The sequence below is a fragment of the Lonchura striata genome, chromosome 1 (assembly GCF_050655825.1).
Source record: "Lonchura striata isolate lonStrDom1 chromosome 1, ASM5065582v1, whole genome shotgun sequence".
Classification (NCBI taxonomy): Eukaryota; Metazoa; Chordata; class Aves; order Passeriformes; family Estrildidae; genus Lonchura; species Lonchura striata.
The window spans coordinates 37,681,992-37,826,170 of NC_140703.1; the positions used below are offsets into that span (position 1 = coordinate 37,681,992).

A 144,179-nucleotide genomic window follows, 5' to 3' on the forward strand; every position below is an offset into this window, starting at 1 on the left:
AATAATTTTGTTTTCATCTGAGCATCATCCAAAAAGATAAGAGAATTTTGTCCTTGAAATATTCCGTCCTTGAAATATCAACAAATACAAGCAAAAGCATATGCAAGCTTATTCAATACATGATAACTCTTCTGATCAGTATGAGTAGAAGGGGTGACCTCGGCAAATGTGTGGGGTGGTTTTAGAAAGCAAAAACCTGATTTGAATGGCCAAATAGTTGTTGCAATTGAAGATTAATTATTAAACACATTAACACTCACAGTGAGCAGTGAATTTGCAGAGATACAGACACTGAGCAAATACACAGTCTGTATCCTTTGGGATGCAGAGCAGAACAAAACCAATTGAGATCTTGGGGAAAATTCTCAAGAGCTGAGTCAGCTGGACATTTCCTGCAGTTTTCTCTCAAAAACCATTTTTTTCCTAAGGAAAATACACAAAGGGGGAAAATAGAAAAGAAAGATAGGAGACTTTAATATTGCCCTGCTGTGACTTTTTCTTTATTTGCCAAAGTCCTTATGGAAATGTTCATGAGAGCCATGTGCATTGAGACTGACGGATGATTCAGATCTCTTGCTCTACTTAACTAGTTGGGTGCTCATGCTAATTGCACACGTTGGCTCTCATGCTCTTTTTCATTTGCTGCACTGCCATTAAAGGAATCCAAGAGTACATTATGTATGCAAGGGCAATGGCTTCTAGCCTTGGAAGAGCAATGGATGTTGCTGTTCCCACTGCCTGGTGAGCAGGGCAAGCAATTCAGAGGTTTCTGCAGCCCCCCAGCATCTCCTCCCAGGGTGCCCTTGAGGGTCCATGACTGGGTGGCCAAGGCCTTTCCTGCACTCAGTTTTCACAGCATGTTAGAGACCATCCACAAGGGTATTCGTGTATCCAGGTTTGGAAAAAAACATGCTGGAGAAGCATACCCAGTATGCACAGTGTGCTGCAGGCTGCAGCACTGGAATGATGGGATGTGGACAAGGAAGCAATGGTAAGAAAAAGGGACAGACTCCCTCCAAAAAAGCTATCTTCCCATCATGAAGAATCAATTTCATTTCCATTGTCCAAATCACTGGAGAGACTGAAGTGAGTGGAGAAGGAGGAGCTACCTGGCCATACCTGGGCTCCACCTGTGCTGGTCTAGGGCAGGAAGTGCCCACAAAATGCCACAGTCTCTCCGAGAATGAGATGGACCCTTTAGACTCCTTTCTAACCCAAACCATTTGGCGATGATGGTGATGATGATGATGATGATGACACCTTGAACCCAGACACAGTCAGGGATGATAAGGCAATGAGGATAACTTCTTGCTATCCCAGAAGTCATTTACAATCATGGGAGAAGGACTGAGTTAAGATTTTTCTAACCCACAATATCCTGAGATGGCAGTAACAGCCTCACTGCTGATCTATTATCATTGTTGAGCACAACTTTGTGCTTTCTCAGGTACTGATGTGAATCTTGCAGGAGTCTTGCTCATGTGCATGGGTATAATCAGCAGCAGTCAATGGTTGCCAAAGGTATCTGATAGGAAGGTTATAACTATTTTCCAGTATTAATCAACTATGTGCTGTAGTGCCTCTATTGATTGCTACCTCATTAGCAGAAGGCAAGCCACAAGATGAGGAAATACTTACAACTAGGAAATGAGGGTTTATATAAGCTGGGTTATTTACCTGTAATTCTCTGCATCCCAGAGACCCTGATCCTTTACAGAAATACTTTCAGTATTTGTAGCTTTCATTTCAACATCTAGTTTATTACATGTGTGAAAGCTCAAAATGCAAAGTGACATTTTTGTTTTAAAATGTGAATTCTGTCATTTCATACTGTGCTTACTGACTTTTAAAACATTTTAAAACAGGTAAAATTTGTGCATTTAATTCCGTGTCACTGGTTTTATTTTTGAAGCAAATCATGACTTGCTTACCTTCCCTTGGGCCTTGCTCTTTGCCACTCCCTATCTACGTGTGGCCATCAGCCTGGTTGTATTTTGTTTCCAAGATGAAATTTTACGGTCTTTAGAGCACTTGGTAACATTGTCTGTGCTTTATTTCTTCCACTTCCTCCCTATAAAATGATGACAGCAATACTAACTTTCCTCATCTCTTTAGTTTTCTTATATAAGTGCACAAACACTGTGAAACAGAGATAGACCTTTAGCACATGTTTATGTAGCTCCAAGCAAATGTGGCTGTGATCTCTGCTGGGGCCAGGAGACAGCACTGTTACAGAAATTATAATGTTAATGCACTGCCTGTGGGGGTGTTAGCTCTCACTGAGAGAGAAAAGGCTTATGAAAACTGGCTGAATTATTGTTGCTTTCTTTGCATGCTGCAGAACTGCCTCTATGCTTCGTATAAATGCAGTGGCAAAAGAATATACCCAAGCAGAAGAAACTGGTAAATTATGCTAACTTGTTACCTCAGTTCTGCATCTCTGCTGATGTCCCTCAACATTTGCCATTCTTAAAAGCTATTTAGGGGGCCTGGTCCTCTCAAAGCAATTCCCATCAGTCCATCTCTGATTAAACCCATGCTGCTGCACTCCTGTGAAGCAGGGAAATTGGTGATAGCAGGGAAGCAACAAGAGGAAATTTCAGTTGTATAGCGAGCTTCTTTGAGTTGATTCAATTTCCAGGGTAGTATTGTAGATAACTTTCTTGATTTATTTAAAAAGTGGATTGGATAAAGTAGTGGAAAATGGATCAGAAAATAATTCTATTCCTGGAGGTTAGACTGAGAAAACGATGAAGCTTGCTTGAACTCTGACTCTTTCTGTTCATTTTCTTATCTTCTTATCTATCTAAGTAGAGCACTATTGCTACACTTTTTCAGATGAAGACTAACAATGAAGAATGCATAAGAAGCAGTGAAATCTCTTTTTACTCTAACAACAAAAGCTTCCTAGTGGGCAACCTGGAAAAAAGGAGAGTTTCTGAGAGTGACATGAACAATAATAAGGATGTATCTGCTGGCCTCATCCAGCACATTGACCTCGTTCTGATTTCCATGATTGACATGGAGTTATTCTTGATTTAATTCCAGCACAACTAAAATGGCTCAGGAATAAAGGTGTATATCTTGAATACCTCTTTTACCTGCTGAGAATCCATGTGCTATTTTTTTATATCATTGCTTATGCTTGGCTATATACATAAAAACAATGAGGGGAGTCCACACTGAACTCTATTTACAACAAAAATATTTGTATTCTTCCACTGATATCTTTGTCTGATGATACAAATTAAGTAATTTTTTTCAGTCTGATCATCTGTTCTACACAAGCAGGAAGAACAAAGGTTTCCAAGCAGACTAATGCTATGTAGATTTACCTGTGCTGCTCCTCAGCTAAAGAACAATGAGGTCACTTGGGTGACTTTGCACTTGGGTGACAACCCCACTCAAGTAGCAGCTCCAGAGAAGCAAGCACAAGAGCTAAGCAAGATCTCTGTTCCCCAATGTATTCTACAGTGCCCCTCTGGTAGGAAAGGGGTGGATGGACTACAGAATCATAGAATATTTTGTTTTGGAAGAAATGTTTAAAGGCCATTCATTCCAGTCCTCCTACAATGGACAGTGATCTTCAACCAGACCAGGTTACTCAGAGCTCCATGCAACCTGGTCCTGAATGCTTCCAGGGCTGGATCCATCATCCACAGTTTCACTGAGTAACCTGTGCCAATATCTCACCACATTTATCATAACAAATTTATTTTATATCTAGTCTGAATCTACCCTCTTTCAGTTTAAAACAATTGCCCCATGTCCTGTACTACAGGCCCTACCACACAGTGGGACAGTCCCTACCTCATGGGGACGGTCTGTCCCCATCTTTCTTTCAAGCTCCATTTAGGTACTGCAAGGTGCTAAAAGGCCTCCTCAGAGCCTCCTACTCTCCATGTTGAGCAATCTCAGACCTCTCAGCCTTTCCTCGGAGAAGAGGTGCTCCATCCCTCTGATCACTTTTGTGGCCCTGCTCCGGACCCACCCCAACAGATCCATGTCTTTCCCATACTGAGGAAAAGAGACCTCATTCACCTAACTAAAGCTTTACTCAGCTTGGGTATATTGCTTATGCACACATTCAGCTGCAAACACACATTAGGGGCTTGCAGTAGTGCAACCAAAGAACTTTTAAGTGGTGCCACGGAGAGCTGAAGGCACCTAATGCAAAGCAAAAGTGAAGAAGGCACCTAATCCAAAGCAAACCTTACTTTGCTTTAGGTACCAGAGAGGAGAGAGGTTAAAAGGGACAGGCCATAAGTTTTCACTTCTCTCTGAAATTTAATTCTGAAAATTAGAGTTTATCCTCTTACAGTCATGGAGCATGGCGAAGATTTTACCCAAGCAGCTCTGCAGTGCTTCTCACGTGTGGGTGGTAAAGGAAGTTCCTGTTCCTATCATGAGCTCAGAATGACAACTACAGTTCTCAACCTTCAGTTTGTGTATGAGAAGTGAAGAGTAGGTGACAATAAGCAGAATTGCCTGTCAGCCCCTTGTACGAGGACCTTTCCTTAAATAGGACTTCTTTTCAGAAATAAAAGGTTCCTCAGAAAACAGAATGCTTTTGTTTAAAGACACTTTTGATTATCATTAAAACTGTAAGGAAAAATGCCTTGAGGCAGAAAAGTCCAAATTTTTTTTTTTTTAGCAAGCAGAAGTAATTCTGTTATTACAGATTTTACTGTTATCTCCAGCTACCTAACAGAAGATTATAGAGAAGATGAAGACAGGCTCTTCCAGGAGATGCACAATGATATGCAAAAAGGCAATGAACACAAGTTGCATCACAAAAATCTCCAATTAGATACATTATTTTTTTTTAGCACATGGGTGGTGAAATATTGTAACTGGGACACAAATAAGACTGAATTTGATGAAGCTACTTGCTCCTCAATGACTCTTTCTGAATAGGAAGTCAAATCATATGATGTCCAGACCTCTCTTCCCACCTAAATTATTCCATGATCTTGTGAGTCTTAAAGTCACATACATTGAAGTTATGGGCTCAATTTATATTTTTTTCTTAAAGCAATGTAACATGAGGTTCAGTTTCTTGTTTTGTAACTCAAAATTAGAGTTTTTTAGCTACCTTTTGCAAGGAACTGTGGAAGCACCTACTTAATCTCTACTGGAGCACTAGAAATTATTTATGTGCATCATTAGAGGACTGTTCTATTCTGTATCGCTGTGTAAAGTTTGGGGAAATACATTTCCACCCTGAATTACTCCTATTTTAAGTAGAGAAAGATAACAAGGAAGAGCCAAAGTAAATTCTCTGCAATGTGCAGTGTGCAAATGGGGCTACAAACTCAATTGTACAATGTCTGTCAGACAAGAATGGGTCCTCTCTGATTGGCAGCAGACAAGGACCTGAATCACACAGTGCACTTCAACAAGACCATAAATTTTAAAGTGAGACTTTAGTAAGACTGACTCCTAGGCAGTGGGCAACAGGATTAGGTAAGAGATGGACCTGGGTCCCCATTCATTGTACTGCTTTTATTTTTCTGGCGTCCAAGTGAGGACTGGGAACACTGAATGGTACCCAGGCTGCCTACATTGGTTTCCAGGATTTAGGTGGAGTTTATTGCCTAAATCCAAGAGCACTTCTTAAATTAATGGCTGCCTGTAGCCCTTTTGACTTGTAAAGCACATAAAAATCTAATGGCACCCTGGTGTTAGTGCAGTACTCATTAAGCACCTGAAGACACCTAATCAGCTAAGTGGGAATGTCCCACCAGAAACCTCCAGCTTCTCAGAGAAAGAAGTGAGTGCCTGAGGTCCTTCTTCCATTTGGTACATCCAAAGGACTCTTGGTGCACTTGACCTGCTTTGGTCAAAGGAGCCTCTCCCATAGCAGCTGAAGGACAAAAATCATTGATGGGTTTGAATTTCCAAATCAAAAACATGCTGAAGAATATGAGTTCTTTTTAAAACAAAAATGCACTTGTTCATTATCAATCACAATACTAAATTAAGATAATGAGAAGAAGATTTGTACCTATTAACTGTGAAAATTATTTATGCCAACACTGCTTTATTGTCTTGTTATGAAAAATTCAGCTAAATATGGAGAAATCTGTTACTGGCAGATTAGCTTCCTTCAGGAAGTGCTTAGAATGGGTCAGGGTATTTCCCAGTGTTTGTTCCAGCAAGAACACAGTTCTTCAGGTATATGGAATTGTATAACTTAGTGGTACTAACTCAGACAACTGTGGTAAAATTTTACTATAGAATATTTCTGATTAATAAGTAAATCACATTTATTAAAAATTATATAATTAGAAGACCTTTAAAATCACTTTGGGAATTTAGAACTTGGCTGAGCAACAGCAAAATTATGATTCTGACACCCTATCACTACTGCATCTAAATATAGTAAAAAATGTTGCCTTTGGCTTTGCAGGGAAAAGAGCAGGTTCACAATATTGCCGCATGCTACTCTCCTTGACAACATAGAAAACCCAGCTTCTTATCAGCTTCTGGCAAAGAGAAGATTCAATTCCTAATGGTCAGGAATCAGCTCTGGGAAATGCTCCAGTCCTATCTTTTGCTTGCTTCCACAAACAGATTTTTGAGAGGACTGGGGAACTTTCTGACCAGTAAATGTTTAACATGCAGTAAGATAAAGACAGTCAAATATCTTCCTCCAGGCTATTTGTCCTGCAATCAGGAAAAAACTCTTCCCACTCATCACTGTGCAGCTGACACATGAAGGATATTTAGAAGCATCATCTACTGTTAGGTTTTATGAAAGGATTCAAACGTATTCTCTCATTCATCAGCATATACTGCTGTTAAGTGGTGTAAGAATTCTTCTGTACTGGTGGGTAAGAAAAATTAAGAAGATAATGTCAGCCTTACCAGCAAAGACATTCCTGTGTCACCTCCTAATGGATAGGCCCTCATTTTGCTCTGATAATGCAAAAAATTATCTCATCTCTTGTAAACAGAGATTGCAGAGGTGCTTGCTGGCAACGCAGAGCAAGCATTGCACTTGTGTCATTCAGAAGCAAAAAAAAAGTCTGGCTGGCAGCAAAGGAAGTTTCCTTTGTCTACTAATGAAACCTTTTGCCAATGACATTTGTAGTAAGTTGATGTATTGTGAAAGCAAAAATTACTTTCTACTCATGGTTAACAAAATAGCACACCTCATATTTTGTTCTACAAACTGCCAATTACATGATTCATGAGGAATCATTGTATATTGCAGTGTCTTTCCATTCTGTACAAAATAGACTTTCATTCAGTGCTTCTTTCCATATTCCATATGTTGTGACTCTGTCTGCCATCAGGTCACAGGGTCACAGAATCATTAAGGTTGGAAAAGACCCCTGAGATCACCAAGTCCAACCTTTGGCCAGTCAGCACCCTACCAACCATACCATGGCACTAAATGCCACATCCAGTGATTTTTTCAACGCTTTCAGGGATGATGACTCTGGCCCTTCCTTAGACAAATACAATGTTCAACAACTAGTTCCACGAAAAAATTCCTGCTGATATTCAGCATATCCAGCAGATATACCCCACTACTAAATAATGACTCATAAGCTCTCCATTCTTCCATGTACTAAAATTCAGTTACAATTTGAACAAAATTTGAAATTCAGTGTCTCAGCAATTTGTACAACAGAGTTAGAGTTGGAAACTGCCCTTGACCTCCTCTGGAAACGAAGATTTCCACACACACTATTAGCACACTTTTGCCTCTGAGTAATCTGAGCTGTACAAGACTTTGAGCTGAAACTAGTTTGCTAAAGGAGGTTGTGACAGTTTAAATGCCCAGATGGGCAGTAGGGTGGGGGAGAGTGTGACATATAAATCAACTCCTTAGAGCAAAATTTAGGACTCCTTATTAACAAAAAACCACAAAATGTCACAAAAGCTCTATACCATGGGAAAAAATGGTAAAAATGCTCTGGCAGGGCAATATCTATAGAGAAATCCACACAGGCTCTGAATCACATCATTAGTATGGTAACACTGTTTGCAGTTTCCACACCTTGGTAACTCTTCTTCTCAGGAGAGGAGTAGGGAATTTCCATCAAAATATTTTTGATTAAGAAAAAAAATCAGTTTCTGTATGATCTGTTTTTGGTGAGATTTTCTTTTCTCACTGGGACCACTAATGTTGAACAAGTTTTAAAATCTTTAACTGCCTGAGTTGCTGCAGTATCTCTTAAAAGACACAGTGCAGCTGATTTACCCTGTGGGCTTGATTAGCACATTCATAATTCAGCAATACCTCAGCTCATGCTGGAGCACAGTAGCACATCCCAGGACATGGATCTAACAGAACCAAAACCCTGAACAACCACCTTTTTTTCCCCTGGAAAGTCTCTATCTGTTGAAAACTGGTGGAAGAAAATGTTAAATATTCAAATATTGATATCAATAACAAAATTTCAAATTTAAAAAATCAAATTATTTGCATTTCAAATTCATAATGAAGTCAGCTTAATAAAACCTTGAAAACAAAGCTGGGACTTCTTGAGGGACCAAACCAAACAAAAGTCAAAATGCTACAAATATTGGAACACAACTCATAAACAACTATTTCACTGCAGCAGACTCCTGCATGTAGGTGTACATCACAGCCAGGTGTACATTTTTCACCAAAATTACTGCACCAAAGGATGAGATGCCATGGGTGAGTGGAAAATTACAAAGACAATGTGGCAGAGGGGAGACTGAGGCAGCCACTTCCTTTTTCAATATCCAAACTAGGATCAAAGCCTTTTCCTTGGAAGGTGATGAAATAAGATTGAATGAGTCTGAAAGAGAGGAGAAAGTTGGCAGATTTGCAACAAATCAAGACTAGGCTGTAACCACAAACGGCCACAGGAGATAATGGCACAGACAGTGAGTTTTACTCTCATTTAAGCAGATGTTTGATGTATTGTCTCTACCTCTGACAGATCCAAGGATGATGTCTTTGTACATTTTGGCAAAATTTTTTTCACTAACCATCTCAAAAAAATATTAATGAGTTGACAATAACTGAATCTTTCTGACTTCTCTCATGACCCATCATAACAATATATTGGTCATATTTATTTTTACAAACTTTATTGGCTTGAGCCACAAAACAAACCACAGTAAATATTTCTGAGAAAACAGTGAATATTTCCGCTTTCATTCCACAAGGGAGTAACTAGGGTTAAGAGCAGTACAAATAATGTTTTCCAGCTACAGTGGTTGTAAGGGAATTTAATCAGGTTCTGGGTAGGTTTTAGACAGCAGAAGTCATCTAGGATGAATCTCACTCCATGGAAATAGTAGTGCTTTAACTACAGCCCTGAGGAATTGCAAGAAGTTTTCTCTCTTGAGATGAAAGCCATATGCGAGGAAGGTGGGGCTCTAGCAGCTAGGGCATGAGTTTTCCATGTCTGAAGTGTTTAGAAAAAATAATGCTTTTTTTTTCTTTTGAGTTGTACAAACAACTGTGTGTCTCAAAGTTCCTGTATCAAATGAATCCATGCTCACTCGTTGTTCATATAAAAATGCTGCACATCTCTGAGTGTAACTGTACTGAGATCTGAAGTGAATTGACTCTTCCTTAGTGGTAGCTGAGGAGGCCCAGCAGGCTTAGGGCCTTTTGGGAAGGCATTCTCCACACTGAGAAGTATGACACAGAATTTAGCAGACAGCCATCAAAGCACACTGCCTCCACTGTGGTATCATCCTTCTCTTGCCATCATTGATATGATGAGGCTGAAAGGCCTCAGTGAGGAGAAATTTTGTCGCTAGGCTGAGCATCATATAAAAGATGCCCAGTAGAAGTAAGGAAAGAAGAGTGAGGTTTGTGGCATCTGTCTTAAAGAGAAGGACTTAACTGGACACTCACCCATCTCCATGTAGGTGGCTCTACTTTTGCAGTTTCTCACAGATTGGTGTCTAGAGTCATTTGAGTGTCAGTTATGGTACCTCACCTGCCAGCTTCCATATGGTCTGTGTCATAATATCCAATTCCATGCAGATGTCTCAGACACCCTAGAGTCCCTCAGAGACCAGCAGTATCTACAGGTAGGCAACTGAACTGAGACTTTTAAATTCCCTGGCAATAAATGAACAGAGATTCCATACAGTCAACAGCCCCAGAAGAGTGATTCAGATGACCAGACAGCGAGCGTCTGCTTTGAGATGATTCCTGGAGGAATCCACTGACTGTGTTAGGATCCACTCACTGTGTTAACCAGGGCCAGGGTTCAATTCTTCAGGATGCCCTCTGTTACTTTGTACAGCCTAGGATGTCTGAGACATGCAATAATATGATACAGCATTTACACATTTTTGGAACAGCAGCTGGAGACCAGATGGGAACCGATGAGGCATCTCAAATGGTGCTGCACACCTATGGATGAGCTGCTGTGATGAGCTCTTATCACAGAATCATAGAACACTTTGAGTTGAAAGGGATCTTAAAAGGTCATTTAGTTCCAAACCCCCATGCCATGGGCAGGATCACTTCCACAGGATCAAGCTGCTCAAAATCTTTTAAAGGCTTTTTAACCTGGCCTTTAACACGTTCAAGGGTGAAGCATACTTTTCTGGGAATTTTGTTCCAGGACTTCTCTACAAGCATAGTAAAAGTTTTTTTCTAATATCTATTCTATCCTCTTTCCATTTGAAGCCATTTTCCTATCACTACATGTTCTTGTGAAAAATCTCTCTCCAGCCCTCTTGTAGCCCACTTTAGCTACTGGAAAGCTGCTCAAAAGTTGCCCTGGGAGCCTTCTCTTCTACAGGCTGAACAACCCCAGCTCTCTCAGCCTGGCTTCACAGAGGAGTTGCTCCAGCCCTCTCATCGTCTTTTGACCCTCCTCTGCACATACTCCAGCAGGTCCATATCCTTATATTGTAGATCCCAGAGCTGCATGCAGAAATCATTCACTCTGAATGCTTAGAGACTGAGTTCACCTGAAAACTCAGAAGTGCCTTAGGCTGGAGCTGTGCCCCACCCAACCTTATTCAGTTTCCAGCAATCAGCTTTTTGTGCCATTTGAGACACTCTCTGCAACATGGGCCTCCAGCTGCCACACTAGAAGGACGTGTGCCTCCTCACAGCCCCAGGCCATGCCTGCCAACCCCATGCAGATGTCTGGGCTCCCTAGAGCATCTCACTTTACACTAAAAGCCCTTGTCTGGTTAGCTGAGTTGTAGAAATATCAGTAACATGGTTGCCTGTACTAAGTTAATGATTCAAGATTTCCTTTATAACCAGGAGAAAAATTAGTGTTTAGGGTATATTTCAGGTGGCCTATTTTAGGGATTTATTTTAGAATCAGACATACCATCTGCAGGGGAGCCAACTTCTCTCTATTCTTAATAAATAGAAGGAGGCCAGCTCAGAAGCAGACCCTTAACAATCAGGCAGAATCCCAGCTCTCAGGAGTGACCCAGACCACAAAGGGAGATCCAATATGAATTCAAATCTACTGCAGAGACACAGAGAAGTTAACAAGGTTTGATGGACCATAGTGACCTCGGTCAAGCAGCACAACTGGGCTGGGCATTAGTTAAAAGACAAGTTCAGGTTAAAGTCACAGTGCAAGAAGTTTAAGATGATGGGTTTTAACATGCATTTGTGATGAACAAAACAATCACAGCCATGTCCCCTTCAGCAAGCAGCCAGCTGAGGCACAGCTACTGTGTGCCTGCGCCCAGAGCTGCAGTTCTTGCTTTAATCCACCAGTGCTGTTTTACTGCTAATACTGCTAAGCTTCTCCAAGAGGTGCCATGGTAACAAGCACCTTGGAACTGCTTCCCAGATTATACAGCATGTTATGCAAAGTGGCCTGGCAGGTTTTCTGCCTTTAATATTCAAAGGATTACCTTTGAGGTAGTCCATATATTTTCAAATCCCTAAATCCCTTGACAGCTGGACACTTTGCATGTAATGTCCCTAAACATAGCACAATTTTGCTCCCAGACTTCATAAAATTATTTAAAAGTAGAGTAAGCATGAACAGCACAAGGCACTTCAATCTGACAGAGAGGTTGTAAGAGGCAAACAAGTAAGAGAACAGGAAGGAAAATATGCCACACCTACCCAAGAGAAAGGGTCTCGCTAAAGTAAGGCATCAAGACAGCAAAGGAAAATAGGTCTTGTGACTTCATATACGGATAAAGAATGCTGTTTCTAGCAATGTTTGCCATTAGCCAGACTTCATTCAGGCAGGATTAAAGCTTTGTGCCATACATTCAAAGGGACTAATCCCCACCTCCCCATCATACACTTTCTTCCTTCTGCACCCGTATCATTCTGCTTGTCACCACTCATGTCCATGAAGCTGTGTGCAGGAGATGGGCACTAAACTGGTCCCATCATGCTACATTTCCTCAAAACCCTTGGGCCACGAAGTGCTGCAGCCAAGGAGGAAGGACAGAGCAGGCAGTGCTTCTGGGCTCTCCTCGCTGCAGGGCAGGACATCCCCCCTCACCCACCTCAGCTGCATTCGCAGCTCTTCCTCTGCAGCCCTGCCCTGGGCTGGGATGCTCCCAAGGGCAGCAGGGACTACTGGAGCAGAGCACAAGCCTGCAGTCTGCTCCTGCCTACCCCGTGTTACTCTCTCTATGTGAATCCAAATAAATTAGACAAAATTTCCCTCAGGAGGCTGTTAGAAAAGCCCTGATTTACGCAGGTGTAGCAAATATGCATTTGAATATCGTAATTAACATTGTGAGAGAAGGAAAAAACCCAAAACACAATAGTTTTTCTTCTTTTTTATCTGATTGGTGAATTCTCCAGGGAATGTGTTTTTTGCATATGCACATACCATGTGGACAGGCAAGGACAGAGGAATGGTCTTTCTGAAATCCCTCATGCTCACCTGAATTATGAGCAGTATGGAAATTTAGAATCATTTCAGCCAGTTACACTTCCACCTTTATTAAGTGTCACAAACACAGTTCTTGAGTGACAGGCAGATTTTCTGCACCAAATGTATTCAGTTACCCAGATTTTCAAGAGCAAATACTCTAACAGTAAATACTCCAATTTGTTAAGCCTTCTATCACTGTCTTTTCCCTCACCCCTGAAAATTGCATTGGCCTCACCACTGGCTCATTGCCTCTTCTCCCCATTATCACTTCATCTACTTATCCTTCTACATCAGCAGATTGGAATCACCTCTCAGATCTTTTTGTCTATCCTCCACACCTCTGCTATTTAATCCCTCCCAAGGAAGCAGCTTGGCCATCTCCTACCTATAAAACTTAAGCTGTTTTCATCCAAACTCCAACAGCTGGTATCCACAAAGCCCTCTCCACTGCCTTACTTTGCTCCAGGACTAGCTTTTCCTCTCCTAAGTGTGCTCATGGAGAGAGTAAAAGCCATTTCAGTGGCCTGACTTTGCCTCTGTATGGAACCTCTTTCCTTCCCCTTTCAATAAGGGACACTGGGCTCTTTATGTGCTTGGACTGTGTTTAGTGGGCATGGAGAGCAGATTACAACAGTGTTAGTTGCAAATCACCGGTGTCTTGTCCATCTAGAGAAAATACATTTCTAGTGTATCCATGCAAAGGCCCGGGATTCTAAAAGATGAAAACCTATAGGTTGGACCTGGATATATTAGAAGGGCTGGCTGAAGAGGCTCTCCAGGGAAGTGGTCACAGCACTAAACCTGCCAGCCCAAGGAGTTCAGTGCCCTCAGGCACATGGTGTGCTTCTTGGGGTTGTCCTGTGCAGGTGATCCTTGTGGGTTCTTTCCAACTCAAGATGTTCTACAATTCCGTGAAAACACTTGACTTGCTGCAATGCTTTTGCTGTTCCCCACAGCAGAGGGGACACATCTTTGGGAAGTGAATTAAGAACCCATTCCTGACTGTGGCTGACAAACATGAAATTCTCAGGCCAACTAGTACATGAAATAGTCAAGTGATAAATAATCAAAGAAAAGCTGTGATGTTTCATTGCGCTGCCTAACATCAAAAGGTAAAAACTCTTGCAACAGTCTTAAAATAGTAAACCTAGAAGCAGACCTTTATTGAAAGCTCACAGGTATCCCTGTGGTCATGGGCATGCCTGACATCAGATTTCTACAATTTTTATAATTTTAACAAATTAAGCATATCTAATAAATATTGTCCCATTGGAACAGTAGTTGGTTACGTAATTTTCCCAGGGTTCTGCCCTACTGAAGTTGCTCCATGGACTTCTTTGCCCCATTTCTTGTTGAGTCTCTTCAGATTTTGGTTAGAAAGCAAAATGTCCTTGTCTGGTTTCTCTTCTTGAAAAGAAGACTAAACAGTATTCCAGGAATGTGTTAGAAGGTTAGCTTATTATCCTAAAATCGAAGGCAAAGGATAGGAGAAATACCAGGAGCTATATAACTATGTAATAGTAGTCTACAGAGATACAAATATATGAAAAATATATAAAAAGTAAAAATCTTTAGGCATCAAATGTGTGCAATTATTTTAATCCTTATGGAAAACTGCTTTGGAAAAGAAGAATGAGCAGGTGAATTTCACCAGATGGGACTGTGAGATCTGAAAAGGAAAATTAAGATGGAGATGAACAATATATATTTATGATGACTATATCCTCACTCTTTTTTTCTGGGACCTACACATCTCAGCCATTATCCCACCTTTTAATTTCCCCAGGCAACTCTAAATCTTGATCCCTACTCTAGACCAAGCCTAGAAACTGCCCACAGCTGATGAATTGTCTTGCAGCTGTTGGCCTCTTCTTCCTGCCATACAGTAATGTAACAATAAGTGTTAAACAGTGTCATAGAAACACAGAATTCTTGAGTTTGGAAAAGACCACTGGGATCATTGAATGCAACCACTAACACAGCTCTGACAAGCCCGCCAATAAACCATATTCCTAAGCACGACAGCTTTTGAATAAAGACCAAGACATCTTGCAGGATAGACAGGTTGGATCCAAATGCTTTTTCTTTCAACAGATTGTGATTTCTTCATGCCCATTTCCTACATGTAAGTATTCTTACAAGGCATGACTTCAATTTTCACAGCACTGAAAAGTAGTTTCTCAAATCCCATATTATGCACAGTCCATGCAAAAATTATTCTGGTAATACCAAAGGGATTATATAAAAAATGTAAAATACTGAGTAAACAAGTAGCTCCTAGTTAAAAGTCTGAACCTCTCTTTGGCTTTAGGGCAAGCAGTTCCCCTCAAGTGTGCATCCAATTGAATCATCTACCTCTCTGAGGAAGTGGGTTTTTTACAGGGAAATGGTCCTCAGAAGCACAAAACAAGACAGTGATTTAGAGATGCGTGCCTGTCTCTCCAGCCATCACCTATGCATATTTACTTGCTGGTGATAGGACCAGAGCAGTTCCCAAGGTCTTGTCCAGATGTGTTTTTCTGTTAGAAGTGGCCAATCAGGAACCAATTTTGGAGGCTCCGAGTATCTCCCTCTGCCACTCCAAAACAGCTTGCTGAGAGATCAGCTTCTCTGAAAATCCTGTTCTTTAGGTTTATCTCCCCCAGGAGAAGTGCAATGGTTTACATTAAAGCCATTTAAAAACAATTTAGTGTTCTTAATTTTTGCTAAGCTGTAGGTGATATGGTTTTAATTTGAGTTAGTAAAAATTTTACTGAAATAAGCGTGAGCTGTTCTACTGTACAAAGAGCTTATTCCTATTAAAAACATACCTTTATTAGGTTTATGGATGTGTCTTATATAAATCAGACCTCAGAGTCTCTAAAGAGCTTTAAGAAGCACAAAGGGAAGATGATGCTTATCTTTATTTTTACTTTTTACTGCACTAAGCTATCCAAAAGGACATTGACCTATCTTACATAATGCTATTTATTCAGTTTTTGGGCATCTCTCAATGCACCTGGGAAGCAGAGAACAATTTTCTTCCCGACTGACCTACAAGAAAGTATGCTGGAGAGCAGCCCTAAGCTCTAACCATACATGAGCTGGACCCTGAGTTCAGCTCAGCAGGCAATAATCCATGAACTGCTGCTCTTTTACCCTGTAACTCTGTCTCTGTTCCTATAATGCACCTGGTTTAGATGACACAAAGATGACAAAAATGACACAAATTCTCTGACAAAACCATACATCCAGGACACCCATACATCCCATCTCCCCCCATGAGACTGAGGACACACCAGAGCATCTCCTACTTCCTCCATCCACCAGGGTTTTCTTCCAAAGCAAAGAGATATGGCATCCCTGGATCTTAGCCTGATTTTCAGTTTGAAGCCCACCCAAGGACCCTGAAGTAGGGAAGTGCTCTTGGGCACTGACAGCTTAAATATTACTTAGAAGCACTTGCAAAAAAAAAAAAAAATTTTTGGTCAACAGCTTCCTGCCATTTTGTTCAATGTGCTTCATTAAGTCAGATGCATTAAGTCAGTGGTTGATGTTTCAAGAGGCCTAAATGCCAACACAGTCTGAGCTGCAGGAAGTTCCTCCTGTGGCTGCCAAAGTGGTTATGTGAAATATCATCACAGCAGAAATGCATTGAGTGCAGCAGAAAGCAGGAAAGACAAATAGGTACTTGAAGAATAGAAGAAGCTCTTAAAACTTTAAAACCAGATTTTAAACTGCACACCATGGCATTTTCTCTCCTTTCTTAGGCAAAGTTCAAAACCAGCTCTAGTGCCGGTGTTTCAGGAAGCCTGGAAAAGAGACTTGGTGGTATAAGCACTCAGCAATCTGGTCTCCTTTCCTTTTGCAAGGACTGGAGATCTTCCCAAAGAAAATCACGTGCGATTTTTTTGTGAAGAAAATTGTCATACATGAAAGGAGGCATGACCCTCTTAATTTTATAAACCTCCAAAGCCACACATATTATTTATATATGCATTGTATGTTAAGGAGACCTCTTGCTGGCAGAAAAAGCCCTGTAATAATGTGAAGCACTAAAACTCTTATCTGGAGATGTAGTCAGGAGAGAAAATGAAGAGGGGGAATCTGTGGGCAGACTTTTGACAAAAACTGCTGGTTATATCCAGGCAAGGCTAGGAGACGAGTGCCAGTATTCCTGCAAGTTTTTTCAAACTTGGTGCCCACAGTGCGTGTTCCAAATCCATCATTTAGCACCTCTTTGGAAGTGCAGAGTGCCCTGGCCACTCTCCTCAGGATGTGCAGGGGTGCAGCATGTTGACACTGCAGGGTCTGTGCTGGAAACCTCAGCAGCCCTGCACATCCCTCTGCTGCTGTCTAACACAGACTGCAGCAGAGAGTGTTTTGTTTGGAAATGGGGCAAGATGGCATGAATTCATTTCTTTCTACTGCACAAACACAAAACAAAAACTAAAACAGGAGGTGCAAGAAGAGGTTGTACTCTACATTCTGATCCCAATATCCTCACAAATACAGCTCAGACCTGCAGGATGCTACCAGATGGAGACTATGGTAATTTTAAAGAAAAAAAAAAATACAAATACCATTTTGCAAGGTGGGGGCTGTACACTTAAGTTTGCATTTGGCAGAGCAACAGACCTTATCCATCTGAAATACACCACTTAGAGTGGCACTCCACAAAAATAAGACTTTGCTTCTACCACCCTCACTGCCTACTCTTTTACTGGAGCTCAGAGCTTGCGTAGGGTTTTGGGTGGTGGAGCCAACCCCCTCCTGTAGCATCCAGAAGAGAAGAGCAATTTTCCTGCCAGAAAGAGGAGGCTGACAGGAACACAGGTGAAGAAGTGAGCTCCCAAAGATCAGTCAATCGCTGGTGGGTGGGACACCACTTTTAAGCCACATTTTAAAGAAGATGCCTGACTTCACCTGGGCTCTGTGCAGGACATACAACTCTGAGCCACAGTCTTGCCCAGATAACCCACTGTTTTTCTTGGTTTTCCCATCCCAATGCTGACTGGCCCTGAAACTATTCAACCACTCATAAAATCTTTGTCCATCTTAAATAGAAGGAAAAACTCTCTTGTTACCAGCTCTTCCTGAATGAGTTTTCATAGTGGATTATATCTAAACTCTAAACTCCACAAGGTTGTGCTGTCAATCTTACAGATTGTGCTCAGTATGACAGTCATGTGGCTGGGTCTATCTGACAGGCTGTACTGCAGTTTTCACTGCATTCAGTATTAATCCAGACCTCTGACTGCACCTGGTGATAGCAGGCATGACAAAGGGTGTTGCAAGCATGTATGCTCACAGCCAATTTCTGCAGATTTCTGAGAAGAGAAATTGCTGCCTTCAAATAGGAAATTGCCCAAGATCTGACCTAGCAGAATGATTGAACAGGATTACATTATGATCTGAAGTGTAAAGATGCCCAATTCAATGATTTTTCATCTTAGGTGAGAAACGCTGAAGTGCCTAAATTCATACATGATGCTTCATAGTAAGACAGAGAGGAGGGTTGATATGGCAACAATGAAAAGTTCTTTTCTATCAGAGACTCCACCAAGTCCACAGCCACTTCTTCCTTCCTCCCCTACATCAGGAACCTTCCACAAGATAGTAAGGGCATTCCACCAATGTTATGGAAGAGAGATACTTTGAGCTGCATGGCATTCAGGAGGCATGCAGAAATCCAACTGCCTGATGATGAGAGGAGGTTTGCAAAGCAGAAAATTTGCAAAAATAATCTGCCTAATCACACAAAGGTTGTGGGTTCAATCCTTGCATGGGCCATTCACTTAAGAATACTTAAGAGTTGGACTCATGATCCTTGTGAGTCCCTTCCAGCTCAGAATAGTCTGTGATTTATAGAACACCTTGGAGAAGGAGATGTAAAAGATGCTATCAGACTGAAAAAAAAAGCAATCTCACTATGGGATGTCTCACTTTCTTCACTGGGTTCCCCCCCTTTCATCTTGTACTTGAGCACCCCAGCAGGTTCCTATTGTGGGCATGGGTCTTCTCCAAAGCCCTCAGGGCAAGTAATGGGGTCTTACCAAAAAGGTGATTTTGTTGAACAAGATCATAAAGAACAGTCGTATTTACAATGTGCGTAGGAGAAATGTTATGATCCCTCACATGAAAGAGCAAAGGGTTCATTCAGATTTTTCTTTTCTCAAAATATGACGTTGTTCTTGTATGTGGTTACCAGGGAGAACATTATCTGCTAAACTGTGAGTTTATGAGATTGTGAGATGATGATGAAGTTTTACTGATTTCAGCACTTCAAAATGCATTTTCTGTTGCTGATGATTATTTTGGCCAATGCTTTCTCATGGATATCTTTACCAAATGCTACACTTCCAGACATCTCAAAATGTCAAAAATTCTTATTTTTTCCTATAGGTTGGTTCCTTCCATCATATTTCTGTGCCCTAAATGAAGCTGTCTTACACATTTTAAAGGCAGTAAATAATCTCAAAAAGGAGTAGCTGTCTCTTCCATATCCATCTCCAGGCTTTATCTCTGACCTGTTTGCCCTTGCCTCCACTGCACAGATTCATCCTCCTCAACTGTGAGCAAAACCTTATTTCATTCCTATCAGTCTCACTCTGTGAGCAGGACAGAAGAGCTAAGTGTGTCCCTATTTTCTGTGTTCATCTAAGCGCAGTCAAGGAGCACTTTATCTTTTGGGTGAGGACTCAAATAGCAAACTGACTTCTTCATTTAATGTCTTAAAGCTCACAGCAGAGGAGATGCCACAAGGCACCTTTCTCTATCCTGAAATCAGAATCTCTGGACTTGTAGAAACTTTTTCTGGTCAAAAGAACTTTCTTTTGCTACCTTTTGAAAACTAGATGTATTTTTCTGCCATTTTTGTCTGGTTGTATTATTTTACTGTAATTCTTGAAGCTCGTAGCTTACTAAGTTTAAGAGTCTGCTTTTTGGCTCTGCATGAAAACAAATATAGACATGGACAGCTCTAAAGTAGTGTTTCTGTGTTAATGCTTTCACCTAGCCATTTTTCACCCCAGAGGAAAATGTTTCTAAGCAAAGAGTATTACAGCATGAGACACAAGCTGTGATCTCTGGAATGAAATGTTACATTTTATTAACCTCAAATATAAAGCCTCTCTGTTCTGGCAAAGAAATTGTATTGTACTATCCAAGATTTTTTTTTAATAATTATTGTCAGAGAGGCAGTAGCCGTGGAAGGTGAAATAACCTCCGAGTAAAAGCCTATTTAACAAATTGTAAATTAGATGCTGTGAGCACCTGCCCACTGCTATAAATTGTTTGCTTTTAAAAGAGTCTGAATCTTCTGTGTAAAAGGATAATGTGACTTGATGTTATAGTCTCATTACAAGAAAAAAGGAGGATCTAATAGAAAATTGCATGTAAGTGGAGGTTAATGTCATGGCAAAAGCCATGAGGTGAGAACCTGGAAGGTGCTGTCGGGTGGTTTTGGGTCACCTTCAATCTTCTATAAGAAAAGACTATATGGATTGTAAACATGAGGCTGCAACGTGGTGAAATGAAGCTCTTCCATCCAATGGAAGGTGGTGGCTGACAGCAAACTGTTCAGAAGGAAGCAGAAAGCACAAGAATGCCCACCAGATGCGAGGGACAGGCTTGGGGACAGGAACCAGCAGGCCAAGGAGCAAAGAATCATTGAATCACAGAATGTTTTGGGTTAGAAATGACCTTTAACTTCATCTAGTTGCAATGTCCCTGCCATGTGCAGGGACACCATGCACTAGATCAGGTTGCTCAGGGTCCCAGCCAACCTAGCCTTGAACAATTCCAGGGATGTGATGTCTGGGCAATCTGTGCCACTGGCCCATCACCCTCCCAAGTCAAGAATTTCTTCCTAATATCCAATCTAATATCTTTAAACTCTCTCAGTTTAAGGCAAGATTCCTTGTCCTATCACTACAAGTCCTTGAGGAAAGTCCCTTTTCAGCTCTCTTATAGCATATTTGGGTATGGAAAATGCTCTAAGGTCTCTCTGAAGCCTTTTCTCCAAGCTGAACAACATCAGCTCTCTCTCTTCATAACAGAGGTGTTCCAACCCTCTGACAATCATTAGGGCCCTGCTCTGTACTTACTCCAACTCATTGCAATTGTCTTTCTTGTTCTGAGGGCTCCAGAGGTGGATGCAGTGCTCCAAGATGGGGTCTCATGAAAGCAGAGCAGCACAATCCCCCCTCATCCTGCTGCCCACACTGCTTAAGATGCAGCCCAGGGTATAGTTGGCTTTATGGGCTGCAAGTGCCAGGACACATTGAGCTTCCCATAATTTAAAATCCCCAAGTCTTTTTTCACATCCTGCTGAATGAACAGAGAGGGAGTGATGAGAACAGACAAAACATAGTGCTAACAAAGGAAAGGGCCTTCACAACCCAATGCATACTGCTGGGTTATTACTTTACCACATTTCCAGTTTCACTTGAAGGTACATCATTACTGCAGTTGCTTTGCCTAGTACCTTGGAGGAGCCAAAAAAGAAAAAAAAAAAAAAAGCCAACAAATATTCAGCTTAGAAAAAACCAGGAGAAAAGTATGTAAGTTCCTTTACATTCCTCACTTGAAACACTCTGTTCTTGTCCACTTCTGCTATTGTAGAGAATGCAGTGGAAAGCAGAGCAATTGGGGATAAGCAATGCAAATATTTAATGGCACATAGGAAGAGCTGAAAAGACTGGGGTGGTTGGGTTAGGAAGAAGACATTGTAGACATTGTGTGTACAACATGATGTAGTTGAAATGATGACTCAGACTTCAGCAGGCAAATTTAACTCCAGAGTGTCATAAAACAGAACAAGGGAATATCTGATGACATTTGTGGAACACATCTGAGGAATGGGCTGCTATGGCACAAAACAGTTAAAGCGAAAAATCCCAAGAGAAAGAGCTCATCAGGAATTTTTTTATGTCATCAACCACAATACTCACACCTATATCAAATTATGAATAGGCTAGAAGTTAAAAATAAAATTATTTAAGTAGAATTAAAGGTTAAAATAAGTAATAAAAAAGGAATTAAAAAACCTTACCAATTAGGGTACAATGTGTCTCAGGATGAAAAGATCAGATGGAAATCTGGGTCTTGAGCAATTATTTTCATGTTTTCTAATAATAAGTTTTAGTGATAAACTTAAGAACTTTTCTTCAGGAATAAAGTAATTACAATGTGCAGGGCTAGTACTATCCAGATAGACCATCAAACCTGGCTGGGAAGACAATGTTGGGTAGTCAGCTGTGGTGCCATTGGATATGTGGCCACTGCAAATGCAGCTATCAGTGTATCAAAGTATAACCAGCAACGCTCACCAAAGCAAAAGCAATCAAGATACTGATGTCTAAGGAGCTTGTTTCTCATTACTCAGTCATAGGCTGATGGATGGCTCTCAGCCCCTTAAAAAAAAAATGAAGTTAAAAGTGGTTCTTTCAATCCCTCTGAAATTGTTTCCTTATATAAAAGCAGGTTTGTCCTAATGGAATTTATTTCACATTTTCAATGGCCTGAGAATACACATTTTCTGCAGCTTATCAGATGAGCAAAATCTTGGCAAATCAGTCACCCAGTGCTTTGTGACTGTTCAAGCACACTGTGCAGATCCAGACCTGCTCTGGATTTTGGACATCATAAAGTCCCTTGAAGGCTCACTCTGCTTTTTGACACTACTTCCAACCCAGAATCAAGCAGAACTCAATTCAGATTTCCACTAACACTCCTCTCTCACTGCCTTTGGACATGTTCAGATCCTGAATGTTTAGATCTCCTGTTTGGGAGAAAACATAAGGAAGAATTTATGTAGAGCTGCTCATTAGAGGAACTGGCAGCAAGACTGGCAGGATCCTTCTACTGTCACTAGGCTTTGACAAGCTGGTAGGAAGCAAGCGTAGCTGTGATCAAATGACAAAACACAGAAGCTCCTTATTTCTTTTAATTGCCGAATTTCATTTTGGGTGCCTGAAAGGTAGCCAAGAAAGAGTTACCCTCTGAAGTGCACTGCTTCACTGGTCCCCGCTGCGCCAGCAGAGGCTGCCGTAGGCAGAAAAGTCCCATCCTACCAGCCTTGGGTCCTGCACCACAGGGCTTCCAGGAATTCAGGGCGCATGAATGTTTGCAGGTCAACCACCTTGGCCATAAACACCAAACCTGGTCTTTCTGAGATAGGGCAAGCAAAGGGTAAGAAAAGTACTACCCTGGTTTGTCCTTAAATAGATGACATCTGAAATTCAGCATCAGTTGCAAAATGCAGCAGATTTATGAGTTACATTTCTCTATTTCAAAGGTAGTCACTGACTGTGCAAAAAGGTAGTTCAGAATTCATTAATTTTTCAAAGAATACTTATAATTGGATTGTGCCAAGTATTAATTACTCACTAAAAGGGTTCTCTCCCTTGAATGAGAGTACATTTTTCTTCTGCTCACTGCCAATAAATAAGCCTCAGAAAAATATATGAATCTTCAAGGGAGTGAAGTAAAATGTAAAAGAAGCTCTAGCCAGCTAGTTTGGATCCAGACTTGAAACAGCCTGAAATACAAGCATGTCTAAATTCAGGATTTTGTGCTTAGCCACTATAGACAGTATCCCTTTATTTTAAAGAAAATAGAAGCAATCTGAAATAGGAAAAAGAACCTTCTTGAAAACTATTTTTAAAATTACCCTTGAGGAAGAGTAAATTCACGCTGTGCAATTTGCAAGATAAGTGCATTTGGAGCAATTCACTGATAAAACAGCATGATGAAAAGTGGCAGGGAGTGATTGACTTCACACTAGCCTGCAAGAGCAGCAGCAGCTCCAGTAGCTATAAACATATGAATCTAGAAAATTTAATATAAGGGATAATTAATTTGTAGAGACACCATTGTTTCTCCAGCCGCACAAGGGCACACATAGCTGAGAACTGCTGGAAACGAAGGAGGAAATAACTCCCCCAGGGATTGTTGCAAAAATCTTGCCCAAGCCATCTTGCCATGGGCAGTCAGTGAAGAGATCACAGGAGATCAGCAAAAAAAAAAAAAAAGGCTGGTACATGTGGCTTCACATATTGCAGCTCACTTCACCACTACCATGGGTGGGCTCCAGCCACACAGCAGCTGGAGCAGCTGGGACAGAGCAGCTTCACACGGGGACAGTTTACACTGGTTACAAACGGTATCAAAAACGCCGCAAGGTTTATTGATCATGTCATCTGTATAAGAAACTGCTGAAGTCCACTTGTGGAAGGTTTCTGTAAGAGGAGCCATGGCTACTTCCAACAGGGAGGGAGTGCTGCTGCGCTCTGGTTGCTGCAGCTGGGCTAACACCAAAACAGGAGGAGACCAGCTCATGACACCCACTTAAAACCAGAAAGCCACTTATCTAAATACAAATTTCAATTGGGGTGACTCCACCTATTTTGGGATTTGTTTAGCCATATACTACTTGCTAGGTGAGTTCCTTGAAATGTTAATCATTCCATATTCTGCAGAAGTGTTCCAATACATTAATTCAGATCTAAAAAGTTGGGACACAGGGTGGTCATCTTTCACAGATGGAAGGTGAGGCTACAACTCATCTGCCATTGTATAAACACACAGTATTTTATGTGTTTAACTTTGATGCCTTGCTCACAAGGTCACTGTTTCTTCTGACTCAGTGAATTTCTGGAGTCAATTGATTTTTCTAAAGTGCAGCCTTGCACTAAGTGGGTTGGTTTGATTTTGTTTATCTGGGGCTTCTTTCCCTATTTGGGGAGTTGCATAAATTCAAGCTGCATCCTGGCGAGATTTAAAACCCCACATGCTACACAGAATGAGATATTTGGTTTTCCTCTCAATGCCTTCTTGAGACAATCAAAGGTCATTTTTTAACTCTATGTCATTGCAGTTCTAAGCATAGTCTGCCCCTGACTGCTCATTCACATCCCCAAGACACCTCTTCATCTCCGGCAATACACCAAGCATGGGCTGTTTTGGGAAAACCAGCCAGTGAGCTGAACTTCCACCACTCAAGTTTTGTGGTCCCACAACTATCCACCAGTATGATGCAGAGGTAAGGCTGAGGGAAGAAGCTCTTCCAGCTTGCATGGCAGCTCAGAAATCTGTAGCAGCAATAGACCCTGAGAGGTCAAAAGTTATTTCCCTACTTTGCAGGAATACTATCACACACAGCATGTTCTATGCCACACCTAATTTTAACACTACCATCCCATCAAGCAGTTGGACCCAAATGAACTTAAATTTTTAATCCACCAAGGAATATGCTGCTGAGTTACCAGATATTAAGTCCAAAGTATTTGTCAAATTTTAGTCTTGACAGAGAGATTATCAAATTTCAATTCCTTGGAGGGAGCTTCAGCCCAACATAGGAGGTATAAGGGCAACAGACAGCCCTGTGCATCAAGTAGAGCTCTGCAGTATGCCACAGACATGGGGAAAAAAGTCCAACACATCCAAAAGATTAAGGAAGTTCTTTGCAGACAGTCCCAAAATTGTCATACAACTTAGAGGAACCTTTCTACTTGACTCATTTCCAGAATTAGAAAGCAAGAATCTGATTCCACCCTGGAGGATTTGTTCAAAAGACAAAGAATGTCAAAATCAAACTGATTTACCGGATAAGAAATTAATGGGCAAAGACCACAGATAACAGATAGAGGAGTTCATTGATCAGACAAGGGGAAAGAATACACTGCTGAAGGAATCCTTTCTTGTGCTGAGGACAAGAAGACAGACATACCTTAGAGCTATTATTCTTTTCTTTAAGTACAAACACTTCAGTGTCAAGATACGTAAGCAGGGTATTTTTTTAGCCATAGGCCTCTCCAGAGAACTGAAAGCAGTTGTTAGGAGATGACTTTCAGGCTCCTCAAGTTTATCTAATACAACAGAAGATAGAACAAACAGAGCCATGTAAATTTAAGCAGAAGAGTAGCTGTATATAGTACATTTCCTGTGGATCAGCAATTTTTCTCTTACAAATTCCTACTTTCAAACTCTTTCCATGACTATTTAGTATTTTTACAACCTTTGGCTTTGCAGATTTGTGTGTTCTGATTCCCCTTTATGTACATATACATGCTTATATATGCATGAAGAATTTCTGTGACAGAACAGTAATGAATGCATCATATTTATGAAAAGCACTTCCAAACACATGTGAATGAAAATGTGATTATAGTAGTCAGCCTGGATTTAGGAAGAATAAATCATGCTTTGCAAATCTGACAGCATTATTTGATGAAATTACTATCTTGGTGGATGGGGTGAAGAAGTTGACACTGTTTAATCTTGACTCGTCTTTAACTCGACTTTAGTCAGATTTTCAACAATTGCCCTCATGACATCTTCATAGGCAAACTGGTGAAGTAAAGGCTGGATAAATGGGCAGTGAGGTGGGCTGAAAATGGCTGAACTGGGCTCTGTCAAGCACATGAAACCCAGCTGGAGAGCAGGTACTAGTGGTGTACCTCAGGGATGGACACTGAGGATAACACTGTTTAACATGCTCATCAATGACCTGGATGATGGGACAGGCTGCACCCTGAGCAAATTGCAGATAAAGAGAGAAGAGCCGCTGCTAACAACAGTAGTTGTACTGCCATTTATAGAGGGATCTTGCAAGACTGGGGAAATGGGACAACAGAAACCTCAAAGTTCAACAAAAAGAAACAAAGTCCTGTCCCTGGGGTGGGATGGTCCCAGGCATCAGTATATCTCATGGGCCACCTTTCTGGAAAGAACAGCCCTGAAAGCTGATTAAATATTATGCCCACAGCAAAGCTGGAAAAACTGAAGCAGAACAAGGACAGCAAAAAGGGACCTGAAGACTCCAAAACAGGATGAGTACTGCTTTAATACATAGGAAAATTCCCTCCATTCTTTGGATACCAAATAGAATTCTGTGACAAGGGCTACTTAAAAATTCTAAAACAGATTTGTAAGAATGAGAGGGCAACATGACCTGAACTTCTGCTCAATCTATTGGTCTCTCAAAGAGCCTTAATTCAGTACTGCCTCTCTTGCCTTTAATTAGACTTTTGCTATTGACTCTGTTTTGACCAGAGCACTTTAATGAGGAAATAAATCTTTTCTTCTTTCCTTTCCTGCAGACAAAGACTAGGATATATCATAAAGGTATTTCACAAGGACATGAAAAGCATTCCAATTAATTTTATTTCTCTTAATGAGAATAACTGCTTTGGACCCAGATCAGTGTAATATTGAAGATAAATCTGAAAGCATTTGGGTTTGCTTGTTATGATATTGAGTTTCTTAGGGAATTGCAATTATGGCTTAGATTAGAGAAATATTAACAGAGCTGAAACTGCCCAGATGGCTAATTTCTTTTTGATATAACAATTGACATTTCTTGAATTATCAATAATCAGGTTGTAACTCACATATTGCTAATATTGTTTGCACCTCAGAGGGAGCTGAAGCAAATCCTTGAGGAGCTTGCTGGATGGAAGTCTTTCTTAAACATGAAAATTAAGCACAAGAAATTTCCAAAAGAAAAAATATACACGAATTCAAACATTTGACTTCCACCTGTGGAGGGACCAATATAATAAAGTGATTTTGAAAATTTCCCAGAAGCTGGTATATGTGCTGGTGTAAACCCAAAAAAAAAAAAAAAAAAGGGTGTGTCCTCTATTTGCTGAGAACATCATGACCAAGAGGCAGAACACTAACCTTCACAGGTGGCTTTAACAACTTTCCTGTTGTGGCCTTCTGAGCTTTGTTTGTTATGATTCTGCACACTTTCCTATTTTCATTGCTCTCTGAGCTTCTGGAGAATCAACATTCCTCTATGAAAAAGCACAATGCTCAGGCACTGGAGCCAGGGGCAATGCTAGGTTAGCACTTCCATTCACATCTTTGCCAGAATATGGAATTTACTGGTTTGCATAACTCTTTCCCCTGAAGCCCTTGCAGCCTGATGCTGCACTGAATCACAGAAGGGCTCAGCCTTCAGACCACAGGACTCAAGACGTCCCTCAAGCCATGAGTGAAGCAGATATTTAAGAATGGAGGTGACAGAAGAAGCAGTATCAATCCAAGCAAGTCAGAAGTGCTTCCTCTACAAAGGAAGGCATGACCAAGTCAGACCTGGTTGCTATGGATTGGAGCAACAAATGGAGGCACTGGGTTTCTGTGGATCTTCAGATCATCCAACATTTCAGTTCCTGGTCTGATTAAGACATTTATGAACATAAAATATTGTAGCTGTTTGCAGTGTAAGAATTAGTATGAACATTTTACTCTATTAAATGTTATTGTATTCCTATGTCTTTCTATTTGGGATGCAACTGAAGTGTGAAAAGTCCTTAAGAGTCCTTTAGCGACTTACCCTTGTTGGTTTTGCAGATAATACAATGAGAAATTTCATGCGAATCTTCTGTGTGCAGTTTTTTCTTAGCAATGTTATAGGGCCAATTAATTTTTAAAGCAGCTACTAATAGAGCTTGCCTGTAAGCTATATATTATTTGTAGGGGAATAAAGAGTGACATATATTTTTTTTTCAGTTAACCCAAGAACGGCACAGCAATTCGTATATCAGTTTTAGCTGTTGTATTGTACATCCTCTGATGTCTGAATCATTCAGCTGTTTTTTAGTTTGGATGTCTGTGGGAATTCAAAATGTCTCTCAGACATTTTTAGAGGTTCCAGGCCTTGGTCAGAGGCATTCTAGACCCCAGCAGGCAGCTGGAAACAGCTGTGATTTTGAGTTTGAGCCATGGAATGAGTTACCAGCTTTGGAGGTGGAACAAGCAGTCACAAAGGGTTAGATAGTATAGTAAAAGTAGTTACAAAACAGAGGGGAAATTTTTTTTAGTATTGTACAGGGGGATTTTAGCACTTGTACAGGGGGGTTTTTACTTTGTACATAGGGGTCAGAAGTTCTAAGATGGTGGAAAGTGGGCTGATCCTGTTCTTCCTCCTTCTTTTTCCTTGCCTCCATGTTCTTGGTGATGTTGGCACTCACAGATTGGTTTAGAGTAGAAAAGCACTTTGTAATATAGGTAGTAAGTATTGGGGGAAAACTATAAACATGTAATACGTAATATATCATATAAAAGATAGCAGCAGCCCTGGGCAGGGGGAGAGGAGAAGAAGAGGACAGCAGACAGAGAGGGTGTCAGGGTGTGTGTGTGTGCCTCTGCCTGGGCCGCTGATCAAACAGCCGCAGCCCGAGAACATAATCTGTTAGATAATTAGCAATAAATCGTCTTGAGACCGAACAGCAAGAGCCTGCGCAGTGTTTCTTTGGAAGCACGGGTTGGAGGAAGAATTTCACCACCACATGGGAACCCAGAATAAGGCTGGGGTTCCCACAGATATCTGCCAAAGATCTAAGTGCTTACTGCTCTAGATAATAAACAGAACATTATCTTGGAAGGAAAAATTTGATTTCACTCCAAGTCCCATGTTCGTTCTGTTGTGAGGCTGTTCTTTCAGTTTTCAAATCTATAGGTCTCTCATAGACATTATCTGCTGGCATTTCTGAGTAAGAAGAATTTTTTAGTATAAAGGGGTTATTACAGTCAGAGCAGGAAAGTATATAAATTAACATTACTTTCAATAGATCCAAGAATGAGGGTGCTGGTAAAAAAGCTACTGAGAAATTTAACCAATCCTCAAAACTATTCCTAACAGTATTATTGAAAAAGAACTTGCTTAATATTAGGGGCCTATCTGTTCAGAAGAAATAAAAAGAGCCAAATTCTGATCTTGAACACACAGGTTTGTATCGACATAGTTCTTCCAATTCCATTCTTGTTACCCCTTACTTAGCATATACCAGCACCAAGCAAATTAAGACAAGAATGTCATCTGCCATGTCTCATATTGTCCTGTGAATACTTCTGAATCACAGAGAAGGTGGAGAAAACCTATCAACAGCATTTAGCCTCAGCTGTAAGCACTACAATAAATACAGTAGATATTACGGAGAATCCATGGTGGAGAGGTTAATTATAAGCCATTATACGTATTGGTATAGTAGTATTATGCAATTTTTATGCTCAATGTGTTTTAAACTTTTTTGCCTCCCTTTGTGAAAAGTTCATGACCACAATTTCAAACCACATTAAAAAAAAAGAAACCAAGCAGTAAATCTCCATGCCAAAGGGCTTTCTGAGCATTGCCAGAATAGGTTCATGGATCTTGATTTAGACTTGAACATCCATAGTATCAATAGCCGTATCTGAAATACTCCCCATTGTCTCTTTCTACTCTACAGGGAGATACATTCACTTGTAAGTTGTGACACATCTGGCATATTTTCAGTATCTATTTTGGCATGAGCTGAAGTGCCCATTACTCTCCCATTGATTACTAAAGTAGATGAGATTATGAGATCATATGTGTAGGTGTTTCCATTTGGTCAGATGAGACTTTTTAAAAGTATTTTTGAACGGGCAGTGTGGGGAAATAAAATACCAAACTTGTTTGAATCTAAGCACTGAGTAACTCATTAGCATAGAGATTAATCTAAGTTGTCCTTCACCAGGGTGTATCCATCAAAACATTTCTCCATACAAATACAAGAAGTTTTGAACAGTGTTCCAGCAACCCAACATTTGGTTTCTCCAGGCATACATATCTCTCTTCTCACCTCTAAAATACAGCTGGCAAAATGCTAACAGGAGATGCAAGGGAGGTTTGCTTCCTCCTACTCAATTCCCCCTCAGGAATTGTCCAAGAATAGTCAAGGCCACGGAATTACAAATTCTAAAAACTTCAGAAATGCAACTAAGTGGATAAGAGTCGGTGATTGACATGTTTAGGTACAACCCATGCACATTAAAACATTCTCAGGATTTTGATGGTCACCAGATAAAACTATTGAGTAGCCTCAAACATCCATCCCAATCACCTCTTCCATTGACCTGGAAATAATGAATGTAGGAAGAAGTCGTGCATCAGTGACAACATAAGGTTTAACACCTTGTGTTTCTACTCAACTAGGAAAATGAGATTTCACCTCTCCAACAGGGAGCTAATCAAATCTTTCTAAAATTTTGACAATAAAAATGGGGCATTGTAGATGGAATTCTATTTTAGGTCTTTTTTCATGGGTTTCTATAATGTGCTACTTATAAATTATCACTCCCTGAAGGGCTTGCACAGCTAGACTAAGAGCAATTAAAGGTAATTGTATCACCAGCAAACAAAATCTCACAACTATTAGAAATTTTCTATAGGCTTTCTCTGTTCCAATATATGGCACAGTGTGGCATGTTCAGAGTAATCCCAAAGAGTCATCTCTTCTACTTTCCAGCTAAGAGCTGTAGATGAACAAGGATAAGAGAAAACTCACCCCAGGTTTGGCACAGGACCACCAACCTACAGCCTGGCCCTTGCAGTGCTGTTGAAGAGCATGCAGCAGATGCACAGAATGGTAAGCTCAACACACCCAGAGCAGTCCCAATCTTGTTAACAATGTTCACCTCTTGCTGGGAATGGTGCTCCCTTATCTTAACCAGGTACCTATGTTTTTTTCAGATAAGATTTCAGGTTAAAAAAAGAATGCATGTTATTCTATTAATCAAAATATTAAAATTGAATAAAACTGTGCTAATTAGAAGAGTGATACAGGAAAAGTCCTGCTTGACCTACATGGAAGGTTCTTAAATGTTTTGTTTTTGCTGTCGTTTGGATCGCTCTTATGCTGGGATACTGTGGAGGTAGACATCAAGATTTCCAATTGCTTGTCATGGCAGACATCTGGGACTTCCAATAATTTTCCCTAAAATGCTCCAACTATTATTTTTCCTCAGAAAACACAACAGGGGAGTAAGTATTATTTATGGGAGATTAGTTCTTCACCTCACCTAAAATTTTTTGGGGTTTTTTTTAACTTCATGAGGAAAACATGGTATAAATTTGCATTTCAATGACTATATCTGTATATATCTACCTGAGGCTGGGAATAAAATGCTTCTGTTCCTACCTTCATCTCCCTCTAGAGCATAATTAACCCAAGGGTAGGTGGGAAGATTGAGAAATATATGGAGCTGATTCACCTTTTACACTCACTAGCAAAAAATAGAGATTATTACTGCATGCATCAGTGGAATTGAAGAAGAAATTATTCTCAGATCACTTGTAAACAGATGCAGTCAGACATGACTGCTGTATGAATGGGAATGCATAAATTAAGCTTTGCCAAAGGTTACTAGTAATTTATAGTTTTGGCTTTTACGAAGCTCCAAGCATGACGCTATTTACTTGCATTGTTTATTGAATAAGCATATTTACCAGGGAAGTCACAGCATCTAAATGCTACCTTGTCTCTTGAAGATATCTTGCTTGATGTACAAGTCTGTGGTGTCATAGGCCAAACACTGCCTTTGAAGTTGGAAAACATCAGTCGATTGATGCTTGCTGAAGAGCTGTCACAGAGCATGTCTGAAGAAAGACTGATTGTCATAACACACCTAATACTGAAAATTGATGTGTCTCTTTCTCATCATTTCCAAACCAGTAAACTGAAAGTTGCTTGATGACAAAGCAATTAAATAGGGATTTTTTTTCAACACGTGTGGAAAAAACAATGACTTTTAGTTCTTTTACTTATCAACAATGTTCTTTAACTCAAAGAGGCACAAAATCAATATATTTGGATCCCTTTGACTCCCAACAGTCAATGGGGAATTCCACAGTTCTGCCCTGTGTGGGGTGTTGATCAAGTGAGTACCTCAAATTATTCCTTCCCCATGAAGCCATATCAGGAGCTGGACAGAAGACCTAGCCTGTGAGAAGCAGTAGTTTCAATTCAAAAGATAGCATTCTTCCCTCACACCTACAAATACCTCAGCTTTGTGCTGAGGAGGTCTTGCTGCTTTCTTAAAGACAGGGAGAAACAAATTGTGATCACGTGCTAACCCCACCAAGTCATCATGGTCAGCACTCTTCACCTTTAAAAATTACACTGGATCACATTTCAGCAAGATGTGAAGCCTGTCTCTGAACATCCCCTCTGATCTCTATTTCTTGTCTTCAGACACCTCCTTCCTGTCCCTAATTTGTCATATTCTCAGCTTGATGGTCTTCAAGCCATAAGCTTGGCTGCCTCATTATTTGCTTTGACTTCACTTAGCTGTGACTCCACTGATAGAGTTGAGTTTGCACTGAACTCTCGCCATCCTTGTTTTCTGACTCCTGTAACACCAAATTTAAATACCTTTTCCTTATCTGCAGTCACAGCTTGGGATAAATTGGTTCTCTACTGCAGTGATCTCATCTCCTATCTGGAACAGGGGGTCTGCATCTCATACAGCTGGAAAGGCCCATGAGTGAAGTTGCTCAACCTGTAGCTATCTGGTACAGGAGTAAGATGAAGGAGAGCATCAGCAAGCTGTTGTGGGGCAGCACAAGGAAAAGCATGAGGGAGATATGCTGGCAAAGCAGATACCATTGTCAAAGTAAATGAAGCTCCTTCACACAAGTGAGAGGAAGGAGACATGGCAGTAGGCCAGCTGTGTGGAAGTCCCTTGTCTATGCAGCCAAATTAAACCCTGTAAGAAAGGTTTTCTAGAGCATGAAGTTTTGCCTAAAGAGACTGCATGTCCATCATCCCACGGCATTTCCACAGCATTTACCAGCACTGGCTGGAGGTTATGGATCCAGGAACTTTCACCGCTCCTGTCACAGCTGCTGCCACATTACAGAACACATCAGCAGCAAATGGGAGACAAAAATTATGTGCTGCTTTATGTAAAGTTTGTTGCCTTTTGATAGATGAGGGCATGCCTTTGATGTGCTCATCTTCTCTATCTTCTTTAACAACAGAAGAAACATGCTGCTGGAAACACTGTCATAAATCTTACTGCAGTTGTTGAGGAATGAGAGCTGATGTCACATTGAGCTGAATTTTTACAGCCACATAAACAGGAGGAAAACATCTCACAGCAACGAGTTGAATTCATCCCTGACAAACATAGTGGCAACTCAATTAGTTGATGAGTTTTTAAGGTATTTAGATAAGAACAGATGGATAGACACAATTTATACTATACTCAGTAGCACTGAGCTGGGTTCTATAGAACCCTATTTGACATGAGTCTACATATGTAGGTTGATGGAGAGGCTACATCTGTGGACAGTGGGAGAGCTACAGACACCAAGTCTCTGGGCTACTGTAAAGCCTTTGATAACATTCTTCCTCTCTAAATTGGAAGGACATGGACTTGATGGGAGGACTGTTTGGTGGGTAAGGGTAATGGGCAACAGCTCAGAGTCCCAGTGGACACCAGTGATGAGTGGTGTCCCTCAAGGGTCTGTACTGGGACCAATCTCCAATACCTTCATCACTGACATTAACAGTGGGATCAAGTGTACCCTTAGCAAGTCTGCAGACAACACCATGCTGAGTGGTGTAGCTGACATGCCCAAGGGCTGAGATATCATCCAGAGGGATATGGACGAGCTCAAGACATGGACCCATGGGATCCACACAAGCTTCAACACAGCAAATTGCAAAGTCTGGCACTCACTGGGCTGTTCTGAAATCAGCAGACTGTGAAGTACACTGAAGTGCAGGCTAGCTACCAGCATTTGTGACATCAGGTACACTATGGCTGGTGATAAATGATTCCAATTTCCAATGATTAATGGGAATTAGGAGCAGGAGAAATGACTACTACATGATGTTATCCATCAGAGAGCTGGGGAAACAGACACAGCATGGCTCTGCAGCCCCAATCTTTGCACTGGGACCTTCTTTCTCATTTACCATTGCTTTGCTCTCCCAGCAGCTACTGAAGGCACAGATAACCAAAGATCCTGGACAAGAGAAAGCTGATTCAGTTCATGTCCTATGTGATACAAGTTTCTGGTGCTGTCATTATGAGTCTGCTTTACAGTAGAAAGATCAGGTAAGCCATATACAAAGATCTCAAAAATAAAACTTGAGGTTTCCATGTTGCCTTGGCTTTGGGACTGGGATGATTCTTATTTTTAATAAATTGGCAAGCCTACAAGCCAGGTATTACTGACTGATTTGCACCATGTATTGACAGGGAGTGCGTGAGCGAGGGAAATGGGCAGAAATGGAAGCAGGGAGGCTATGAAGAGTTCAAGGAAAAACAAGTGCCTCTACTCCACCTGCAATGCCATCAACATGATATCAGAAAAGTTGCTTAGACAGGAGGCATATCCTGGCCTCTAAAAAGAATTGAAATGTTGTCTTATCTTTCCTACTTTATTATTTAAAAAGCCAAAAATGTTCATTTCTTCCACCCTGGAGGTGTCCACAAGCCTTCCCTCAGCTGGTTTCTCAGTGCACAAAAGGATGCAAAATAACAGCTCAGAGAGCTGCTGGGAGGAGCTTCTTTCTCAATGGTTTTTGACTGTTCCAAAAATAGCAGCCACAAGCTGTGTATTCTCTCAGGAGGCATTTCTGCCAGCACACCACTCACTGCACACTGCAGTAATACAGGGCAGCTTGGGAATCTTAAAATACATTTTCTAAAATAAAGCTTTTCCTGCAGTTTTCCCAGCACACCTTGGTGCCCAGAAGGCAAGGGTGCAAGGTCAGCTCCCACTGCCAGCAACCTCCACTTCCTCCTGTGCAAGAGGCAGGAAGGGCAGAGCCCTAACACCCTCTCTGGGAGACTTAGTCTTTCACTGGCCTCTTTCCTTTAACCAGACTAGAGCTGCACATCACAAAAAGCTGGTTTTAAGCCTGACCAAGAAGTCTCAGGCCATCTGAAGGGAAAGTAGCAGAAAATGTGAAATCAGGGGGCTATTTATCTATAGCCTTTTGATAGTCACCTTTTTGATCACAGATGACGCATCCCCATTGACATGGCTATTTCCCAGTGTAGTTAAGATTTAGAGGACTCTGCAATAACCTTTAAATTAAATGTAGTTTTTTTATACCAGAACACAATTATCCTATTAAATGCATCCAATGAAAGAATAAACCAACCACATGCCCATACACATCTGTTTAAACTCATCCATCAGTCACATCCAGGAAGCACAATGAGCTTTTTGCCAACTAATTAGAGACCAAATATCACTCCGGAATTACTCATCTAGGGATTTAAATACTGAATGAACTCTGAGAAAATGGTTAACAACCAGGACCATGGTTTACAACCAGTAAAGTCCACTGAAAAATCATTCCCTATAAATTTCTTACTCAGCATTATTATAGCACAAGGGACATGTAGTTGGAAAATAGAAATAATTAGTAGAGGAACTTTATGATAAAATATTTTTTACCTGAAACCCATTTTGGAATTTCTTAACCATGGGTCTATCCAAGGAGGAGACCTTGCTTAGTACCTTGCAAAGTTCTCCCATGAAAACTTTGATTTTTATAGCATTCTAATGTGACTGTAAAGTTCATTAAAGCAGTTCCTTTTGTGCTTCCAGCAACAAAAGCCTTGATGTTAAGTGTCCCCTGGAGTCCACAGTTCAGATAAGAGCTGTTGGTTTTCACTAAGATCAGCCTCTTAAGTTACCATCTTACAGAATAAAACAGAAGCTTGCACCCAGCAGCAACCTGGAAGCCAGATTTCATGATAATGTGCTTGCAGCAAAGACATAGTCCTTTTTGATCAAAAATGCTTTGGAAATTAAGAAGCAGAAAATAAGCAGCTGTGTTGTATGCTGCCCAGAGTGTAACACAGAACATGTGCTGGGCATTTCTTAAAATCACTTTGTCTCTCTTTTAGGGACGAAGAATTCAGGGGAGAAATATCCAGGTTGCTTGTTTATTTGCAGTACAGGGAGGATGACTTCATGTTTAAAAAGCATTATTAAACTTGAAACATAATTCCTCTTTAAAGAGTCCAAGTTTTGGAGTCTCTGAACTTGATCAATGACTCCACATCAAATCTGCCCAATTTGCAAGTAAAATCAATTTTGTCTTGTTCCTAACTGACAGCATATTCAGCAGAGTATTGGGAAGTCAAGTTGGTTGGGTTTTATTGACTTACAAAGCATCCACTAGAAAAAGCAGTTTTGTGATACAAAAGCTAAAATAGATGACAATGCATTCTCCTTTAGCATACAAGTTTTCCACTGATATTTACAGAATTAAATTTCAGGAACTGCTTTACCAATTTAAAATATGCTAATATAGGTAGGCAGATCAGTCGAGTCAGCAAGGATGTGGGTTAGTGTTACTCTATCCATAACTGCACTAAAGTGAATAATTGAAAATCTAATTATTGTATAAACTGTTGTGCAAATAACAATTTTTTTTGCATTTTAGTTAAAACATTGTGAATGCCTGAAAAATAAATTCAGCCAACATTTAAGGAGATAATTTTCACAGGTCAGGCTATAAATCCCTACAGCTCTCGCTCTCAGTGAAAATTAGATCTCTGCACTGATTTACCCTGTAATTCTGTAAAACATGTCATCTTGCCCTTACTATTAGATCTGGCAGCCAGTACCACTCTTAACCTTTGCAGGTGCAAAGAACTGCTTGAGTCAGCAAGACCTTTAATGGGAGCAACAAGAGCTTTCATTGCACGTGCTGCACAATGGAAAAGGTGCCCTTACTCCAAAAGTGGGAGTTATTTTTTGCTTTCACCTCAGACAAAGTGGTGGAAGCACCTCTGTGACATGCACAGGGCTTGGCTACCCTGGCAAGGTTTTCTGTGAGTTCTGGTGTAGTCCCAAAGTCAGGACAATTCTGCTCATCTTAAGGTGTTCTGCACAGAGGAAACCACATAGGCTGTGGGCAATGCAATGACACCACCTGCACATATTGGAACAGCTCTGGGCTTGCTTTTGACTATGGCCAGCTAGCCATGTTCCAAGAGATGTTCTCATGCAATTTCTTGATCATTTCATAGAAAATAAATCACTCTGGATTTCATCTTAGAAAGGGAACACATAGAAGACAACACATTTGTCATATTTAGAAGCTAAACCTTCCATGTAGGTTCTTTGTCATACCTAGCTAAGGCCTCGCCACTGTTGTGGAAAATCCCTTTAGCAGCATTGCCCCTAAAAAGTGGACCTCTTCAGGAAATTAATAGCTAGAGAAAGCTGTGATAATTTATGGGCTGTGCACCACAGTGAGAAGAGATATTTTTGTTTGAAAAATAGTTTTGCAGCATCCATGCCCCTTCATCATACCAGACTCACTTAAGACTCTATAAGTGACTCTGAAGACCATAATGCCGTGGGATCCTGGACATCTGACTGACTCCAGTCCATGCAAACATGTGTCAAAATAACCCTCATATCTTCTGACTGCATGCTGTGCTACCAGGCAACCCCCAGGAGCTGGATTTGGGAGCTCCCTGTCACCAGAACCACCCCAAAGAAAACCTTTTGTGTAACATGCATCTAGAGCACAGTGTTTTCCCTTCTTAGGATTACTCTTGACAGCCCTCAAAATATTCAGAGCAGACCAAGCCTTTTTTCATCAGCTATTGAACAGTAAACCTGCTCTTGCTCTGGTTCACCCTTTAGAGTTATGTTCTAGAGGCATTTAGACACCCCCCAAGCAAAGAACATTCCAGCTGAATTTCATAAATACAAATACCAATGTTCCTGCAGTGAACAATATTGCACAGTGACTACCCCCCACTGTAAAGTGAGAAATAGTTCACAACCAGCTTTAGTGCTGACTTACCCAAAAAATATCTTACAAATCCCAACAGGGCAGCTCTTGCTATGGCTAAATTGGAGGGATGCAGCTCACCTGCTCTCTTTGGACTGCAAAGTTCCCCAGCTACACAGAATTATGCATGTTCTCCCTCTCATTACATTGGCACCTACTACTGCTTCCAAGCCAGACACAAAAATTAAGCAAAGAAGCACACAGACCCCTGAGAGGCCTGATCAGATCAGCACATGCTATCACAGAGTGTCCAACAGGCCAAAAGCCTACTCAGAAAATACAGGTGTGAGTGCTTAAAACACAGGGAGAAAGAGAGACCCATCATTGGGTCACAGCACATACCACAGCCAAGAGGGCCACAACACACAGAGTATCACCATACAATCAGAAGATTTCAACCCATACAGAGTAACACCAAGGCTCCAGGCATCTGCCCATACAGAATAACACCACATCACTCCAGAAAGCTCCAAGCATCTGCCCAGCTTGCTCTTTACCCCAGCCTTTTCTACCCTGATTGTTCATGCACTGTACCTGTGTGCCTCTGTTCCCTTCCCTGACTGGTCAGGGCACTTGGGCACTCCAGGTCTCACTACCTGCAATGCTGCTCACCTGCCCTGCACAGCTGTAGGATGAGGATGAGGCTCAGCCACAGCCCCACTCCCAATTACCACAAACTGCGTGCCTACATCAGTGTATCAAATTTTATATAGCAGCCTTGTGGTATTGTACTGGGTGAGAGATTCAAAAATGTGCCTTGATTAGGCTGTGAAAACCATTCTCTTATCAGATATGTTATTAAATCCCTTTGGCTGACCAGAATACAGACCTCCTACACGCTCGTTAACTCTTCACCTATGCTAAAAGCAATCATTGCTATCTCTTCTATAAAAAGACTTGTTCTGTTCCCACTACTGATTATGGCAGGATACATCACATGCACAAAACTTCAGCACAACAGAAATAAATGTAAGGCCTTGAACATAAGGGCAGAATGAGATAACATATATTTTTCTTAATTGAGTAATAGGGCCATTAGCATTAGAACAGCATTACTGTAGACATTAATACATTAAGGTTTAAAATGTCTCTGTAATAAATCACAAGAGTATTTTAAAAAAATGTGCTCAACCAGTAAAGCTTACAACTACTTGCTCTTGTGACTGAGGCTATGGATTGTAAAAAAGGATGAATGTAAGTGTACTAATACCTATTGCAATAGAACAGTCAGAGAACAGACTACATCATACAATACAGTATGTAACTATTGCCTGTAATCTGCAAACTTATATGGAAAATGTATGGTTCAGTGATAAAAACATTATTCTTAAAAGCTTAGAAAGAACATAAGAACCTTAATTTTTTTTTAAATCACACATTCCAAATCCTGCTCCTTGAAGGATGAGCTTGGAGCCCTGCCAAGGAATTCATGCAGTGGTGTGGGAAGGAGGAAGGGAGCATGGAAGAGGAGGAGTTGCCAGAGGCCTGGGAGGGCATGGCTGACTAGAGAAGGACTAGAAGGCAGTGTGGCTGGCTTCTGCAGAAGGGGAGGAATGCTGAGCTCTTTCTGCCACTATAGCATGTCCACAAAATGCCTGGTTCAAGCACTTCACCTTTCTTGTGTACTGGGTAGGCTTCAGCCCCATAAGCCGGGCTGGAGGAATGTGCTGCTCTCTCTCAAAAAAAAAAAAAAAAAAAAAAAAAAAAAATCACCAGGGAAGAAGGTTTGGATTGGATATTAGGAAAAATTTCCTTACTGAAAGAGTGGTCAGGCATTGGAATAGGCTGATCAGAGAAGGCGGTGGCATCATCCTCCCTGCAAAAAAAGTTAATGGTTGGACTCAGCTATCTTAGATGCCTTTTCCAACCATAATGAATCTGGTTGTTTTTGCTGGACTTGTTTTTAATCCTTTTTTTTCCCCATCCCGTCTTCCTCCACCTCAGTTTCAAACTGAGTATACAATGTCAATCATTTAGTGAGGCAAATTTGTTTCACTCTATAAATGTTACCAAGAGTCAGGAAATTATTTGAATAGAAATACAATGGTTATTTACAAAATAAATGCATTATCTGCCATTATGCCTAGCTCTGTATTTGTATGGGTATTTCAATTATGCAGCAATTATAATTTTAATATCTTGTGTGTGAATATCAACTCACCGATTAAGTGGTCTTCAGCACAGATGATTCCACTTTATCAGCAATATACACATTTGCAAGGGAATAGTTAGAACTGCAATTAAAAGTTATGGATGGTAGATGAACCATAGTCACTCTTGCATTGGAATTCCCTGCATAAACTGTATTAGCAACATCTGCAAGTAGGGGAATATTCAGGAATATATTATATATGTATAGGAATATATCCTTCTCTACTTTATTTGCATTAAATCTGCATTCCTAAGGCTGACTTAAATCACATTACACTTACAGCTTCATAATGTGGAGGGGAAGAAATCTAGTTTCCATATTGACTGATAACATTATTTTACATTCTTCCCTGCAAGGAAGAAGAAACATTCCTGTCAGTGGTTACAAAGGCTGCTGAGCTGCTCCTGCTGAAAACCACTGGGTGAGCTAATGAGGAAATCAGCTGATCTAAAGAGTTACTCCTTGAAAGCCCTTGATGCAATCAGTACACAGGCCTAAGCTGTGTTCTCCTCTGCACAATCCAGCTGTGCTGATGGCCACAAGCTGCACCTATAAGTCAATAAGCAGAAAGTATGAGTGTGCTGTCATTTCATCTCCACAGGCTCAAAGGAGGCAGACAGAGCCTCCAGACTCAATCTTCACCTTCATTCTGAGAGCACACCATGAAAATGGTTTAAATGTCTTTTTTGTGATCCTACAATTGTGGACGAGATGAGCACCCAGCTAATCTACTGAAGGCTGAAAATGCCTATAAATCACAGCACCCAGTAGCTCCAAAGCTAAACCTTTGGAGAGAGTGCAGGGATGCAGGGGGCATAACTGTGCAGCAGTAGCCAGGCTGTTGTGCTGGCATATGAGGGTAGTCTGGCTATCCTTTCTGAGCCAGACACACTGCTCCTGCACTCAAGTCTTCTGAACAGATTAATTCTACAGATTAATTTATTAAAAGGTATGGTTTACCATGTCCAGCTCTATTCAGAAATAATTGTAACTGTTCTAAGCCACCAAATATTCAAAATAGCTGAACCTGCCTGTCACTTTTGAATTCTAAGAATTTTCATTTGGTTACTTATCTTGATAAAAGTAGGTCTGAGCTCATGGGAATAGGGAAGAGCTCTTGTTTGGTAACACTTTGCTCCAATGGAAAGAAGTAGATATTCTGTTGAAGGAGCTTGGTGTTTTCTCCTCTCATATGCAGTAACACCTGGATTGGAACTCATTGTGAATGGATATTAATGATTCTTACCAAGTTTGCATTCGTCACAGAGTCATGGCATTGAAAAAAAAGATGCAACCCATTCCCTACTGCAAAATGCCAGTATTTCCCATTTTAGGAGCAGAAAATTGTTATGCCATAATTTATCTCATCAAGTGTGACTGAGTTCCATTCATTCTAGACACCACCCATTTCACAGCCAGATTGGAGCAGCAGCTGCCCAAGTTCAGACATCCTAAGAATGAGATGATTAGTAGGCACCAGGATATCTTCACAGAAGAGCAATTGCATGCTTGTGTTGGGCTGTTAAAATTAGCTGGACTTATGGCTTTTGAAGTCAAAACTCCCTGCCTTTATTTGGTTCACCAGTTCAATGTAATTCTGTATTAAAGTGTACCAGGAACATCAATCTCATCAGACTGGTTTACATTCAATTAAAGCTTTTTTAAATTTTGCATCCTTTTTTTCTGTCCATAGATTCTTTCTTCATCTGCCTTCTCTTTCCACCACACTAGGGACAAAATCAAAAGGAATGACTGCTGTGCTGAGGGACCTAGACAGGCTGGGGAATGTCCTGAAATTCAACAAAGTCCTGCCTGTTGGAAGGAAGAGCCCTTGTCAACCACACAGAACTGACAGACCCCTCCACTGCAGTCACCTGGCTCACGGTGGGGGTTCAGGCAGCACCACACGTGCTGAACGTGCAGCACAGCACAAGTCATAGCTCTGCATACCCAGGAGAGCCCCTCCGTTCACATCAGCTCACTTTAAACACACAGGTGAAACCTGACAACCCTGGGTCAGACTTGCTCCTCATGACTACCCACATCACGAGGAAAGCACCAGGTTGCCAGTGCTCGTTCATCTTTTATAGGCCTGTCTCCTCTGTACTGCTGCTTCCACTTTCATGGAAATGTTCTTTTTTGTCATGTGAGGTGGAAAGATTGTTCAGCAGTCCCTGCTCTGACATACAGAAACCTTTCCCTGTGCAGCTTGTAGCTCCACTACAGACTTTCTTGAGTTCATTCAGAGCGGCATGAAATATTTTGATCAGACAGTTTGTCAAAATTCAGATGCTCTCAGCAAATTATAGTGTCAAATCCTGTTTCCACCTTTCTTTTTTAATTGAACACTTGGAATTTTTTTTACAGAAACAAAGTTCCTTAGCCCATTCCTAAATATATTTCCTCAACTGTTAAAAAAAATATATTTAACTGTTCCAATTGATATGAAAGCTATTTGGTTTTACTGTTAGGTTGTTGTTTGTCTTTTTGCTCTTGATCAAACACAAAGAAATTCATTTTAGTGATTTTTCACTTAAGCTGTGAATATAAAAAAACAGCTGTTTCCACAGTTCTGCCCCTCAGGACAATGAGAATAGTTTCCTTCTATAGCAGGAATTGACCACCAAATTTTAGCACTCCAGTTAACTCCCACCACAGTTAAATGAAAATTGATTTTTCTCTCGCTCCACTGCCTTACCATGCTACCTTCCTGGATTTGCTTGGCAGCATAAAGAAGCTGTTCAAATTTATTTGCTATCGGTGACTTAGGAAATTGTTTTATGATTCAACGTCTACAGTTCTCCAACTCAAGCCACTTACCTACCCGGACTTCGTATCTGCAAAACCAGAACATTTATAATTGCTTTTTGGTTGATATAAATTCAACTAACATTAGGTCTGTTTGTCAAGCAGACAGGGCTCTGCTGACTTTCTCTTAGAGACCAGAAAGTACCAGGAACCCCTTGGCTAGGAAATACTCCAATTTTTTAGACAGATTCATGGGAAAATTGAAGTTTTTAACCAGTTTTGCCATGTTACATCTACTATTCAAACCTATTATTTGTGCCTAACACAGGAGTGGATAAAGAAACGTTTGACTCTACAACAGCAGCAGGAAGTTCATCACATCCTCTTGAATTGCTCACCATCTCCCAAAGCTGCCTCCTTGGTGCTGCTGACCCCAGTCAGAACTGACCTGTCTGTGTGGCCGATGTGCCCAAGGACAAGGCAGTGGCCATCATGTCCAGCCTCACAAATACATTCCTAGAAACAACAATGTCCACATGCTTCTCCTAGTGTCCCCAGTGTGAAAAAGCTTACTGAAGAAGGCAGATGATAATTTCAGCCTACAAAAGGAGAAGTCCTTCATTTCCTCACAAAAAGAGAGAGAAACTAAAGAAGGAAGCTATAACTATTTTTACTCTATGCTCCTTTGCATCACCAACCCAGTTTCAAGGAAACAAAAAATCATGGTTTTAGCTAATAAAAACTATAGTAGCTTCAGCTCATGCACCTGCCATTGAATAAAGTGATTCTTGGCCCTGGTGAATAGAATCCCACTTATTCAAAAGGGAAATAGTATCTCTGGTTAAGATATTGGCACAGGTTTTAAGAACTGAGCCTTACTGATCACCTCAGCCCACGCTCTCCTTGAATCCAAACTGCTTCAATATGAAAGTCACTCTCAGTTACAGTTTTGAGCACATTCCGAAAAAAAAAATCTTAGCCTGGTCTACTAATGCATGAAGGCCCATGGTCATCCTTCCTCGTCATTCAGGGTGCCCATAAGTGCCCCAGGTTTTATGTGAGATGCAGGCTGCCAACCTACCCATATGCAAAGCAGACAGTATGGTGAGTGAGTAAGTGAGGATGTACCCTGTATTTTCTCTTGCTCTCCAGGCATTTCTGACAAAAGGAAATCTGAAAGTCTAGTCTTTAGCTCCTCTGTGGATAAAGTTGGCAGACAGGAGGGAAATATCCTATGTACTGCCAGGTGGGTACAATTCTGATTTAGGACTCACAATCCTAGACCCAGATTAACCTTTCCCTAAGTATTTTGTCAACTATCGGAACTTCTGTAGCACAATCTCATTCCTGTCTTTCAGGAATACAAGAACAGCTAATTTTAAAGTCTTTAAAACACTTTTTTTATTTCAGCTGAATCATCTACACCCATTATCCTTTTCTGGGTTTCAAGGAAGCAACACACAAATAACTAAAAGTATTCCAAAGGCATTTAAAATAAGTAAAAAGGATTTGTCTATGTCGAAAGCAGGTTTATTGAATAGCCTGGAATACTCAGGAGTCTTGGACCTCTTCCTTTGCAAATGTGAGTGATTCCCATGAACATTTGGAGTATGCTTTGCTCCAACCTCTCTTTCAACTCATGATCATTTTGTTCAGAGTCAACAACATGAGAGGCCCACCTTTTCTCCAGGGTGGTGATTTATAAAAGTAGACTTGCAAAAGTTTTTGTTATTTTTAATTGTTTAATTCATGCTAAATTGCATGAGCCTGCAAAGAAGATAGAAATCATAAATACTCTGAGATGGAGAAGAAACATTAGATTTAATCCCTTCTGTTATCAAATTTCTGCACTGTATATTTCCTAAGTGATTCAGTGTCAGGTGATAAGCTTTACTTGTCAGGTGGAATCTCATAATCAGGAAATTTATTACGGAAGCTTCATTTTCCATTCCTTAGCTTAATCCTATTACTCTTTAATTTAATCCTATTACAACCAGGATTGTTGCTGCTAGCCATGTCCACATATCAGCACTGAGATGAAGAGTTACTTTAGAATATGGAAACTCAAATAATTTTATCACAACTCTCAGAGCAGCACTATTTCTAGGTTGGTTCTGTTCCAGGGTATGACTCATTTCATGCATGGAGAGACTGGCACACTAATGCTAGTTTACCTATGCCTGTTAATTGGTGTTCAACAATTAGGACTGTTTAAGTAATTTTTCAGAGCCTACAGGAGGGACCAGACCAGGCACAGAACATCTACAATCATTACAAAATAAAGCAAAATTGTTTCTTTGCACTCCTTTTGAACATTTCAGAAATTCCCTATGGGCTTTCTTTATCTCTGAGGTATGATCTTGAGTTAATAGTCTTGATTAAGGCAAAGGAAGAAAATGAAAGATAAATCAGAAGAGAAATAACAGATCAAAACAATCCTTTCCACATCTTTATTTCACTGTTCTGTGTAATTCCCAGTTGCTACTGAAACAGAGGTTGGCTGCTTTTCCATAGCAAAGCCTAAATACATATATTGTGTATATAGACACAGACAGATAAATATATATTACACACAGGCTATTAAACCTGAAAATCCAAGCATATGTAAGTACCATAATGCCAGATTTAAGGTTAGCCTGCTCATGCTGTGCATGTGTTATGAGTCAGCTCCAAACAACAAGATCACATGGCATTTTCCTAAAGATCTGCGATCATTCAGTGCTTAGGTCTGTATTTCCGTGGTTCACAGAAGTGTGGGTTAACCCCTCCACTTGCAGAACTGTAATGAACTTGTATATTCTTCTAAATTCCTTCTTATAAAATCTGAAGGAGAAAGCAAAGGATTTGACCCAAGTAAATGCCCTGCCCTGTTTCAAGATGTGTGAGTACCAGAGCTGCCTGCTCAGAAAGATCTGAACCATTCTGCCTTAAGTTTTCAAATTCATCCATGAACAGATTTTCCAACTTGGAATACTTCAGCCCAAATGATTAAACTGTAGTAAGGAAAAAGATATTATACCATTAAGTGACTAGACTCTGGCACAGGACCCAGAATGCCTCTGTGCTACTCTCATCTTTGCTGCAGAGCAACTACAGAGCTCTGGGCAGAGCTGTGCCCTTGTTTCCTCAGTTGTTCTCTCTGCAAATGGTACAAGCAGGCAGCATTTCCATTCCACTCCTGACAAAAGACCTCATCTATTTCACAGAGGCATGCCAAAAATTCTGGTTTTATGCAAAGGAGTCTCAACTCCACCTCAAGCTTGCCCCAAATCAGTTTTCTCTTGGCATCCCCTTATACAATTTTTTTCACTTTTGATCTTGAGCGTCACATTCCCTCTCATACACTAGAACTGATGATCTACAAAACATTCATTCAGAAGTAATCCTCTTGGCACATTAAACCTGAGAGGTTTATCATTAAACCACAAAATTATTTCAGTTGAAAGAGGCCTTTAAAGATCACCTAGTCCAAATCCTCTGCCATGGCCAGGGACACCTTTCATTAGACCAGGTTGCCCAAAGCCCAATCCATCCCCAACTCCATTATTTCCAATGATGAACACCTTGAACATCTTATGTAAGTCTTAATTAGATTTATCTATTGGGGTAGGAGAGATTTTCAGATTTGCACATTACCTGTAGATACTGAGAATAATTTCATTTTGGGAAAAAGAGATATCTCAAGAGAGTCTGAAACTCTGATTCAGCTCTGACCATGAAATGGTGGCTGAGAGGCTGTTTTTTCATGGCTGGATGTGTTCCTCATGTCCTTGGCCATACAGAAAGGGCAAATGACTGTACATTTGAATTTCTAATACCCAAACTTCCATTTGCCTGGACAGGGAAGCTGAAACAGACAAAACCTGGTTACTGAAAAGACTTATAACTTGCTCCTATAAATCTTACCCTTTGCTGGGACAAACCTATTGCCCTTAGTGTGAGAAACAGCTTAACAACCTCATCAGGGAAATTAATTCCATATTCTGCATATCTGTTACCTAAAGTCAGTAAACCTATTGAAAAGGTGCATTATAGCCTTAAACTGTATTGATTGCTGAGGAATCAGCATAATGTTGGAATGAGGAATTTCTGCTTCTTTAGTACAGTAAAATCCAAATCTGTAGCATTTGTTTATTCATCCCCATTTACAATCCCCGTAGCAAACCAAGCTGGAGGTCACCAGTGCAGAAAGCTTTTGTTCACCTGGTTTGTGAGCTTGTAGCCAGGAACAAAAGAACTTTTATTCATGCAAGGTACCAACAGAGGGGACAAATTTCTTGTTGGGAAAAACAAGAACTTGAATGATATCAACAGAGATTTGGTTTCAACTGAATTTCAACTAGCATAAAGCATTTTGGAGGTTCCTGCCAAATGAGTCTGACAGTGTCACAGTAAACCCACTTCTAATTTATAGCCATGCTAATGGGAATGGAATTTACATAAATGCATGTGTGTGTGTGTGTGTGTGTGTGTGTGTATGTGTGTGAAGGTGTGTGTATAGTAAACTCAGAAACTCTGTCATTCAGCTATCTACTGAGCAAAAGTGCCTCCTGGGGATTGAAGGTCAGGCATGGGCTCTCTTACTCTGGCAGCTTAGACACTTCCTGTTTCAGATTTGGGTGAGATGACAGAGCTCCTCAGTGCAAATTGCGGTACCTGAAACAGGGGACAAAAATTACCTCATCTAACTCCATTATGCAACGGCCCATATGACTCTGCATTCATTTCTGATGGTCTGTGGCATTTAGCAGTTGGCTGTAGTGTGTCTAACCACTACAGAATTGCTGAGAAGACAAATGTCCTTACAGGCAAATGCAGTTAACAGCACAACAGGTTGCAGGGCAGATGGATGAAATGAGCATCTAGAAATGAGCAGCTGCTACAGTGACATGTCTCCCTTGACACAACCTTGCCAAGCCAGGATGATGGTACCCTCTGCGTGTGAGGGAGCTCTAAGTGGAGATGTTGCCATGTCTCCACTTGTCTTGAAGCAAGCAGTGTACCTTTCTGAAGCTCATCTGTTAAATTTTTTAAAATCCCAGCTGGATTTACATAAACCTGGAAAGAAATATATTTGCTCTGTTTCCTGGCTCATGAACACTTGATGGCTTTGCAAAAAGCTCTTAGTTCTTGTATAACCTATTCAAGCAAGAAGATCTGTGAAAACAATGGCCTGCAAGCTGTTCCCATGATACAGAGCACTGGGGTTGAGTGGGTGCTGTTCATGCCTATGTGGCAATGCATCAATGTCTGTGTGGTCTCAAAACACTAAAACCCCACTGTGCAATCTAAGTCAAAGCATTTTGGACTCCATCAGAATTTCTGAGCAACACCAGGAGATGTGAAAAACTCTCCCTGGGAGCTGCCAGCCATTTCCATAATAACTTGTAAATAAGATTACAGTGACTTTTACAAACTTGTTTATGAAGTTGTGTCAGCTTCTCCAGTACAGCTGTGTCCTTCAGGATCTTTGCTAGACAAGTGTACTGGGCCTGGCTGAGGGGGAGTTACCTTCTTTTTCTTAACAGCCTGTGTGAAGCAATGCTTTGAAGCTGTGGCTGAAATGGTGTTGGTAACAACAGCATTTTGGCTGTTGCTGCACAGAGCTTATAAAGCATCTGTGGTTTTCTCTCTGTCCTCCTCTGCCCACCTCACCCAGCAAGTTGGCTGGGGATTGTCAAAGGGTTGAAAGGGGACCCAGTCAGGACAGTTGATTCTAGCTGACAAAATAGATATTCCATGCCATATGACATCATGCTTAGCAGTAAAAGCACAGAGGAAGGAGGAAAAACAGAGAATGATAAGAAGAAATTCTTCACTGTGAGGGTGGTGAGACACTGGAACAGGTTGCCTCATTCCTGGCAGTGTTCAAGGCCAGGCTTAATGGGGCTCTGAGCAACCTGCTCTAGTGGAAGGTGTCCCTGCCTATGGCAGGGGGTTGGAATTGGATAGTCTTTAAGGTCCCTCCCAACCCAAGCCAGTCTGTGATTCTGTGATTCTGTGAAGCTATGTTTGTGGCTATGGCATTTGTCTTCTCAACTAAAGCTGAGGTCCTCCTTGCCAAGAAGTAGCAAAACATTTGCCTGCCAGTGGCAGTTTTTTCCCCCTTCTTTGCCTGTGCATGCAGCTTTTGCTCTCCCCATTAAACTATCGCTAGTTCAAACCACAAATCTCCTGATCTTCTTTCTGTTTTCTCCCCATCCCATGAGGGAGTCAGTGAGCAGCTGGGTAGGTGCCTGTTAGGCACAACTGTCTGCTCCAAGCGCAGCATGGGGCCTGAGATAACAGGTTCCATTTGAGCATTCTATCAGCAGTTAGAGTTGTTAGAGGCAGGTCCTGTGCTGGTCATGCAGCTTGTGTTCTTTGCTGTATATTACAGTCCAAGGCCATTTCTGCTGTTTGCTGTGGTGCTTACTGCTTTACTTCACTGTGCCTGGACACCTTTTGAAAAAGGCAGTGGCCGTGTGCCAGGGCACTGATGCTCCTCTTGTGCTGCGTGAGCTCCCTTGCAGGAAGCACTAGGGATTACACCTCCCTCTGCTCCCCTGGGATAGATGTGTCCAGTTTTTTTGTGTGGGTTCCCAAGCTCCCTGTACATGATCATGCATGCTGTTTGAATATGTTCTCAAGCATTGTTGGATTGCTGGTGGGCTTGCAGAACCTGACTTGGTCCTGGCACAAGGGTAAACAAAGCATAAAGCATTGTTGGTGAGGTGACAAAGAAATGTGCACCAAGATGGCCAGTTGGTGCTGCCAAGGTTTGTGGGATGATTTGGGAAGGTGCCTAGAGCCAGTGCCTAGAGCAGTTATCACCTTCAATAGCCTGAGATTTTACACTTGAACAGGCACATAAACCTGTTGAACTGGCTCACACTTGAAAGAAGGTGCCTTACCTAAATCAGTGAGACCAAACAAATTTTGGCAATATTTTTCGGCTTGGCCTGTGCCTACTGAGCCTCAGCCCAGCACCATTAGAAGAGGCAGGATGAGGGAGTGACAAAGAGACAAAGGAGGCAGAAATCACTCAGGCCATAAAGCCCAAGTTTTAAAGGAGCTGCAAGATCTGTGGGGAAATTACAGCCACAAGGTGAGCAGATTGCTACCTGGTTGCTCCAACATCAGGATACTGGGGTCTGCTGCCAGGAGTTAGCCAGCAAACCAGGCAGCTGGGATCCCTAAGGAGACACACCAGGATTGGCAAAGGGAAGCCTTTGGATGTAATTCCTGTTGACAATGAAAGTCAGTTACTCCCTCAAGGATGACTTGGTACGATGCCTGGGCAAGTGAACCACCACTGTAAAAGGCATCCAATGCTTGAGGGAAGTAGAGGTGGTGGGACTGCACCCAGTCCATGTGCAGAAGGTGCACATAACTCACCGCTGTTGAATGCCAGCACCGTGGGGCTGATGCACTGGACAGACCCCAAACCACTAACTACAGAGTGATAGTTCCAATGGCTCCCAGGATTCAAAGAGAACTTCCCCTCCTCCCCCTGACCAAAGGTCTAGGTCTCGGCTAGAGATGCTCCTCAGAGTTGTCTCTGTCCTGTCAGAGGGAAAGGGGGATCCAGGGCATGCCATGCCAGCCTGTGGTTCCTCCTGCACAATCGGGAGGATGAAGAAGGGGAACAATGTGCCCACCTCAAATCTAGAAGCCCACATGCACGGACTACAAGGAAAACCACTGCTACAAAGCACCCGTCCAAGAAGACCGGTTTGACAGCCTGGCATGGGATCCACAGAAGCGGAAGGCTTTGCTGGACACTGACGCACAGTGTACCCTGACATCATCAGATTACAAGGGAGCAGAATCCATCTGGATTTCTGGAGTGACCTAGACTGGGGATGTCAGGGTCAGTTATCCATAGCTTAGTGAGCCCATGAAACATCACGACATCTAGGAAAAGAAGCAATATGTGGGTGGGCTTATGCTTGAGGGGTGCACCTGACAACCAAAGTACCACACAGGTGGTAGATGGAAGTTCTGTGAAGGGCACAGAGAGGATAATTCAGAAAGATGGGCAAGAGGAGCATCAGGCAACAAGTACCAAAGACTTTTTTCCCTAACTAATTTCCACACTGGAATTGAATTGACTTTGTCTGCATGCAGGATCTACATACTGAGATTTCACAACAGTGACATGCTGATGCACAGTTTGGGCTTCTCAGTGCAACAAGATTACAATGAATGAGCAGTAGCCTCTGCTGATACAAGTCGGCACAAGTCAGCATGGTTCCATCGACTGCAGCCACCTCACCGACTTAGACAAGACTTAATCAAATACATCTGTGATCACTCTTCTATTATTCCTTCCCACTGGGGTCTCAGTGTTATTCAAGATACCAACAAGGATGAAAATCAACATCATGTCAGTCACAGCTTCAAAGTCTGTCTGTCCACAGCCCATACCCCATCTAAATTTAATTTAGTAAGATTTATCTGAGCCTGATGTAAGTAAATTAATCATGCAGAGCACTGACCCATCCTACCCCAGGCTACTATGCCCCACCCTGCATGTTTATTTGGAAGGTAATCTAATTTGCTGCAAATGTGCTTATCTAGATGGAAAGCAAGCTGTGATAGATACACCTTAGGAGGAAGAAAGCTTTCCAGGACACATGCCTCAGTGAATTTGTATGAGGAATACAGAATCTATTGTCCTGTTGTTGTTGATCTGCATTATTCACCTGCTCCCCGCTCTTTGTCTCCATGTGTTTGTGAAGCACTGTTAAGCTCCAGTCAGTTCAAAACTGGGTAGAATGCACCAGCCCTTCTCCCTGAGTTTCCCATAAAGAAAGCTTAAGCAACTCTAGAGAGCTGCTGGGTAACAACCTCCCACCTGCAATGTACCTTTATCAAATGAGAGTGAAATCCTGAGAGATGTTTGCTAACACGACGCTGAAGCACAAGAGCCCACTGAATAGCCAGCAGTGGCATAGCCTGGCTTTGTAACACAGAAGAGAGTCAGAGCACAACACATTGACCTGAGTAAGGAACACTGAGGAGGTCTCATGTTCCTAAATATATACAATACCAACCAGTGCTGAAACAACGAGAGGGCAAAATTGTGATTAATAGCATCTTCTAGATGCAAGCTATCTTCTGTCCCACTCTGGGCTGTTGCATCTTGCTCAGCTTTGCCTCCCAAGCTCCCAAGTGTATCTTGCACTTTGGCTTTGTCTCACCAGTGTGGTAAGAGAAGGATCAGATTCCCAGCAGTACTTTCCTCTTACTCCCTGAGGTGAAGCAGAACAGACCTGGGAGGGAGGTGTGCTGGTGGATGCTGAGGCAGTGATAATAGATAGATGGTCCCAATACCAGACAGAGGATGTATCTTGTTATTTCCCCTCTTTCCAGCCATCTCACTGGTTTCAACACTTTTCGCTTGGTGGTCCACATCCACTTGCCTTCCCTATTTTCATCCATTTCAGAGGAGAGCCTTCTACCCTACAGCTCTACTCTACATCCTTGCAGTGTATGGCAGTGTTGTAAATACAGACGAACCCAATGCGATGAAATGACAATGTCTGACTCAATTCAGAAGGCTGAATTATTTCTTTATTATAACTATGCTAAAATACATTAATATACTATATAAAGGAAGATACTAAAACTACATGCTGCTTTCTCTAACTCTATATCTAACCCTTAACACAACTCGTGACCCTCTCATGAGAGTCCAGACACGATGGATTGGATTGGCCATCAGGCTCAAACAACCCTCACTAGAATCAAATCAAGCATTCACTCCAGGTAAAAAATTCTCCAAACACATTCCACATGAGAAAAACAAGGAGAAGAAATAGAAATTGTTTTCTCTTTCATTTCTCTCTGTGTGCCTCTATGAAATATCCTGAGAGGGAGAAATGTGCTGCCACATGGCAGCATGAAAGTAATCCCTGCTGCAGGCCCTCAGCCAGACAAACGGACTGATAATATCGAGATGTGTGAGTTGTGTGTGTGCAAAAGCTGTAGAATAGCCAGCTGAGAGCACAGGAATGGCTGTCCTCCACTGAATGCGTACTAATGAGAATAGAACAGAGCAGAAGGGTGAACTGATCAGAACACAGCCGATCCGGCTGTAGGCTGCTGCCCTCCTATGGCAAACTGGGACAGCAGTCCTGGTGCTCGGAGCAGCTCTCTGTACCGAGTTCAGCTGCTGGCTCCGGCTGACAGAAAGCACAGCTTCCAAACACCCAGTTTGTCATCTCGCTGTTTGTCTGAAGTAGAAAATCAACACCCTGGGGCACTCGGCCTTTCTGCACTGCCAGGGAAGCTTTTGTGGATGGAAAGAACTGTGCGCTGCTCAAGGAGCATTTGCCATCCTGAGCCTGTGTGTGACAGCATTGAACAAAAACATCCCTGCAGAAAAGGTGCAGATCTGCGGCTCTTCCCCCTTAGTGACAGCTCTTTGTTGCTATTGTTGGGGTTTGTTTCTAATGTCTGTGTTTCAGCAACACAGGAGCTGGTGATTCGTGGCCCCATGAGGCACTCATGAAGTTCAACAAGTGCAGGGGGCTGCATCTGGTGGGACAATCCCATATATGAGCACAGACTGCAAGAGGAACTTACTGAGAGCAGCTCTGAGGAGAATGACTTGGGGGCTCTCATGTATAAAAAGCTGAACACAACCTGGCAGTGTGTGCTCACAGCCCAGAAAGCCAATTGTGCGCTGAGCTACAGCAAAAGCAGCGTGGGCAGCAGGGCGACAAGGGATTCTGCCCTTCTGCTCTGCTCTTGTGAGATCCCACCCGGAGTGCTGTGTCCAGCTCTTGGGACCTCAACACAAGAAGAAGGATGTGGATCTGTTGGAGCAAGTCCAGGGGAGGCCACAAAGATGATCAAAGGGCTGGAGCACCTCTCCTACAAAGGCTGAGAGAATTGAGCGCGTTCACCCAGGAAGAGGCTTAAAGGGAAACCTCACTGCAACCTCCCAGCACCTTGAGGGGGCTTGTGAAAAGACAGAGACTTTTTAAATGAGCCGATAGTGATGGGACGTGCGGCAAGGGTTTTAAACCAAGAGGACAGGTTTAGATTAGATATTAGGAAGAAATTCTTTACCCCGAGGGGGGGCAGTCATTGGCACCAGTTTCCCAGAAAAGATATCTCTGAGGTGTTAGATAGAAACATCATATCCCTGTACTGCCCGGTTACTTTCCTGGTGAACCAAGAAATTCATTCATAATGAAAATTAGACTTGTATGTATTAAAAAAAAAATGTAGCATTATGTTCACATAAGTCACTGAGATTTGGATTAGATATAAGGAAGAACTTTACTGTGAGGGTGGTGAGGCACTGGCATGTGTTGCCCCGAGAAAGCTGTGGATGCCCCTTCCCTGGAAGTGTTCAAGGCGATGGATAGGACTTAGGGCAAGCTGCTCTGGTGGCAGGTGCCTGTGCCCATGGCAGGGGTTAGGAACTAGATGATCCTCAGGCGCGTTTTCCCGGCGTTTCACTGAGCGGAGCCGCCGCACGGCGCGGCCCCGGCGCTGCGCTCCTCCCACCGCACGAGGGCGCCGCGCCGCCGCCTCCGGCCGAGCCCTGCCGCACACTACAGTACCCAGCACGCCCCGCGGGGCCGGCCGGAAGCGGCAGTGGGCGGGCGGAAGCGCCGGGCTGGGGCGCCATGAGGGGCGTCGGGAGCAGCGGCGCCCTCCGCGCCTGGGCCGGGCCGCTCCTGCTCCCGGTGCAGGCCCGGCTGCCCCCGGCTCCTCGCAGAGGTGAGAGGCGCCGTGCTGCGGCCCCTCGGGGTGGGTGGCTGCCGGTGTCGGGTGAGCCCGTGTCTGTGAGCGGCGCTGGGGCTGCACAGGGCGCGGGGCCCGTCCCTGAGGCGCTGCGTGAGGGAGCGCTGAGCGCCTTCCCTCGGGGCTGGAGCAAGGGGTGAGTGCGTAGGGGCTGTCAGGGGTGTTCGGGACGGGAGGAGAGGCCGGGGTGCAGGGGGCGTCATCCGGAGGTTGTCTCAGGTACGCGTGTGCGGAGTGGTTTTCTCAGCTCCTGGGACAGGAGCATCCGCCCGAGACTGCAGCAGTGGAGCAACCAGAGCTGAAATACCGGCTTTCTTGAGACAGTGTCTGTGCAATGTAGCTCTTCAACCCAAAGAAAAAAATCCACCTATGCGTTTAGAAGATAAGAGTCGTGTGTTTAAAACCTGGGACAGCTCCATAAAAACGCTTTAAATTGGTTTTCTTTATTTGTGTGTAGCATCTGGTGCATCTTAACTCTGATATTGTCATTAATAATAAAGTACTGTGGCTGGTTTAGTTGTAGTCAGATTTTTATAGTATTTGTAAGATAGCACATAACTTGATTTATCTAGTAGTGGCACAAAATTATAAATTCCATATTGTTTAAATGTTATAAAGCTTTTGAGTAAAGATCTGGATAAGACACAGAATTTGGTTAAGGCAGAGAGCCAGCAGTGCATGTAGTTTCACATGAACAGATGAAGAAGTAACAGGGCTGCTTAGAGAACAGAGAATCAGAGCAGAATCTGTAATATGCAAAGCCACACAAACATAAGGTGAAGAGAAACATATGCTTGAAGTAAAAGTAGGAGAAGCAGTGAAACCTGCTTGTGGGAGAGCACATCATACATAGAGTGGATCGTTAACTAATACCCGAGGTTAACTAATATCTCTGTAGAGATTAGGTATTCCTCATCTCTGAGGTGTTAGATAAAACATCATATCCCTTTATTGCCCAGTTACTTTCCTGGAACCAAGAAATTAATTCATCTTGAAAATAAGATTTGCATATATATTCTTTTTACTTGTAGCTTTATGTTCACACAAGCCACTGAAAATGAGATATTTGGATTAGGCATAAGGAAGAAATTCTTTACTGTGAGGCTGTTGAGGCACTGGCACAGGCTACCCAGGGAAACTGTGGATGCCCCATCCCTGGAAGCTTCAAGGCCAGGTTGGGTGGGGCTTTGACCAGCCTGATCTGGTGGAAGGTGTCCCTGCCCATGGCAGGGGTTTGGAGCTAGATGATCTTTAAGGTCCCTTCCAAACCAAACCATTCTATGATTCTGTGATAAAATAAAAAGCTGTTGGAATTAAGGCTCAGTGATTCAAATAAAACAGCAATAAATGCTTGATTGCATAAAGTCATTCAGTGTTTTTTACAAGTATGAAAATTATTTCAGTGATGTTTCCCAAATATTATCAAACAGTTGGCTGTGGGGTTTATTTGTGCTGTATCAGGATGCTTGTCTGTTGTACAGTTATATGAACACACTTCAGACAGATCTGTAAGTCCTGTTTAATGTAAATTCCCTGTGGAAAAGGGTTGATGGTTTCTGGTGTGTTGAACCCAGCTTTTTGTTGCAACATCCATACAGCTTTTCTGTGATGAAAGAAATGAAGATTAGTGTATTGCATGATAAGCCAATCAAGGTAAGATTAAGGCATGTTTGGTTGTTTCCAGGTTTTGCTGCCACAATCGTTAGGAAGTCATATGATGTCAGAAGAGTTGATATCACTCCCCTGGAGCAGAGGAAGGTGACTTTTGATACCCATGCTTTAGTGCAGGATCTGGAAGCCCATGGTAAGTGATGTCAGATAAATAATTCAAAGGAAAACTTTTAATATTAAGTAGTGTAACTTTGAGTGCTGTCAGTTTCCCCTGAGTACCAGTGGTGTAAAATGTTTTAGCAGCCTCTTGAGGAGGCTGGTGAAGGAGAGGCATCTGATGGTGTGCCCTACAAATAACTAGGACATTAGATTGACCTCATTTGTAGCTGTAAGCAGGTTTATGTGGTGTCTTCCAGCTGAAGAACACAACACAGGTAACAAATGTGAAGTAACAGTTAAAGACTTCTACAGCAAAAGTGAAGCTCTTCAATAAATTCCTTCTATTAGCCTGCTAAGAGTAGCTGAAGGGTTTTTTCCTAGTGAGAAATATTCTCAGCAGCAAGGTGCTGTGATACATTCTCAATGCCCACTCCTCTGTTGTGAGTGAGGCTGGCTGAATTCAGATAAAGGGTTCATCCAGCCCTGGGTTCTGTCTCCTGGCAGCAGCTGAGTCAGAGCCTGCAGAGGAGTGTTATAACAGGGTAGATGTATGTCACACATCCTCTTGTATTTTCCAGGTTTCTAGTTTCTGTCACCATGGAGTTACTTTAAATTGGTTGAGAGTTTTAGTAACCGTCAGTGGAAATCTTTTCACAAGTTTATGCAGTCCCTGAGCCACTATAAACTGATTACTATCCAGAGCATGCTTTCTCATGGAACTTCAGGCATCTGTGTGGTCTGTTTATGCAGAATCTGGCATCTGTGAGGTGCATTTGATGCTCACTCAGCTCCTTTGTGGGAAGGAGTGAACATTTTATCTCTCATGTCACTCAGAATTATGCAAACTTCTGTCTATTGCCCTGTCATTTTCCAAACAGAAGAATCCTAGCTTGTTGCTTTTTTTCCTGAAGCAGTAGATTTTCCATATTTTTGATTATTCACTATGCCCTTCTGTTAGTATTTTCTGCTTCTGTCACATTCCATTCCATTTCAGGCTTTCAGGGAACAGTGCTGGCATTACTTGACAACTGAATGTCCTATGGATTTGCATAGTAAAGTAATGCTGGGTCCACTGTTCCTTTTCCTAGTCATTCAAAGGGTTTGGTTAGCTTTATTCATCCCTGCTGAGCTTTGAGCTGATATCTTCATCAGACGAGCAACTATTTTTTAAAATCCCAAGTGACAGTAGAAACTTCGTACTGTCAGAGTTTATAATTGTTTCCGCTATTTGGGTCTAATAATAATATGTGTTAGTAGTTAAAAGACTCACAGTAATCTGCTGTGTTTATTTTTATCATGCTTGTCAGACTTGACAGCCTGCACTTCCCTACATCGCTCTAGAACTGCTTTTTGAAACTGGCACTTTTATTTTCCACAGTAAGCTGTGAAATCTTACTTGTCCTAGAGACTGATTCAGCTATTTCTTCTTCAACTTCCTTTAGGACTTCTGGGATAAAGTCTGGTGCCAGTTGTTACTCAGTTTAATTTGTTCTATAACTTCTACAAATACTTCTACCACAGTGACAGATCTTTATAGGTAAAACCACAAAAATAAGAGAGCCATTTTAGTTTTTCCCAAGCTTTTGGCAGTTTTCAGGCTTCAGTCTCTTGCTTACATTTTTTTTTTTTTCCTCATTTTCTAAACTTTCACAAAACAAAGTAATTTCTTGCTGTGGAGGAAGAGCAACATAAGGAATTGGCAAGAGTTCAACTAACCCTGAAAATTCAGAGAACCTGAAGCAATACTATCACACTTTGTAGTGGGAAGAAGCTGCTGTAAGGCACATGTACTTTTTTAGACATGTAAGCCAGTGGTGCACCTGGACAGTAACAGTATTTTAGAAGGGTGCAGTGGTATAGTTCTCTAAATAATGTGCCTTGAAAGCAATTTTCAATGTTAATTTAGCCCACTTTATGGAATGGGCTAGTTGAAACACAACATACCAGTCAGATTGCTGGAAATAAATCTCTAGGGCAAAAGCTCTCAGCACCTGACCAGATCTGACTAAAATGAGAGCAATTTTTCTTCCCCATTATTCACCACGCATCATCTGTAACACTTCAAAATTACACCAAGCTACAGGCAAAGTGTATTTTTTATCATCAGAAAGCAAAAATCCCAGTTTGAGTTAATTCTGCAAGCAATGGATGAAGCAGTTTAAAAATCAGTTTTGCCTATGTTCCTATCTCTGCAGGACAGTTCCAATATATGCAGAAATACTTACTATTCTATAGAGTGTATGCTTTATAGCTCAAGGTAAGTTTGGTTTTAACAGAATTTGTGAATGTTCATTATGAAGTTTTGCTAAATTATTTTAATAATGCATGAACGGCTGGATCTTCTACAGAGAAATTTGGTCTTTCTTTCAGGTGCATGTGTAGACTTTCAGTATATTAAAAGGTGCTGTGCTTCAGATTTTTGCAGCATTAACTTTGTCTACCTGAAGTCACAGTGCCTGGCTGTCAGTTCCCAGTTATTGTGTGAATTCCCATGTGCTGCTGTGGTAAGGTCTGGCACTTGAGCATCTCTTGCTCCTCATCCAGATTTTTAATACCACCATAACTTACCATCCTTCAATTATCCCCTAGGCTTTGGGAAGGAGCAAGCACAGACCATTGTGTCAGCGTTGATAACCCTGTCCAATGTCAGCTTAGACACCGTCTACAAGGACATGGTCACACAGGCCCAGCAGGTAAAAACTCATCTGTGCTGTGTAGCTATAAAAGCCCTGTTTGCTTCTTTAAAACAGAAGTGAGCAGCTCTCTCTAGTACTATAAATACCTCCCTGTGCCAGGTTTTCCTAAGTTTCACTTGGGATTTTAACAGATAGTTATAGGGCCTGACCAGCTTCCACTGAAGTCTGACTACTTCATTGAACACAATGAAGTTTGTACAATTCCTGGGAAAACTCTGGTTGCATTTACACTGAGGAGCTAATATGCCTCATGCCATCTTAAAACATTCATTATCAATATTAACTACACTATAAAAGCCAGTGTTTCTGCCTAATTCAATTCCATGCCAACTCTGTTCAGGACACTTTGCGTGTAATAGGATTTTTAAAAAGAAAGGTTTTCATTCTGGTGAAAGAAAATCACAGAGACAGAAATTTTTGTTTTCTTCTGAGATGTAGAAGGAAAAAACAAGTTAGACAACTTTTATTACAAGTAAATGCCAGTAAGATAAAAGTCTGCAAAAGGCTCAGCAGTTCAAATAAAACAGCAATGAATGCTTAATTACATTAAGGAATTGGAGAAGAACAGCACATAATTTCAGTCTGCACAGCCTTCTGGAGCAATGATCAAAATCATCCCTGTGCATCAGAGAATCCCACAGCAATGTCTTTTTCCATACTAAATAGTAGGGTAACTTCCATATGCTGGGTGAAGGAGTATTGCTTTCGCCATTTTAAAATACTGAGTTTCTTCCTTTATTTTCTGGGTTGGGTTTCTTCCTGTGTTTATATGTAGTGGTTGAATTCTGAACTTGTTAGTTCAAACCCCAGGAAGGCTTTCTCAGTGCTTTTTAGCAGTGTTATTACTTCTGTCCATCAGACTTTGAAACTGGCAGTGTAATACTCATTAAATCTTTGGCTTTGGCCTATGAGTTTGTAGGCAAGAAATGGAAGTGCTTAGTAAGAGCTGCATTCAAATCAACAATTAATGCTTCTGAGGCTACTGAATGTTCATTGAAAGTGGAAGAGACTGCAGGACTGACCTGTAGTTTCAGGTATATTTCATTTCATCCCTACTTGGACTAACACCTCTGATCTTTTTGCTTAAATTCAGAGTTGGTGTATTAAAGCAACAGAAAAAGCACAAAACTCTTGAGTCATTCAAACAAACTGCTAGTATTAAATTGTCTCTTTCTGTCACATTCTTGTTAGGGAGACTCCCCACTTTTGTACTTTGCAGTAGCTAATTTCATCATTTCAGACCTAAACATTTTTTCTTTAGGTGTCAGAAAGAGTGCACATTAATCAATGGCATACTTTATTTTTCAAAGGAAATAACTTTACAGCAGATAATGGCACATTTGGACTCCATTCGAAAAGATATGGTCATCCTGGAGAAAAGTGAATTTGCAAACTTGAGAGCAGAAAATGAGGTACTAATACGTATTTCCATTAAGCAGTTTACTTTGTTGCATTTTACCTGATGTACAGTAGAACAAAATACAAATGTAAAAGTAATTCTGGATGCTTTAATCAGGACTGAAGAGTCTGTATGCTACAACTTCAGCATTCATATAAAAATATGCCTCACGTGCTATGACCTGTTCAGTTTTCTGTAAAGGATTCTAAGATGTGTACATTTTTTTCATCTTTAATTCTATTTAAGGGTAACTTCTAGTTTCTGGCCATTAACCATATAGTAGAGGAATCAGCCATTCTTTTGTAGCAATTTAATTAATTTGGTAATTGAGACACATTTTGCTTTTACTTCATGGCATTTTGGTATTTCTCTGCTGTCTTTAGACTCAGAGTAACAAGATAATAATTGTTACAAAATAATTCCTTTATTTTGAACAAAATTCCCAGCACATTATATATGCCTGTACATCCGAACACATTAGTTAGGATATTTAATCAAGAACAGATTGCCCCATTGGGAGGAAAAATGGGAAAAGAATAATTGCATGGATGCAGTGATAACACATCACTGATTCGTTTGGTTAAGTTTCCTGAATTTGTAAAAAAATTTTTTTTTTCTCCTCTGCCCTTAGAAAATGAAAATTGAATTAGATCAAGTTAAACAACAGCTAATGGTAAGTAAACAGTAAGTACCTACACACTCCCATTAGGGGGAATAAATAACTATTTTCATAATCTTAATTTGTTTTAAAGACTGAAACTGGTAAAATCCGAGCTGACAGCAAGCTGGACATAAACCTGGAGAGGAGCAGGGTGACAGATATGGTAAGTTGGTCTGTGAGATGCCCTTATTAGCTTTGTGTTGTGTTTCTGTTGCTATAGCTGTGATTTATCTTTTATCCACAGTTTACAGATCAGGAGAGGAAACTGATGGAAGCCACTACAGAGTTTCATAAAAAAGTAAGTATTGAACAAAACAGGATTTAGTTATGCATTGTGTGTTATGTAAACACCGATCTTTGCTGAAAGCTAATACGTTTATGGGTATGGTAAAGCAAAGGCCAGGCTCTATCACTCAGGGCTGTTGCAGGTGTTTCTTGCCTGTGGGATTCACGCTAAACTCCAATCAGCAGAGGGAGGCATTCCAGCCTTGTCCCTCACTTCCCAGGTACCTTGTCACAGACTGGCACAGCTGGGATGTGAGCTATCATGCTTCCTTTTTCCCACTGTTAACTGATGAGCTGTACCACAGGGATGGTGCAGATGCCTACAGCCAAGCAATTCAAGGGCTGGAAGTCCCAAAGCTGCTAGAGGACATCAGAGTCTAAGGGGCTGAAGAGGGACCATGTCCTAACTTGAGCATATCTTCCATTTTTGCGATACGCCTTATGAATGCTTAAAACTTTGTTTTTCAAAAATGCAGGAACACTGTTCTGTGTGCTGCAGAATATCTCTTTCAGGAGGTACTGGCACATCAGAGACAAAAGTCCATCATGAGGGTGGCGAGACAGTGGCACAGGTTGCCCAGAGAGGTTGTGGGCTCCCCATCCATGGCAGTGTTCAAGGCCAGACTGGAAGGGGCTCTGAGTAACCTGGTCTAGTGAAAGGTGTCTCTGCCCATGGCAGGAGAGTTGGAACGAGATGGTCTTTAAGGTCCCTTCCAACCCAAGCCAGTCATTGATTCTGTGATCACTGAAGTTTTCTCTTGTCTGTCTATCCCTTCAGCAATCTTCCCAGATTGTATGAAGCAATTTTCTCTGTCTTTTAATGTTTCTTAGCAGTGATAGGTTGGAAATTTTCTTGTTGCTGGTAGCATGGTTTTTTAGTTCAGCTTTGGAAAGGTGAAGAGAGACCATTGTCGAATATATGCTGTCTTTTAATATTTCAGGATGCAAATACCAACAGCATTATCTCAGAAATCAGTTATAAAATTGACACTGAAATAGCTTCCTTAAAAACACTCATGGAATCGAATAAACTTGATACCATTCGCTATCTGGCAGGTATGTGACAGGGAAAGCGGTGAGTATTGGTACTGGATTGTGGCTGTATAAAATTTTGTTCAGGAGTATATGCTAAATGAGGTCAGCTGTAGCAGCAAACAACTAGGATTGGGTAGAGGAGATATCCCTTTCCCCTTCTAGCTGGAAGGAATGTGACAGCACAGAAGAGCTGGGAGCATGCCACTGTGGGACTAGAATTGTGCCCAGAACTGAGATTAGGACAAATATGGACATGGTTTAAAAAGAAGCCTAAACACTATACCCAGTTTGACAGTACCTCTGCTTGCTGCAGCAGCCACTGATGTGATGGAGTTGCTACAGAAGTTTTGCTGTCTTTCAGGACTGGTCTGAGAGTGACCATTTCTGCCTCCACTGAGTCTCCATAGACACACAGTTTCTGTGTGGCAAGACTTGTACTTTCCCCTGCCAAGCAGAACTAATTTCAGAATGCTTGTTTTGCTTGTTCAAAAACATAATTTGAAATTAGTCTTCTCAATATGTACATAACCAGTGAAGATTTTTTTGTGTAGGAGTTGGATAAAAAGAGAGTAATGCATTGTATTTGGAAGTGAGAATAAGTTCAAAGGAAAATGTAATTGGCTTTATTTTAACACTACTTGAAACAGCAGCATAACAAATCCAAAAGACAACTCATCAGGCTTCAGGACTGCTGCTGTGTTTGACAGCTCATTTTCAAATTCATTGTCATTTTGGTTCCATGGGAAATCTGGGATGTCTGATGTGAGCCCTGGTGCAGCCAGCTCTCCTGTAGTGCAGTTTCCAGTGACAGTAGTACAAGCCCCTGTAGCCCGTGGTGCTCTGAGGTATTCAGCATAGCTGTTGGGATGTGTCCCTGAAAATGTGGCTCCTCAGGCTGCTGCATGGGGCTTCCCATCTCAGCACTGCTGCTGTGCAGGGTACAGCATCTGAGACCAGCCATTGGCTTCTGGAATTGTTCTGTCGCACCTGCAGCAATCTGGGAGGTTTAGGAGGCTCTGCTCTAGAGCTGTTAATTCTTCCATCTGTTTGCAGCTAATTTGCTGTGTGGATAAAGTGGTACAACAGCATTCAGCTAATTATTTCCTTTCTTTGGGTTTTGTTTTTTGGTTTGTTTCTTTTAACAGCTTCAGTGTTCACTTGCCTGGCAATAGCACTGGGGTTTTACAGGTTCTGGAAATAGATCTACATGGAATGACTCCACTAAGTACAGACAGAAAAGACCATGCAGGCAACACCACTTTGATGATAACCTTGGCACCTTTTGGTTTTGATATTCTTCCTGTATAATAAAAACGTTTTCTGAATATGTAAAACTAAAGAGCAAAATAATTGGGAGGAAGTAGTCAAATAGTAATATTTCATTGTCTCCTATTCAATACTATTTCTTTCAAAGTATTTCTTACGCCATACCTGAAAGCTTCCTAATATCTTTTAGAATTAAATTTGTTCTCTTTCTGAAAAATTCTCACTCTCAGCTCATTTCAAACTGGAAATAATGAAACATTTTATATACCCTTGAAATGGGAATACAGTTTCCAAATTAGCGGACCCATACTGGGAGCTCTAATACCAGATTCAACCTATCTAAACTGCTCCAAGTAAATTAATCTTGAACATAGGTTCAGGATTTTGCCTTCAGTCTGTTCCTCACTTTTTTAATGAATGGAAGCTTGGCCCTTTGGGGTTTTTATCTACATATGTAAAAAAACACTCCTGAGCCTTTACTAAAGAACCCTTTTTTTTCCTTGAAAAGTGGTTTACATGAATTCAAAATCTCATGTACAGAATGTCTCTATAGATTTTCTTTAGTATGTCCTGCAATTTCTGTAAGCCCAGAGGTCAAAAGAATGGGAAAACTTCTCTGTCTTTGCCTTTCCAAGTGGAAATACACAGCCCTGGGGCGGATAAGTGCTCTTAACTTCCAGGTAGTAGAGTATTTCTAAGAAACCTGCACATACTTTCTGGGCATAGTATCTGGCTTTTAATATGGAAATACTCAGAATCTCAGTGTGCCAGGGTGGTGGTGGTGGTGATCTGCCTCCAGGCTCTTTAGTAGTCCCATGGGACACACTGACCCTCCTGGCCACTCTGCCTTCTGCAAGGACTTGACAGCTCCTGTTGCAGAATTGCAGCACAGGTGGACGCCTTCCAAAACTGAAACAGTTCCATCTTGTTCAGTATAAATGCATATGCTTGGTTTGATTCTTTAATAATAATTTTTTAAGTCTTTCTGGATTAACTTTGAAGTAAGAATAGGCCTTTTATGGGTTAAGGACTATCGTAGTATTGTCTACTGGCAATTTGTTTTTATCACTGTTTTATTCTGTTTACAGTTGAACTTGCTGGTGTTCTGCCAATATATATATTCTCTGCATTAAATTATTTATATCTTCATTCAAGAAAATAAAACTAATTTCTTATATTTGTTGTCTGGCTATCTGAGAATTTCTGCATGAAAGTTTATCAGAGCAAGACAATTCCCTCCCCTTCCCAGCTGGCCTTGCTGTGCCTGATGCCCCCCAGGACAGGGTTGGCCCTCCTGGCTGCCAGGGCACTGCTGGCTCATGTTCACTGTGTCATTGACCAGGATCCCCAAGTCCCTTTCCATATCACTGCTTTCCAGGGTTTCATTCCCCAATTTGTACATTCACTTAACAAAATTCACTGTCTGTTAACTGTCAGATAAATTTTAACATTTTTGGTAAAAATAGAAACCAAGTAATATAATGCTGAGTCTGTCACTTGCTGTTCATTAATTGCTTGTTACTCCTGTTAAGTAATGGGCCTATTCTTCCTTTTGTTGTCTTAATCTTTACATCTTGTATGGCTTTGAAAAGTACAGAAATTAAGCAATAAAAGATAATTTCAACTAATGCTTATACATGCAAGTATATTTGTATCCTAATGCACTAAATTTTTTCTGTATGTTCAACAACACTTTTAAAAGTCATGTGAGTACATTCCTCTGCAGAAGGTAAAGTTGATTAATCATTGTGGGGGATCAAAAAAGCCTTTGTTGTAAATTACTCTCTGAAAAGAGAAGTAGGGACAAAATAATGGGTGCAGTTGCATAGCAGTGCATGTATTGATAGAGAAAGTAAAAAAAAAATTAAAAGTATTTTATAGATGGAGACCTTTATAAAAAGTTGTGATTTCTCTTCCATCCTTCAAATCTGAGCAGCATTATCTCAGAGAAAAAAATAAATTGTGGAAAAGGAACAATTCTTGCCCATTTTAGCTTTACAAAAGGTTGTTTATTGATAGTAATATATCATACTAAGGGGAATAGAGTTGTCTTGAGCAACTGCTCCCCTGCATCACCAAAATAAATCTTGAAGGAAAGTACTGGAAAAACAACACCTTTCATATTTTAGAAGAAAACTAGTGACACAAGGAATGTGCTAGAGGGCTTAACCCATTTGGAGCAAGGAGGTGCAAGAATATGACAAGCAGGGTGAATACTACAAGTATTATGAGGAAGATAAATGATTGTTGACTTATTAGAGCTGTATAAAATCATGGGATAAAATCCACTTAAAATATTGTTTCATCTGAGGTGACTTACAGCTTTCAGTGTAAATAAAAATCCCAGGTCTAGCTACTGTGCAGAAAACTCAAGTTTACTGCTACAAGCCATTTGTAGTAAAATTAGTTTGGGAGAAAAATGGTCATGGGGCTGGGTTTCTAAGCTGTTACCTGAAAGTGAACAAAATTACAGTATCAAGGTGCATCCATTCAAATACACAGCAAATACAGTGCTCCCCAAAAGATATACAAATGTGTTTAAAGGATTTGTGCAGGAAGATGGTGGGGAGCATGTTAAATAAGAGCAGAAATTTAACCACAGCTTATGGTTTTAACCTGCCATGCAGTATGGTTCCTAGTACATCAGCCTTTTCTGTGTCTCATACGTGCCTAATGTAGGTTGATAGCTTTCCTTTAGTAAAGTGAAGCAAGTTTTACACAGAATGAGGTGTTGTCAATATTGAAAGGCTTTTGCTGAATATGTCATGTAAAGAAGTGAAAAAATGCATCCATACTAATGTAGAAATTCACAGCTGACATTTATTTCTGAAATCAAGTATGCCATGTGCTTTATCCAATCTGATCTCTCCTATCATTGTGTCATTGAGTGTTTGAAATCAGTGTGTTGCCGTGACCCTGTCTTGCAGTTATCCAAATATTTTTGTGTGTGTGTGATCTTTGAACACATGTTCAATGGGTATTTAATCTTCCAGCTTTATAATATATCAGAATGGCCTTGGTAGGAAAAGAGCACTAAATGTCTGCACATCACAAATCATTTCAATGCTCTTCTGCTGGCTTACAGCCTGTCAAGCAGTAGACAGCACATTTCTCCTCTCTCTTATAAAACAGCAAAAAGATAACTATCCATGTCTGTAGTATTGATAACATTTCACATGCCTATCATAACTCCTTTTATTAATCTCCTCTAAGATACTGTTTTTATACTTTCAATTTCTCATCATACAAGAGACTCTCCATTTCTCTTTTCCTGCTTTGCATCTTTTACCCAACTGCCACTAATTCCATAACATCCTTAGTGGAAAAGGTATGACCAATACTTTGCAGCTTCCTAAAAGTAGTCTCCACTTTGATAATTTGAATGGTAAGTCTGTATGTATGTATAGCTTATATTAACTTTTCCTGTGGGTTTTTTCTGTCTTTTTAGTTTTGCACTATTTTGCAACTGCTTCTTGAAAAGATTTTGTGTGGGTATATAAAATTCAAATTTCCACTGCCTTTATGCCTCAGTATGTTCCAAGTGGGATCATGACCAGAGGCAGAGTGAGTGTGAGATACTTTTGTCAGATTATTGAACCAAAAGGGCTTGCAGTGCTTGCATAAAGGGAGCCTTACCATATATCTAGCACTCTTCCTGTAACCCTTAGGAGGTGGAATTAAAATGAGAGGATTAAGGTGTCCTGGTTCAGGGCAAATTTGGGAAAGAACCCCAAAAGGGTTCCTCTAGGAAGCAGATTCAATTGGCCCCTCCCCCCTATCTTTCAACATTCGGGAAAGATACGTCCTTGGAGAAAAGTGGGGAAAAAAAAAATTAAGCAAACTTAAGCAATATTAAACAATAAAACTTCTTGCCATTCCAAGAGAGAGACAAATTCAGAAAAACCCCTGGGCTGCAGCTGGGCTCACTCAGTCTCTGATCAGTCCCTCCAGCACTGGAAATGCCACAGCCCAGGTCCAGCCCACTGGGCCACAGGTGTGAGCTGCTGTTCTGGTGCTTAGTCCAGAGCAGGTCCAAAGAAAGGGAAAAAAAGCTACAGTCCAGGGAACTTCTTTGCCTCAGCTAGCTAAAACTAACTTGAAAAGCAAAGGAGAGCTCTGCCTCGCTGTCTGTCTGTCCGCAGACAACCCAGTCCAGGAGCAGGAATGTGGAGGAGGGAGCGCAGCTCTTGAAAACAAACTCCGCACTTCTTACCCCCCTTTCACTCCTGGAACAAGTCTTAAAGGTGCAAAACTTATTATTCAACATAAACAGAACAGACAATTGGGGATAAAGGCATCATATAGTCAACCTAGGACATTAGGTAACTCAGATCATGAGTAAAAGTTGTTAGATTGCACTCTATGTGCTTGCTTTACAGATTAAAAAAAAAAAAAAAACATGTTTTAGCACAATTGATTGGGTAATTCTGGCAGTCCCAAACTTTAGTTCTAAGACAACTAAATCTAATTAAATACACAACAATAATATAAGCAGTTATTTATGAAAAGGAAGCTTATGCGGAGAACACCACAGAAACATATTGTTAAATTCATCAATAACATGGCTTGATTTACATATTAATTGACAATTATTCTACCAACTCAACTCCTGATAAATATATTATTAGTCTGTTTAGTCACAGTAAACGTGTGTTGTTTTCCCTCTCTTCAATGGACCTCAGTGCAAAGATTGCAAATTAATATGAGAAGCTGTATTTTTTTCACACAGACCAATTTTGTATATAGTGGTTGTTTGCCTGGAAGATGAAAAGATGGACAAAAAATGTCCTCAATAACTTCTGGAGGAACAAAAATTATCTTTAAAAAAATGCCTCTTGAGATTTCACTTCAACCTAATTCCCAGGCTTTGGGGAGTGTGCTAGACCCTTCTGCTTATGCCCCAAATCAGACCTGTTTCCTTTCCTTCTGTCAGATACTCTTACCCACTACTTTTTGACTCTTGCACATAATTAGTTTCTGATACTCACACTTCAGTCATGTCCCAGCCTGTGAAACACCACTAATCCATTTCTATTTATTCCTCCAACTCCTGCACTTTTTTTTCCTCAGTGCTTTCTTTTATTGCCATCCTAGTCTTTGATGAATCCAAGCTTTCTCCCTCCTGCTTGCTGATGTCACTTTCACTTCTTCCACTTTCACTGTCGTTTTCACTTGCACTGCTTTCACTTGCACTTCTTTTGCTTTCATGTCCCCTACTTTCCCTTTCACATTCACTACTTTCACTTTCACTTATTTCATTTGCACTTTGACTACTTTTCCTTTCATTTTCACTTATTTCATTTGCACTTTAACTACTTTTCCTTTCATTTTCACTTTCACTAAGTTCACTTTTGCTTTAACTACTTTCACTGTTGCTTTCGTTCTAATTTCACTTTCACTTTTGCTGATTTCACTTTTACTTTCAGTTCTTTCACCTTCCGTTTCAACTACTTTCATTTTCACTTTCACCACTTTCACTTTCACTATTGTTGCTTTCATTTTCACTTTCACTACTTTCACTTTTGCTGCTTCCACTTTCATTTTTACTTTCACTACTTTCACTGCTTCCATTTTGTTTCACTTCCACATTCACTCTCACTACTTTCACGTTTGTTTTCACTCTAATTTCACTTTTGTTTTCATTACTTTCACTTTTGCAGCTTACACTTTCACTTTAGCTGCTTTCACTTCTTTCACTTTAACTCTCATTGCTTTCGGTTTCAGTTTCACTTTTGCTTTCACTTCTTTCACTTTCATTTTCTAATTTCAGTTTTGTTTTCACTACTTTCACTTTTGCTTTTGCTGATTTCAGTTTACTTTCAGTTTCACGTTTCACCACTTTCACTTTTGCTTTGACTTCTTTCACTTTCACTTTCACTTTCACTCCAACTGCTTTTATTTTCACTTTCACTGCTTTCACTTTAGCTACTTTAACTATCATTTTCACTTTCACTGCTTTCCTTTTCACTTTCACTCTAACTGCTTTAACTTCCACTTCCGCTTTCACTATTTTCACTTTAGTTTTCACTAATTTCACTTTCCTTTTCACTACTTTCACTTTTCCTTATTTCACGTTTACTTTCAGTTTCAATTCTTTCACCTTCACTTTCAACTACTTTCATTTTCACTTTCGCCACTTTCACTGCTTTCACTTTTGATGCTTTCACATTCATTTTCACTTTCACTGCTTTCACTACTTTCAGTTTCACTTTCACTGCTTTCACTACTTTCACTTTTGTTTTCACTCTCACTTTCATTTTCACTTCTTTCAGTTTTGATTTTGCTGCTTTCACTTTTACTTTCAGTTTCACATCTTTCACCACATTCACTTTCACTTCTTTCACTACTTTCACTTTCTTTTTGCTTTCTCTGCTTTCAATTTCATTTTCACTCTCACTGCTTTCACTTCCACTTTTGCTTTCACTACTTTCACTTTAGTTTTCAGCCTAATTTCCCTTTTGTCTTCATTGCTTTCACTTTTGCTGCATTCACTTTCATTTTTGCTTTTGCTGCTTTCACTTGTGCTTTCACTACTTTCACTTTCACTCTCACTGCTTTCACTTTCAGTTTCACTTCCACCACTTTCACTCTCACTGCTTTTGGTTTCACTTCCACTTTCACAACTTTCACTTTCTCTTTCACTGCTTTCACTTTCACCTTCACTCTCACTGCTTTCAGTTTTGCTTCCCTTTCACAACTTTCATTTTTGCTTTCTCTGCTTTCACTTTCTGTTTTGCTTCCACTTTCACTTTTCACTGCTTTCACTTTCGCTTTCACTACTTCTGCTTTCACTTTCACTACTTTCGTATCTTTCACTTTCACTCAGTTAAAAGAAACCTTGAGAGCAGAAATTGGATAATTTCATTGCCGTGAGAGCCAGCAGAGCTGGGCTGCACCATGCCCGGGAGCAGCAGATGCTCTTCTGGAATGTTACCGCTAGAAATCAGCTTGTGCTAAATCTGCTCAGAGCAAGGGAACTCTTGTCAGGGAGAGAAATGCTCCTTGAATCTCCGTGTCTATGTCAATAGCAGTAAAATAAGCAGGATAAGGGCACAGGCCCAGGATTGGCATGTGATTGTCCAAATAATTAAAACAGTGGCATGGTTCCTAGAGAGGTTTTGACCTAAGCAGATCAGCCACCTCCAATCCAGTGCCCAGATCAGTTCCAGGATTGCAAGCAGGCGGGGACCAATCCCACAGCAGAGACTGGGTGCATCCATTTTGTTTTACGTGATCAAACAGTTTTCAATTCTTAAGCTCTGCTGTGCCAACTGGTGTCAGACAACTGGAACAGACAGAGATCAAGAACCCTCTCCCCAAGGACTGAGACTGAGACCCTACTACAAGGGGGAGGGGGGGAAGAAAATTACCTGACCTGTTCTTCTCCAGTAACTTCAATGGACTTATTCTTCATTGTGTTTGTTCAGCTTCAATGATTTTCTGTAGATACACCTGTTCCCCCCATAGCAATTTCAATAGACTCTCATTGTTCTGCCTGTTCCCCCCTTTTCCCTCTGTGGACTATAACTGGACCCCTGGGTTAGGTGGGACTTTGGAGACTCTCCCCAGCACAACAAGACGGATCCCCATCGTCTGGACCAGTGAGGACTCCGCCTGTGTTGGTAGCTATTCCCATCACCCCCTTCTCTCTCTCTCTCTCTCTCTATCCTTTTTATTTCTTTTCTGACCCCACTATCGCATTTATTGTTTTGGCCCCTAATAAAGGTGCATTTGTTGTGATTAACCTGCTGTTTGTCTTTTGCACTTTGGGATCGGGTAACAAACCATCACAACACCCCACTATAAGCGGATCGTGACAATGAGACTTCAAGAAATATTTGTGACTGCAAGTCATCTTCTTAACTCACAGTCAGAATTAATTTTTTTTTTCAATTACTTAAATAACCATGTGGGAACTGTCTCTGAAACAACTAATATGTGCAAATGCTGAAATAACACTTTAAATAGGAAGGTATATACTGTTTTATCTCTGGGTAGAATCTAAGCAAACATTAACGCCTGTAATGGCTCCCTCTCTGAGAGCACTTTTTGATTTTTACAAGGCTTGGCCCTCTGCTGCTAGCTCTGTGTCTGTCCTACCTCCACTGGTAGGAGTGTGGAGACTCCTTGTAAGTTCTTTGGGAGGAATGGAATGAAAGTTGTTATAAATGAGAATTTATTCAGCCAGATTAAAAAATAAAAATAATTTTTATTAGCGGTCAAATTCTATCTAGCCAGCCACAAGGAAAGAACAGAGCCGAGCCCGGGCTTGGCCCTGGGTGTGCAACAAGGACTCAGCTTCAGCAGAGGTTTTCCCCTATGCCCACACACCTCCATCCTGGCACAAGTGGTTTTTTATAGGGAAAATTCCGCCTGAGGCTAGGATTTCAGCAATCAGTCTTTTCTTCTATTCAGAGTCCATAGGTTAATAAGATTTTCTTTTTTTGGTGATGAGGAGAAATAATTTAATGTCAGGAGTAGGTGAGTTCTTGATGAGATTTTACGGGAAGGCTGCATTCACATGGATATTTGTATTTTGGGTATTCAATACTTGTATAGATAAAAAGACTCTGTAATCACTTAAAAGGTGCGGTGTGTATTCGGGAGCTATCCCACACGCTGCCTGACGTCACAATAAACAGACACTTTCTAACTTTAAACTGTTAGAGAGTTTTTGTCCGTCACATTTGGATATTGGTACTAGATCAATATCCATATTTCTTTAATCATTCATTTTGGTGACCGCAGCAGGACTGCTGCTCTCTCTGGCCATGGAGCCAGTGGGGGTCCAGGACCCCTCTGGGCGCCCACCCAGAAATTTCTGGGAAGGGGGATCCCAAATCCTGCTGACTACCCGGGGAAAGACCAGAACCTTCTGAACTAAGGACAAAAGGTGTGTTTATATTTGGGGAAAGGTACCTTATTATATGAGCAGTTAGTAAGACACAAGAGATGTCTCGTATGCGTGGTCTGGTTACCCATGTTCCGGATGGGGACCCAGGATTTTGGTGGTCCATGCCTTGTCGTGGAGATGGCAGCACCAGAGGTTTAGTAGCCCATGTCTCGTAGTGGAGACAGCAGCTGTGGTGTTGTGAATTTGGATTGGAGCAGGGTGACTCTGGTTTCAGCTTGTAATTTAAAGGTGCACCTTAGGGATCCATAATTTGGGCGGCTAGTTCGAATTTTTGGGACGCAAACCCTGCTGTGGGTTGCAGACAATTCTGGTTGTGGCCCCAAGCGCTGTATGTGTGTGTATTCTAATTGGATGTGTTTGTTTGGTGGGCTTGGGATTTTGTGTGTTTACGTTGTGGAAAACTATTTGTGGATCGTATTTGTTGTGGTTTGCAAGAGTTTGTGTTGTGAGCATTATAATTTGTGTGATTTGGCATGTGTTACTAACTTTTGTAAGTGTTTTTAGGAGTTTTGTGAGTTCAAAGTTGTAAGAGGTTTGTGAAATCCCTGTGTGCTTTGCAGAGGGACACTGACTGTTTGGGAGAGCAGACAGCTTTAAAGTATTTACATTGTGCTTAGACTGCGTGTTAGAGGGAGTTAGGCTGTGTGTGAGCCTAGACAACATGCATTTTTTGCTGTAAAATTTTATGTGATATGTTGTTGGGTGAAAAGGCTTTGTGAGTTAAATTTGTTTATTTTATAGTTAGAGAGCAAAGTGAAAAGCCCAAACTATTCCTGACATAGTCCTGGTGATCGGGGAGTCGTTTGCTTCCCTGGTAACCAGAAGGGAATCCAGGCTCTGTAGCCCTGGGATACGTTTTTCAACTCCCTGGAAAACCCCAAGTTTGGCGACTGAGTGTTAGTGGCTTACCCCCGCAACTTCTTGTGGATGGATTTGTGCTGTGCTCCAGCTAGAGTTGGTGTGATTTAAGCAAGATCTTGTTAAAACTCTGGTTGAATGTGTTTGGGGTTGTGAAAAACCTCTGGCTGGTTTGGGTTTTTTGGTTCTTTTGGTTTTTGGGGTTTTTTTGTGAGCATAAACTTATTAGTGTTTAGAGTCAGATCTTCGCAGGGAAAAAAAAAAAAAGAAAAAAAAAAAAACAAAACCAGTTTTGCAGCAGTGATTTTGTGCAGAAAACAAGGCTGGCAGAGGTAGCTGAGAGACATTTTTGGTGCCAAGATATGCAGCTGAACTCTGTGTTCTGTAACATTTTCGATCAAAGGGTGAGAGAAATTTGGTCAGCAATCCAAAAAGCTTCAGAACAGGCTATAGTGGTGATTCCCACAGCTCTCAGTGCAGCATGGAGTCGTGAAATTTCTGCGAAACTCGACTGATACTTTGCAAGGTTCCCATTTGTCCTTTGGATACAGTGTGACAAGAGATACACTTGGCTCTTAGCTGCAGTCCACTACAATGTATGAAAAGTTGCTTACAATTTTTAAACACATTTTAACAGTAATATACCCGGAGCAAAACATAACAGAGGATCTGATTTAATGGGTGATGAATAACCTGCATGATGAATGGGTGGAGTACTTAACGATCTAATGAAAGAGAGTTTTTTCCCCCTTTTTCCTTTTGTATAACAAGTTTTTCCTTAACAGCTGCCGCGGTGAACCCTGTTTTAGAAGGAATGCTAACCTTTTTTTAGAGAAAAAAAGAAAATTAATTTACAAGTTGCTTCATCCCTTTTGTCTGCTAGCACAGCTGTATGACCAGGACCAGGAGGCACAGGAACTGAGAGCCTGGTTCAGGGGTATTCCCCTGCCCACTTGCTGCTGTAACCCGTGGATTGTGTTTTGATGTGCAGTCTGTCGGGATTTGTGGGTCCAAAAAGGGTATAGGTGGCTAATACCTAAGACTGGAATTTGTGCTCTCTGTCATACAAAGGAACAAGAGGCTACCCAGAAAGTTATACGGAATTTGTTGGCCACTGGTCAAGAGGTCCCTGATAGCAGTAAAATATTTGAATTGCTGGGAAACAGGGTTTCGTGAACCTTGAAGAAACCAGTGGAAATTCTTAGAGTTGACTGTGGTCAGTATATTTTTGTACCAGAGGAATACCAGGTGAAACTTAAGAACTGTGATAAGATCAAAAGACATTTTGAAATGGAAAATCCTAAACATGGGGGCAAATGAGAGCAAAGAGATTACCAGAGGAAGCCCTTTAGGGTGTACCTTAACACGCTGGAAAGTGCTGGTGGGCTATGGTGGTAGTGAAACTAAGAGAGAACTTGTCAAATTTTCTACGCAGTGGTGGCTACTCTAAAGACTTGATGGGGGAGTGAAATGGCCAGCAGATGGTACACTAGACTATGAGACTCTATTACAGTTGATGCTTTTCCTTAGGCATGAACAGAAGTGGCAAGAGGTGACTTATGCTGACATGTTTCTCAGTCTTTGAAATCACCGTGAGTAGCAAAGGGCTTGTGGGATTAGGCCACCATCTGATCCACTGGTAGTGGCTCTTGAAAAAGGTAATAAAGTTAACAGGGAAAAGCTCAAACGGTGTTGTAGCACATGTTCAATAAATCAAAGATGCTCACACCCAAGTAAAGTGTATGCAACAGGGATCTTAGAACAAGGGACAGTAGAGGCACTGTTACCACCCCCTAGAAACCAGGAAAGAAGGGGGGTAGAGGGGCGAGTAGGGGAACGAGTGAAATTGGAACCCTCACCAACTTCAGCCTCCCCTAACTTATCTTCTGGTTCATCTGCCCTGGGAAAAACAGTAATTGAGGTAGGGGTTTCCCCACCAACTCTTAAATCAGGGGAACCCCTGAGGCTTTACCCACTGTTGCCCAGTAGTGATAATGAATGGGATGAATCTGAACCAAGTCCCAAGCCTTCCCCTCAAGGTCCGATAGCGTCAAGGACCAGAAGCAAACCAGAATGAACCCACCCCCACAAACAACTAGAAAGCAAACTAAAAGAGTCATACAGGCACCCTTAAGGCAGGCTATAGCCTCTGACGAGGAACCAAGGAAAATTAAGGTCCCTTTTTTCTCAATGGCTTTGGAAGCTTGGGAAAAGACTGCTAAGGGCTATCGGAATGACCCGATAGGAGTTGCCAAAAGGTAAAAGTTTATGGTTAAGCAACATTTACCTGACTGGGCAGACATGCAGTTACCACTTGATGCCTTAACAGAAACAAAGAAGCAGTTGGTTTTGAAGGTAGCCAAGGATTTAGGTGAAGATGCTTGCACACCAGCACAAGAAGATATTAAAGATGTCTTTCCTTTTCAGGATCTGATGTGGGATCCCAATGAACCCAATGAATTAGCACAGCTTAAGGGATATCAAGACTTTATAGTGAAAGGAACTAGGACGAGCAATTCCTAAGACCATAAATTGGTCAGCCTTATATGCTGTTAAACAAGGTCCCTCTCAAACACCTTCTGAATTTTGAGATCACCTGCGGGACGCGATATACTACCCTGGACCCTGGACCGGAGGAAGGAATACAACAGTTAATAAATTTATTCTTAGGACAATCCACAGGAGATATCAGGCCAAAACTTCAGAAGATCCGGGGCCCAAACAGCCAAGACTTGGGGACTCTATTGGATGAAGCATGGAGTCTTTAGAAATCAGGAGGAAGGATATAAACAAGGGATGAAGAAATAAGTAGCAGTAGTAAGGGAGGAAGGAAAGGAGAAAGACCAAGACAAAGTCCACCCCAACTAGGAAAAGACTGATGTGCACTTTGCAGGAAATTTGGACACTGGAAGAACCAGTGCCCAGAGCAAAGAAAGGGTGATGAACAGAGAAAAAGCGATCGGGTGGGACAAAGGGTGGTTGCTCATGCAAAAGAGGACTGAGGAGGACCAGAGGGCCCTACCCGAGGGGACCCTCTGGTTATAGTTAAACTGGGGAATAAAGAAAAGGAAGTGGAATTTTTAGTAGACACAGGGGCAACATTTTCAGTGTTGAATAAAGCCCTAATACCTCTAACAAATGATTGTATTATGGTAAAGGGGGCTACTGGTCGATCTGAAAGAGAATATTTTTGCAAACCATTAAAATATAAATTGGGAAATCAATGGGGGATTCACTGATTTTTATATATGCCTAATGCTCCATCTGCAGGGAGCTAGAGCAGCTGGATGCAAAAATAATATTTAAAAATTGAGAAATTAGCTTGGAGGTAAAAGATCAACAATATGTGGAGTTGTTAAGCCTAATGTTAATAACCAAGGAAATTTAAACTGTAAATAAAGAAGAGAAAAACTTCAAGAAAATAATGGATCAAGAAGCCCTGGGGTATGGGCTTCTAATATACCAGGGAGAGCAAAGAATGCATTATCTATACACATCAAGCTCAAGGAAGGGGAAAGAGTGGTGAGGGTTAAACCCTGAAAGAAGACAGAAAAGTGATTAGCCCAATTATAGAAAACTTTTTGCAAATAGGACTGGTAAGAGTGTCAATCTGATTTAATTATCCCATTTTGCCAGTAAAGAAGCCTGATGGGTCATACAGGTTAGTACAAGATAGTTAACAGAGTAACTGAAGACTTGTATCCAGTAGTTGCTAACCCTTATACCTTGTTAACTTGTTTAACACCTGAACTAACATGGTTTACTGCTTTAGATTTGAAGGATGCTTTCTTTTACCTCCCTCTCCATGAAGCCAGCCAGAAAAATTTTGCATTTGAATGGGAGAACCCCAAAACTGGACGGAGGAACCAGCTCACATATTGTGTATTACCACAGGGATACAAGAACTCCCCCACTATATTTGGGGAGCATCTTGCCAGAGATTTAGAATCTTGGGAACCTCCACCAGGAGAAGGACAGTTGCTCCAGTACGTGGATGATCTCCTGATAGCCACCCAGACCCAGGAAACGTGTAGACAGGACAGTAAGCCTCCTAAACTTTTTGGGCCTGCAGGGGTATTGAGTATCCCAGAAGACAGCCCAGATGGTGAGGCAAACAGTCATTTACCTGGGTTATGAAGTGAGTGCTGGACAAAGGACCTTGGGCCAGGATCGCAAAGACCCTGAGACCTCAGGCAGGGAAAGAACTGAGAACCTTTTTAAGCATGACAGGGTGGTGCAGGCTAGGGATTTATAACTGTGGGTTACTTGTTAAGCCTCTATATGCCCTGATCACGGAAGGGAGCAGAGATCTCCAGTGGACAAAAGAAGCAACCCAAGCCTTCAACCAACTAAAGAAGGCCCTCATGTCAGCTCCACTTTAGGACTTCCAGACATGAGTAAACCATTTTTCCTGTTTTCCCATGAAAAACAAGGGATCATCTTGGGAATATTAGCACACAACTTAGGCCCCTACCGGAAAGCAGTGGCTTATCTCTCCAAACAGCTGGACACAGCACGTAAAGGATGGCCAGGGTGTCTCAGAGCCATTGCAGCAGGGGCAGTGAACATCCAGGAAGTGCACAAATTCACCCTGGGCCAGAAGATGACTGTGCTGGTATCCCCCTCAGTTGCTCTCATGAAGTTAAGGGCTCTTTTATCTTGATGGAATGAGGTGAATTCTTATCACCCAAAAAAATACATATTTAAATATTAGATCCACTTCATTCACAAAAATTAGGTAAAAACCCCAAAGTATAACACAACCAAAAGGTTTTAAAATAAGGACTGGTAATGGAAATAATTTATTTCTTTCTGTTTGTGTCTTTGAATATTCATGAAAACAACTCCAGGCTTCTGCTCACATTTCATTTATAAAAGCCAATAGTTGTGGTTTTCTATGACCCTTTACTGGGTCAGAGAATTGTAACACAATCAGTGTTCTGGTCAGAATGCATGGATTTTTGTGCCACAGTACTTGCCAAAAAATTCCCGGGTATGACACTCGCAGCAACCTTGAGAGAGAACAGGAATATTGATTTCAGCAGTTCACCTAAGTAGTATCAATGGATCCACTTCAAGAGCTTTTTCCCTGAAAACAAAGCAACTTACATAAGTGAAAACCATAAGAAAACTGACATATAAGTTCCCATAGAACTAGGAGCCTAGATTGAATTAACTGATAAACTGGTCCTTACATGCTCATTAGAAGAACATTTTCTGGCATTTATTACATCAGTCCACTCTGTTTCCACAGATTCTCTTAGCCCTTTTATGTTTTAGTTTTTAGTTTTTTAATTTCTCCTTCAATCATAAGTGTATTTATTGCACATAGATGTCAGGGTCAGCTCCCCTCGCCGTGATACCCCGAGCGGTGCCGTGCTGGGCGGCAAGGGAAGAGAACAGGCGGCCGCTCCCCCTGTGAACTCTGCTGTCCCAGTTGTCGGCGTGGGGACAGAGGGAGGCGACACGAGACTTGGGGACAAACAGGATAGTTTTATTCAGTGGGCCCCAAAACCCTCTGGGGAGGGCGAACAAAGGTTTTATACAGGAACTCAGGAGGCGGGGAGTAGGAACAACAACCAATGAGGGTAGGGCTGGGGAGGAGTCTAAGGAGGGACTAACACATCACAAACCTATCAGGGGAAACATGGGAGTGGAGTAACACAAAGTAAGCAATAGGGTGTTGAGCCTCACTAAATGGACAGGGAATGCTCTGGAAACAGGGGAGGGGAATAGGAGGAATGACAGGGAATGTTCAGGGAAAAGGGGTAGGGAAAGGGAGGATTGACAACCTGGAGAGGAGGGGGTAAGGGAAGATTGACAATTGGGGAAAGGAGGAGATTACGGATAGGGGGGTGAACAGACACTAAACAAATACTAAATTAAAAAACACACTACACATAGACTTATTTAAAGATCATGTGAGTTACTCATACTGGAAAATTTGCCAGGAAAATCTTCAGAAACATAAGCTTCTGCTGGTAGTTTCAGGAAAAATAAAATAATGTACAGACTCATGATTAAGACTTCTTAAACTGAAGTGAAGGGAGAGTTGGCTTTTTCACATTTTACTAGGTTGTTTATGAAAGACAAATGAATCTTCAAAACTAGCCAATACTAAGAAAGAGAGGTGAGAGCTGAGTGCTTACTCTCACCCTGGAAGACAACAGAGCTCCTGTCCTGGAAGCTGTCATTCAAAATAGCTTCTCACTTGTGTGTACCTTGCAGTTTCCTGCACATCCTATCACTGTATTTATTGATCAAAACCTCTTATCTTTGAATAACTCTTGCAAAATCCCAGAACTGACAGGCCCAACACACTTGGAGACTGGATTATACTCAATATACAGTTTCAGTACTGTTCTTAGAAGCAAGTGGCACAGATGTAAATTTATCCCTGGCCTTCCTCACTCTTTCAACAGAGGGAGCAAAGATGAGTGAACATATTTTCTAATATAGACATTGTAGTATCAATTGGAAGACAAGGAATTTAAATTGCTCTTGGGTATGAAGAAGGACAAGGAAAATAATAGTAACCTGTTGTTTACTTACATCTGCTTTGCAGTCCATGATAATCTGCAGCTTTTCCTCTTTTCTTGCTGGTTTGCTCTTTATTCAAACTGCTCTTCATTAGACACTGCTGCATTTGATTATTTTTGATTTTTCTTTCTTAATTGTGACTCATATGTCTTTGAACTTTGTCTTATTGGTTTGGAAACTGGTTTCTGTATACTTAGATGATTTTAAATGCAAATGTTGTTCTTCACAATGTTTGTAGTTCCTCCCAATATAGTATTTTCTATATTGTTTTGAAACCTGTTTTTCATCTAACTCTCCACACTCTCCAGTCAATTAGTCAGCACTCTAATTATATCAGGTTCTGGAACAGACCTATGCAGAACTTCATTGTAGTTTTCTTTTAGTTTAATAGAAAACTTTTGACATCTTCTCTTTGAAATAAGCTCACATTTCTCTTTGCACACACATTTTACAGTTATTTCATTACAGCAAATCACCACCATTTTTTTAAAGCATGTGTTATGTGAGATTGTTAAAAACCTTAATACAGTGAAATAAGTAATTTTTCAAGTCTGTTTATGATGAAAAAAAATATTACACTGCTAAACACAACTTGCTCCTCATCTGAAGCAGCTAATATGGGTTTCTCAGTTTCTAATTCTCTAGCTGCTTACAAGGTTGCTAGCAATTTATTCCAGTGTCTTAAGTGTTGTTCGGTATCTTTGCTATAATTGCATACTGTACTTATCCCTTAGCTGCCATATGTGTCCTTTTTTCTCCCAATTGTCTTATTAACAACACATTCTCCTAAGGTTCTCAGAGCTTGCTGTTGATAGTAAAATATTTCTTCCAGTATGCAATCTTTACTTAAAAGTTTGTGATTCCATTCCAGTTTTAGTATTTCTGGCTTCTGTGTATTTTTAAAATTATTTGTCTATTCTGGTCCATATTTGCATTCCCATTTAGCAATATAACTAACATAAAATATTCACAGAATTATAGAATGTCCTGAGTTGGAAGGTACACACTAGCATCACTGAAGTCCAGCTCCTGGCCCTGCACAGGACACCCCAAATGTCACACCAGGTGCCTGAGAGCATTGTCTAGGTGCTTCTTGAGCTCTGTCAGTCTTGGTGCTGTGACCACTTCCCTAGGGAGCTGTTCCAGTGCCCAACCACCCTCGGGGGGAAGAAACTTTGTCTAATATCCAACATAAGCCTCTCCTGACACAACCTCAGGCCATTCCCTCGACCCTGTCTCTGATCACCACAAAGAAGAGATCAGTGCCTGACCCTCCTCTTCCCCTGATGAGGAAGTTATAGACTCCAATTCTGTTTTCCCTCAGTCTCCTCCAAGGTGAACAACCCAAGAGGCCTCAGCTGCTCCTCACACAGCTTCCCCTCAATGCCCTTCACCATCCTCACGGCCCTCCTTTGGACACTCTAGCAGTTTAATCTCTTTTTTATATTGTAGTACCCAGAACTGCCCCCAGCAGGAGGTGAGGCCACGCCAATGGTGATGCAGGAAATAGCTCATCTGGTGCAGCTTGTCACAGCCATCATTTCACACACCCTGAACTAGACTCTTGATGTAAGGCATATGATGTTAAGACAGCATGCCTCTCCTTCATGGTGCACACAAAACCATGGATTTTTATTTTTCAGTATCTTCGAAATTCTCAGTGATTAGGTTTTCTTTGGTACTAAGGAGAGGACAGATCAGGACCAACACACTAAAATAATTATCTTGTAAGTCTCAAAATTAGGGTTCCAGAAGGAAAACAATTTCACAATAACACACAGCTGATAGAAAAGCTTTTATATGTGTAGTCATTAAATGGTTTTTACGTGTGGAGGAGAGGTCAGGGTTGCCATTTCTTAACCACAAGCTGCCCCATAACTTAGTAAACCCTTCAGTCATGTTAGATTCGGAGACTGACAGCTGCAGGTCATCTGGCACCTCACAAAGGAGTTGCTTCCTGCATTCTTTAGGAATGACTAAAGATGAAAATCAAGGGGCCTGGCACCTCTCTGCAGCTAAGAAGTAATTCTATCATCCACTATTCAGCTTCCACACCGAATATGCTAGGAGGTAATGTGCACTTCTTCCATCCTGAGGTGGCAGTACAAAATAGACCAGTGAATGGAGATACTTTCCTCAGAATTATGAGGGTCTGTGACTTTCATGTTGTTAGGCCAGAGAACTAGAGAACTACAAACAGCTCAGTGAAAGGTAGAGACCCACAGCTCATTGGTGGAGCTGGGCTATGCAAACACTTCGCATTATCTGGAATATCGCTTTTGTACCTCCAGTCTGCTGCCCCTCCTTTGAGGTTTGTTCCTCAGTGTAGTTGCACTCCTCCTGGGCTGCACGCTGACTGCTTCTTTATTTTCGTCTTTGCAAGACTTGGCCATTGTCTCAGCTTCCTGAAACAAGCAACACCGCAGCCTTAAACAGTAACCACTGAAAGGATGTGAAAATCTACATCTGGGAGTAACCACAGAATACTGTGGTTGAAACTGAGGGCAGAGCATAGTCCTGGGGCATGGGATGGCAGCACAGTAGTGTGAGACTTGAAGGTCCCTTGGCTGTAGCAGTCACTCAGCCAGAAAGACTGCTTGGTTAGAAGGGGAAAATCACAAAAAAAAAAAAAAAAATAATAATAATAATAATAATAAAGCCACCCTGCCTAATGGAAAATATTGACAGAGAAAATGTTTGCCAGCCTGGCAATCACAAGGCTGAGAAGCAGAAACATCCTTGAAAACGTGAAGCTGGTCTCTCTGAAATACAGCTGTGGCACCTAGCATCAGAGCCTGAGATTCCACCAAGAAGCACAAAAACTAGGGACTGCAGAGGCAATTGACTAAAAAGGTGGAAAATAGTCTGGGAAATAAAAAATGCTCTGAAAGAATAGAAGCACCATCATCTATTGCCTGTACATGTGAAAAGTAAAAAATTAGAAATATTATCATCTATTAGCTGCTTGCAGTGTTGGTGTCCTCTTCCCTCTTATGTCTCTATCATATAAAAAGCTTAACTTTTAATTCAAAATAGAACCCCTGTCTGAGAACTTCTAGCACTGCACGTACTGTTCCTTTCCCAAACAGGCTGAATTCTCTGCATGAATTTTCTATGAGATCTTGGGCTCTCATCCAGTATGTCTGACTGACTTCAGACACTGTAGCACGGATCAAGTCCCTGTTGAATTTGTCCCTCTCTGGGGGCCCTTGGTAGCGATCTCTACACCCGTGCAGGCTGGGTAGCCCTTTAGGTGGTGACAGCACCTCTCCAGAAGCACCATTCCAGTCCCAGACACCAGGTCTCAGCCAAGGGGAACTGCCAGTCACTGGATACGCAGTATGGAAGTACTCAGGATCAGCCCACTACTTAGGTGAACATTAAGATGAAGAACAGCAGTGCTTCTCTGCCAGGGTACAGAAAGAAACCGATACCCTTTCACAGCAGAGACAGTGTCCAGGCCAGGCAGGGCTCCTGCTCACTTCAGCGTCCCAAGCTGAAAGCTGTAGCACATTTTCTCTAGTATTTCCTAGCACTGTGCCCTCTAGTAGAGGGAACAAACACGCACAAGCAGCAGGCAGCGTGGCACTCACCGCGGAGGCAGCAGAGGTGGGGGGTGTTTTCCCCCGGCCCTCTCGGAGCTGTCTTATCTCAGCACGGTAATCATCCAGCTGGCTCTCCAGCTTCTCCCGCCTGACTCGCTCATATTCCAGCTGCGCCTCCAGCTCCCTCACAGCCCTGCCAACAGCAAAGGAGAAAGCAGAGCATGAAGCACATCCAAACCTGCCCCGGCTGCTCCACGTGGCGCAGTGCCTTTGCCAGGGAGCAGGTCAGTCACGCAGAAAGCAGCGCGGCACGCCTCAGGCCAGCTGTGCTCAGGCTCCGGAGCCTTGGTGACAGCGCTGAGCAGCAGCTTTCCTTCCCGGGCCGCCAGCGGTGCTCAGCGCGGCGGGACCACGAGATGGAGCCGCCCGCCCGCACACCGAGCCCGCGCCGCGCTCCTGCGACCGCGCCGGGCTCCAGCGGCGCGGCGGGAGAGGCGCCCCGGCAGCGCCGAAGTTATTGTCAAACTGAAACAGCACGAAGCCGACAGCGTTCGGGAAAGGTCAGCGGCAGCCTTCTCATTCCCATCTGGTGCTTCTACATCCTTCCTATTGATTGGCTTAGGCACGGATGAGGCATACTCAGATGACAGCTTGCATGACTGTCTTATACACAGTTGCACGAGATCTCACTGGTCACACCCTCAACAGCTCCTAAATTATTTGAGATTCCTGGAGCTGTTTAGCTCACACGTAATTCATACATAAACTGAGTCTCTGGAGTTGCGGTGGCTCTCTCATGTATCAGGATGAATTATCACACCTGCAAGGATGGAAGATCAGCAAAAGCAAAGGGGAGATACCTGCCCTCTGCATTCAGACAACACAGGAGGAAAGCTCTCAGCAAGACCTACCATGTTTCCCAGAGTCGGACCCTTTGAGCTACCAATCACCCTTACTGACACTGCAAGAATGGCCTGTGCTGAGGAGACAGCTGACTTCTTCCATGCTTCCAGTTAAAGAGGCACAGCTCCCAAACCGTGTGGCACACCCATGGTGACAATTTCCTGCAACGAGCCCTGGTTAAAGCACTGTGAAGTGACTCACACCAGGTCTCTTACAGCCAAAAATCCTGGACTAAAGCAGAAATCTTCAAAATCTGCTACAACGGCCTTCCCAAGTAGCAACTCCTGCTTTTCATCTAGCAAAATGGTGTTGTCATTAAGTATTTTATCAATAATGTGTTTTTCTGGCCTATGATACAAGCACCTTGGGATTTATCTACATAGGTACCCTGAGAAGGGTAGGCAGGTTTTCTGAGAAGCCCCGTTTCTTTTCAAAAGAAGAGTTTGGGGCTAGGGATGCTTTCTAGCCTTCACATGTAGGAGAAACCCTTCAGAGAACCACACAATTTTTCAAGTTTAGCCACCTGAACATGCCACAGAAAGCAACACCCCTTAGAGAGCCCCAGCAGAGCCTTCTAATTGCTAGTTTTGAGCAGCTAGTTTTTGAGCATTGCTAGTTTTCAAGCAGCTGCTCTATCCAAAATGAACCTTCCTGTCTGTCAGTAGTCAACAGTGACTTTTCCATCATTAAAACCTTTCAATGTGGGCAACAACACCTAAGCTGGTCACCCTCCTCTAAAACCAGGAGAGACACTTCTAGAAGTGATGAATCTCAACCTGAAGTACATGTCTATTTATGCCCTGGAAGTGCCTACACCTCTCCAAGAAGTTGAAAAAGGAGCTTATGATAACTAACTTGGACAGAGGTGTCTGTTACCTACTGTATACATATCAAGTTAAGCAAGATGGACTTTCAGCATGAGCTGAGTCAGAGTGACCTGGAACCAGATGAAATTCTGACCTCAGTTTCCTGGCTCAGATAAGGCTGTAAAACAAAGTACTTAACTGCAATCTGTGAAACATATTACCTGCTCCAGATCCACAGACTCCTAAGTCTGCTGTCTTCTTGATGGCATATAAGCCTGCGCAGACAGTGACAGTCTCCCCTCAGTGACCAAATACAGACAGTGGTTTGGGTTGGCCCAAACACATGATGGAGGTGGTTATCTACAGAGACTGAGAACAGAGGGTAGCCAAGTCTTTGACAGGGCAAGGTGGAGAGAGGCCTGTCTTTGGAGGCTGCAGTATTGTTAAATCTCTAAATCTTTGATAGCCTTTTCTTTGAAATGTAGACAGTCTGTCCATCAAATCACCTGACCAACCTATCAGAACCATTTTATTTAATAGAGACATTGAGAATTACATATTATGAACAATGCTTCACATGCAAAGGCAGGTTTGCTGATATTTTTTTCCTGTGGTCTGGATATGAGCTAATCCTTTCTTGAGCACAGAAACATTTTGCCAATTAACAGAAATGTTAGCAAGTCACTGAATAATCTCTGCTGCATATAAACTTCCATCCAAACCATCCCAAGACTATTGCCTGTTTTCAGATTTCCTGAAGGGCATACATGACTTTGGCGTCCTTAGAGGAAACAAAACAGCCAAAACCTATCAGATCTACTGCACACATCTGCAGAAAAACCTGATGACTGAACAGATTATCCTGCACAAGAATCATGGACCTATCATGCACTTGTGTTGTGGGGCTGATCCTGGTGGTAGAAGTTTAGAAATGGCCAGACAAATTGCTGCAATTCATGTGTATTGGCCTGGTTGAAGTTGGTAAGTGGAAAAGACAGAATGGCCAAATGCAAATTTGAGTGTAAATCAGCTTTAAAGCAGGATTTAAAATGGGCCCCACAGAGTTAAACATTAGCAAGGCAGAATGACCTTACTTCTCAACTTTCCTTTCTTCTTTTCTCATCTTCCTCTCCTCTTCAGTTACTCCCCCCAGCTGTCTGTAGTTGCTGTAGGCAATTTCTAGAAGTCGCTGAAGTTCTTTAATCTTGTGATAGGCCCTTACTGTAAGACAGAGTTTTCTAGGTAGGTAAATTGCAAGAAGAGAGTCATGCTGAAATCCAATAGGCTGGAAAATAGTCTCACAAACATAAGAGCAGAAATCACACTGCTCAGCAAACACTGAGTTACACCTGACACCCACAGAGCAAGCAGATGTCAAAAACAAATAGCAATCCAACACTGTTGCACCAACATGGATTAAAATGGTCTAACAATTATGATCTGATTGCCTTCTGCTTGCTTTCTATTTCAATTTGTTTGATATCCTGTCAACCATCTCATAACAAAAAGATCAGAGCAGTTGGCAGGAACTGTCCTAGTTAGGACTGTAATGTCTTGATAACTTTTGCAAAAAAGGAATAATGAAAATAGAGTGCTTACTGCGTGCATTCCTTTTCTCTGCCTTATCCAGGGTTAAATCTTCTTTGCTATCTGTACTCCCTTCCACACCATGTGTTTCAAAAAACTTGATGTTGTTTGCATCTAGTTCTTCATCACTAGAGTTACTGTTTCCAGTTCTTGGTGTCAAAAGTTCCACAGCCGCCAGATGGCCAAATCTGCACAGACAACAGTTAAAATCTGGAAAAGCACGTGGTAGAAACTCTCAAACTATCCATGCTCCCATTTATCAGAGGGGTTTCAGGACTAAAGGAAGCACTGTACACACACTACAACTGTCTGTCTACTTTTTGTAGTATTCTAATGGCATGAGCTCTGCCTCGATGGAATCTTATGGCAATGGCTCCTACATCACAGGCATCTCTTTCCTTTGCAGGGTTTCCTAACTGAATCTCATTAGAATCTGTATTGTTTTTATTAATGCAAAAATCAGCTGGCCTCTGCTGCTTCTCATTTACTTTGTACAGCAAACTGTGAGCACATGGGCTCAAAACTGTTCTCTTGCAAATGAACTAGTTTTCCTGTTTTGTGTCTGAGCTCACCAAAAAGAAAATTAAATTAAGTGAGAATTAAAAGCTTTTTTAGTTACAAGGTTATAGCTACAATAGTCTTGCTTATCACTCAGAGCTGGAATTCATGGGCTTGATCTGTTTTTTCTCTATCACTGAAAATCAGGATTAATTCCAACAAAGCTGACATGATATTGATACACAAATAGTAAGTAAATAAGTGCCAGAGCTACAGGATATGTAGTGCTACCTCTTGGCTACATCCTTTGGAGTCTCTCCAGCATCATTTGTAATGTCACAGTCAGCTCCCATTTCAACCAACCACTGTAAGCAATGGATATGCCCCTGTTCAGCAGCTAAGGGAAGAAAGGCATACACAAGTTAATTATATACAATTGAAGTGTTTCAAACCTAAAATGTCCTCCTCTTGCCATTATCTGACATGTCAGAATTGGGTTCAGTAAGACACCGCAAGGGAAATCCTATTTCAAGAGGAGCCTGTATTGAGATGCTGACAATCACTTGGGTACAACAGAGTTTTGGGGAAGAGCATGCAGTGTGGTTTGGTGACTCTTTCTAGTACTAGAAATGCACTGGCAGCTCTTGCTGAACACAAGCCAAACTAAACTTGCCCAGTCTCATGTACAGATCACAAGACACACAAATAACTGCTGCCCTAGTAAGAAAGGCCTGCATGAGACAGTTTGGCAGCCAAGTGCTGTCACCTCTCCCTGGTTTTGGGCTCCCAGGTGTCAGACTCAGCTGGCTGCCCCAACCTATGGTGTGTGCTGCTGTCTCAGGAGAGAGAAGCAGGAGAGAGAAGACGGGGCAGACACTCAAGGCAGCACCTCTCAGCAGCATTCTAACACATATGATGTTCCATGGCCACTGCTCCCACCACATGGTGCCAGGAACAATGTCTCACTTATGGAAGATGGTATTTGGCAAGAATAGATGAAACTGTACACTGATTTTCTCAAGGAAGAATAAATCCATTTCTTGGCAGCACTCCATTTTGGATATCTTTTATATTTGTTTTCTTACTGAGATAAGGAAATGAAGTTACATCATCAACATGTAAACACTGGGGATGAAACAACTGTAGGTCAGCATCATTCCAAGAAGAGAAAGTGGAATTTTAAAATTGCTACCTATCAGTTATTTTAATAGGAACTTAAATTATGTTTTTTAAATTCTACTATATATCTAGTCAAAAAGAAATGTAGGAAACGTGTTAAAATCATATTATAATAATGCTTCCCTCTTTCTTTAATCTTCTGTTTCTTCTTTCAGACAATACTGTGAAACCCCAAACACAAAAGAACTATTTTTTCTGTAATGCGAGCAATCCACTACATGTCAAAGTGTCAACCAGAGGTTTACCTTTCTTCACAGCATCTTACCAAATGACTTTGTTGTGGTTTTTACAACATATCCCCACAGTACTGATGTGTTCAAAAAATAAAGGCCCAGGCTACAGTACAGATCATTCTTATACTTAGCCAGCCAGATGTTTCTAAAAGCAACATCTTGCCTGATAAAAAAAAAAAATCACAACTACTTAGTTATATTAAATTAAGTGAAAATTAAAAACTTTTATAGCTAGAATACAGCCTTGCTTATCACTCAAAGCTGGAATTCATGTGCTTGATCTGTTCTTTCTCCATCGCTGAACATCAGGATTAATTCAAACAAACCTGACATTATATCGATATGCAATAGTAAAGAAATGTCAGAGCTACTTAGTTTTCAGTTTAGATGCTAATTTCTCTTCATTGTAAGCTCTTTTTCCTTGACTTGAGCTTGGTTATATTGTTTTCAAAGTGACCCAGGCACACATACATTACAAAATACAGGGTTTGGGGCTGCCTTTTCAAGACCTCAAAAAATGAGATGCTGTTTGTCATTAAATTTATCTGATAAGCAGCCACTTGAAAAACAAAGTAAATGAATCAGCAACAAAGAGTACCAAGCTGAAACACAGATCATACTTACTGACCTTTGTGCAGGAGAGTGGATCCCTTATCGTTCCTCTCATTAATATTGACTACTCCACTTCTCACTAGTTTTCTCACCACTAACAATTCCCCATTGAAAGCAGCATCATGAACTGGGAAAGCTAAAACTGAAAATGAAAGGCACATGTTTCCACACAGATGCCAGCAGTTCTACTGAACATGTCTCACAGCTCGCCTCTCTCATAGCAACTTACGTTTGAACGCTTCAGAAGTAGCAAGGATAATGCTACTTAATCAGCTAAAATGCAGCTGTGTACCCAGCAGTGCTCACCAGACTCTTGACTAAACAAGTCTTAGTTATGACTACAGGCATCTCATACAGTGAAGAGACTAATTTCACAGACCTGAAATAACAAGTACACCTTTGTGCACTTCTACAGAATTACACATAATGCCTTGTTTAAGTGTATCTTCATCCATACTCACCTTCCTGTGTCTCTGGATGTTCCTCCTCTTTTTCGACACCATCAATATACTGTAGAATATTATCTTTGTAGAATCGCTCAGCCAAGTCCCTTGGAGTCTCTCCATGGTCATTCCTGGCTTTCAGAGTGTGTGTAACGCTGGCCATTTTCCCAACCAAGAACTTAAAGCAATGCAAGTGTCCTTCCACTGCTGCCAGATGTGCTACAGCACAAATGAAACAAAGGGTGCTAGAGCTGAGCCCTGCTGCCCACTGAGAAAGCAATGCCCTCACCACTGGTTAGAGCTGGCTCATCTACCAGCACATGAGCCATCCAACACTGCACAAGGGGAAGAGCAGCCTCAGCTGAACTGTGCATGTTCATCTCCCACCCAGGACAGAGTTCAGCTCTAGGCAAAGGAGGTAAAGCTGCCAAGGATGGGATCTGCAAAGATGATTCCCTGGTGGAGCTGACTGCAGGAGACAAAACAGACTCCAACAGAGCACTGAGGTCTAGCTCAGAGTGCTCTGCTGGGGCCTCACTTCCCCAGGAACACGGATCTCGCTGACCCTGCTGTCCCAGGGATATTCCTTGTAGGGGGGGACAGCAAGCAGTGTCCTTGATTGGGAGCTAAAGCCATTTCTGCTTTAGGCTCTACTGTGCCACCACAAACAAGTTGCATCACAGCCTCAGTTACCCCACCTATAAAATGAGGACAGTGATAGGTGCTTTACTGGACAAAATATTTGACGGTACATTCCTCACCTGACCTTAAGGCTATGCAGAGGTTTACTTATTTAATATTACTACAGTGGTGGCCTACAACAAAGTAAGAAGTACCAAACACAAGCTGACTCACTTGACGTAAGTAATATCCTCTAATCCCATTAATGAGAAGAACTTGCCAAATAAATGCTTATTATGATCTATCACTCCATGAAAATGCTCTGTAACAGCTGGCTGATGTTCTAGAGGCAAAAGGATTTGTTTGTCTCCAGGTAAGAATCTCACTGTCTTCATAATCAACAAAAAATGTACTCAGGACCCCAAAAAACCATGTCACTTCATTTTTGTCACACACAGGTTCTCTATAGCAAACCAAACCATCCACAGCTTTGCAGAGTATAATTGCTCTAAAAGGTCATGGACATTGGTTTTACAGCAAGATGACAATACCCCTGTACAGATGATTGTTTAAAATCTGAGCTCCACTGAAATAAAGGCAGTTTTTGCCATTGTCTGAATTTTAGTCAGTGAGTTAGGTTCTCAGGGAGAAGGGAAAATAAGGGTACCATGCTAGAGGTAAGTTAGCTAGTCAAAAACTGACTCAATCCTTATTAATCCATTTTCAGATACCTAAAATCTGTTGGTATCCCAACTTCTGTGTTTCATCTTCTCTTTTATAAAATCAGACTAACAATATTCACAAGTCAAAAAACTGTGTCTGTGAAAAATATTTAGAATAGGTTTGACTAGTGTGAGCAATAAAAGAAGCAAGGACGTGGCCCAAAAATGAATACAGAGAGACAGCAAGTTGAAATGTTCAATTAATAAACACAGCCCATTCTGTATATTGAATGAGCCACAGAATTTTTTTCCTTCCAAAATATTAGCAAGGAAATTAGAAAAGATAGTTAGACTCCTTGCTGTAACACACATATACAAAAGATGCAGCCAGTTTTCAAGTTCCAGGTGCCTGGCACTGCAACCTCAAAAAATTTCTTTCAGTATTCTCTTAGGAAAAATTATTGCACAGTTTAGCTAATCTTGAAGCTGAAGTGTGTAAAGATAATTTAAGTTCACTTCTATTACACAAGCAGACAAGTTGGTTTGCACAGTACTTCTACTAATCTGCTACTAACCATGTCCCAAAATATCCTCTTTCCTTTGGAAGATAATATGATCAAATGAAACAGAACAAAGGTTGGACGATCAAGCTTCTGTAGATGTCAAAATACAACAAAACCAGTTTTCTACTAACCATTTTATGCAGAGCATTAAGTGCTCTGTGCTGGCATCTTCTTTCTCTCCACAGAAGTCTGTTATCAGGGAAGTGTTCCCAAATGCAAATAAAGCTGCCTTCCATGCTGCCCCCAGGGTGCCTCACATCATGACCCCTTATTGCTACATCTCCTGCTGGGATGCAGGAGCCTCACATCCTTTAACAAGACCCAAGTTTGGAAACACAGCATGGCTATCTGTTTCCTAGGTAAGTAGTCCATAGTAGAGGGTAAAATGTTTTAAGAAGGGATTTATAAAATTAACTCTATACAAGTTATAGAGAAAAACATGCTCTTTGGAACAAATAATGTGACAAACCATAAGAAGGAAAATGTTAAAAGGAAAAGGATGCAAGGAGAATGCAAGACAGGAACAATACCATTGAGCTTAGAGAGGTTATTGAGGCAGTGGTATGTTAGGGAGAGGGATAATGGAAAAAAAACAAAAAGCAAGCAACAATCACATTTTTATGCTGAAGTGAATACACTGATAATTATGAAAAGAAATTACAGATAATCCAGAAAAAACAGTATTCCAGAAATCAAGATGAAGAAATCACAGGAAAATGAGAACAACTGTTCTACAAAATCAATTAAGAAACAGTGGGATACAAAAACTTGCATGCAAACACACCAGAACCTCGTCACACTATCAAAGTCAAAAAGTAATACATAGCAGCTGAAACTGCCTCACCCTCCACCTATCCTTCTCCTGTGAGAAGAGCCCTGGCACACAGGAGATGCTGCTCACCTGCTCCCCATCCCAGCATTTGTGAGCTCTCATCCTTGCTAGCAGCAGCAGGAAGTGAATGGAATACTATCACCAACAGAGTAACACTTTGGATTTTATAAATCCTCCCATCATTATAAAAATGGGCTATCTGTGTGGATTGCATGGAATCACATAGGAAATGCTGCTGCTGTGCATTAGTTATAATATGCTCAATCATCACATTTCAAAACAACCATAAACCAAAGGTTTAAAAACATCTGATTTATCCTGACATACCTGGAAGGTTTCCATTGTTATCCACATCATCTACACATGCTCCCCATCGAACAAGAAGCTGCAAACATCCCAAGCGACCATGAAAAGCAGCATAATGAACAGGTTTCCAGTTATTCCTGTCTGAAACATTTACATCCTAAAATGAAAGTAGCAGGTTAATTCACTCACTTCTGAATCCGAAGACACAAGACAAATTTTATATAGGGGAACCCACTGTTCATTGTGTTAAATTATTTAAATGAAACCAAATAACGTTTTTCAAAGTTCATGCATTATATGCAGTTCCAGTTTCAAGACAGGTACATTTCACAGGTTCTTGCTTTTACTTAATACACTTAGAAAAGGTGCATTTTTAGACATGTTTTTATCATCATAATGATTTGCATTGGTCATTATTCCTTAGATATGCATCTTTTTTTAAGTTTATATCTCCTTTACTCAAGAAGATTTTTAGAACTGCAAAACATTAACATCACCACCATCATTTAATGACATCCTCAGCAGAAGGTGATTTACTCACATTATTGATTCTCTCTACATTTTTTCATCATGTCCCTAAATGTGTATCACAACCTAAAAATCCGGAAATTTACCCAGGGAATAGATTCCCCCACAGTAATTAATCTAGAGCCCTAAATCTCAGTCTAAGGGAGGGAGAGCTGTGCTTGGGAGAAGGCAGGACGGCGGGCAGGAGCCTCACCGCCCCAGCGCGCAGCAGGCTCTGCAGGGTGTACGAGTGCCCGTGCGCTGCTGCCAGGTGCGCGGCCGTGCACCCGCGCTCGTCCCGAGCTGCCGCGTCCGCTCCGTTCAGTAACAAGGCCTGGAAGAAATGCAAAGCACACGTTCATTTCACAAGCTGAAAAAGCAAACATTTCCCAGAAGGATGGTTTATGATGACCAGCAGGATAACTCTGGGCTGACCTCAGGGGTCTAGTATTGCACAAACCAGATCTGTTTGCACAGACAGCACAAATGAGTGCTCTGGTTTGAAAATTACTTAATTTGACGTGTCAAGACATCATGATGAGCTACTCGTAGCTAGCTCCCTGAGGGGCTCACTCAGCTGATCGTCATAATGAATTTGTCCAGTATTAAGGTCTGCCCCACTAACTTTTGCTTGCGAGTACCTGCATGCAGGCATCCTGCCCTCGGATGGCTGCCAGGTGAGCCGCTGTCCAGCCTCTCACAGTCACACGGGCGGTGTCAGCTCCATGCCAGAGCAGCCACTGAAGGCACTGCTCAACAAAACCAAAGGGCTTTTTATTTAACTATGCACATCGTGTCTCTGGGGCATGTTTCAACTAGAATTTACCCATCAAAGTTACGTTTAAAAACAGTGTTGGAATACTTCCTTATGGAAGTAGGAGACCCCAGATCGTGCCTTAAACATGTATTTGTGCATGAGGGAGATAAGGGTAAGTTATACTTTCCAGGTTTCACCCAAGGGTACAAAATGTGCAAATAACCTACTAAATCAGATCCTAGCATCAATGTTACGGTATGACTTTTTCATTTTACTCTTCCAGATTTAAAATGTAATCTGTGACAGTATCCATATGGCATGAGGTAAAAGCTTTGGAAAAAAGAATTCAAACATGATCACATGGATTCCAGCTAAAATTATTGGCAGGAAAAAGATCATGAACTCATTTAATTTATTAGGCTTCTTAGGCATATATAATACCATCTCTCTTCTTATCCTTCCATGGCCTAGTTTTGTTTTATTCATCTTTTTCCTGCAGATTTCCATTGCTTGCAATGGAAAGCTTCATGAACTATCCAAAGACAGCTAGAGGAACAGTTAGAACTTTTTATTATATATTACTATGATTTATTATCTTTTTTATCAAGCCATCTTACAGCTTCCTCCACTATTTCTGCCAAGGAGCTTAGTGACAAACAGATGACAGTAATTCAATAAAGTCTAAAAGACTGATTGCAAAGTAGGAGAGTCAAATGGAAAATGGCAGAACTTATAGAGGCAGAAAGGGTAGGTAAGCACTCTGGTTTTGGGGCTGACATGATGATTAGCATTTTCTTGACAGTGTGTCTGCATTCCAGAAGCAGCTCTGCACTTAGCAATTCTTGAATCTAGCAAGAACTTCACGTATTTTCTCTTGGGACATGAATGGCCTTGCTGCTTCAAGTTTAGACTGCCATGAACAATGAACAAGGAGGCTGCAAGAAGGAGAATGTTGTGCAGAACACAGCAGTTCAGTCCTTCTGGAAGTTTAAAATATGAATGCAATAACCTGCTGATTTCTGTACCACTATTCAGCACTCATTTATTAAAATAAAGTGTATTAGGACTATTTCTGCAGAGAATGAGGCATGGGACATTGGTAAGCATATTGAACATATTTCCATGTCACTTCTCACCTGTTTCTGTCACCTTCAGAACATTTTACACATCCTACAGGATTTTCTAGGTGTCTCAAAGGAAGGAAAAAAATGCAGTAGAGACAAAAGAAGGTTATGAGTCTGAAAGGAAGGCCATAAGGCATATCTTGCTCAGAGTAAGAAACCAAATGATTTCATAAAATATGGTAGAGTTGATTAGGTAAATTGCCTGGATCTTCAGAAAGAAAAAAAATAAAATCAAAAGCCCTGTACTCCTGCCCTTGGTGAATATATTTAATATGAAAAACAAGCAGAGATTATTGATTCAGTCTGATCAAAACAATGTTGTGTTCAGCCTCTCCCAAAGAAGGAAACATGGACTTATCAAAGCCCAGCTATGCCTATACAAAGGTAATGTTTTACCTCCAGACTTCCTGAGTGGGCCGCACACTGCAAGGGTGTAAATTTGTGAACTACATCCACCTCATTAATACTGGCTCCACTTTGTATCATCGATGCAAGCTGTTCTACATCCCCAGCTTTCACTGCTTCATGCACACTAGTGTAATTTTGCTTCTTCTTGACAACTAGTGAGGAGTAATAAAAGGGCATTAGTCCACTGCTTAAATCAGCAATATTTAAGAGATAGAGAATGTGTGATTAATCAAAGAAATATCAGAGTTGACATTCATGGCACAGAATCAAACTCTAAATGTAGAAGCAGTAGGATAAAAGAAAAAAAATCTTCTGTCACCAGGCCCTGTTATCAAATAACCTGTGTCCTCCCTTCAGGCCTTTTCACTATTTACTACATGACTGGAAACAATGAGAATTACATATCCAAACCCCTTGCAACATCTTGATACCTTGACAAAACTTGTATAGAGAAATATGAGATGTAAGCAGACCTAATGGCCAAGGGGGATAACTTCAGATAGCCTAATAAGAAAGGAAACTAAACCAATTAGTATTCACCTTCTGCAGTAGTCATCATTCCACTACCAAAATGCACTGTGATTACATTTCACACTGCTGGAAGTCCTGAAGAACTGGGCTACTGTTCAGCAAATCAAAAAAGCATAAAACTGAAGGTCTCAAGGTATTAGTGCCTCAGCTCCTCCTCCACCTGTGGAGAAGAAATGGTAATAGCAGTTACCACTGTTACACAATTCGAGGTAAAAAAATATTAAAGAATATAAAAGAGATATTGCACAAAGAGACTTGTCGTATTTGTAAAAAAGCACTAGACATAATTAAAAACATCCTCTGCAGTTTGCCAGTGCCTATTTTCATGTAATCTGTAGTTTGATAGGAGAGCTCGGGCAGATTTGATTTGACGTTGCCACAGAGAGGCGGGGGGGAAGTGAAGATCCAGCACTGCAGTCTGACAGCAACACATGCTGTGTGTGCTGTAACACACCGCTGGATCCTGTGCCTGTGCCTCACCCCACCTCCACTCCCCAGCGTGGCAGGCTGCATCACTGCCCTGCACAAAACCAGGATTCCATCCTGCAAAACACTGTACAAACAAACAAACAGCAGCAGCACAAAAACACAGAATGGTTCCGGCAGGAAGGGGCCTCAAGAGGTCATCTAGTTCATGTTTTGAGGTTTGAGTTGTTTAGGTTATTTTAAAGAACAGTTTCACCAGGACGTAATTTTCCGCCAAGGAAGTAATTGCTCATTATACCATGTGAGGGTTACAGACTGCAGTCGAGTTACACAACATCACAGGCTGGCCTGGCTGATTACACTGCTCAGCAAAGTTCTAATGTGTTTAACACAATGTTGCGGTACAGCAAGTTCAAGGCAACTTTTTTTTTTTTTTTTCTCTCCTTGACCCAGAGGAAAAGCAAACAACAAGGCCCACCAGCAGAAAGAATTTTGTCTCCCCTGTCCCTCTAGATACCTACTACTGCATGGAGATGAATGCCAAGGGTGGGTGGCTGCACTGGCTTCTTGGCACAAGACAAAGGCAGCAGCCTGGGACTGAAGCTCAGACAGAAGCTGTGAACATCAATTTTGTAAGAAGACACATTGATGTTCAAAGCAAAGGACGGGCTCCATAATTCTAGTGCAATTTTTTTACCAAAAATTGTTATCAAACACTCGTTCAATGTTCTGGGAGAAAAGTTTGCAGAAAGAATTCAGTAAAAGCACTTTGAGATCGATACCCGCCCAAAATCCAGTTAAAGAGGTTAGGTGAAGAAGGCTATGCTCGGAACAGGGAAAGGCACAGCCGAGTGTTGCGGTGTTTCCGTAACACACACGCCCAGCCCCGGAGCTCGGCGCTGGCAGCCGCCCCAGGGCCGCGGGAGCGGCGGGCCCGGCCCGGCCCGGCCCGGCGGGCGGAGGCGGAGCTGCCAAGGCCCGGGGCAGGGGGAGGGCCCGGCCGGCCGGCGCCAAACACCGCCCTCCCGCTCTTTCGGTGGACACGGAGCGTCCTCAGTGCCGTGCGTGGATCCCGGCGGAGCGCCGTGCTACAGAGCGGGGCTCGGGAGCGCCGGCCCCGCCCGGCGCCGCAGCGAGGGCCGGGGCACGGCGCGGGCGGAGGAGGGGCGGGCGGGGCGGTCTCACCGGCCGGAGCGGGGCGCGGCCGCCCCTCGCAGCACCGCGCCGGCAGAGCGCTGTCGCCCGGAGCAGCTCCCTCCACCTGCGGCCGCTGCTGCTCCCGCCGCGGCGTTGCCATGGGCGCCGGGCTCGCCCTGCCCGCGGAGGAGAATGGCGGGCGGGGCGGCGGGCCCGGCGCCGCTGCGCGGGCTGCGCTGCGGCTGCCCGCGGCTGCCGCGCCCGTAGGCAGCCCCGGGCTGCAGCCTTCGCGGAGAGGTGTAACGAGTACCGGCTCATCTCGGAACGCCCCAGTGATGCTCTGAGCAAGCATCGAACCACTTTGTGCTCTGGATGATGGGACTCGTCACGTTGTGGGCATCTTTAACCCTCTCTCCTTTCCTGCAGTGACGTGATCCGGCTCCTCAATTCCCTTAGTCAAAATCAGCCGGATTCCTTTGATTGAGGGGGAAAAAAAGGACGCTGTATTTCCTGCTTCCAGGCAGAATGGACCCTTCCCAGCAGATTTACAGGTGTGCAGTGGTAATTACATGGACCAGGGGAGTTTAATGAACCATTTAGTGTTTAATTATACTTGTCATTAAAGAACTGTCATAAAGCCTATTTCTACAACTTACAGGTCTCATTTTTGTTCCATCTTCAGTAGACAGAGTAATTTGTTCTCTTTTCTGAACAGCTTTCTACCTATTTACAGTCTCCTCTGAACTTCAGTTGTTGTGATTTAGAAGTTCATAGTATTTCGGGACATAAAGCATCATATTTGGTCCAGGGGACCAGGCTACATCCCTGCTCCAGGAAGAGGCTGCAATAACTAATACAGGAGTACACCCCACACCACCACCAGTAGCCACACACACCACTGTATGGACTGACACCACTCTGATCCATGGTATTTTTGTTCCTCTGGCTGTCTCTAATTAAACAGCATTTTAAAGTCTGATATCTAGAACAGGGCAAGCTCACAACTACAGCTCCAACCTTAATAGAAGAATCATATTACTCACATATTTAAAACTGCATAAAGCCTGGGTGTCAACATGGAAAGAAGTTTTTGCAGCTAACATCTGCACCACTGATTATTTCTACTTACACACTAAGGAAGATTTCTGACTCCCAAGTATTCCCACTACAAAACTAATATGCTAGGACTGCGACGCTGCTGAGCTTTAGTGCTTCTGTCTTGCTCCCAGCAAGTTAAAAATACACATTGTAACTAGCAGAGTGAATAAAACATCAAATGCATACTGAAACACACAGCTTTATTTCAATTCACACAAACATAACAGCCACACAGATTGAAAGGAAGAGACTCACACTCAAATATATGCTTCATTTTATTTATAACATTTAAGAAATATTAACATCTCAGGATATCTGGTTTACCATCTAAGTCCAGTCATAAGCAACAAAAAAAAAAAAGTTAACCATGTTTCAAATGAGCATTCTTACATTCATTCCCCCCACCCCCCCCCCCCCCGTAACGTAAAGAAAATTCAGCTTTGTTAAATTTGTGTTTGACCATTGGAAAAAAAAAATCATTAAAAACGTCTTAACTACCAGGCATCCTGGTTTGTTAATTTTTTTTGTTGGCACTTGTGTTCACCACAATCAAGCACTCCAGTTGGTTTGTTAAATTTTTCCCTTCTACCCAGAACTTTCTGTAAGTTTTTCTGCGGATTCTTTTATTATTTTGTTGTTGTAATTGTTTTTTTAAACATCTGGATATGTAAGGTTGTTCAAATAACTTTAAAAAGACAAGGAATCTAGGCCTGTCTGAGAAGCTCCTTCCCTTGATAACCCACCTATGGGAAACTGAAGGAAGAGACTCGCTTTCATTTTTCTGAATCTTATTAAGCAAAAATTCATTTTAATTAATTTTAAACTGAAAAAAGTACAGAAACACTGTATTTATTTGATGGTGTGCATAAACATTACACTCCATACATAGCAAAAATATCTTTTATTTATAATTTACATTTCAACAAGTGAAAATTTTACATTTTTACATATACCATTAGATTTTCACGCATCTACAGAACTTTCACACAATGACACCTGAAACTGTGCAGGCAATAAGAAATTTCAAATACAAAAATGTATTTATTAACCAAACAGTAGCTGAGGCCCTGCCTCAATTGGACATTTTATTCGTATAAAAAGTATTCACCTTCCAGAATTAACACAGCAGCTCTCCTGTAAAAAAAAAATCATACCGCAGTTTATTTAAACAGACTCCTCAGGTTCTGTTTTTATTTCTGTAGATGCAGGTGTGGTCTCTTCTGCACAGGCAGGAGGAGTGTCATCAGGTTCTTCTTTGATTTTAGGTGAGTCACAGGACTCTTCTGTTTCTTGTTTAACAATGTCCAACATTATATTTAGTGGATTTTCTGAGGGAGTCTTGCTGGGAGACGGTGTGCAATCAAATGATGATGTCTGCGAAGTGAAAGTCAATGCAGCATTAGCACACTAAAATAACCATTTTTAGCCTCTTATTTTTTTTGCTTTTTTTCAAAATGCCAAATATGTTGATGGTCAGGTATTCAAAATCCAACCTTCTTCTCTTGTCACTTTTAAGAAAACACATTCATTTTTTTAATAGCATTATTTTTTTTTTCCAATTCCTTTGAAAAGTATCACCAAGCAGTGATGAAATGCTTAACACATTACCACGAGCTGGTGTAATTCTCAAAGCATTAAAAATGTCACACACACCAATACCCATTTACTCCATTGTTACAAATTCCTAAGATTACACATTACTCCACAATAAATCCATCAAACCTTTGCTTTATGGCACACAAGCTGCCATGGTACACCACAACCAGAAATGCACCTCAGCTAATTCTGTATTATAAACTTGCCATGCCCAAGGCCTCCATGTCTTAGGCAAGAGAAATGAGCAGCACATTCTGAACACATCTGTTCCCTGCAAAGTCAAGATATGAAGCAAACAAACTGAAAGCAAAATGCTTCCAAAAATATGAAAGAGTCACTTACATTCTGGTAATCTTCATAACAAGATGGATGGTAAATCTGAAAAAAAAATTGTTATATATTTAAATATGTAAAAATAAATTATAGCAGAATCACTGATAATGAACTGAACAGTGTCTAGTACACATTACCACAAAATTCATCTAGAGAAACTATGGTCTGAACAGGCTAAATATGGTGTCAACTACACCTGTGACAAGATTTTGTGATATTTAGGAAATGTTATCATACAGAAGGCTGGGAAGTGCTTGGAATTACAGAAACCTGGTGAGTGCTGAGAATCATCTGTTCACAGCTGCATGCAGGAGCAACTGAACCCATACCTACACCCTACACAGACATCCATTTTTCTTTGAGCACTGCAGTGTAAGGGAGAGCTAGTGAGCTCATACCAATGACACCAGGATTTCAGGCACTTCCAAAGGCAGAGATGTTTATGTATTTGGAAGCCAGAAAATCTATAATAGGAATCCTTCAAGAGAAAAAGAGCACTTGCAACGCCCTGCTGTTTTGTTTTTGTTGGTTTTTTTTTTTTTCTGTAATTCTTCAGGGGTTTTACTATAAATTAGCATCACGTGTAAATAAGATCAGATTACCTTTTCATCTACCCTGATAGCATTCTTCAGATGCCACTCTTCCTCTTCCTCATCCCAATACTGTTCAAATTGTTCTTGGCAAATTTCACAGCTCTGAAAATTTGTTGGAATAACAGAGATAAATCATATTATTGCAATTTGCTGAACACATGAAATTCAAGAATCTAGAAGGAGTCAAATAAGGTTCTTCTAAATTAAGTATATTAAGCCTAGAACATGATCTTTCCTCTACACTTTAAAAAATCACTTTAATAATTAGTAAACCTTAATTAAAAATTGAGTATGGTTTGCAGACAGAGAAAGGATCACCCTCTGGCCCTGAATAGTCTTTGTTACTTGAGAAAGGTAAGCTTTACCCCTTTAGCTAGTTAGTCTGCAAAGCATTTTGTAACAGTGTAATGCTGTCTTACTGTCATGTAAGACAATCCACCGCAGCGATTTAACTAGTTTTATTTATGGCAATATCTTAGTTCTTCCCCCTTAACCTGCAATTTCAAGCCAAACAAGGCAGAAGTCTTTTAGTACTTTTGTGAAAAGTTATCAACCCAGAGAACAAAGCACAAAAGGTGCTTTTTAGAATTTAAATAAAAGGCCTTTCTGGTTTCATAGCTAGTTTATTACAGACTTAGCACATAAAACTAAACTGTAATTCTAAAATTTGTATTTGATTATGGCACCAATTCATCTACCAAAATACAGCTCTACTGGTTAGAGATTCAAATTGTAGAATTTCTTTCTTCTAAGGCCTATCTGCTACCAAAAAAGAAATTTTTGTGTTTGAAAAGTACCAAAAAGCCAGTAAATCCTGTAGTTATCTGAATGACAAACGACCATCAAAGGACAAATTGCTTATGCTATTTTCTCTACATTAACACACTTTGCCTATTTCCATTCTGCTAAAACCACACAATGCCAATGGCTATGGATTTTTTTAAACTACAGGCTTCTACTACTCCTGACCCTGGGAAGCAGCCATTACATACACAAATACACAACCTATGCAGGGGCTACACAAAGGCTCAAGTACAATATTCCAGTTTATATTTACTAATAAGAATACAGTACAAGCCTTTAAAAGACTAGATTCTTGCTATTTAGCAAGCTGAAACTTACCTCCACTGCTCCAGCTGGTCCAGCTGGGACACTCTGAAACTCCTTCTCTTTCGCAGCTTCCTGTGTCTTCAACACAACCTCTTCATGAGCTTTTTCAAAGAACTGGCTTTTAGCACGCTCCTCTAGATCTGCTATTTCTTCAAATTCAATCCAGTCCTAAAGAAAGTGTTTATTCTCACTCAGACATCCCAAAGTATCATATTTAATAAATGTTACTTTGTTAAAACTGAAATATTTCCCACATGCAGCATAAGCACAGTGTACTCCTTCTCACAGTGCAACACTTCAAAAACCCTTCTCCCAGAAAAATCACTGTCTTTCAAATTCCATTCTCAGTGGAATGGAAACAGTGCAGTAAGCAGCTTTAAACTATTCATTGTTCATCGCACAATTGCCTTTTGTATTCTGACAGGCATTTGCGGAGTACTGAAGTATCTAAGACATCACTGTTTATCACAACCAACTCCTGTGATGATGCAAATTTCAGCTGTAATCCTACAGCACGTGCAGGAGTAAAACACAGAATCCAGCCTGTAACTTATCCACACAAATACTACATTACTTACTGTTAAACTGTAGTACCATCTCCTGTGTGTTATTTTTCTGCTAACATCTTTTTCTGTCCGGTTCTGGCGATAATGCCAATCTAAATGATCTGCATAAACATCTGTCTGTGAAGTAGTGAATCTCATTCCACAGGAGTAACACTGAATTCCAGTGTACAGTCGATTTATAACACTATCATAACGCCTACAAAAAAAGAGAAAAATCTTAGCACTTCTTTAAAAAGCAACACTAAGACATTTCTCAACAAATTGCTTCATTTGCCTACAGTAGTAGGGAAAAAGCACAGATCTGCTCCAAGTTAAAAGTATGCAGTATCACCACATTTCATCCTGATTATCATAGCACAACCAACATTCAAAAACCAATGGGCTCTTATTAACAGTTCATGAGAAACATGCTAGTGTTGTGTCTCATTCCTGCTAGCTTTTCTCACCTAATAATACACAAATAGCAATGCCTTCATTTGACCCAGCTTTACAAGGCACCACCAAAGCAGTAAAATTAAAATCATAGAATGGTTTGGGTTGGAATGGATCTTGGAAGACCATCTAGTTCCAAGCCCCCTGCCATGAGCAGGGACACCTTCCACCACTTGCTCAGGGCCCCATCCAATCTGGCCTTGAACACTTCCAAGGATAGGACATCCAGAGCTTCTGTGGGCAATCTATTCCAGTGTCTCGTCATCCTCTCAAGTAAATAATTTCTTCCTACTATGTAGTAAATTTCTTCATCTCTCTGAGGCCATTTGCCCTTTTCCTATCACTACATGGCATTGTGAAAAGCCCCTCTCCAGTTTTTCTCATACTCCCCTTTAGGTACTGGAAGGTTATAGTAAAGCCTCCCTGGAGCCCTTTCCTCTCCAGACTGAACCACCCCAAATCTCAGCCTATCTCCATAGCAGAGGTTCTCCAGCCCTTTTATGATCTTTATGGCCTCCTCTGGAGTCACTCCCAAAAGGTCCATGTCCTCTTTGTGTTAGGGCTCCAGAGCAACACTGCAGGTGGGGTCTCACCAGAGCAGAGGGGGAAAATCACCTCCCTTGACGTCCTTGTCACACAGCTTTTGATGCAGCCCAGGCCTGGGCTTCACTGCCTATCACAACCTTAGTGCTGAAGTAACAGCACGCATATTTGTGTAAAGCTAAGTTTTCCCATGTTAAATTTCCATCTTTTTTCTTTCTCAACTTCAACAAGGCTCACATCAAACAATGCAGGTTTCACCTCCTCGGAACCACAAAGTTAATATGTTAAAAGCTTTTAATTGTCTTGGGTGAACTATCTAGCTACTGCCACGTTGTTATTCCTACTGTAAGCTCACTCTACTATACGCACTGTCTAAGTTCTTCAACTATGAAGTTAGTGAGGTCTGGAACATTCTGATCTTCATTCTGATCATCATCTTCTTCTTCAGCAGTCGGCTGGGACGATGTTTCATTTGCTTCTAGAAACCATGAAGATATTATTTTATCAAAATTTCAGTACATCATCAGAAAGAAATTATGTGCTCCTAGTTGTTACTATCTGACTCTGGTCAAACACAAGTGTGTAAGAGCTAAATAAAGTTATCTTTGACACCATTTTAAAAAAGCATAAAAGAAAATAAGCCAGAATTTCAATTGAGGAAAACAATATTTCACCTGAGTGTTTGGCATTAAAATTCAGTCTTCACAGATAAAAAAATATTTCACAAGATGAAAAGACCCTGATGATATTCAAGAACAAGTTACAAAAGCACCAAAGGGAAAACTGACTGCTCTGATAGCTGAAATGTAAATTAAACAAGATACTACGAATTTACCCAATCACATGCACTAAATTCCTTCCAAAAATAGAGTTCAGTTTAAAAAAACCTATACAGGAATTCACAGTAGTTTGTATACTCAGATTTACACTTGAGCTGTGGATAGACTTGATAGTTAGAACATAATAAATATACATACGTGCTGAAGTGGAATCAGTTTTAGACAATTTGAGGATCCCTGTTTTCAGCAGTTTAGCAAACAATTCATTAACATCAACCTGTCCAAGGTGGTTATCAGGATATGAATGGGAAAGGGCTCCTGGGGAAGAACATGGACATTTAAGGTGGCAAAAGGTTAGAATCAGAAATTGACTTCACTTTTATCTGTGTATTTCACAACACAATTTTCCTGTTGCTTCCCATTTCTTTAATTTTTTGTTACAAATTATTTACCAAATCTCTGCTTTATCTAGTGTTTAGCTAATTTTTTCCCTTGAAACAGGGAATCTTGTAAGATTTTCCCTTCCTTCATAATGTATTCTGAAGTGCTATCTAAGCTGGCTGCCTGTACACAGATCTCTACTGGATGACAGTTCTTAAAATACATAGATATTTAGATATTTCCCCACACTCAATCTACTTCATCACCCAGTTTAACTTTTTATGATGTTACTGAAGTTTTTCACTACTAACCACTCATACACTGGAAATATATGCACACCCCAGCATAGCAAGCTAGACCTACAGACTGATGCCTTCCACAAAAACAGATCAAGACTATTTCTTTTTGTTTTTTCAGCTCAACTTTATACCCAAACCACATGGTTAATGAAAACTAACAACAGCCTCCAGTGTTTGAGAAAAGCTCCTTAAGAGATGAAGGTGCTACTGACACCATATTTACACAGCCACTTCACTGACTACGCTTCCCTTGATCCACACAGACCCAGGAAATCGGGACATTTAAAAAAGGTCATTTTTGAGGCTACCACCAAACAAACAATCCAAAAGAAATAGAAGGAATTCTGTTGTTACACACCTGCAGGGTTCTGGACAAAACTTCCAGGATTTGGCAAATACTGCTGACCTTGGCCATAAGGTCCTGGTTGAGCAGACATGAGAGAAACCTGTGAAAGTAAACACTTATGTATACTTTGTATAATAATGTGATTATAAACTTAGTTTTCACATTATTTTATTGTTAACTTCTAGATGTTTCTCAATCATTTCACATATATTGAACTCCTTCCAGGAATTAACCATGTCAGTTTGGGATTGAAAAGGACCACAAATAACTATATGATCTTTGCCCATTTTCGTTTTCCACTAGGAAAACTCAGACCACATCCTCATTTTGCCTAATATTAAAAAACAAACAAACAAACGAAGCCCTACCACAACACCTTTCCTTCTACTTAACAATCACATTTTCCAAACACAGTACTTCCTTTTATATTGCTCATGTTCACCAAAACAGAGCTCCTCAAGGAATTCAAAAATGTCTATTAATAAATGCCACAATTCACATCTTGAAAGCAAGACTTTTCAGCGTATCAGCTACAGTAAGCTGTAGGTAGAAAAACAAGTCTTTATAACACTTTTGTAATAAAAAGGTTTGGAATTTTTTCCCTAACTGGCTGCTTTCTAGATTTACACACTGTTTAAGATTTTATCCTATTTGAGGTCTGCAGGATGCATTACCTGCTTTTGTACAATCAGTTCACTCTTCACATTCACTTTTTATCCCCTAAAATTAAAAATGCTTTTTAAAATCTCTAATCTAATGCAAAAAATTACATCAGTTTCACCACTGTAAAGTATCATTTACTCCTTTTGAAGAGAGCATTTCCAAGAGACAACAGCAAAGACAACTGAACTGACAAAGCAAGATAATGCCAACAGAATTTTAAAAGACAACAATGCAGTTGAGCAAGAAAGTGCAACAATGGCCCTATCTTCCCCAATTTCCCCAAGTTATGGGTAACTCTTAACTTGAAACCAGTACTAACAGCTGCAAAGAGAATTATTATTTTGGTCCAAAACTTAACTTTGGGTCCTAACTTCCCACTTATTAGAAAAATTAAACATGTATCATGTAATCACTTACATTATCTTTCATGCTTTATATAGAATACACTTTTGTTGAAATTTAATAATAATACCAAAAGCTTACAATAATCTGGTTTTGTTCTAATGTTGAAAATAATGATTTCAGACATATTCTGAACTACGAAGTGATTGCAATGATCCAGTATTTTGTCTAATACTTTAAAAGGACTCTTGAAACACAGCAATGCATGTCCTTCTTAAACTATCTAGTGACTTTTTTAGTTTGAAAGTGACTCTCAGCCTGCCAACTCTTCAGAAAAATATTCCATTTTTACAAGAAGAAATCCTACAAATTCTCTAACAAAAACACTTCTACAAGCAAAGTATTTGATGCAATCAGCTCTTACCTGATTACTTCCCATTGGCATATTATTGAAATTTCCATACTGAGGACCCTGGAGACCTTTTTCTTCAAAGTAATGTCCAGCTGCTCTCAGTGGGAAGTTCTGTGCTCCTGGGCCAGCTGGCCCACTGAAATTTGGTCCGGGTGAACCATCAAATATATCAGGTCTCTGGAACTGCATTCCGTGAGCTGGTCCATTGTAGCCCTGGCCAGGATGTTCAACAAACGGGCCACCTTGTCCATATGGTGACATTTCTAGTCTTGAGGCAGGATGGTTAGCTACATTTTCAAAACGTGCACCCTGAAGGCCAAGGGGCAAGTCAAACCTAGAGGCTGGCTGGTGAGGTCCATCAAATCTTTGAGGTATGGCTGTTTCAAATCTTGCTTGTGCCTGTTGGCCAGGTGCCAACCTTGGACCAGGCTGTCCATGAATTCCATCAAATCTTTGCAGGAGAGACAGCTGTCCAGGCTGACCATCAAATCCAGCTCCATGACAGCCATCAAATCTTGGACCAGCCCGACCAAGAGGACCATCAAATCTAAGTCCACCAGCTCCCTGGTGTACTGGTCCGTCAATCAACCTGGGGCCTAGACCCGGCTGACCACGTGGTCCATCCAGTCTCAGCCCACCACCCGATGGTCCATGCGGCCCCTCAAACCTGAGCCCACCACCTGATGGCCCATGTGGCCCCATGGGCTGACCATGTGGCCCCTCAAATCTGAGGCCACCTCCAAGTTGTCCATGGGGCCCCAATGGCTGTAAATGTGGCCCCTCAAACCTGAGGCTACCTCCTGGTTGACCATGAGGCCCCAAGGGCTGACCATGGGGTCCCTCAAACCTGAGACCACCCCCTGGTTGACCCCGAGGCCCCATAGGTTGACCATGAGGTCCCTCAAACCTGAGACCACCTGAAGGCTGACCATGAGGACCCTCAAACCTGAGACCAACTCCAGGACCTTCAAATCTAGCACCACCTACAGGCTGCCCTGTAGGTCCCTCAAACCTCAAAGGCCCAAGAGGTCCCTCAAACCGCAGCGGACCTCCTCCACCAACCTGGCCTGGGGGTCCTTCAAATCTCAGGGACCCTGCTAGCTGCCCTGGTGGCCCATCAAACCTTAGGGCTCCAGCTCCCCCTGCTCCTGCCAGTGGTCCATCAAACTGAGATGCACCTGTCCCCACCAAAGGCCCCTCAAATCTCATAGCAGCCTGTCCAGCTGGCCCATCAATTCTGGAACTTGAACCAGCAGTAGGACCATCAACAAAAGGACTGCCTTGTCCATCTACCCCAACCCTTGCAGCAGTCGGTCTAGGTGAGCCATCAAACAGAGGTCTGTCTTCCATCAGTGCACTTATCCTCTGCTTTGCTTCAATACCGCCAAACCTTGATCCTGGACTTTCTGGAAATGGTGCTTTCTCTGGATCGTCATACCTAGCTCTTTTGAAACGTTCAGTGAATGGTGACCTTGGCTCCTCTCGAACACCTAAAAAAACCAGAACAAATCACATAACCACTCACTAATACATTGTCAATTACTTAACAAATATAAAATAAAGTAAAATCACATACCAGCTTGCCCAAGAAGCTGTCTTTCTTCACGATTATCAAACCTACAGAGTGCATCTCCATCTGTTTTCTGGAACTCAGCTGTACTTTTCCCTTGTTGTCTGAGAGCATCTCTAAATTCATCTGATTCTCCCCAGCTGTCATAAGGATCAGAACCTCTCGCTCCTTTAGTAGCACGCTGGTCTTCAAGTCTTCGTCGACTCTCAAGCGGTGACACATTTTCAGCAAAAGGTCTTGTAGTGCCACTTACAGGAGAGTGTCTCCTTGATCTTTCTGCAAATGGTTCTTTTCTATCAAACGGTACCCCCCGCTTGGCTTTTGCCTGGTCACATTCTATTCCAGAAAGCAATGCATCAGGTATATGATAATCCAAAATATCATCAGGATCCAACAGATCAAGCCTTGACAATGAATGCTGAACTTGTGTCCTTTTTAGTTTGGCTTTATGTTCATAATACGTTAATTCTGCATCCGATAGAAGAGGTTTCTTTTTCAAACCACATTTTTCCTCTGTAGGACTATCCCAGACGTTACATCTGTGCTTTCCTTCCTGATACTGGAACAGCTGTCGGATCTGATGAGCTACCATGAGAAACTCATCTTGTGTTATTTCTCCAGATGTTAAGCGATCATTAGCCTGTAATATAAAGTTAAAATTTAGACTTCCAAAGAGATAAAAAAAACCCCCACACCTACCTGGGACATTTCTATGAAGACAGATTTATTAGTATTACCTTCTTAAGTAATTCCCTTTTACTTGCAGATGTCAATTCTTTGGGAATCTGTAAATTGGCATCCACACTTAACCGGTGCTGCTGCTTTGGTGCTCGGGGTGATAGAATTCCTTTACCCGCAGGCCAGTTTTCCCGATGTCTTTGGTGAGGGGATTTAACAAGTGCTTGGTGTTCATCATTCTGCTGTGAGCTGCAAACAAGAATATATGAAAAATAGAGATTATTTTGATATTCAGGATGTAATGGCTCCTATTAGAACTGATCATGGCAAAATATTGCTATCACCTTAGAATCTAAGTATGCATTACCTCTGTATTTCACTAGTAGAAATAAGTTAAACCTATCAATTTTAACAATCTGAACACTGCCTCTCAAAGTCAACTATACTGAAGTCAACAGGAGAATTTCCACTGACTTCACACAGAACTTGTTTAAATGATAGTAACTTACTTTTTACTTTCTTCCCAACCAGATTTCCACCTCTTGCCTGATTTGGATCCCTGCCAGTTTTCTGCATTCTCCTTTGGATCTGGAGAAGCTTTTGCAGAATGCTGGGTGGTCGTCTCTTGGGGTCTTTCTTCTTGGGCTTTTTTCAATCTCCTTGGATCACGCACCTCTTGTTTAACATTTCTCTTATTAGAATTTCTTTCCTCTCTTGCTGCTTGTGTGCCTTCTTCAACATGAGACTGCTTAGGGCCTATCTGACGTATCTTTCCAATTTTAGGAGTTGATGAAGTAGGCGATAAACTCCGAAGTCTTCTTTTAGGTGATCTCCTCTCCCGTCTTTTTGGAGAATGTGTAGATGGTGATCTTGCCTTAGGAGAGCGTGACCGTGACCGCTTTCTACTGCTTGATCTTCCTTGTTTTCCACTCTGTTTTTCTGACTCCTCTGTAGTCACGTCTTGTTTCTGAACAGCACCGTTAATCACTTTATTTCTGCTCCCCACCGGTCTATGTTCACATGTCTTATGATCCTCTTTCTCCTTCTTTTCTGTACTTCTCCTCTTTTCTTTGACCTCTTCTTCCTTCCCCTCTGACTTATCTTGAAGATGTCTTTTCAGTCTTGGATCCCGCTTACTGATGTCAGAAACCTTAGTGGTTTCACATTCTTGGCTTTTACTGTCTTTAGTATCCGGTAGCTTATTTTTTAAAGGGGATGGCGATTTAGATTTTGCTTTGGACTGTTCAAGTTCTTTCTTCTGTGTTTTTTCACTTGCTTTTGATTTTTCTGACTTTGTTGAGTTCTGTTTTTCAGCCTGTGCTGTTTTGTTTCCCTTGGTCTCAGACTGACCGGTCACACTCGGTGAAAATTCTTTCCTGTGAGACTGATCTTTAGTATGAGAAGAATGTTGACCCATCCTATTAAGCCGAGGATCCCTGTTCACTATTTTGATATCATGAAGTGGAGGACTTGGGGATGGTTTGTTTTTTTCAGATTGCACAGCAGTTTGATGAGGTGGTTTAACTGTCATATGAGGTGTGGGAGACATGTGTTGCTTGGAAGGTGCTGGAACTGAAGCTATACTAGATGATCCCTGCTGAACACTGAGAGAGACAGCCTGATATTGGAAAATAAAAAAATCCAGCATTAATTTCTTTGCCACAACTCCTACCCAGAGGTGCTAATATTCTGTCTCAAAACCAAAACTGTAATAGCCATGTCTTGAAAGTTATGAGCTTCAGCCATTTAACAGAAATTGACCCACTAACTGCTAATTATAAGCACTAAAATAATGCAGTACCATTACAAATCAAATTCAAATACAGTGCAAGATCAATATATAAAGAAAATACTGCAAAATATGCAAATTTGGCATACATTCCAATTACAGTGCCAGCTTTCCTATATATTCCACATGCTCTAGGCAACTCCACTGTCAAGTATACTATTTTCACACTTCAGTTCAAAGATGCTTTATTTTGTATTGTCAATGGCCAACACAGCAAGACTTCCAACTACTGCTGACCAAGGAACTGATTTTCCTTACAAACAATCAGGCTCCCTTGTTCCTTAGGAACAAACATACTAGAAACAGCCCAGCTCACTGGGCTGATGAAAATGAAGATCACAGTAAGGTATCTTTCTGAAGAGAGATTAAAACCAACCTCAAGAATTTAACTGGGTTTTTTTTTGTTTTGTTTTTTTTTTTTTTACATTTAAGTGTAATACTTAAGTTTTAAAAATAATAAAAACTGTTCAGGAACCCCAGATCACCTTGCACAGCTCTAGTAGTCCTAAAATAGCTACATTTGCCTAACATGAGAGAAAACCAATGTACTGTACTTACCAGTACAGTCAAGTACTCTCCAAAAGAGAGATCCCCAACTATGAAAGTTTTATCAACTATCCTACTCACCAACTGTGCTTTAGTCTGTTCCAGCTCCAGCTCTAGTTTTTTTTGCTGAAGTTCTAACAACTGTTTTTGCTTTGCAAGCAATTGCTGCCTTATCAGCTGCTCCTGTGTCAAATTCTTTTGTATTTCAGGAACAGCTGGAGGAGTAGAGGCACCAGAAGTGACAGCAGAGGTAGGTGCATTAGATTCCTCTGGCTAAAAAACAAAATAAAGGGAAGTTACATTTAAAATCTTAATGAAATCAACTAAATCCATCTCCTTTCAGTATTATCATGATTCAGGACTGGGACTTAGTTCATACAGCAGTTATAAACTGCTTTTTTTTTTTTTTTTTTGCCCCACTATGATTTGCCTACTTTGACAGGTATAGGGAATTTAATATCAATTCTTCCATGTTGTAAAACCTAGAATTCAATTAGTAAATTTAAAAACCAGACCCTTCAAATATTCTGAATTTGTAAATTTCTCTTACCTGTTTACAAAGGTCAAATAATTCATTCTTAATATTCTAAATTGTCAAAAAGCAGCACACAAACAATGAAAACTACACGTATTACCATCTGTTCTTCCAGAAGGCAGAAAAACTTACCGATTTATTTAAAAACTTAGGATTCACATGGATGCTAGAAGTATTCACATTTGGGGGCAGAGGTTTAATTGGCCAGGCAGGATCTAATGAGTTGACTCTGACATCAAGTGCATATAGTTTCTTCAAAGGAAAAATATCATCCCATGTGGAGCGTAATTTAAATAAACTTTTCCTAGTATTTTCATCCACCTAAAACAATAAAACAATTCTATGGCTTGTTAAGTTAATATAGAACAATTTCTTAAACTTTTCTGTAGAACTTAAGATTTCATTCATTTCCTACTTCTATCTTGCCATTGCAACATACTAAACTTGCTACATAAAATGTATAAGCAGTGCAGACGACACATCTGTATCAATGAGATCAGTAACAGAACCTCAAATGTGCAATTGTTGTTTCAAGGCCATTTGACGATTTTATTGTGCATTACCATGCTCTGAGAATTTTCTTTCAACTTTTCCATTAGCAAAATTCTCATTTACTGGCCCAACTTCTGTGGAAAAAAATACAGTAACAAAAGTATTGAAAGGCAACCGCCTCTGAGACAATACATCATTCAAGTGTTTGTGCCAGAGTATAACAATGACAAACAAATCACAAAAAAAACAAACTGAATGAAAAAAAAGGTGTTTTGCTCAGCTGTTTAGTCACTGAAGGGTTTTTTCCAACAAATGCAATAAAACAAGTATTAGCTAAAATGAAGTCAATTACTACTTCAGTTCAGCTGCAGAATTAGACCCATCTATGTATGAGTCACAGATCAAATGTACTTGTAAGACCAGAGGCCCATTTTATCTCTTTACAAACAACTGGATTATCCCATGGCAGCTAAATTAGAAATTTATAATAAAGTAAAATTTGGTTCATCTCATAACTTAAATGGTTCAATTAAACAATAAAAAAAAAATTAAAGGACAAAATACATGTAGCTGTCAAATTTCAAAATCCCAATTCAATCATTAAGCATTGCCCATGTAGATTATTTTTGCTGCCATTTTCAGATGTTACATCTAGACATTGAATGTTCTGGAAAGTTTGGAGGTTCTTTTTGGATAAGAGCAGGAACTTCAATAAAAGTAATTCATACTTAAGAACTGGGGAATGATGCCTCTATACAATTTTCTGTAAGAGGCTTCACTGAAGTTCACTGCAAAAATGTGCAGAAATGACTAAGCAAACAGTTCTGACTTCAAGTGTTTAAAGATACCTTAGTGACCATTTACTGATAAAACCCAAATCTGTAACAATGCCTGTGCTGGAATTCTACTCACATTTTTTATATGACCAACTAAGCAATTATAAATGACTGCCACTTTACACATCTAATTAGTACACATAACTAGTTCTAGTTAGCTTACTAGAAAGTTAACATATAAAACTCTGAAGGTGAGCTATTATCCAGAGCTTCATTCAGGTGCAACTTTAACTGCAACTCGGTAGAAGAGCATTCACAAACTAACACCAAAAAAAACAGTAAATCTATCTCTATCTGCTCTACACATAGGAGTTTAAGTCTTCTACAGTCATGATCACAATCTATTCCTTACTTCATCACACACTTTACATCTGAAAACCATATACAAAGTGTACTGGGATTTCAGATCCTCACTGATATGCAATGATAAATATGCAAAAGCCTCATTCATCTCATTCTTATGGAACACCACTTTCTTCTAACATACAGGAAACCACAGAAGTTAACCCTTCTTTTCTGATCCAACTTAAACCCATTCAAGTCCGGCCTTTCAAAACCTTTGATATGCTTTTCTCACTGAGGAGTATGCACAATTACTTCACTGAGCTTCAAGATTAAGAGCCAGAAATAAAATATATGGCAGCAACTTTCAATGTTGAATTAAATCAAAACTTATTTATAATAAAATCACACATTTTAAGGTCCTTCTCTCACAGAGTCGCATTTTTTTCAGCTGACAGACCACCAAGAGATAACCAAGTGTCAGTGCTACTCCCTCTTGAGTTTAAGCACTCATTCTGCACAATGGGAATTATATAAATGAAACAAATCTAACTACAGGAGAGTGAGGCTTTGAGAAATCCATAAGAAACCAATTCTAAGTCTATTCTTGGCAAAAGAACTATTAACTATCTTAAAAATAAACCAATGATTCGTAATTAATTGGTCTATACATTACAAAAAGTCCATGCAGCTAAGCCATCAAAAATCAAAATCCTGTTAGTAAAATCTTGCCTGGACAGGAAAGCTACTGATGTTTACACACCAAATTAATTAATACTTTGCATCTTTCAGCTACCTTACATGCTTGATAGCAAAAGGAATAATATTTCAGAATATAGATACTGAGATTTATAATAACCAATCAATCTGTATAGTTCACCACACAAGAAAACCCAAACCTGTAATCACGTACTTATTTTACCAGGAACAAATTTTGCTTAGAATACAGTACTTTTCTGAAAGTGTATATACCTTTTCAAATACACAAATAAATGTTGCAACTAGGTTTTTAGTAAATGCTGTGAGATACTCTCTTCCCACATTCTTGACAATGGAATCCATTAGGTACATAACGGGTAGCTTCTCTGATGCAGGAGCCTGGAGTAATAAGAAGAAACTGAGAAGTTTAGTACAACAAAAACATACTTTAACCTTTTCAAATAAAGGGATTACCAATCCCAGAAATACAGACCTCTCTTTGGTTGCCATTATAAATACCAAGGGATATGGTTTGGGATTTTTTTAAATACAAAAACTTAATCTGAAAAATGGCACTCAGTTCAAAGTATAATGCAGTGGGTCTATCACAAAAAAAAAAAAAAAAAAAAAAAAAACAAAAAACACAAAACCCAAACAAAAACCACCTTAGGTTAATTTGCTTGTGTATCAAAGCTTTGGAAAAAGGGAGGGAAAAAAAAAAAGAGGAAAAAAGAAGCCCACGAACCAGTATTGCCACTAGTGTACCAAGTGTAACCTTTTCCTTGAGAAGCAACTTAGAAGGATACCATTGTCAGCACTTCAAGGAACTTCTAAAAATCGTTTATAATTCAAACCTCCCGGATGGATTTTTCTGCATTTCACAGAATGCAAATTAGACTTCTGGCAAATAGCCCAAGTCAGTGAACTTCTGTAGCTGTAAATTATATGTTGATTATCACCGGTTTTTTTGTCAATTACACGTAGAAAAGGTTGCAATTATTCCACTGTAATCCAACTGGATATAGCAGAGAGTCCCATTCTCTCTTGGCACTTGCAGATGGTGACAGTTCTGATTTCCAGAGTGCATGTAAAAACAGAGTTCAAAATCCAGTCAAAACTCAATCATCTCGCGGACTGGATAAACGCACAGACAAGCTCAGGAACTGCAACCACCATTTTCATAGAAGGTTGTCTTCAAACTCTGGCCACAGCTTTGCTACAGGAGGCTCAGGGGTTTTTTGTTTGGTTTTGGTTGGGGTTTTTTAAATCCTTTTTCAAAACTCATACTAAGTTTGTGCAATAGAAGTGTGGTGACCTTGGACCACTACACCAACTTCCAATTAACAGAAAGCAGTACTGGACCAATAAAAGTGAGTTTAATGCCTGCCAGTGGCTTTCACAAAGCAGAAGGCACAGCAAAGTTCCAAAAAACACCAGGAAGTACACAGAGTTGTTGAAGAGGACATGAAAAACAACACATGCAGGGTATGTTGACCATGAACCCCTTGGAAGAGCATCCACTTGTAATACTTTAAGTTCCATTCACCAGCTGGTAAGCTCAGGATAAAAGCAGAACAACTTCACTAACTGTTCATTTTAAAGAGCATAGGCTATTCGATTAAACAACCTTACTTGGCAGGCCCATTATCCAGACAAGTGTTGAAGGGCTACTGCTTCGACCATTTTAAATTCAACTCCTTCCCCTTTAAGGTGGTTCACAGAAGGGCACCCACTCAACAGTATTTTAGCATGGGTAACGGGGCTTCCTCACCCTTAGAAGTGTTACTAATTTGCCATGACCTGAAACTTATTATTGAAGAGGGCAGAACTCCTTGTTAGTTGGGATGGGAGGGTAGAGGAGGGTGTCACTGCCTTCGAACGTATTGCAAAAGTAGAAACGGGCAGGTGATGCATTTTGTACATAAAAAGACAAAAATCCAGCTACCATAGCTAAAACTAATTGCAGCACATTAGAAGTCAATTTGACACTGTGATGTAATACTGAACTGTAAACAACCTAAGGTGCAAGTGTTAGAAAAAAGCATCATTTAAGTCTCAGATACAGAAGACTGTGGATCTGCAGCTATTTAAAATGAATGAGGAATACTGGCTTCTTCTTTGAAGCAGTCTGCACAATGGCACATTAAAAACACTCCAGTTCTGAGTGCCTTCCTTTTGAACAAAATGACAGTGCACCATTTCTGACTTTTAGTCAGCTGTGTTAGACACACAAAGAGCTGTCCCAGAAGTGCCTATGCCAAAGAGCTACTCCCCAAGTTGAATTCCTCCATTTCACCAATGCAGGAAAGTAGCTCACTACACTCAGCTAAGCTAGAAGTTTGAGCTGGAGAACCATTAGTAGCAAAAGCACTGAAAAAAAGTTTAACTGTCCCTTTCATCATGCATCAGACTGTTAACAGCAATCACACACAGAAACACCATGATCTAAGTAAGGAAGCCAACTTCCAACTATGGAGCACAATTAGCAGCTCAGCAGCGTACCCTGCTTCAAACATAAGCTATTCAGGTGTCACATTTTAAGAAACGTGACTTAAATATGGTCGGAATATTTAAGTCTTCTCTTCTGGAAGTGTTTATTATGTCAAGGCATCTAGCACGTATTTCAACAACCACAAAAGGGAATCCCACATCGGAACACATTTTGTTTTCAGGAGGTCTCTGCAACACCCCCAAGCAAGAAAGATGCCCCACGACACTAATCAAAAGGTAGGGAGGTGCCGCATAATCACCGGAACGCAGAAGAACACTAACTCTGAGCTCATCAGCATGATATTAAAGACTTCTTTACAAAACTCCCACTCTTCCTTCAAATAACGTAGGAAAGCTATTGTTGGAAATGTGTGGCTTTTTTTTATTAGTTTCCTAAAAGGTTTCAAGTTTAAAATAATAGCTGGCAATTCAACCCCAAGTCACAAACTTGTGAAAAAATTTGTTAAAAAAAAAAAAAGCAACTTTGTGTACAAAATGGGTCTTGAAAACAAATTCTGCACTATACAATGGTAAATAAAAAGACAAATACATATTTCACACTTTTTATTTACAAACTTTAAAATACCAGTCACACATTTCAGAACCATTTATTAAATTGTAAAGCAGACCACTCAAGTTTTACACTAAACAAATGTCTCCAGGCAACACTTTTTAAAAGTGGCTTAGTAAAGGAGATCACTTTCCCAGAAACAACTAAAAACTTGCCTTGAATAAACTACAGTCATAAACAGTAACTAGGCAGAACTAACCATTGATACAGGTTTTAAGACATCTTTTAAAAAAAACCCACACTTCAGGGCAGGTTCTAAATCACCCAGAAATGAAAAAAAAAAAAAACGACAGCATTGTTATTCATCACAAATCATTTTATACACATCCACTGCCCTTTAGGAGATATAATGGTGAGAGCTACTAGATTATGAGGTCACCTCCCCAAGGAATGGCAAAACTCAGCCACTGGCAGCATTTAAAACTAGACTGGAAGAAGTCTGTGGCACACTAAAAAGATATCCTGCATTGATAGAAAGATAGATAAAGTCTCTTAAAAGATGTTTCCTACCCCCATGATTAGATAGTACAATTCTCACCATTATAAACCACGATTAAAGCCAAAGAAAAAAAAGCCTTTTAACACCTGAGATCAGAGGGAGCAAGGGAAACAACGGGGGAGGGGTGGCTGGCACGAATACGGGGTTGGGGGGGGGGAATTGAAAGAACCCTTTTCTTCTAAAATACTCGCTAAAAAGGTGCTGCAAACCCCCATGCATGTACAGTGGCTGACTGATGTCAGCAACTGCCTGGGCTGGGCTCAGAGGGAGCCTCCTCTTTCCCTTTTTATATCATGTGCCTTTCAGACGCCATGTTAGGATCCTACAGGCTGCTGCAGTTTCTACAGTCAGGGAGAATTTCTTCCACCACATCTTCGACTAATAAACTTCTCTAGCCAAAATAAATTAATTACGCACACAAAACTAGTGCTACTCGGGGCACAGATCACCTGAAATCCAAACAGATTATCCCAAGCCCACAGAATTTTCCCTAGCGAGGCAGAGCAAAACAACCCCCCACCACCACCACCACACACACTTCTCTAACCGAAAGAGATGATCACCTTTCACCCACAAACTTTTCTACGATATAAGGGAGCCTCCACCCCTCAATCTCTCACAGGGACCTCACTGGGGAAATAGCTTTAACTTATACTTAACTGATATATATACTTAGCTATACTTAGCTCTTCAGTGGCGAGCAATTTACGTTCTAGAAACTTCACCATATTTTCCTTTTAGACCACCCCCCAAGAAAAACCCAACTCTCCACGAGATCTCCCCACTCGGATCCTCTCTAAAGATTGCAATATCCACTTACTATAGAAATGGCCTAAATGCAAGGGTTTAGTCACCAGATTCGGACACCGAATGCTGGCTGGTGTCGGGGGAAAGCCCCGCTCCAAGGGCGAGGAAGTGCAGCTGCCCAGTCACTGCCGGGCCGCCATGTTGTGCCTGCTATTTACGCGGGGCTCCCGGCGCGAGCCACGCTGCCCTCCTCCCTCAGCTCTTCCTGGGGCCAGTCCCAAACCCTTCCCTACTCCCAACAGGGTGGTGTGGGGGCTGCTCCCCTCCCTCGAGTCCCCTGCTCCCTGTGCGATGGGGGAATAGAAGCAGCAGCAGCACCCTTAAGCTCCGCGATGGAAGAAGGAGGAGCCCCCGCCCGCCGCCTCGCCCCGCTGCTCCCTGATCCCAGCTGAGACACGCTTCCCTCCTCCGCCTGTTTGCCCCACGGCGACCCCCCATCTCCTACACCCCCGTTCCCCCCCAACTCCGTCCAAATCCTGCTGGCTCTATTCGCCCCCTCACTATCAGCACCCCCCGCCCCAGCACTACTTCCTGGGCACCCCCGCAGCCCCAGCCCGGCCGTGCCCAGCCCGCCCGAGCCTCTCCCCGTCTCTCTCGCCCCATTTCCCGACCCTCGGGCCCTCTCGTCCCCCTGAACCGCCTCCGCCGCTCGGCTCCCCCCGCGCCTGTCCTGCGGGCCCCCGGGCCGCCCTACCCCGCTGCCCCGGCCGGTCCCCCCAGCAGTATAGGTAGGAGTAGTAGTCGGTGGAATATAAAAACCTTGGCGATTTGCGCCTCGATCAGGGAGACGATGTCCTTGGCGAAGGGCACGTTCTCCTCGGCCAGGATGGTCAGCATGTTGATGTGCGGCTTGCTGTTGAACGTCAGGTCCTCCAGCGACGACTGGTAGTCGCGGCACGCGTCCTCCCGGGCCTCGCTGCTGCCAGCGCTGCTCTCCGGGGCCGACATGCTGCTCCGACCAGGACCCGACCCACCGACCGACAGCCCCCTCCCCGCGATCCCCTGCCGCCGCCGCCGAGCGAAGCCGATGCCGCCCCCCCGCCGCTGCCGCTGGGCTCCTCTACCGCATCCTCCACGCTGAGGCTCCCGCTGGCTGCGCTGCCGGTGCCGCCGCTCCTGGGGCCGCCGCCGGCTCAGTCTCCGCGCTCACAAAATGGCGGCGGCGGGCACGGCTCGCGAACCGCTTCCCGCAGCCGTTGCGTCATGTGAAATTGTGCTCAGGAGAGGGGCCGGTGCCTTGGAGAGGCCCTTTTGTCCGCCGGACGCGCCCTGATTGGCTGGTGCCCCGCCCGCGCGGCTCACCATTGGCTCGCCCGTCACCACAGAGGCCCCCGATTGGCTGGCACCGCCCTTCCTCACCGCTGACGGGCTCCTGCGGCCAAGTCCCGCTCTCGCACGCGTGTCCCGACTCGCCATTGGCCGCATCTCCCGTCCCGCCCCGCCGCTTCCTCCCGCCTTCCGGCGCTGCCCCGAGCGCTGATTGGTGCTCGGCGCGGCTCGCGCAGCCCCGCCTCCTGCCGGCCCCCTCCCCCCCCCATTGGCTCAGCCCCCACACGGGCTCTGGGTTTGCCCCGCTGCACGGGCAGCGACGGGGCTGCGACCGTAAATAAAACCGCATGAAGTTCCACCTCAGCATGAGGAAGAGCTCTTATTACCTTGAGGGTGGCAGGCTGCCCTGGGAGGTTTGTGGAATCTCCCTCTCGGGAGACATTCCAAACCCACCTGGACGCGTTCCTGTGTCACCTGCTCAAATGACCCCGCCTGGCTGAGGGGATTGGAATAGGTGATCTCCGAGGGCCCTTCCAACGCTGACAGTCCCGTGGTTCTGTGACTCGTTCGCCTCAGCAAGCGGCCCTTTCACCAGTTACCCCTCGCACCAGTGCGTCCAGGTCTGAGAAACACCGAGCCAGAGCAAAGTAACAAAACCTGCCTTTCCTTGGTCATTAGATTTGCCCAAAGGTATCTCTTGGAAGTGAAGTTGTTTGCAAGCATTTTCAGGTGCCCCCACACTTCCTATTCCTTGGCAACTGGAGAACTGTCAGCATTTGAAACAAGGCAAGGGGTGAATGCTTCATTAAAATACTCTGCATGAAACACATCGTGTGGGATCTTGTTTAAAATGCATCTTGTATATATATATATACATACATACAGACATAAATATATTATGCAAATATAGTAGAAAGATACTAAAAACATAAACCTGATGCATTTCTGACAAGAACTGCTGCTTGTTGTTTTATATGGCTAAAAAATTTAGTTTGTGTTCTCACGTTTGTATCCCACTTATGGAAAACAGAGAAGGAGGGAACAGGAAATGCAACGGCATCTTCTACTTGCCTGTTGAATTGCATGTTCATGTTTGTTCCTGTAAGCCTCACAACACTGTACTTTGAACACACCACTTCGCCTTTACAGTGTGTCACCAGAAGAGAAGAGAACAAAACTGAAGTTTCTGTTCCTGGCTGACCAAAGCTGAGATCACAAGACCTTTTCTCAGACTAAATGTTAGCCAGCTGTTTGAAGACACACTGTCTATGAAGAATGTTAATTATGTACCAGGAATCAAGCCACAATGTATACCGAGTTTATTTGGCAAAACCAGAAGACACTGTTCTGCTGCTAGGGGGAAAATGTGGGGGTGGGGAAATCTAGCTCATCCTCCAAAGTCCGTGTTTGTGAGTTAGAATTCTCATTCCTATTAATTACAGGAGCAAAACCAATAATAGAAACAAAGCAACCTTGATGAGGATACTGTGTGGTCCAAGGCCACCCTCAAAACCAGATTTACTGTTCACTAATGAGGAAAAGACCGAGCCTGCTGCGAGACGAAGGAGTTTGCTGCCTCCAGAATGCGGAGCCTTCCTGAGACTGAGTACTCTCAACGTGCCTGAGCAGATCTCATGCTTTAGTGTAATACTAGTTTGCCTTTTATAATTATAAAGATTGCCTTTACCAGTCTTCACGTGAAGCCAGCCAGTGGCACCTCACCATGTTGCTGCTGAGAAGAACCCGTGTGCCAGATGAGTTGTGGGAACACTTCATGCTCTAAGTGATTTCTGAAACAGCTCATTAAGAGTGGCACAGGAATACACATTCAGTCTATCCTCGGGCTCTTTAATGAAAAAAGTTGATCATTATTATGGAATAGTTTATTATTTGTGTTATTTGTGTTGTTAATTACAGGAATTGTGTTGTATCAGCAGTGTGTGCAGAGTGAGGGTTTCTCTGTGCTTACAAAAGCACACTTCATACATGTGTTCTTGAAACTCCTATCAAATGCAGAGAACCTAGAAATTCCTCTGGTGCAGCTGTATTCCACTGCTTCTTATCACAGTTGACATAGCTGTCAGATAAAGTTTGGATATTTGGGTCATTTGAGGGTTTTTTTATAGATGCAGCTATGGGTTTTGCTAGCATAAAATCTGCTAAAAAGCCTCTAAACTAGACCCAGATATAGCACACATCACTTGAGAATCACCAGCAATTGCTGATTAAGGAATTTTGCTGGATAGCCGTGAAATTATTGTAGTACATAGGAAAACATGTCAAGGTAAAACACCTTCTAAGAATTTATTACATTCCAAAATATTTCTAATTGAAAATAGTCATGCTTGTCTTTATGTGTTTATGTGTTTATGTTATGAGATTAATTCATAGGAAGTTTTATAACATTCCTTTAAACTATTTTATAGCTATACAAGCATTGGGGGGGTTGAGGGAGGAAGGATCTCTAGGCATCCAGAAATGTTCTTGCTGTTTTTCATTCTAGAAAAGAAAAAAACAAAAACAAAACAAAACAAAAAACAACAAACAAACAAACAAAAAAAACCCCAACCAAACAAAAAAAACCCAACCAACTAATTGAAAATGCATCCTTTTTAACATGTCTGGAAGTGGAAAACACTGACACAAAGAAAACAAACACAGTGTCGATTTTTAAATATTGGTTTAATGAGATGCAAATTACCCCTCCGTGTATGAGCTGAAGTCCTTTGTTCTCCAGCCGAGATTCTCTTAAGGAAGCAGGCTGTGCTTCTCCTGCTTCTTGGTGGGCTTCCCAGAGGGTGGGGGTGCAAAGCTTTGTACTCTCCTCAAGCTTCCAAAGCAGCTCTGCTGTCTCTAGCCTCGCAGTCGCCAGCGGCTGATTTCTGGAACAGCCTTGACTAGAAAGTTTGCCGATGTAGTTGCAGTAGAAGACCTAGTAAACCCTCCTAGGGACAGGATCCAATTTAAATTGCTTTAATAATTATCTCTTGCTTATACCAGAACTGCAAAGGGTGTTTTGCTGTTGAAACCACACCTGTGGGTTTTTGCTGGCAAAGCTGTATTGATTGGTAAGTGTTGTTACATCCTGCTATTGCTAAATCAGCGAAACTTTTAAATATAAAACAAATCCCTGTCATCTGCCAGCCAGATTATTCCTTGCCCAGGTTACACAGGTGTCAGGCAGCTTCCCTCACTTTTATTCACCTTTAGAGTTGTACCTTTGTGACCTCTATCTGAATAACCACAAGCTTTTTCTAACTGGATTATCTCCTGTTTAGAGCTAAGCACCTGGGTTGTTCTGAATGCGGAGAGCCTAGTTTTGTTCAGTAGGTCAAAATGTAGGAAATGCTGGAATTACAGATCTGTGGAAGCACAAAAAATTGCAGCTTACTTTTCTGGTGAATACACCTGAGTTGAAGATGTATGATGAAGGAACCACCTACTAACATTTCTTTACTTTCAAAATTCTGGGTATTGTAACTTTTCTAATATGTTGGCCTCAGGAAGTCTATATTTAGTAAAAGATCATTTGCTAGGTTGATACTTAGGAAAAATTCAAATACAGACATAGTGAAAAACATGTTTAGTATGTCTAGACAAATGTATCAACCTGTATTGCCTTTCAAAGTTCTGTAAAATAGTTCTGGCAGCTTGTAATTTCTGTAAGATTTTCAATGTGATGGGTTCATCTTTACAGGAAGGCAGACACACCTCAAACAGCAATGAGCCAAGATCAAAGACTAAGGATAGATAGGAAAGAAACTTGAATCTACATATTCCTGTCTTTGTCAATCTCTACTAAATACCATAGCAATTAAAAGATCTCTGAAATATTCAGGACAGTATTATCAAACTAAGTATTTGGTATGTGGACATAGTGCCCAAAGATGTGACAGTAAGTCTTGTGAAGCTCATCCTTATTTACAGTGACTTTAACTATGTGGGCTACCACTGAAAGCCTGCCGACAGCACCTTTTTTCCTTGTTTTCCTGGTGCTAAAGACTTGCTGCCTCCCCAGGAAGGTTTCTGTAATCTTTGGAAACCCTACGTTGTCACAGCTAGATTGTTCCTGGTACCCAAGTTGACATGCCACCAGCTCACCTTCTGAAATGACATCTTTATGGGTCTTGGGAGACTGGATGACTCAAAACCCAGATATATTTTATCCTGGCTCATCTATGTCATCTTCAGCTACCCAGAGAGATATTTATTACCATTCTGGGTTAGCTGGGTGACATTTTGCTGGGCAAGGTTCTGGGTTGCTACAGAAACTGTCTCTGCAGATCCATTCAATCAAGCAAGCCTCTAGTGACAAGACTCATGCTTTCAGCAAGAACATAAATAATTCACATTTTTGCTGGCCAACTCTCCGTGCCTTCCCTACAAACAGGCTGGCAGCTCCAAGGAAAGAAGTTGCAATTAGCTGGAACTAATATCTAGAGATTCAAAAGCATGTTTATTAAGGTAGACTGTATTTTGGAAACATTTTGCTTTAGGGACTAATGTCTTCTTTTTTTTTTTTTTTTTTTTTTTTTTGAGAAGAGCAACTCCAGTATATTTCTTTGTCAACTATTTTTCAAAAAGATAATGAGAAAGACTGCTGGTTTAACTAAGCCTACTCCTATCACATGGCATCACACTCCCTGATCCATCCCTCGTGCAGTACAGCCACCAACGAGGCTTCTGGCTTTCTCACAGATAGAGCACGCAGTCACATAACACCGTGGAATTAACATGGGAAGGATTCCCTGCTGCTTCAGATCTGCCTGGCTCCCTCTCTCTGCCACGAGCCGCCATTGGCACAGATAGCACTGCGTACCCACAGCAGTAAGGGACTCATGATGCTGAGGCTCTGTTTACACTGAGCACTGCAAGTGCTCATCAAAACTTGGCATTACGCTGGAGAACTGAAATGCTGTTTCTACACACAGATTCAAGAGGATTCTCCCTGCACAAGTTGTAAACCCTTGTACCTCCAGCTTCTTCCATCTATGCAAATTATCTGTCCGGTGTTTAATTCATCCCCTTCTCAGCCACACTTCTGCTGTTCAGTTCTGAGAGTTCAACTCTTCCTCCTCCAACAACATGCCCTTTTACAACTATTTTCAATGAATGTCAACCAATACAGGATAGATGTTAAGGAGTATGGGATAAATATCACTGAATATTGGATAGATGGAGTCTACAGCAGTGTTTGGATGAGCCAGTCTCCTTAATTTTTAGCAAGATTTTCCCAAGAATGTTGTGAGCAAATTGTGAAAAAAAATGTAGTTAAACAGTATTTGGATTGTTTTAGTGTTTAATGTGGCTGCAGCTAGCCCAGCCTCTGCTCAAGTCATGGACTATTTTATTTTTTTGTGTGTTACAGTGTGGTCTGATATGAAGTCCTTTAACACTGAAGTGTATGCTGGTTTTGGCAGGAATATAGTTGATTTTTCTCACAGTGGCTGGTATGGGGCTGTGTTTTGGATTTGTGCTGGAAACAGTGCTAGCAACACAGGGTTGGTTTTGTTATCTCTTTAGTGGCAGTCACACAGAGCCAAGGCTTTTTCTGCTCCTCACCCCACCAGCAAGGGGGCTGGGGGTGCATGGGGATGTGGCACAGTCAGGACAGCTGACCCCAACTGACCCAAGGGATATTCCAGATCATAAGGTGTCATGCTCAGCATATGGAGCTGGGAGAAGAAGGGATTAAGTGGGGATGTTTGGAAGGATGACATTTGTCTTCCCAAGGCACTATTACCTGTGATGGAGCCCTGCTGTCTTGGGGATGGTTGAACACCTGCCTGCCCACAGGAAGTGGGGAATGAATTCCTAGTTTTGCTTTGCTTGTGTGCACAGCTTTTACTTCACCCGTTAATCTGTCTGTATCCTGACCCACAAGATTTCTCACTTTAATCCTTGTGATTCTCTCTCCCTTCCCACAGGTGCAGGAGTGTGAGTGAGGGGCTGCACACGGCATAGTTGCCATTCAGGGTCAAACCACAACAATGTCACATGTCTTTAGTGGTCACCTGCATCTGCTGGAGGTTGTAGGTGCCAGATCATTGTGCTGGAAGCTGACACATGAATTACAGCCCCTCCTGCCTCCCCCATTCTTCTCATCACAGCTGTTTCTGTCTTTGTGATATTCTTGCGGGGGGTTGAGGCTTCTGGGCATTGCACCAGCTTAATAAATGTTTGAAGTTGGTATGGGAGAATGCATCTGATTTTCCTAGGTTCCTTTTTAGAAATATTCCTAGTCTGCCAGCTCTGTGGAATGAGGAGACTGGAAAGCTATAGACTTGTGGTTTTGATTTCAACTCCAAACAGCAACAGCACACAGATCCACATGAGGCAAAAGACATCATCCAGTCATATTCATGCAGCTGATATTTCTTGCAAAGTGTGGTAGGTGATGGAAGGTGTGTTGTGTTTCTTTTTACTTCACAGATCCTGTTGGGAAAACCAGCTGCTCACCAGCTCCTACTCTGCATGTGTGTCTGATTGGTCATGCCTTAGTGTCTGACTTTATGCTGGTCCCCATTAAGTTGCAGTCCTGAAAAAGTTGCTCTGGTGGTCAGGTTTGTTTTGAAATTGAATCCCATCCTTCATTATAAATGTGGCCTTCCCAGTTTTGCACTATCAGCAAACTTCAGACGTGTATTTTTTTTATTCCATCATCTACATTGTTAGTGAAACATTGAAAAAACTTGGATGTAGCCACCTTTCTGTGCTGAGAATATATGAAACCAAATTTGTACTGGGCCAGTAAGGGTTTCAGTTAGTTTGCTTAGGAACATCCACAATGACAAAAATCTCACAAAGTCCACATATCTGATGATATCTACAACTTCTTGCTTATTTATGATTCTTGTTAGTCTATCATAGAAAGAAATTGGATTGCAATTTCTACTAGATATAATTTATACCTGGTGAATCCATTGTAGTTGCTACTCTGTTGCTATCATGCTGGCATGGTAGTGTGGAGGAAGGGTTTTAGAAAGGCCTTGGGAACGGGAAACTGAGGGAAAAAATACATTTATGTATGCCCCATTGTTTCAGAAAAGCCTTGGGAATGAGAAACTGAGGGAAAAGATACATTTCTCTATGCCCCATTGTTTCGGGAAAGTTTCGCTTCAGCATTCCTCTGTAAACCCCCTTCTCCCCACCCCTGAGAAGTTCCTATTGGACCTGGCCCCTGGGGTGGTTCTGATGTGCCTAAGCTGGACAGTATCCCCATTGTTTAGACCTTATCTCTTAATTTTGCTGTATAAAACTGTATCTGGGCAATAGCCCGGGGCCTTTTGGTCTCTGCTACCATTCAGGCAATACAATCTCTCTGGACAAGCATACCACTGGTCTCTCTTGGTCTCTTTATCTCGAACCCTTGCGGCGACCGAGGCAGCGCCGCAGCTCGGACCGTGCTAACCCAGACGCTGCCTGGTAAGCCCAGCGCAGCGGGACCGCGGAAAACCCCAGCCCCGGAGGGGACAGCTAGCCGGAGGGTCCCAGGGGGCCGAGGAGGGACGGGGGACAGCCACAAGTGACCCCCGAAAGCCGCACTACTCCTCTCCTTGTTATTTTCCAGATGCTCACAAGTTACTGTTTATCTACTCCAAATTGAACGACTGGAAGTGGCTGGTCTTTAATTTGCTGGTTCCAAAGACCAAAGCCATCAGATCCTACTTCTTATTGATGGTATTGAGTTACACACTTTACAGTAACCCACTAGAAATGCTGGAATTGATTTATATAATGAATTTACAGCCTGCACCACTGTGTGCTCACAGTGAGCGAAGACTTGACTAACAGAGTAGCATCTGATCTTTGCACTAACACTGTGAAAATCTATTGGGAATAAAAAAAGACAATGTAAACATCAAGCTCTGAAGAGAAAGAGCTATTCCCTTATGTCTTTATGGAAGCAGATCTGAGATGAATGCCTGCAGGTGTGCATCACTCTGGCTCTGAGAATGAATCACTGATAAATATGTTCTGAGAACAGTTACACAACCAGTTTTGCACCTCCTTAGAAGTTGTAGCTGCTTTGCTTATGGGACTGTTATGTGAAGCAAAAGCCCTGCTCAGGTGGACATTTTCAGTGCTTTTTTTCCTCTCCAAAAATCTGTTTACCCATGCAAGGTTTGCTTTTGGTTTGAAAATATTTTTTTCAGATAAATTGATATTGTTGTTGCCCATTACTGAGGTCTTTGTTATCTCTTGTAAAAAAAAAAAAAAAAAAAAAAAAAAAAAAAAATTGAAATGTTGGCAAACATCTGCAAGACATTTTTTTTAAATGTATATTTGTAGGGTTTTTGTTTGGCTGGTGTTTTCTAATTAAAACAAAAGCTCCCATTTCTCTTGTAACAAAAGAACTCTGCCCATCAGAAAATGCTCAGCTTTGCAGTGAGGTGCAAAGTAGTTTCCCCAAAATCAATAGATAAGGTAGATGGTGTCTTTCTTTTTAGCTCTTCGTTTAGATTAGAAGGAAGCACATTCTAATTGAATTGAATTTTATACTGCTCCTCGGGACATTTTTCTGGGAAGAATTGTTGGGATTCTGGGCTAAAAAATTTCCCATTTGCCTGAAAGTGTCCATTTTTGGGGTCCAGCTTACATTACTAGCACAACAAAACTTCATATAGTGGTGAAAAATATTTTTTGTGTGTGTGTGTGTGTGTATTATATTGCAGAAAGTTTCCAGCACTTCTCTTGAGAAGAGCAAATCTGGTCTTGGGATGGTGCTTTAACTCTTAATACAGCTGTGGTTCCAGCAATATTAACACCCACGAGTAGGAGTAGGACACATTCACGGGCAGGAGTAGGGTGTAGCGTTCCAGGAACATTAACACCCATTGAGTAGGAGACAAAGCCGGCACCCTCCCTCTCTTTTCCCACTCCCATGCGGCGTGGCTTGTAACGTTATGCATCTCCCTACTAACACATCTCTTCACTCTAATTTTCAGCCCGGACAAAAAAAAAAAAAACCCATGCATGGATCAGAAAACAAATTATTCTTGCAGTGCCTTCAAGTTCGTGCGTTCATAAAAATACAATTGTTGCTAGCTCAACTACAGAAACACTTCTTAGAACCTCTTCAGTCCTTCACCCCCCCTGGACAGACCCTGAAAAATATCAAACAACGGGGCTGGACTCTGCTAGCGGGATAACCACATAGAGGGTGGGGAGACTGCAGCATTATCAGCATTTTATCTCTTGTTATCCAGAAAAGGCTCTCCCCTGGTTCTTCAAACAGGATTTTCCTGTTACTGTGTGTGGGCTGGAAGGTTTGACTACATTCTGACTCTTCCTTTGCTAGGCCTGCAATTGTCTCCCAGAAATTTTTTATGGAAACCTTTATGCAAGGAGGCATAAACCTGCTTGGGAGAGTAGTCTCAGTGCTCGGCAAACCCAATCCTTCTAGCTGTCATCATCACCATACAGCCACGCAAGCAACCAGCCCCCTCAACCCTTTACAGTAAGGAACAGTTTTTGACTTAAGCCTATTTTGTATCTCATAAGAAGATTAAAAGAATTAAAGAGAAACCTGTTCAGTCCATTTAATATTAAGCATATGACACATAGCTTCATCTTGTATGGGGTCAGAATAAACAGAAGGACATAATGATTATACACATTTTATGCTGCTCTTGAGGACCTCTAAGCTGGAATACCCTGCTTGCATCCATCTCCAGAGGATCCCCAGAGCTTTGTAGTTGCATACAGATACCAGCAGCCACAGTTCTTGGAAAAACCATCCTGAGTAAGTAGAAAAATCAATTCAGTATACCGAAAAGGAAAGCTCCCTTGGCTGTGCTGCAAAGGTTTTGAGGTGGAAAGTGATTGGCAGTGGGTGGGATGGGGCTAAAGTCACAGCATCCCTGCAGACCCTGCCCAAGGTCCACATGAATCAGCACTTCTCTCATCAAAGGTGTGAGTAGACCCTACTCATCAATCACATCAGTGCAATGGTAGCACATTGGTGTGGGGGACATGGAAAGGACAGAAATTATGGCCTTGGAGGAGGGGCCCTGCAGCAGATCTGTGCCTGTCAGCCCATTCCCCAGGACTGCAAGACAAAGAGCACGATGATTTCTTGCCATACTGGCCATGCCTAATGCCCTTACCTGTCCCTCAGTAAATGCCAAACTAAGTGCAGCCATTTTGAAAACTCTGTACAGTAAAACAATTCACTGGCTGACCTAAATGGAATAATTACAGAAGTACTTACAATGTATCTCTTCACAATCATCACAAAAGTCCTGGGCTAATTCCAGCTACAGTTTATTCCTATACCTAGCATGGTATAGAAATATACACCTGTCTAACATCCCTATTTATTTACAGCAGTGTGTTTGTTCAAAATGCACATACAGTAAATACTGTCAATCATAAACAATCAGTAATGAACTAACTTACTGTTGTCTTTGTACTGGGAGCAGCAGGTATATTGGGACATACCATGAGAATCAGCTTTTGGAGATGTGCCAGGTGAGATAGAATTGGGTTTCTGGCCTCGTCACAGCCAGTTATTGCTTTGAGCTGGGTTTATATGTGACAATACTGTGCTTGGGTGTCTTAGTGTATTTTTAAACATATGTAGACAAAGGTAAAAGTTATGTTTCTGTGTCTAGTTAACCACTTCAGTGCTGTGAAAGGAGGCAGTCTAGCCCCATAATAAAACTAACCCACAGTAATCCATATATGTATTTACCCCACATTTTGTATGATTAGGCTGCAATTTCAGTAAAGTCAATAAATCTGCAGATTTGAATTATCCAGTCACTAAGAAAATACAGCAAATAAACAGAATATATACCTACTGATGAGCTAGTGCTTTATAGCAGAACTCATTAGCAAGCAGATACATTAGTAGGTTGCTCAAATAAAATCTTCTTAGATTTTCTCTATCCCCATTTTCTTTCTGATAGCAGAAATTCTGGCTTCTCCTTTTGCCCTTTCCCCCTTGTTGCTTCCACCAGGAAGTATAAAGGTACCTATTTGTTTCACTCACACTACATGAAACACTGCAAAGTGTACACACCAGCTCATAAATAAGTAGAGAAGCTGCAAATATGCTTTGTTCAAGCTCTGCATCTGTTGTAAAGGGTCCCATGGTGCAAAATATGCAAAGGCACAAGCATTTAGAAGGGCAAAATTCAGACTCATTGATACAGGCCAACAGGGTAGTTCTGCTGAGATCCTTTATGAGTTCTTCTCTTTTGCCTTGCCCTTTTATTGCTCTTTACCTCTGTACTCACCTTTTGTACATGCAAATGCTCAGAAGAACAACTTGATGCTTGCAGGCCAAAGTTTAGCAATGAGTTTACATTCATATCTTTGTGTTTGGCAATTGGCTCTTGTCATGTACAAGTGCAAATCTACTAAGTGCAAATCTACTAAGCACAGGGCAGAGGAACAGCATCTCCAGCAATGAACTAAGAAATTCATATTATAATCCTGCAAGACACCTTAAAGCAGGCATCTCCTCATTTTGGAGGTAACAAACATTTATAATTATATTAGCACTCTGGTGAAATCAGCAGATCTTTGAGGCAGACCTACCTCCAGTTTTCCCTTGAAACATACCTCCCCAAACACAAAACTCTTAACTTCAGAAATCAGATTTTGTTAAACATAAAGGAATACCTTTTACAAAACCACAACAACAACAAAAGAGAACTCTTCAAGTTAGGCAGAACAGAAACAGAAAGTTTCTAAATTAACCCCCTGTTAGTTTAGGTTCTTTCTTCCAAACACTTTTCTCTGTCCACCCTATCCTTAAAGTGGTTCACTCAACCGATCATTCTTAACAGCTCCAAAGAAAAGCATTTTCTCCCCTTTCCAGGGTTCCAACCACACCTTCAGCATCTAAGACACAGGCACCATCTTCCCTGGTGCCAAAACAACAGCCTGTATGTTTTGTTATCACCACGTTCCAGGGAACACAATAGACAGTGAACACTGCAGAAACTCCCCTGCAAGCTGCACAAGGAGACCTAAGGCTGCTGTGCCCTGTGGCAGTAGAGTTAGATGCCCTGTAACTGCCTGCTTTGTCCTGTTCCAAACCAGCTGTGTGTCCAGGTAGGTGTTCATTACAGGTGAAGACATCTGGCAATTTTGTGCCTTGTGCTAACTTATGTGGGTAAATGAGGGCATGTTAGTGCATGCAGAGTGCATGCTGTTTATATAGAGTATAAACATCCATGTTTATATAAACAGCTACATTGTCACTATGGCAAGATAGCAATCTCTTGTGGTCACTTTATTGGGGATGTAGAACCTGTGTAATGGAAGGCATGTAGGTAGTCACTGTGGAGATGGGTGCAAGAGGCTGGTGATTTTACCCCAGAGCTGTATGCCCTCACAGACTGTGACCCAGCTTGTGAGTTGATGAAGTCCCATGTATGCATGAATCTGACAAAGCACATTTACCTAGTTTATTAAAAATTCAGCAGACTGATGACAAACAAAGCAATGATCTATATTTTAGATTATTTAGGCTGTGTTTTCAGTGAAGTCAATAAATTAGCAGATCCGAATTGTCTAGTCACCAAGTTACCACAGTGGATAACAAGGTCACATAATGAAAAAAGTAAGGGTTTTTTTAGCTTATCTTGGAATATAATGAAAGCCTAGTTTTCTTTTAACCAGAAAAACCCAGCTACTATTTAGCTAATATTTTATTGACAGAGTTAACACATCACTGGAGGATCCTGTCCTTGCTGGACATAGGTGTCTGTGGAATATTAAGGGTATATTTTGGTCTTTGGCAAGTTAAATAATCCAAGCAGACAAGAACTGTATCTGAGCTCAGTTCAACAAGTGTAGTCATACAAATGCTTGCAACACAGCCTTAAATCTCCCTGCTTGTACATGCTAGCAGTTTCACATTGTTTTTGGCATCTCTATGCAGTTACAGAGTATTTTGAAGATTTAACATGCAGAGAGATGATGGCTGAATCATCTCCAACAGCAGTTTTCACATAGCACTGGCTTTTTCACTGAGGAGAACATACCAGTAGCAGCATTTTCCTTTTTTAGCAACTTTAAGAGATGCAGTTCACCATCTTCCTCTCTGGCCATGGCTTAATGACACAATAAATCCAACATTAGGGCCCTTGGCATTGGACCAGATATACCATAACCTGCTACCCAAGGTGCAGATCCAGCTTTCACTCACAGTCAGTTAAAATTTCTCTAAAATTTTGCTCATTTCTTACTGACACACTTAATGTGACTAAAATTACTGCTCTCTCTGCGCCACTGTCAGTTCATGTCAGATTAGGTATCAACTACCAACTGTTAAAAAACTCATGAACTCTGTATGTTGCATCTGTATATCTTAATTCAATGGCAAGGTGGTCATGTGCCCACACTGAACTGGAACCAAACCTATATGCTTGGAGATCCATCACTGTACACATCCAGTAAAAATGATGGAAAGAGTCTCACACATGCACTGCACACACTAACATTAACACATGCTTTCACTGAGAAAAAGCATGAATGGTTCAAGCAGCTGTTTAATTTCTTAGGATCTCTCTCCTTAATCTGGGGTTTTATCAAATTTGGTGCTCCTACATAAGGGTGCAAGGCAGTGTGTAAGGGTCATGGTTGAGAAAACAGCCCTGGCTCCTGGTTCAAACTGCAAATGCAGGACCTCCATCACTATCAATTTTGTTGCACAAAAATAATTAAAAATTTAAAAAGTACAGTATGTCCTTACATTCCTTCTTTTCTCGTCAATCACTGTCATGCTCTCAGCATTTTTAAAGCACTCCAGATTCTTACTGTGGAGGAACAGAACAAGTAATAAGAGCTCACAGTTCAACTTCTTAGCTTTTGGCCTAAAAAACACAAGGCTGTTTGGCATTTAAGAGGACATTCCACTCATAGCTAAACAGTTTTCTTGTACCAGTTGTCAAGGGGATTTTAAAAAGCTTCACATGTTCTTTATGTGTGAGCAAATACTGAGGCTTGGGAAGACATGGTGTGCTGTTGGTTTTGGTTGTAGTGTCTCAGGGAAGGGTGAGAAGAATGGAGAGAGAAATGGCATAATTTCTGTTTTAGTTCTTGAACTCCTGGCTACTTTTGTTTAGATACATTTCTGGAAGATAGAACTGCTCCGGGCACTGCCTCACATTTTCTGCTGCTTGAAGTTTGATCCTTCAGTATTAAAAAAATGACAGTTTGCAACCACCCAAGTTTTGCACTGTTGATTTCTCTCAGGAGATAGACATGTCTGCCCCATGTCAGCCATGACCAGGCAGCAGAGTGTACTTTTCTGTACTGTTGTTCCGATATGTACTTCTTTCCTTTGTCATAGAAGCTGCAGCATGTCAGTAGAAAAATAGACCCTGTAATTACTGCGAAGACTCCTAATCCTTAGAGTTTCAGCTTGCATTAATGCTTGCCTTAGCTCAATTCAATAGCATGACTGGAGCTGCAATAGCATGTGCAAGGCTGTTCTTTAGTAAATCTCTATCCCATTGCTTCTCACAAGATGAAGCACCCCCGTAGCATTGCTGCAAGGCAGAGACAAGATACGTGCAGGAAAGAGTCGAGCTTGTTTTGCTGATAGGAAACTGCCTTTTGAAAGAGAAGCAGACCCTCCTCTGAGCATGCGTTCTCTTCAAACATGTCATAACTTCCCTGTTTCTAAAGTCTGTCCTGTCAATTCCTTCCTTGTTGATTTTGGCAGACAGCTCAGACAAATCAATTAACTGGTGACAAATCTCTGCTTTAAGAAAGTAAGATCCCACTGGAAAACCAAGAATAACCATTAAAAATGTTCCACAAGAAAAAGCCTCATGTTGCATCTGTATTTAACTCATCAAAGACTTTGCAAAATTCTGTGCCTTGATGAAGCAACTGTCAGTTGTCAATGTCTAAAGGCATTGCATTTCAAACCTGGAAAACTGTTGGCTCTTTTACCCCATTGATGTAATTTGGATTGTTCCACCTCCTTTCTTCCTTCTTTATAGGATAACAGCTAAAATGAACTGCTTCTAGGAAGGCACGGTGGCTTTAAACTGGCGTATACATTATGCTTGAGTTCACACCAGGTCCAGCGATGGGCAGGATCAATAAACAACTGTCTTAGGTTGCAATGCAAGATGTAACCGCAAGTGTGTATTCTGTTACCATCTGTTAAAAGCAGGTGGGGCAGTTATTTTCTGTTAATGGGCCAGCTGTTAAAAACAGGTGGTTTAACCTTTTCCCACTGGATGCCCAGAGGAAGACCAGATCTGTCAGCACCATCACTGGACCTTCAGAGGAGCACCACACCCTTCTACAGATGTGCTTCAACAAAACCACATTTATCACTCCAGAGGACTGCAGCCACCATTTAATCCAACTGCTACCAACACCCTGACTAACAGGGTATCAGGTTCTATTCTGACTGGGTTTTTTTTTGTACTACTGCATTTTTATTTTATTTTTCCTAGTAAAGAACTATTGCTATTCCCATATTTTTGCCTGAGAGCCCCTTAATTTCAAAAATATAATAATTAGGAGAGAAGGGATTTACATTTTCCATTTCAAGGAAGGCTACTGCCTTCCTTAGCAGACACCTGCCTTTTCAAACCAAGACAGTGACTTATGATGCTGTCCCAGAGATAAACAGAAATGTGTCTCTGGCAGAAACAAATTAACAACAACAACAACAATAACATCATTCTGCAATCTCCAGCTATTTGGCAGCACCCAGCAGTCTGCACAGCCACTAGAAATGCAGCTCTACAGCCAAGATGTTATGTCAAAGCTAAACTAAGTTTAACCACTATAAGTTAGGGCCATCTGACCTGCTCTACCTAAGCCTTTGGTACATTCTGTAGAGAAAGGATAAAATACCCAATGAAATACCTCACAAAAGATTTTGTGTTGTTTGCAGGCACCTACTCTATTTCATCACTTGAAGGATCAGATGACATATTGCTGAGATTTCACTGGCATGAAGGCCTCTCTCCAAAAGGCAGTGAAATATAATCTTGTGGAGGATTACAGTATATGCTTTCCATCTGAATCCAGAACTTTGTAGACCCCAGACTCATTATGCTGTGGGAGGACAGTTAGGTACATACAGTAAATAAAAGTAATTAATCCCCCCAATCAAGAATTCATTTTTCAGTAAGTTACTATAATTCAAATCAACAGTGATGTGAATAAAATATTTTCTCTAGGAAAGAGCAGTAATTCATCCAAACTTATGATAAAACTGGTAAAACTGGGACCAGTTCAAGTGAAAACACTTGTCCAGTATCATTAATCCAAATCCCAGGGGACAGGTTGCAAACAACAAAGAGCTTGTACAGGCAAGGCTCAAGGGTTAGAGATGACTCAATACTTCACTGCATCATTGCAAACAGGAAGAGGCTATTTCATAAGTCATGGGTCATTTCCATAACTTGAAAGCCTGTCTGTATACAAACAGGTCATTACAGCAAGGAATCACACACAGGATTTTCCATCTTAACCTCAAGCAGAGCACAAATGCTGGGCAGACTTACACCCTGCAGAAAGCTCTGTATAGTCTGGTGTAGACTGGAAACTTCCAGAAGAACCACAGTGCATGCTGGTGTCATGAATACACCCTTTTGTCTGCAATAATCTTCTCTTCTCCTCCTGATCCTTTTCTTGTAATCCCTTAATCATTGTTGTGGCATGTCTCTATGTTTACATACATCAAACACCTCTTGCACTATGGACATGGTTTTGGAAACAAGTTCAAAAGGCTTGATATTTGCCGATCAGGCAGGGAGGAGGAAGTGAATCCTATTCAAATTTGGTATTGCCTGTCTTCTGTGGAAGAGAAAACCAGAGGTCATCTGCTGTATCTGCTGTTTGCAGCCTTTGTGAAGATGCCTCTTCAAATTTTTACTTGACTTGGTCCCTAAGTTACTCTAGTTCCGCAAACAGTGACAAATTTTACCTACTCTAGTAAATACTATGGCTGCATCTGTACTATATTTCTGCAGTTATTCAAAACTGCTGGTACTCAGGTGTTTTGAGTTTTTTAATTGAAGAACTTTAGACAGGAATTCCATTTTGAAAATAATTTCTGAGTTCTAAATAAACTGAAATCAAGAAACGTTTTTAAGAACATTTCAATTATTTCAAATTCAAGAAATTTTAGTTCAAACCTTTTAAAGCTACTTAAAGATATGTAAGAAAATTCTGAACAGAGCATTTAATTCATAATATAAATCACTATATATTAGAGTATGAAACATTTTCCATCATCGTTTACTACTACATTTTGTAAAGCTTCTCAACAGGTCTTTAGTTTAACAACAGCCTGAACTACTTATTCACGCACACATGGTCCCATGTGAAATTCCACTGATTTCAGAAAAGTTAGCGACTGTCTACTAATTACACAACTTTAACTGTTACAACTTAGTCCCTTAGATGTGAAATCAGATCTATAAAATCTACTAAGTGTGTGCAGGCCTTCAGAGATGAAGCAGAGTATTACCCAATGTTAGCAAACAGCAGCCTGCAGGCACAGTGGCTGAGCTTGTGTCTCAGCTAGATGTGGAGGTCAGGTATCTTAACTTTGAGCTACTTTAACCTCTGCTTCCTCTGTAGTCAATGAACAAACATCTCAAGAGACAAATTAGTCTCCTTGTAGCACAGACACAAGAATCGAACCCATTCCTACATAAGCTACTCACATAATTAACCATCTAGTCATTAACTGTCACATATAGTGGGATTCCACGTGAGAATAATTATACACACACAACTGCTGTTCGGGCTTAGGCTCCTGCTAGCTTGTATTCTTGAAACTGAGATCTTGAATTAGGGTAAGAGGTGCTGAAATCAATCTTGGGATGTGTGCAGTGCTCTCCACAGAGTGCAAGGAAAGCCCAAACATACACTGGGCACCTTAGGTGTCTGAAGTTCAGAGAAATTCCATTCACTACTAGTGTCTTTCATGTTTCAATCCCTAATAAATACTAGAGCATTGACAACCTATGCAATTATTTATTTCAGATACCTTGATCCTGGGCAGAAGTAGTTCCCAGTCAAAACCAACATGATTTCAAACCTGTCTTCCTAAACTTACTTATATTTGGTTATTCTTATCTGGAACAATAATGCCAGCGGAGAAAAATCCCTAAACAAATCAGGGAGGGAAAGCTGAAACAAAAATCTTTTCCAGACACTTCTTTCTTGTTATTACTAACTAAAGATGAAGTATTAGGCACTAAAGGAAGCACTGAGGCCGTTACACTTAATATTCACACTGTAGTGTTTAAACATTACAGCCATACATGAACGGTCTTAGAGCCACCCTCTGCTGGTGGACACCCACGGGTACAGTGGGCCAGCAGCTAAGGCAGCTACAGCAGCCTGGCCAGTTTCAGAGCCAGCAGTATCAATGCTCCTGATATGCATTTTGCAGCACCACGTAGAATTCAGCTACCCTAAGGACTGGAGCAGTGTGACCCGAGGGGAGCTGGGAGTGAGCGAGGTAAGCCCCTCTCTGTACCGTTTGCATTAGAGGGTGCCTCGGGTTCTGCAGGGGAAGCTCTGCTATTCCCTTTCTCCCCTTACAGCTGCATCCAGCCCGGGTTTCACCTTACAGCCGTGTCCCCTAGGAGTCTGCCAGAAGAGAAAATATGAACAGGATTTATGATTGCACAAACTGCGCTCTTTGCTGCTCTGCAGGCAAAACAGGTGGGCTAGGAAACCACAAACTCTGCCTCAACAAACCCTGTACCGACTTGCACAACCACCTGCATGCATTCATTTTATTTTAAATAAAATACAAATTTAATGTTTCTGTTTTGAAAATTAGGCCTTCTTTTATGACTTTGACTGTTTTCTAAAGAAATAACATACAGCTACCTTGCATTTTGGACTCAGAAACGTGAACATACCTGCTGATGTCAAAACCAGGTCATATGAAAATGGGTGAATAGTTAAAACTGTATCAAGAAGTTATTTATCTACAGATGGTTTCCAATATAATCTTTACTAAAGAGAGTGCAGTAGTTGACTATGATTATGAATGCACTACAAATTAGGGGAACCTACAGAAGTACTGCTTAGTCTTTGATTCTCCTTGTTAAAATGTGTCAGCAGGTTTTCCAAGGGATAACAGCCTTCAGACAGAACACTGTAAACACAACGTGTATGAAGGTCTGGCTTTGCTCAGCCGGCTGACAGGTTTTGCACTATTGTATTTTAGCTGTGACAGGTTGGCTCCCAGCAATAGCGTGGGTCTGCATCTTCCCTGGGCATCTGCAAAACACCCCTTCTGTATTACAAGTATTTGAAGCAACTGGCTACAGAGATCTGGTTTTCCTCTGGTGTCATCAGTTTAGGAAATAGAAGGTACAACTTTAAAATTTTAAAATGCAAAGGTTAAATATATGAAACTTAGCACATGAAGAGCACTTTTGTCTACTTTTTAAGTGTTATTACATCTCTTGCCCCACCCAGATTCAAGGAGGGCTCTTTTTTCCAAGCTTACTTTTTTTCTTTATAATGATGGGATGCTATAGGTGGAATTCTCCAGCCACCAAAATTACTATCTCCTCACAGCTAGAATTTATTACTGTACAGAATTATCCTAGGGTTTCCCACACGCTAAACACTGAGTTTAAACAATGTACTACTTATGGGTGACAAGGCAATAGCAGGAAAAGAAAAACAAACAAACAAAACCAAAACCAACCAAACAAAAAAACAACAAAAAAAGGAGTTTGGAAAACCTGTGTGTTGGCAGACACATTAGCTAGAAACAAAATGGTGATTAAAACCAAATGCCATTTGTGGACAGTGGACATGAGCAAAATAATGCCTTGTTTTCCCTGCTAAGTCACTGATTGCTGAGCAGTAAATTCAGGAAAGACTGTGATAGCTATTCCCTTACATCCATGAAGGTGAACATTACCTGGAGGTTGCACACATAAAGCACTGCCAGAGCACAGGGAAAGTTCAGGGCGCATGTTTCCTTTGGGATAAATAAGATGATAAATCTACAGTACTCAAGAAACAGAGACACTCATACCAGAGTGAGGTAGACATATTCCAAAAGCAAGATCCTAGCTGATGTGATTTATACCTAAATTTAACTTCAGGTAGCAGAGAACAGAATACAGCAAAAGTATGGGATATCTGAGGTACCGTCAAACCCACATGAATGAATGGCAGCAATGCCACCCATCCCAGAGAGCCACATCACTGAAGTGTTGACAGAAACTTGTGAGAGACTCCTCACATCCTTGCTTTCATGGCCAAGCATTTCACATGCCTGAGTACTCATGACAAGGTTAATCCATCCTCTCAAGGTTAAGAGTTTAAGAGTTTGAGCAGACATTTTAACAAAACAATTCATGCCAACTGTATTTGCTGTGGACCAGATGTGTTCTATTTGTTCTCAAAAAGGGATAGCTTCTCCATCCCATGAGTTTGTCAACACAAAGTTCCTCTCCTTTTCCAGGATTCTCCCAAGTTACTAATTTGTATTTTAATAAGTGTTAAATTATGAATAATATATAAAACAATGTATACAAATGTATTTAAATACATAAATTTTATATATAGACATATATGCCTAGATTTCCTGATATGTAGAAACAATTTACACTATAAAAATACTTATGATTGTAGAAATAGTTATATTTAATAACGTTCATTTATTCTCTTTGGACCTCCTAAAATAAACTCAATGTCATCACCTCCTTGTTTCCAGGAGGTAGCACTGGGATAGCAGTTCCTCTAGTCACAATCTACCCTGGAATTGACAGATTTCAGTGGGCAAGAAGTTTTAGGAGGCCAAATGGACTTCACTGCTGTGAGTTAGTAAAGTGCGACTGCCTGTCACCCCTGGTGACACACAGCACCCACCTGGCTGCCAGCTCATGTGAGGATTGCATGTGCCTCTACTTCATGTTTGCTTCTCCAGAAAGGTTAACAGCAGCAAGCCTAACTCTTGGGGGATGCAATCACTCTCTTAGCTGACATCTGCTGAGGCAGAGCATGTACAGTGAAGCCATCGCAGGTATCTCTGAAACAGCTGTCACCTCATTGTCCTCATCAGAGGGCAACATTCACCATTATTAGAACAGAGAAAGGAAATCATAATTGCATAGTAAGAGCTCACAGCAGAGCAGCCTTCATTGGAAGCAGGAACACTGCAAAAATGACAACAGGGATTAGTTTTTTACCTATCCTATGTGCAACATTTTAGTACCCAATTTTCTATTTTGCTGATCTACTCTGCCATTGAATATATAATTGTATTTGGCGATGTGTGCAGGGGTAATACACAACTTCCTATATATAAGAATTAGTTCCATCAAAGGGAAACATACTGGTAGTTTCAGTAATAAAAAACCACAAATTTAGGAGAAAAGTGTTCCACATCTTACTCCAGCTGTTTGCACAAGGGTTTGTCTGGAGTACATTGAACAATCTCTAGTGCTGCTCACAGAGAGCAGGATTGCTTGAGCTGCCTGGTCAGGAGGCTACACACAGCAAAACCACAAAAAGGCTGTGTGTCATGAGACCTAACACAGAAAAACATGGTTAACAAAAGCACTCCTGCACAAGGGACACTGCTGCTCCTCCCCCACAAAATTAACAGTATCCTTAGATGCACGATTTAATGAGTCAGAGACTTCAGCAACAAGGCAACAACTTTGGACTTCTGGCATGCACAGGCCAGCTGTTTTCTGTGCCATGGTGAAAATGCTCTAAAGCAGTTCACAAACCTAATTCGAGCTCTAGAAAGCCACAGAACTACAAACCTCCTCCTCCAAACATCTGCAATGACCCATGGAAAAGCATACCCAGGGCAGGGCGTGTGTGTTAACACCCTGATTAAGACACTGATAGGTCCATATGCTGCTCCAGGTAGTTGCATTAGTGTGAAAGGGAATGGCGTACTGCAGTATGGCAAGGCAAGGGCAGGAGGCAACACCAAACTCCTCAACTACCAATGCCACTGCTGCCTCTGCTTCATGCAACTGCATTTTTCAAGACAGCAAAAGCAGGGAATTCAAATAATTACACCACCTGGGAATGCATGCCCAAAGAGGCTCTACTAGAAACAAAACAATGTTGATACACCTAAAACCAGAACATGAGGGTTAAGACTACCTTGAGCAAGGCTAGTTAAGTCATCAGCTACACATCCCTATGCTATCTTTCCTGTATTGTGGCACATCAGACCTCTTAAGACATGAAGAATACAGCCTTCTCACCTTGTCAGCCCTAGGTGTTGTGCATGCAGAACAAGGTTCAGAAAACATTCTGGGTCATGAACTCAGCAGGTAGTGTGCAACACCAACATCACCAACTTTAAATCTCTGCAAGAGCAGTGTAACATTATCTTTTTCATAAAGTTGTGCACCAGGAAACCAAGGGCTGCAAAAGTAGCCACTAAATTCATGAGCAAGTAGGTTTGTGTAATGTATGTGGACTGCAGCCCACACATGAAGGTTACCTCCTCACTAGCAATGTACTGAATTATATCCTTAGGACACCACACGTAAATAACTTGACAGAATGGAACAAGTGAAACCATGTGAGTGGAAACTTGGCCAGGAACCTGAGATACTTACTGTCACTGCCAGTTTTCCACGAAGAGGCATTTGCAAATAAACAGCCAAAAAAAACCCACCCAAAAACAAAAGAGTCAACCAGTGGTAACATACAGAAATACTAGAAGTTTAGGTAGAGTCCAGGGATAGGAAGAGAGCAAACCCAGGGAATTGTGCATTCAACACAATCATCATTTGATGCTGTCCTAGGAGCTGCATGCTTGTTCACAGTGCAGCATTATTTACCCAAAAGGAAATGGTTTGTGTGCACTGAGGAATGCTCTGACTACAATACTGTTTGTTTAGGTACTCACTGCCCAAGCTTGTATTTTAAGCTGAATCATAGAGGAAGCAACATGTAATTTGCACTGCTGCACTCAAATAGCTGAAGAACCCAAAGACATTTGCACACATCATCAGGGATTCCATCAATTTAGGTGTGGGATTTCCTTTGAAAATTAGTAACGGTGCATCACATCACATAAACACAACTGCTAAAATTAAATGTTAACCTCTGGTTATGGCTTTCACTGTCCCTTCATCCAACAGCCTTCACCTACAATCTCAAAAAAGAAAGGGCCAAGGAACAGTGCTGGACACTTGCCATAACCAAAGGCTCATATTGCCCTTGTCAAAGGAGGTAATTTCCCAAAATGCATTCTTTCAATGAACGTATTCTCAGTGAGCTTTTAATTTCAGTAGAATTTATGTGGCTCTTAAAAATCCTGTTCTCGCCCCTCTCACTTTTTTTTTTTTTTTTTTTTTTTAATGTTGGAAGATGTAAAAGCTAGTTCTATGCTTGGATGTTTGTCAGCTAATGGACTGCTCTCCTGGCACGGACAAGCCCATCAGCTAAACAGTATCAGTTACCAACTCAGGTTTACCACACAACAAAAATAGACCTTCCCTGGATTAGAGAC

The 144,179-nt window shown here is 41.5% G+C and overlaps 3 protein-coding genes across 11 annotated transcripts; 1 reads left to right on the forward strand and 2 right to left on the reverse strand.

The window, feature by feature from the left end:
- The first annotated feature begins 54,898 nt into the window (after window positions 1-54,898).
- CCDC90B (coiled-coil domain containing 90B) lies at window positions 54,899-65,792 on the forward strand. Of its 2 annotated transcripts, XM_021545044.3 has the most exons (9): window positions 54,899-55,028; window positions 56,737-56,856; window positions 59,412-59,515; window positions 60,829-60,930; window positions 61,549-61,590; window positions 61,670-61,741; window positions 61,823-61,876; window positions 62,805-62,919; window positions 64,044-65,792. In XM_021545044.3, the coding sequence occupies exons 1-9, from the start codon at window positions 54,935-54,937 to the stop codon at window positions 64,097-64,099; spliced, it is 759 nt and encodes a 252-aa protein (XP_021400719.2). In that variant the 5' UTR covers window positions 54,899-54,934; the 3' UTR covers window positions 64,100-65,792. The 2 variants fall into 2 exon arrangements, with proteins under 2 accessions (XP_021400719.2, XP_085449371.1); XM_085593245.1 differs by lacking the exon at window positions 56,737-56,856.
- Window positions 65,793-78,722: 12,930 nt separating this feature from the next.
- On the reverse strand, window positions 78,723-98,659 carry ANKRD42 (ankyrin repeat domain 42). Of its 5 annotated transcripts, none has more exons than XM_085593164.1 (13): window positions 98,205-98,659; window positions 96,603-96,753; window positions 96,051-96,214; window positions 94,415-94,522; window positions 93,988-94,107; window positions 93,288-93,423; window positions 90,301-90,501; window positions 89,856-89,981; window positions 88,107-88,212; window positions 87,330-87,505; window positions 86,825-86,951; window positions 84,070-84,214; window positions 78,723-82,881 (listed from the first exon to the last, which is right to left on the reverse strand). In XM_085593164.1, the coding sequence occupies exons 2-13, from the start codon at window positions 96,619-96,621 to the stop codon at window positions 82,738-82,740; spliced, it is 1,572 nt and encodes a 523-aa protein (XP_085449290.1). In that variant the 5' UTR covers window positions 96,622-96,753; window positions 98,205-98,659; the 3' UTR covers window positions 78,723-82,737. The 5 variants fall into 5 exon arrangements, with proteins under 5 accessions (XP_085449290.1, XP_085449297.1, XP_021400637.3 ...); XM_085593171.1 differs by lacking the exon at window positions 98,205-98,659 and adding an exon at window positions 97,541-97,962; XM_021544962.3 differs by lacking the exon at window positions 98,205-98,659 and having other exon boundaries at window positions 78,723-79,025; window positions 82,762-82,881; window positions 96,603-97,961.
- An 852-nt stretch (window positions 98,660-99,511) lies between these two features.
- PCF11 (PCF11 cleavage and polyadenylation factor subunit) lies at window positions 99,512-120,675 on the reverse strand. Of its 4 annotated transcripts, none has more exons than XM_085593056.1 (17): window positions 120,203-120,674; window positions 115,350-115,475; window positions 112,900-113,088; window positions 112,314-112,505; window positions 110,407-111,515; window positions 109,957-110,146; window positions 109,226-109,859; window positions 108,573-109,139; window positions 107,662-108,452; window positions 106,245-106,332; window positions 105,405-105,524; window positions 104,797-104,905; window positions 103,465-103,648; window positions 102,899-103,054; window positions 101,786-101,878; window positions 101,193-101,228; window positions 99,512-100,628 (listed from the first exon to the last, which is right to left on the reverse strand). In XM_085593056.1, the coding sequence occupies exons 1-17, from the start codon at window positions 120,389-120,391 to the stop codon at window positions 100,419-100,421; spliced, it is 4,983 nt and encodes a 1,660-aa protein (XP_085449182.1). In that variant the 5' UTR covers window positions 120,392-120,674; the 3' UTR covers window positions 99,512-100,418. The 4 variants fall into 4 exon arrangements, with proteins under 4 accessions (XP_085449182.1, XP_077637448.2, XP_021400717.3 ...); XM_077781322.2 differs by having other exon boundaries at window positions 108,534-109,139; XM_021545042.3 differs by having other exon boundaries at window positions 107,662-109,139; window positions 120,203-120,675.
- Between the last annotated feature and the right edge of the window lie 23,504 nt (window positions 120,676-144,179).

Coding starts and splice junctions, on each gene's coding strand:
- CCDC90B (XM_021545044.3), top strand. CDS start 54,935: ATGAGGGGCGTCGGGAGCAGCGGCGCCCTCCGCGCCTGGGCCGGGCCG. Junction 61,591..61,669: donor AAGTTAAACAACAGCTAATG/GTAAGTAAACAG, acceptor TTTGTTTTAAAG/ACTGAAACTGGTAAAATCCG. Junction 61,742..61,822: donor GGAGCAGGGTGACAGATATG/GTAAGTTGGTCT, acceptor TTTTATCCACAG/TTTACAGATCAGGAGAGGAA.
- ANKRD42 (XM_085593164.1), bottom strand. Junction 90,502..93,287: donor TAACAATGGAAACCTTCCAG/GTATGTCAGGAT, acceptor TTTGTGCTGTAG/CACATCTGGCAGCAGTGGAA. Junction 86,952..87,329: donor AGAGAAAAGGAATGCACGCA/GTAAGCACTCTA, acceptor TCTGTCTTACAG/TAAGGGCCTATCACAAGATT.
- PCF11 (XM_021545042.3), bottom strand. CDS start 120,391: ATGTCGGCCCCGGAGAGCAGCGCTGGCAGCAGCGAGGCCCGGGAGGAC. Junction 111,516..112,313: donor AACAGACTAAAGCACAGTTG/GTGAGTAGGATA, acceptor TTCCAATATCAG/GCTGTCTCTCTCAGTGTTCA. Junction 101,879..102,898: donor GACCAGCTGGAGCAGTGGAG/GTAAGTTTCAGC, acceptor ACAAATTTTCAG/AGCTGTGAAATTTGCCAAGA.